This window comes from Bos indicus, chromosome 13 (assembly GCF_029378745.1).
Source record: "Bos indicus isolate NIAB-ARS_2022 breed Sahiwal x Tharparkar chromosome 13, NIAB-ARS_B.indTharparkar_mat_pri_1.0, whole genome shotgun sequence".
In the NCBI taxonomy this organism is placed as follows: Eukaryota; Metazoa; Chordata; class Mammalia; order Artiodactyla; family Bovidae; genus Bos; species Bos indicus.
Genome location: NC_091772.1, coordinates 81,437,819 through 81,581,262, shown reverse-complemented (window position 1 = coordinate 81,581,262; position 143,444 = coordinate 81,437,819). Strand labels below are relative to the sequence as shown.

Here is a 143,444-nt window from a genome sequence, read left to right as displayed (position 1 = left end):
GAGCGCTGGAAGATTCTGCAACCCAGGTCACAAACAGGCAGGCTCTGAGCCAACTGAGGGCCACAGGAAGGTTTTGCTTGGCTTGTAAGGTGTGTCTTAAGCTTTTGAAATCACCAACGATTTTTAAAAATCGGGAGGTTCCATTCTCCAACCTGGAATCTCCACTTCTGTTGGAAGCAGTTCCCGCGGCATTGTCCGTGTGGCCTGGTAACGGGACCCCCTCTGAGGAGGTCAGGTCGTCTCTGGTTTGCCCTGCGCTCCACCATCTCCCGTGGCCTCCCACGGGTCTGTCAACTCTTGCCCCACCTTCTACGCCCTTGCAGCTCTATCCTTTAGCATGTGTTAAAGGACCAGGCGCAAGTCCTTCTTTTAACTCCAGTCCCCATTCCTGTCCCTCCAAAACGAAAAAGAAAAAAACAGTTGAACAAGTAAAAGTCTGTCTATAGATCTCTTCAGCTGTGAAATTCTGCAGAGAAGAGCCCCGCATCCTGCACATCTCATGTCCTGAAACATGGCTCAGTGCCCCGAGCATCTGCTCCTCACTCCCCAACAGTCCCCAGAGAAGAAAGATACCTCGTCCTCTAGAGTCGGTCTCATTTCCCTAGCGATTAGCAAAGGTGTGCTCACGGCTATGTGTGTTTCAACTGAAACCTCTGAAAAAGCGCCCTAGCTCTTGTAATGTTCTTCTCCATTGTTAAAGAGCAGGATTCCATACAGCGTTGCTTCGTGACTAACAAAGGTTGGGTTTGTGTTTCCCTTTGAGCAGCTCCTCAGCACTCCCAGTGCTGATGCAGGAACCTTCAGGCAACAAGGAGATGAGGCAGCGCCCCCAAAGGCCCTGCACCCTGACACAGAGAGCCTGCCCTCTCCTTTATGGCTTTTCAAACGTGTCTGAGAGACAACCTGCAGCCTGTCCACGGTAGGCACTCCGACCCCAGGATGCTCAGCCTTTATCAAGCATTCAGTGAGATAGACCGGGAGGGAGTGATCTGCCCTATGGTTCCTAGAAAAAGTTACTGAAAGCACAGTGGTGAGGGGCTCAGCTCCCCAGCCCAGAGATGAGCAAACGATAGACAGCATTGACCCTGATCCACCTTTCAGTGGCTTCTCCATCAGAGGGCAAGAGTATAAAATGACACCTACCCAGCAGGGCAACACCTGCCCAGCAGGGGGACACCTGCCCAGCAGGAAGACACCTACCCAGCAGGGGGACACCTGCCCAGCAGGATGGCTGCAAGAGTTAAACAAAACTAAGCATGCGATTCACTGAGCTCCAACCTTGGAATATGTCTGATCATCATGATAAGGGCAGCGATAACAGCAACCATATTTATTGAAAACCAGGAGCACTAGGCTCTGTCACCTGCTTGACACCCTCACAGCACACCATGGGGCTGGCAGGATCTTAGTCCCCAGCCGGGGCTTGAACCTGTGCCCTCAGCAGTGAAAGCACAAAGTCCCAACCACCAGACTACCAGGGAATTCCATCATGCTTTTTAAATGAGAACCGGTAATGGACTCAGAGACGTTAAGTAACTTCCACAAGGTCACACGACAGTGAAATGTTGGGGCAGAACCTGAATCTAATGTTTGCCGTCCTAACCACACTGCTGCTGCTGCTAAGGCGCTTCAGTCGACTTAGGCAAGAACGCTGGAGTGGGTTGCCATTTCCTTCTCCAGTGCATGAAAGTGAAAAGTGAAAGTGAAGTCGCTCAGTCATGTCCGACTCCTAGCGACCCCATGGACTGCAGCCCACCAGGCTCCTCCGTCCATTGGATTTTCCAGGCAAGAGCACTGGAGTGGGGTGCCATTGCCTTCTCCCCTAACCACACTACTATCTACTTATTTAATGTTCATGAAAATATTGGAAGTGGATGCTATCTATGGCTCCATTTTACAGATGAGCAAACTGAGGCACTGAACAGGTGAATAACTTGTCTCAGGTCACCTGGGTCAGGAGTCTCTTTTCCACTGTCCTGCATGCCAGGCACTATGCAGAGTCCTCCACATACGGTTCCATTTGATCTTTGCAAACCATTTAAGAAAGGGATTATCACTCCATGTTATGAATCAGGACACTGAGACTTGAAGACATGCTGTAAGTTGCTTCCAGCTGTTACTGTTTTGTCTCTAAGTCGTGTCCAGCTCTTTCGTGACTCTGTGGATGGTAGCCCACCAAGCTCCTCTGTCCGTGGGATTCTCCAGGCAAGAATACCATTTCCTCCCCCGAGGCATGTTGCTGGCCCAGGGAACGAACCCACGTCTCTTGCATCTCCTGCACTGGCAGGCAGATTCTGTATCACTGGGCCACCTGGGAAGCCCCGCTTCTAGTTGCACAGCGGTGACACAGTGTTCCTGCGACCCAGGTCTGGCTGTGGCTGGCCACAGAGCCCTGAACTGCCACAGACCCAGCAGCTGCCTCCCCGTTTCCCGGGCCCACATCGCAAGTGGCCTCTCCTCTCCGTCCCCGGGGTCTCTTTTCCTCATCAGTCTAAAAAGCTAGAATTCTTTAGAGCTGGCCTCACACTGGGACTAAACTTTAATCTCAGGAACTCACTCAAAGGTCACAGGTCCTGAACAGAGACCTGGAGAGCTGCCAGTGATTGCCAGCTGAACCCTGTCACCTCTGCAACTCACCACCGTCACTGGGTTCACATATTACAAAACCCACTGACATCTTCTGCTGGCCTTTGAGGCAAACAATTAAAAACTGTTCTCTCACCAAACAAGTAGAAAACTCAGAGAGAAAAGTTCAACCCTTTGAAAAGTCTTCATGTAAATGTAATCGGTCCCAGCTAAGAGATTGATCCGGAGAAGGCAATGGCACCCCACTCCAGTACTCTTGCCTGGAAAATCCCACGGTCGGATGAGCCTGGAAGGCTGCAGTCCATGGGGTCGCTAGGAGTCGGACAGGACTGAGCGACTTCACTTTTCACTTTCATGCTTTGGAGAAGGAAATGGCAACCCACTTTCAGTGTTCTTGCCTGGAGAATCCCAGGGATGGCGGAGCCCTGGTGGGCTGCCGTCTATGAGGTCGCACAGAGTTGGACACGACTGAAGCGACTTAGCAGCAGCAGCAGCAAGACATTGATCAGTTAGCTTTATAAACTTACCTAAAAGGAACATTTTTCTCCCTAAAACTTGGAAAAGATCAGGAAGCTCCAAGTAGATAAATGCTGAGACTCAGTCTGTATCACTTAGGGTTTGTTCAGTGAGGCAGAACCAGGGTGAGAGATCTAGATGAGGGATTTCTTATGGAACTGGACCTTGTCCAACAGTGGAAGCAGAGTCAGGACTCTCCAGTCAGGGCTTCTTCACTTCCCTCTTCTAAATCCTGTGCAGATTTCTCTTGCAGGCAACCCTGATTGTGTTCTTGTGTGAGAGAAACCTCTTGTTCATGGGCGATACTTGTTGAGGGTTTTAGAAGTAAAACGGTGTGATGTCTGCAATTTGCTCTCAAATAATTTTGCAGAAAAATAATGTTTGTATATACTATGTTGGGCTTCCCAGGTGGCGCTAGTGGTAAAGAACCCACCTGCCAGTGCAGGAGATGTAAGAGAAGCGGGTTTGATCCCTGGGTTGGGAAGGTCCCCTGGAGAGGGGTATGGCAACTCACTCCAGTATTTCTGCTTGGAGAATCCCGTGGACAGAGGAGCCTGGTGAGCTACAGTCCAAATGGTCGCAGAGTGGGACACAACTGAAGCGACTTAGCACACATGCATATACTATATTATGGGCTTCCTGGCTGGTGCAGTGGTAAAGAGTTCACCTGCCAGTGCAGGAGGTGCAAGAGACCTGGGTTCATTCCCTGGGTCAGGAAGATCCCCTGGAGAAGGAAATGGCAACCTGCTCCAGCATTCTTGCCAGGATAATCCCATGGACAGGGAGCCTATCGGGCTACAGTCCGTGGGGTTGCAGAGAGTCGGACACGGCTGAGCACGTGCACACACATTATATTAATACGCACAGTACCTGCGACATGATACACGGTCTCAGAGACAGGAACAGGAGACGTGGCAAAATGTGCATTAGGAGAACACGGCTGAGAGGTGAAAACGGCATGCTGGTGTTCACGGAACGTCCTTTTCCAACATGTTTGCAGTTTGAGATTTTCACAATAGAAAGTTGAAATTTTTTAAAAGTGCCTGAATGAATGCACGGACCAAGAAAATGCCACATATACACACAGTGGAATATTATTTGGCCTTTAAAAGGAAGGAAATCCTGCAAAGTGCAGAAACCTGGGTGAACCTTGACATTGTGCCAAGTGAAAGAAGCCGTTACAGGACAGATATCCACCTGTACAGACGATCCACCTGTGACAGGACAGATGTCCACCTGTACGGATGATCCACCTCTGACGGGACAGATGTCCACCTGTATGGACGATCCACCTGTGACAGGACAGATGTCCACCTGTACGGACGATCCACCTGTGACAGGACAGATGTCCACCTGTACGGACGATCCACCTGTGACAGGACAGATGTCCACCTGTACGGATGATCCACCTGTATGATCCATAGAGGCATGATCCACCTGTGACAGCTTTAACATAATTAAGCTCACAGAGCAAAGGACAGGATGGTGGTGGCCAGCTGCTGAAGGGTGTGCCCCTTATGTAAGACGAGTAACTTCCTGAATGTGCTGTACAGCATGGAGTCTAGAGATAACAGCACTGCCTTACACACTGAAATTCTGGTGAGGGGGTGGATCTCACGTGAAGTGTTCTTATCGCAATAAAATTCAAAAACAAGTTTTTAACCCAACCCACCGCAAAACCATCCTGGCTTCCTGGGAAGATAAGCCCTTTAAGGAATACAGTGGCCCTCCCTGTCTTTGCTGAGTCAGTTCAGGGTTAGCCATTTCACCTTTGGCAGGGTGCTGAGTCCATAACTTACAAGGTACTGGGTACAACATTATCTGCTTTGGGTTTAATACACGTGTTGGAACGCACTGCTTTACTCACACACACCCATGGTCTTGTCCCCGTTGACACTGATCTCATCCATGAACTTGATGCCTCACTTGGCCCTGTTGTCAAGTCACACTTTAACCGGAAGGTCGCACACCTCCTTGGCCTCCCTGAACCTCCCACAGGAGGTCAGGAGTAACTCCGCCAGGCCTGATTCCCTCTGTGGGTCTCGTCCTCCTGCGGACTGGCTGGAGCAAGCGGCGGAAAGGGAGGGAATCAGCTGGGTGAGGGAGGCAGCGGTGCTGTGGACCCGGCCTGGGGGCTCGGCCACCCGGCGGCCCGCGGCCCCTCTCCCTCTGCTGTGCCCAGGGCGGCAGGACGTCTGCCGCACAAAGGCTCGCGGAGGGCACGCAGCCCAGGGGCAGCCGCAGTCGATGATTAACTCAACCCCGGCCGCAGCGCGCACTTCATGACCTCTCCTCCGCGCCCAGCGGAAAACAAGTTCTAGCACTCGGAACTGAAATCCTTCAACCCCAAACCTTTTACAGAGCCTTCATAGCAGGAAGAAACTGCTGCTCTGAAAAACGCGCATCCAAGCAGAAGTGATAAACATGTTTTACGTCCCAACACTTCACCTGTAAGAGACAAGGAAAGAGGAGCGGGAACACACAAAACAAGCAATAAACACGAGTTTAAACTTCTGAAACACCTCAAGCATACGGAAAAGCAGTCACCGCCCAGCTTTGTCAGATCTCAACATTGTCGTTTAGGCCCTAATACTTTTCTGAGAAATAAAATAATACAGATAGAGTTGAATTGTTTCCCTCTTTGGGCTTCGCCAGTGGCTCAGGGGTAAAGAATGAGCTTGCAATGCAGAAGATGTGGGTTCGATCTCTGGGTGGGGAAGATACCCTGGAGGAGGAAATGGAACCCCACTCCAATACTTTTGCTTAGAAAATCCCATGGACGGGGGAGCCTGGTAGGCTGCAGTCCATGGGGTCTCGAAGAGTCGGACACGACTGAGAGACTTCACTTTCACTTTTCACTTTCATGCATTGGAGAAGGAAATGGCAACCCACTCCAGTGTTGTTTCCTGGAGAATCCCAGGGACGGGGAACCTGGTGGGCTGCCGTCTATGGGGTCGCACAGAGTCGGACACGACTGAAGTGACTTAGCAGCAGCAGCAGGGGTAAAGAATGCGCTTGCAATGCAGAAGATGTGGGTTCGATCTCTGGGTTGGGAAGATGCCCTGGAGGAGGAAATGGAACCCCACCCCAGCACTCTTGCCTGGAGAATCCCATGGACAGAGGAGCCTGGTGGGCTACAGTCCACAGGGCCACAAAGAGCTGGACATGACCTAGCTACTAAACAATAAGGAGTCCCTCCTTCCTCTTTTCTCAGAAATAGTGGCTCTCCTGACTTTCAGTTCAGCCGCTCAGTCGTGTTTGACTCTTTGGGACCCCATGAATTGCAGCATGCCAGGCCTCCCTGTCCATCACCAACTCCAGGAGTTCACTCAGACTCACGTCCATCAAGTAGGTGATACCATCCAGCCATCTCATCCTCTGTCATCTCCTTTTCCTGACTTTGGTATCCATTATTCCCAAACATGTTTTATGATCACCACCTATCCCATGGATGGAGGAGCCTTGTAGGCTGCAGTCCATGGGGTCGCTAAGAGTCAGACACGACTGAGCAACTTCACTTTCACTTTTCACTTTCATGCATTGGTGAAGGAAATGGCAACCCACTCCAGTGTTCTTGCCTGGAGAATCCCAGGGATGGGGGAGCCTGGTGGGCTGCCGTCTATGGGGTCGCACAGAGTTGGACACGACTGAAGCAACTTAGCAGTAGCAGTATGCACATATTCATAATATATGGCACTGTTTCACGTGTCTTTCTGTAATTTGCTCTTTATTCAACAAGATGCTCTTGAGATCTTGCCTTGCTGATACAGTTCCTTTGGGCTCCAGCTCACTTACTATGAATGACTTTGCTGAATGACTTTGTCCCGATCTGTTTGCCCATCATCTGGCTGCGGGGCCTTCGGCTTGTGTGCAGTTCTCACGCTCTCACGTCGCCTGCCGTCAAGGTCCGCGCTCGGTGCGAGGGCTCCTCCCGGACGTCACTGCGCTGCTGGGCACTGGGCTGCACTCGCGCTTTCCGATTAGACCTCGTCAGATGCCTCCGCCAGGTGGGAGCAGTCCCGGCCCCTGCTCGTCCTCTGTGACGTTGCTGCTGCTGCGCATTTCAGCACGATCTTATTCCAGATATTTGGTCCACACTCAACCCAGGGGACCAAACCCCTGAATTAAAGTGAGTACCTATAATTCACTGGGGAAAAACACTCTTATAAACATGTAACTCAAAATAGCATCACTTTTATCCCTTATTCCTTATACCTATATTTATATTTTATATAAAATGTACTTACCTCTGAAATAAAGTAACAGCCTTCTAATATAAATGTCAACATCATGCTAATAATAATTTTAAAATAACAGCTAATATATATTGAGTATGGACTGGGCATTAGGAGTTTTCTGCATTCAGTAAATGCAATACCTCACTGTGACACCCTTACTTAGACATGATCATTATTATCCCAGTCTTGTCAAGGACCTGTTGTTCATTGTTGCTGTTTGGCTGTTCAGTCATGTCTGACTCTGTGACCCCGTGGACTGTAATGCACCAGGCCTCCCTGTCCATCACTAACTCCTGGAGTTTGCTCCAATTCATGTCCATCGAGTCAGTGATGCCATCCAACTATCTCATCCTCTGTCATCCCCTTCTCCTCCTGCCTTCAATCTTTAGTGAATCAGCTCTTCGCATCAGGTGGCCAAAGTATTGGAGCTTCAGCTTCAGCATCAGTGCTTCCAGTGAATATTGAGGGTCAGTTTCTTTTAGGATTGACTGGTTGGATCTCCTTGCAGTCCAAGGGACTCTCAAGAGTCTTAAGCAACTTGGCCAGAGCCATATGGCAAGGAATTGGTGAACACAGGATTTGAATCACCTCTCTAAGCTGCGTAGCCTCAGAAAATTTATTTCTTTTGCCTCCATTTCCTCACATGTAAAAAGCAGGAAAATCATCACACTTGTCTGCTAAGGATGGATCTGATGATACAGTACAGGTAACGCATAACAGTCTCAAGTGCATGGAAAGCCCTTAAACAATGATTAGCTATCATTATTTTTCTGTTTATTAACTCTGCTGTTTAAGAATGTTATAAATAATCTTAATCTTAAAATGAAAAGCTAAAATTGGGGGCCTCTGCTGTCACAAGTATCTCATTCTAAGGGCTTCAAATAATTCTGACCACCATTGTCTCTGCTCAATCTGTCTTTATCAGTGCAAGATGGTGCTCATTTTGCATCTGGCTTACAAGCAGCCTCACTAGTTATTCTGAGCACCGTTACTGTTAAAATCTACAGGAATAAGCAATGCAATTGAATGTGTACACCCAGTTCAAAAGAAGGAGAAATGACCGAATAATCGCCTAAGCCTCCAGAGAGGAATGGTAAAGAGGTTTTGCTTCATCAACAACCTTACATCACAATTAGAAAAATGTTGCTGACCTCTGAAGAACTAGCCAGTATACGAGATATTCGAATATATTTGAATCATAGGATTTCAGGTCTAGAATAGCTTCAGAGATGACCCCATCTCGGAGATTTAGACCATACGCTGGCACATGAAAGGCTCTAGGAAATCCTGTAACAATCTTTAAATCAGTTTCATTTTCTTGGCTTTCACATCCCTCACTGACTGGATCTCAGCATCCTTCCATTGTCAAGAACCCCTGCCCATCCTTGGGGACCAGCATCCCACAGACCTCGTTCCCCTTAGGGCTCATTGAGCTAAAGAAACTATTTTACACATGAGGAGACAGACCCAGAGGTGAGACGGCAGCTGAAGGATGGGGCTCACCAGCCCAGGGTGCAGCCTTTCCATGTCATCCCACGCATTTTCCTTTTGGAAAGATAAGAGCTCCTTACCTAACCCTGCCACCATCCCACTGCCAGGAAAAAGCAAGCCACAGATCTCAGCATCTGTGCTTACAGTCAAATGCTTTCCCCTGCTCTCCTACATGAATGGTGGTGGTGGTGGTGTTTAGTGGCTAAGTTGTGTCCAGCTCTTTTGCAACCCCATGGACTATATAGTCTGCCAGTCTCCTCTGTCCATGGGATTTCCCAGGCAAGAAGACTGGAGTTGGTTGCCATTTCCTTCTCCAGGGGATCTTCCCGACCCAGGGATCAAACCCATGGCTCTTACATCTCCTGTATTCCTGTGGATTCTTTACCACTAGCGCCACCTGGGAAGCCCAATGATATTATGGCTACCATCTATTGACACCTATTAAGTGCTGAGTTAAATAGCTTAAATTATTACTGTAATTCTTACAGCCTGTGATCAATACCTCCATTTTATAGATGAACTAACAGAGGTTTAATAGGAAAACCAGCGGAGCAGGCACTTGCCTCTTTGAAAGCCCTGGTCCTTCTAATTATGGCAGTAAACTAACTTAGCCTGTTTATTAGTGATGAGTAAGAAGGCTTACCAAGGAAGCCTCTAGAAGAGACAAAACTTTCCAATTTTTATTAATTATTATTCATTATTCTGCCAAACAAAAAGAATTCCATCTCAATTTACAGGTGCTGGAAAGACTCCGAGATAGAGTAAGCCAGTCTCAAGGTCTCACGAAAGTTGCAGGCACAGCCTGGCCCTTGCTCTAAACTTCTACTTTTCCAGCACAACAGGGAATGTCTGAGCCATCTACGCGGTCTCCCAGGCCGGTTTGTAGCATCCCAAAGGGGAAGCAACTCGGTTTTGGTGGCAGAGCTAGGCTCGCACCCCGGGGCCACCCCGGCCTGGTGAGGTGCTCCCAGGGACGTTAGGGATCCTTCCTGAGATGCGGTTTCCTCGTCTGCAAAGGGCACAGGTTGTGTGACGCTTGGCACACGACTGACCTTCAGCGAACGGCCGCTGTTTCCGCCGTGCCGCCCCTGGCGGTCCTCCCCCACTGGATCCCCCACGGCTGCCGCCGACAGCGTTCGGGCCCACTGACACGTGCCCCTCACCGCGTGGGCACCGCGGACGCAGGCGCCTCTTCGGTCCCTCAGTCTCGACCAGCTGCAGGCGGGGCGCTCCGCCACCTGTGCCCTCGGTGCCTACAGAGGCCTGACGAAAGGCGTGACTCAGACGCCCTCAGCGACCCCCCAGGCCGAGCGCACCCCAGCCCGAGCTCACCACCGCGGCCTCCTGCCTGCGGAGGGGAGGCTGTCCGGCAGCTTCGGAAGATCCAGGCGAAGCTCAGCGGCCGGCCGGCGCTGATCCCGGGTCTTCGGGAGCCGCCTGCCTGGGATGTTCAAAGAATCCGCTCAGCCTCACGTTTTAACCTTGTCCACCGTGTGAGACTGGTCCCCTGTGCTCTCAATTCACTCAGCCTAGAGCCTGGGACAAACAGCATCACGTTCATCACGTCTGCATCTTTAGGTGAGACTTCACTCAGCTTTTGGGCTATTAAATTTTTTTAATTTGTATTTTTTTTAATTGGAGGATGATTGCTTTACAATGTTGTGTTGATTTCTGCCATACAACAATGCTAACCGGCCATAACTCTATATAAATAGAGAGCCACAACTATACACACACACACACACACACATCCCCTCCCTCTTGAGCCTCCCTTCCACCCCTGTCCCATCCCATCCCTCTAGGTCGACACAGGGCACCAGGCTGGGCTCCCTGTGTTATGTAACAGCTTTCCACCAGCTAGCTGTTTTACAAATGTGTGTTTTACACACATTTATATACGGGCTTCCCAGGTGGCGCTAGTGGTGAGGAATCCACCCGCCAGTGCAGGAGACCTGAGAGATACGGGTCCAATCCCTGGGTCAGGGAGACCCCCTGGGGGAGGGCATGGCAACAACTCCAGTATTCTTATCTGGAGAATCCCATGGACAGAGGGGCCTGGGGCGCTACAGTCCTGGGGGCACAAAGAGTTGGACACAACTGAAGTGACTACGCACGCATGCACGCACAGACTAAGCGCAGTGAATCCTCACATTCACTTATCAGGGCTTCTGCTCAGAGAAGTCAGGTAAGGTACCTAAGGACGCAGCTGGTCAGCAAGGCTGCTGGGGTTTGGATCCCGGTCCACATTATACAGAGCTTGAGCTCTTGAACCACATGGCACGGCCAGCAGCAGCGTCTCAGGGAGTCCATCATGGACTGGGCTCTCATGGTCTGTACTGATGAAACAGTACAATGGAACCCCATTAAATCATGGCCCATGCGGTTTAGTCCCAGAAAGCACTACAAGAAACACAATCTGCTGTTAAAAATGAATTTCAGATTTTTATATAAATTTCTCTACTATAATTAGGGAGTTCAGTCAAGCAGGGAAGACAGATGTGAAGTTGAGTTTGGCCTCATAGATGCTGCAGTGTGGAGCAGACAGGAACTGGCAGGCAGAGAGGAGGAAGAGATAAATCCCATGTGCCAGAGGCAGCAGACATTCCAGCAAGACCCTACCCATCTGCCCACTCCTCTCTACCTTGCTGACCTCACCTCCGGCTTGCTTTCAATTCTTTTTATGTCCCGCTGCTAGATTCAAGTTGGCGGCAGAACACACACCCTCTCAACAGCATCCCAAGCAGGGAGGCAGAGGAAGAGATTCTTCCTGTAAAAATAAGCACTCAGCAGACATTCCCAACCATATACCCACTGGTCAGGCTGGGTCATCTGCCCATCCCCAGACCCCTGAGCGACTGCCTATAAGGACTTCAGGTCCTCTGCATCCCCTGACCAGTTTCAGCCAATGGAGGACCACTGCAGAAGGTCCTTGTGAGAAAAGACAGTGATGGAGCAGGGGGATATCCCCCAGAGGATGTCTTCCCTGGGCGTGCCCTCAGGCTGACTGTGGGCTTCTCTCCTCTCAAGAGGGTCCCCCCCACTCGCATGCTAAGCTGCTTCCATCATGTCCAACTCACTGCAATGCTAGGGACCGCAGCCCGCCAGGCTCCTCCGTCCAGGGGATTCTCCAGGCAAGAACACTGGAGTGGGCTGCATTTCCTTCCCCAGAGGATCTTCCTGACCCAGGGTCGAACCTGTGTGTCTTACATCTTCTGCTTGGCAGGTGGGTTCTTTACCACGAGTGTCACCTGGGAACTGCCCCACCCACCCACCACCACTTGACTCTCCTAAATTCTGTGATGACTCTCCTGATGCCTTTGGCCTAAGGAAGGTATGGCTCTGTTGCTACTGGCCTGTAATTGCTTCACTATCCCTTGGAGTCACATATGTTCACACCTCTATAAATATTCTATTTGAAATAACCCCTCCTAAATCACTTTGTACCATCTGTTGCTTCTTGGGGTCCTGATTTGCTACAACTTGTCATTACCAAAAAAGAACCATGATTTAGACCAATCCTGTTTTGTTACTGAATCCAAGCTCGGTCTGCTTGCCACATAACAGCCAATAATCAGGTTATAAGGTATTGAGGCATGGAATAGTGACTTTATTTGGAAGACCAGCCATCTGAAAAGACAGTGGAGGAGTGTCCTAGAGTACCACCTTATGGGGGTCTGGATGCAAGGATCTTTTATAGAACAGAGACGGGGAGGAGGTGAGGAGGTAAAGTAAAAAGCCCGTAAGTCTTGTGGAATATCTCCTGGCTTGGCCAGCGTCAGGAGGGGATGTGTTCATTTTTTTCTTCTCTGCATCTGTTCACAGGTGGGCAGGGTCAGAATGTCTCCCCCGGAGCTGAATAAAGGCACTTTAGTTGAACATTCCGGCAGAGGGGCCATTCAGAAGTTATAATAACAAAAGCTACGGAGAGCTAAGTTTAAAGAAAAAGAAGCAGACGGACGAGGAGTCAGATTCTGTCCTGTCCTGTCACAGCTTCACCCCCGGGTTCTTTTACTTGTTTGGCTGCAGGGTCTTCCTCGCTGCACAGGCGTTTCTCTAGCTGTGGCCAGTGGGGTGACTCTTTAGCTGTGGTGGGTGGGCTTCTCACTGCAGGTGGTTTCTGTCAGCGTGTTTCCCCTAACAGAAGTTGCAAGGTATTTTTTCTCTGTTTGTTGGTACTTTCCTTTCTTGACAGCTAGCATGACAGGGTGGGGGGTGGGGGGGTCATGGCTTCACGGTCAAAATTGCTGCAGGAAAAGGTAAGAAGTGGGACCAGCCAAAGGCAGAGGAGGGAGTGGAGACGGAAAAGGCAAGAGAGAGCGGCTGGGCAGAGTCTCTGGGGTAACGTGCAGATCCTGGTCCAGCAGGAGTGCCTGGGTCCTGAGACCGCACGTCTAACAGCTGCCTCACTGCGGTCCAAACTGGCGGTCCCCGGACTCAGCAAATGTCCCGTCTTGATCTACTCAGCTTCGAGTCAGAACCAAGACCTGGCCGTCCTGGGCGTTGCCTTGGCAGGGAGAGGCTCCCGCCCAAGTTCATGCAAATCACACATCACTGGACCCAAACACCCCCACACCCAGCTTTCTGACCCCAGCCCTGCTGGAGAACTTGCATTTCTAACAAGGCCCCCAGGTGCTACAAATGATGCCTGACATTTTGAGAACCAGAGCTCTTAATTAGTAGAACTTTTTCTCCGCTATAGCATTAAGTGGGGGCTTCCCAGGTGGTGCCAGTGGTAAAGAACCTGCCTGTCAATGCAAGAGACGTAAGAGATGCAGGTTATATCCCTGGGTCGAGAAGATCCCCTGGAGGAGGGCATGGCAACCCACTTCAGTACTCTTGCCTGGAGAACCCCATGGACAAAGGAGCCTGGTGAGCTACAGTCCATGGGGTCGCAAGGAGTCGGAAACAACTGAAGCGACTTAGCAGCAGCAGCAGCATTAAGTGACCAAGACCAGTGTTATTTATCCTAGATGCTAACGATTCAAAGTGTTGATAAAGAAAAAGACAAATATTGATTGTTTCCCAAAGCCCCCAGCTGAAGGCGCCCTAGGCCCTGACCATCTAAAATACAGTCTAACTCCACCACCTCCTGGCGATCTTAGGAAGTGCAAAACATGTCCTATTTGAAAATGGCTCGCTGCAAATTAACCTTGGTAAACACATTAGATGGGAGACAGTAACCACCATCCTCCTCGCCTTTATTAAGGACATAAAGATGATTTGTGTAGTTAAGAAGTCGCCCCTTAGTTGACACCTAAATGGGGCCAGGCACACGAAGATAAAAGCAGCGATAGCTAAATATCGCTCGTACGGCGCAAAGCATCTGCGCTTCGGCAGTGCTTGGTTAGGACCTGTACTGTTCTGAGCTTCCTGTAGGAGCCGGGCGCGGGGAATTTAAGGAGCTTGCTCAAAGTCACTCAGCAAAATGTGGTGGAGACAGAAGGCAAAGCAGGTAATGTGCCTCCCTAGTCGCCTGCCCTAAATCTCCATTCTATGCTCCCTCCCAAAAAACAGCTGGAGGAAGTCAGGGAAAGTCGCTCAGTCGTGTCCGACTCTTTGGGGCCCCATGGACTATACAGTTCATGGAATTCTCCAGGCCAGAACACTGGAGTGGAGTAAAGTCCCCAATAAATATGTTTTAGGTTAGTTAACTCACCCCTCCCAGAAAAGTAGCCCTGGAATATGCTTCAGGCACGTTTTCCATCCCTTTCATTTCACACACAGTAAACAGCCAGGGGCACAGACAGGTGAGGCGACGCCTGAGGCCACACAGCTCCTCGAAGGGCCAGCAAGGCCACCTGAGCTTCTTCAGCCTTTCACCCTTGAGGGGGAATTGCCACATCTCTTGCACAGGTGGTGTCCCACAGGAAAAGCAGGACCGTGACTAGACCCCCAGTTTTGGACAATTAGGGGCTCTGATTATATTTGAGGACTATGATTCTAGGAATAAAAACTCATTAAAAATATAATGTAGGGACCACCACATTCTCCTCTACCTTTTAAAACATTATTTTGTAGCCATTCCAGCCATTAAAATTTTTGACATGCACTTGCTTGCTTGCTTGCTTGCTAAGTCACTTCAGTTGTGTCCGACTCTGTGCGACCCCATAGACGGCAGCCCAGCAGGCGCCCCCATCCCTGGGATTCTCCAGGCAAGAACACTGGAGTGGGTTTGACATGCACTAGCTGAAGCGACTTAGCAGCAACAGCAGCAGCTGGATGATTATTCAGGTAGTGATTTTCCTGTAACCCCTTTTCATTTGTCCTTGTCCAAAGTAATATCTGTCAAAGCATGTGTGTGGAGTTACTTGATAAATCTATTGTTTGATTTAGGCGTTTAGAATACACAGAATTTATATCTGTAAAGCCGAGAAGCATCTTTCTATCCATCCCATCGTATTTGGGGGATGTGACTGAGTCCTCAGGAGCCCTGGGACCTGATTCTTCTCCTGGCAGTGACACCTGCGTTTGTGTGATGGGGGGCATTACTGAACATTACTGAACCCATTTTATCATCTGAAAAGTGGGGTTATCAATTCTCATCTCATATAATTATTGGGACTAAATGAGATAGTCCAGAATTTGACAAGATGCCCCATTCATAGGGAGCTTCCCAGGTGGCGCTAGTGGTAAAGACCCTGCCTGCCAGTTCAGGTACGTGAGAGATACAGGTTCGATCCCTGGGTGGGGAAGATCCCATGGAGGAGGGCACAGCAACCCACTCCAGGGTTCTTGCCTGAGGAATCCCATGGACAGAGGAGCCTGGTGGGCTACAGTCCATGGGGTTGCAAAGAGTTGGACACGACTGAGCAACTAGCATGCACCCATGCACCCATTCATAGCAAGTATCCAGTTAATGCCAACTATTATAAAGAGCCGTCAACACTGTTCTTATGAGCATCACACGGCAGCTTTTCAAAACAAAGAACCGTGAATCTCAAGGCTGGTCATAAAATGTGGCATTTCATCGTTTTCTTTGAGAATATAGACCTTTCTTTGGAAGAAGGACTTGTTACCCATTTAACAGGTGGACACACGGAGACTCAAGAAAAAGTCATTCTCATCAATTCCCTACAGTGTTTACAGGACTCAGTCGGCAGAAGGGCCTTTCTAAATCTTGAAATTAGTAGGAGATTTTCATTTTTATTTTCTAAATATGTAGCTTGGGAGTTTATGCTGTTAAAAAGGTGCATCCTTCTTCCATATCAGGAAATAAACCAGCCATGAATTCTTAATGCTCCATCCTAAAAAAACTGAGAATGGTCTCCTCTGTGATTCATGGAGGACAGTCATGACTTCAAGAATAAATTGCTCGCATGGAGAACCCACTTAGAATTCATAAATTCATCCATCTTTTCAGGAGGAGGAAATTCAATTTGATCGTATTCTTTGAGCTGCTTATGCTGTAGACATAAAAATAAAGCAGCTTTCCAATTTAGAGGGGGCCTTATGACCCAGAATGTTCAAGTGATTATATGCAAACCGAAAAGCTGGAATTAGTAAAGCAGATTCAGATTCAAGCTCCAGACCCCGTTCAGTGGGGGACCTTGTTCTCTGGTTGAGGGAAGGTTGAGTGAAGGGGGTGGTTCCGGTCGAAACCAGGAGAGCACACTCCACTTCTTTCCTTCCCACAGCCGCTTATGCAGTGGCGTTCCAGACTTGCGAGCCCGCCGGAGGAAGAGGGAGACGATCGTGCAATTGACAGAACACTGTTCTGCACACAGGTCTGATTTAACACCATGCTCTGTGGTCTCTGCTTGTCCATATTATTTGCTCTTCTCTGGTTAGAAACGCCCAGGCGAATGAATAAAGCCGCATGCTTGTTGTTGGTGGTGGGTCGCCAAGCAGTGTCAGCCTCCGCGCCCCAACAGAGGGCAGCTCGCCAGGCTCCCTAACGTTGCAGGTGCCCAGGCGCTCTCAACCCCAGCAAAACAGGACAAGCCAGAGCCTACCAGGGCCCCCGACTCCAGGCTTACCCTGGATACAGGTTGAAAGTACTTGAGTAGCCCGAGAATAATACAAAGCTCCTCCTCGCAGCCTCACCCGGGACTTACGGCAACTTGGTTGCTGGGGAACCGCGGAGCCAGCAGGCGTGGTGGGGGATGCTCCCGGACCTCGGCCAAGCCATTGGTCTATTTCCAGTCTGACTCCAATTGCCTGCGTTTTTTCAGGCCTTTTCTGTAACCTGCCCGAACTTTTCTGAACATACATTCTGTCAGCTGAGGAGAAGAATTCATTCTACTAATGATTCTGAAAATCAATATTGTGGCTCACCAGAAATATTTTTTAATTGGACCATGATAAAATACAGTAGAATATAATTGAAATAGAACATACCACATAGAGTAAGGAAGAGTGTTTGTTTGTTTGTTTTTCCCAGATGTGTGTGTATCTCAATGTTTGAGGTGTGCCATGGAAACACATCACTTTCACAGACACTGTTGGTTCCCCACCTCTTTGCAAACAGAACCCTGTTTGTTTTTCCAGACAGCAGTGCCTCCGGCCCCAGGGAGGGAGCCATGCTTGCCTCAAGCCAGTCACCACATGTGGCAACGCATTACAATTTGCCGGTGATCTGTCTGCAGGTGAGGGGCTCTTGGAACTAGTTTTCTCCCTGAATCTGAATATTCATTGGAAGGACTGATGCTGATGCTGAAACGCCAATACTTTGGCCACGTGATTCGAAAACTGATTCATTTGGAAAGACCCTGATGCTGGGAAAGATTGGAGGCAGGAGGAGAAGGGGACGACAGAGGATGAGATGGTTGGATGGCATCACCAACACAATGGACATGAGTTTGAGTAGGCTCCGGGAGTTGGTGATGGACAGGGAAGCCTGGCATGCTGCAGTCCATGGGGTCACAAAGAGTCAGACACGACTGAGCGACTAAACTGAGCTGAGTCTGAAAGAGCCACACAAAGATGTTGCCCTGTCCTACTGGAAGCTTCCATGCAGGAGGTGATGCTCAGATCAGGGTAACTGTAAGAGAGGCCAGGGGTGAAAGTCAGCATTTCAAGGACAGTTCAATGGAAAGTCAAACTTTCCTTGATGACTTTATTAAAGCAGTATCATCCCTGGGGATGCAAATCTGTGTACTTATGTCATAAACAAGTGTTGTTGCTGCTGCTGCTAAGTCACTTCAGTCGTGTCCGACTCTGTGCGACCCCATAAACGGCAGCCCACCAGGCTCCCCCGTTCCTGGGATTCTCCAGGCAAGAACACTGGAGTGGGTGCCATTTCCTTCTCCAATGCATGAAAGTGAAAAGTGAAAGTGAAGTCGCTCAGTTGTGTCCAACTCTTGGTGACCCCATGGACTGCAGCCTACCAGGCTCCTCTGTCCATGGGACTTTCCAGGCAAGAAAATCCCACCCCACTGGAGTGGGGCGCCATTGCCTTCTCCAATCAACAAGTGTACTTAGGGTCTAAGCACTGTTTATTGGACATTCTGCTTCTTGTGGATAAAACGGTTTCCTGCAGAAACATGAACCATTCAGGCAAAGGGGAGAAATAAGTCATGAGAAAAATCTGAACAGACTCTAGAGTACCAGCTTCCTTGACTTGACAGTGTTGCAATCTTTTCTGCCTTTGCTGAAATTACCAGACTAGATCTTCCAGAAGCTTGGTCCCCGAAGCTCCTTCAGGTTTAAAGAGCTGGGATCATATGTTATCACCTAGAAATGCATGTCTTTGCCCCTTTGTGTCTCTGATAACTCTTCACAAACTTTTAAGATTATTCCACAAGCATTTGTTTTCCTGAGGGTCCTGGATGATGGGGCATGGGATGTCAGGATGCCTGAGACACAGTCCCAACCCTCACGGGGCTCACGGTCTAGTGGAGAGATGGGCATGGAAAGAAAAAGCCGCAAATATAGCCTGGCAAGTGCAGACAGTCCCAGCTGAGCAGAGAAATGGGCTGCTCTTAATTCAGTTGCCTCAAGAATTTTGGTATAAAGCAGAAATTGTCAGAAGTGAAGGGCTTGTTACACTTCAGTTCCCATTATCAAGTCCCATTCTTGATAATGTTAAGAGATGAATGAAGACATTTTTCCAGGTGACTTTGAGGTTCAAAAGGGGGAGAAGAATAAGCAAAGTATTTGGATAAAAGGAAAAGGATGTTGGAGATTTCAGGAAATTATCAAGGCTTTAACAAGTGACTTCAGAGCAAAAGTTTTTGCTCTTTAAAAAAAAAAAAATCCCTCAAGGCAAGAATATCTAAAGTCTGGCTATTAGCTTGAATTGAGGGCCAAGGGGAAATCTGAGATTGGCAACCATAAATTACAAATAGATCCTTCCAGATTCTTATTTTGCCCTTATCATTCATTCACTTGTCTGTGCCCTTATCATGAACAAGTTGCCTTGTTCACTAGTTTGACAAGCAGATTTTTTTAAAGCTGTCTTTTGCTAAGGCTTTCCCCCACCCCCCACCCGAAGAAATTTAACTAAATTTTCACTGAAGCACCAACTCCCTTTATTTTCATCCTGACGTGTGGGCTAAAGCACTTCAGTCGTGTTTTTCCCTTTGTGACCTTATGGACTGTAGCCCCCCAGGCTCCTCTGTCCATGGGGCTCTCCAGGCAGGAACACTGGAGTGGGCTGCCATGCCCCCTCCAGGGGACCTTCCAGAGCCAGCGATGAACCCACACCCCTTCATCTTCTGCATTGTCCGGTGGGCTCTCTACCACTGGCGCCACCTGGGAGACCCCTGATCCCGCTAGTTTACTGAATTATTTATCACTTATGTCAGTGATCACTAACAGGTACTACTCGTGTCAGCAGGTGTGGGGACAAACGTAATTGAGTCCTATAAATGTAAAATCCAGCAGGAAGAAGAACAGGAAACCCCCGGACCATGAAATAACCAACTCCCACGAGCCCTGGGATGCGGAGGGCATCTGAGTGTGTTTTCTAGGCTCTGTGTGTGCAATAAAAGAACCATTTATTTACAGAGGCAATGGAGGAAAAGTTAATCCAGAGGTAAATAACAAGATATATTTTGCTTTGGTCAATCATTCTGTTATCTGGGCTTTGAAATATACTACCCTGAAACAAATACAGTGGTTTGTGGACTGGAATGCAGCTTGATATTCTTGTTTTAAAAGACTTGCCTGACTTTAATCGGTACCTTCCGTCACTAGCCCAGTAGCTGACCAGCGATACCATTGGTCTTCAGGGCTACCTTCTCCAGAAACGTCTCATCCAGGCCACTCGGGGGCCTGACCTCTCCTGGGGCGTCTCTTCCGTTTCCGCCCCTCCACCCGCACGCTGCCTCCAAGGCCAGCCTGTGTGGGTGATGTTCACACACGGCGGGCGCGGTGCTGTGTGCACCTTGGCGCCCCGCTGAGTGTGGCCAACGGGGACTCATTCACGTGTGCTCGTCGTGACCGACTCTGTGTAACCCTGTGGACTGTAGCCCTCCAGGCTCCTCTGCCCTTGGGATTTTCCAGGAAAGAATACTGGAGTGGATTGTCACTTCCTCCTCCAGGGGAATCTTCCAGACCCAGGGATTGAACCCACGTCTCTGGTGTCTCCTGCGTTGGTAGGCGGATTCTTTACCGCTGAGCCACCTGGGAAGCCCTCAGTGGGATACCAGCCAGGACATTAGGGACAAGGGACAGGTGAGGTGGCCTCAGGCTGGGCATGTCCCTCAGGAGGAAGTCACTGTTCTTCTTAAAGCCACCAGCTTTCTCCCGCCATCTCTTTCTTTGTGGGCCCAGGGCTGCTACCCCTTGGGTTTCCAGGCTGAGACCCACCCACACCTTGGGGATGAATCTCTCGGGAGATACAGTTCCCCTGAATCGTCCTCATTTGACCGTGCCACCTGGAGCCTTCCGACCCTGACTGGTGCTCCCCTGGAGGGCTCCTGGATTCTGGCCATGGCCGTAAGATTCCAAAGACACGGGAAGACAGTCGGTGGAGGGGAGACCCAGTTACTGACACACCTGCCTTTTAGGAGGAGCAATTGCCAGGACTGGCAAGCTGCTCTTCCCAACAGCAACTTGGTGGCAAGGGTGTGGGATTGTTTGAGAAACTCCCGACAACACATGCTCTCCAAACAGCTGTTCCTGGCTTTTAAACAAGGCAGTGTCCTTTTATGAGAGTTTGCACACTGTAACTTAGGGAAAAAACAGGATTCCCAGGAAATCGGCAGCAATAAACGATAACACGAGAGGGCGGGGAAAACTGTAGGTTCCGGTTTTCAAAACTTCTCTTCTTTTGGAAACTTGGAGCCGCGTTTCCAGTGCGCTGAATCACGAGAGTAGCACCAACGGCAGTAAATTAACCATTGCAAACCTCCATGCAGTGCTTCCTGGGCCCCAGGCAGGAGCACCAAGCTCCCTGGGCTCTTAATCTTCACCAACTGCCCCGAGAGTCGCTGTGACCGATCTTCGTACTTCAGAGATGAGGAATTTGCAGGCAATAGGAGAGCAGTGAGACACAGTCCATCCTACGGCTGGCAAAAGGCAAAGTGGATTCAAACCCAAGTCTGTCTGATTCCAGCACTGCCCGGGGCTGCCAAGGACTGGTGGGGAGGCAGACACCGGCTCAAATGCTGTCTTTGCTACTGAGTGCTTCGGTTGCCTCGGGCAAGTCACCAAGACCCAGGATCCATGTTTATACAATAAAGCCAATATTATCTGCATCCCAGGACTGCTGTCTAGATGGACCCAGGTCCTTTCTGCCCCCTACAGAGACCCCTGCCACATAGTGGACACTCTAGAACCTGCAGGAGAAGGGCAGGGAGTTGGAATTGCAAGGTCATCTCTTTGCAGATTTGCTTTTGTGAGTTTTCATTTGGCCAACTCACCTAGGGCTCCAGTTGGGGAATAATGATGCAGGTGGCTCCAGTGCTGAAGAATCTGCCTGCAATGCAGGAGACACAAGTTCGATCCCTGGGTCAGGAAGATCCCCTGGAGGAGGAAATGACAACTACTCTAGTGTTCTTGCCTGGGAAATCCCATGGACAGAAGAGTCTGGCGGGCCACAGTCCATGGGGTCACAGAGAGTTGGACATGACTGAACACGTGCACACACACACGTGAGCATTTATTTTGGAGGTCTGTGCCAAGAATGCTGTGTGCACGATCTCGTTTCAACTCCACCTAGTCCTAAGAGGGAGGAACGATCATTACCCGCATTTGAGCAGTGAATAAACTGAGCACCAGAGACGTGAAGTCACTGCCCAGGGCCACACGGCAAGGAGGTGGCAGAACCCACACTGGCTCCCACGTCCGCCTGGCTCAGACATCTCTGCTCTAACGCCCTGTCCTAAGCCGCACACCTTTCTTTATTGCATTTGACAAACATTTCTTTGCTCACTCTGTGCCAGGAACTGTTCCGAACACTTCAAATATTAACTTGTTTCGTCCTCATAAAAACTGCGGGAGGCAGGTGCTAGCAGCGGCTCGTTTCCACAGGCGGACAAAACGGGAGCCAGGGCAGTTAAGCCACTTGCCCAAGGCCACAGCCTTCCCAATTCCACAGCCACTTTTCCTCAAGTTTGCAAATGAAACCAACGTCAGGCGCTGTAGCATTTTGGAACTGACAAGTGTGAGTTGCCCATTGACTTAGCGATATGTACTCCTAGGTCACAAACGTGTCTTTTGCAAAGCAGTGAAGGAAGCAGACACTGGCTTTCAACCCGCAGCCTAGCTATAGAACAGCTGGATGTGGGTACAGGGCGGCGGGGATCATGGCCTCAGAGGGGACGCTAAAACAGCAAGCCCTGTACCGGCTTAACCTCCAAGATCGGAGAGAACTTCTAAGCCATTTGTCTGCAGGCAAAATAATTCTGCATTAAATGCTCCCAACAGGCAGCCCTGAGCTGCCAGGAGAAATGAGCAAGGGAAACGCCCATTATCTTGTTGGACAGACATGCAGTGGATACCCCGGGCTGAACACTAAAGGTTAATTGCTCTGAGTAATATTGTAGCATTTAATCCTGGTGCCAAAGGAACTGCGACAATATTGACCATGATTCAGCCAACATCAGAATGCAAATACGAATGGAAACCTGAATCCTCAGCAGAGAAAGTCCAGGAAAGAATCTGAGTGTCCAGGGCGAGCAGCAGGGGCTGAGGGGGGTCCCCTTGAACTGAAATGGGGGGACTTTCACACACCAACTCTGTGCCAGGAGCGACCTCCCTCGCCCACCAGAGCCCTGGCCTTCTCCTGATCGGTGCCGCTTTGCAGGTCCACCCTCTTGTACATGCTGCTTCCTGCGGGAGCCGATCTCCACGCTGAGGCTGAGCCAGGGTCTCCTCCTCAGTCTGTGTTCTCCTGATCGCTGCCGCTTTGCGGGTCCACCCTCTTGTACACGCTGCTTCCTGCGGGAGCCGATCTCCCCCCTGAGGCTGAGCCAGGGTCTCCTCCTCAGTCTGTGTTATCACTTTTCTGACTGCTGTGTGAACACTGTTTCTACTTTATGCACACGCATAATATATGTGTTTCTCCCTGTTCGTCTGTGGCTCAGATAAAACTGCACTTTTTGTATCTTTGTATCCTCTTGTAATCTTAGCGCTCGGTACAAAACCTTCCCATGACAAGCGCTCAATAAATGTTGAAAGGAAAGAGGATAGACGGAAGGATGGACGGCTAGCTGGCTGAATGGATGGGCGGTGGCCAGAGGGAGGGGTGAATAAGTGGGAGAGTGGATGGTAGGCATTTGGTTGGATGGGCAGGTGGGTAGGTAGGTGAATGGGGGATTGAGGGGGTGGTTGGATGGATGGATGAGTGGACAGGTGTTTAGATGCTTCTAGGAGGCAGCTAATGAAGGAATGACAGAGATCGTCTTCTCCACCTATAATTAATCCATAAAGTGTCAGCTGCTCAGTCATGTCTGACTCTTTGCGACCCTATGGACATGAGCTTGCCAGGCTCTTCTGTCCATGGAATTCTCCAGGCAAGACTGCTGGAGTGGGTAGTCATTCCCTTCTTCAGGGGCTCTTCCTGATCCAGGGATCAAAACTGCGTCTCCTGCATTGCAGGCTGATTCTTTACCACTGAGCCACTGGGGAGGGCATTCAGTGTAGTGAGGTTGGTGGTTGATCTGAAGGGTTGGTGATGCCAAGTTATTACAAGTAGCATCAGGTCCAGGTTTGAATTTCAACTCTGTCACTTCCAGCTGTGAGAAAACTTGGTAAATTTAACTTCTCTAAGCCTGCCTTTTCTCATCTATAAAACAGGCAGTAGGAATGATTGAAAAATAGCGTGAAAGACGATCTGAAAGAGCTTTGTCAGGATTTGAGAAAAATAGCACAGTGCAGTAACTGTTCAGTCAGTAACAGGTGGACATAGTAGCTGGTAGGTGGACGTAAACCAGGTGCTAATACAAATATTTTGAATTCAATTAATAAATGATTAATAGTGCACTAGGGTAGAGTTTCACAAATTATGGCATACTCACCAGGGGGGATAGAGAAAAAAGTTTCCCTTTAAATAAAATGAGCTTTAAATAATATTAACTCACCAAGTAAGGAAGTGGGAAAGTTATTCTCCATGCAATTTTATCTCAGGTGTGAATTACTGCTTCTAATTGTGTCAAGAAGGAAATCTTAGTCTGATGCTGGAATTTCTTTAACATCTTTTAACAGAACAAGGAGGTATGGATCTTCCGCAGGCAACAGCATCTATATATTCAGTTCAGTTCAGTTCAGTTCAGTCGCTCAGTCGTGTCCGACTCTTTGCGACCCCATGAACCGCAGCGCACCAGGCCGCCCTGTCCATCACCAGCTCCCGGAGTCCACCCAAACCCACGTGCATTGAGTCGGTGATGGCATCCAACCATCTCATCCTCTATAATCTAGCTGTTAGTAAAGGGTAAAAGCCTTCCTTTCACTTGTCTCACGTTTATTTTTGAATGTTGCCTTTTCCCAGGGTTCTTTATTCATATACTTGCTTTCCTTTCTGCCGGTGCCGGGCCTTGACGGCTGCGCAGGCTTGTCTGCAGTCGCGGTGGGCGGGGCCGCTCTCTGCTCGCGTGTGCGGGCTGCGGGCTGCTCACTGCGGCCGCTTCTCTCCGGGAGCGGGGACTGTGGGGTTGAGGTCCTCAGTGGTTGCAGCTCGTGGCTCAGTAGTTTCGGCCCCTAGACTGCAGAACACGGGCCCACCAGCTTTAGCGCACCGGCTTAGTTGCTCCGTGGCATGTGTGATCTTCCTGGACCGGGGATCAAACCCGTGCCTCCTGCATTGGCAGGCACCAGGAAAGCTGAGCCACCAGGAAAGCTCTTAATGTTACCTTTTAATTGTGGGAAGTAATATTGGTTTTCCTTTTATGGTAGTCATATCTAATGAATCGATTTAAAAGAAATAGGTAAGTAAGAGTGTAGGTGGCAGGGGAGGCCTGGCACAAACCGAAAGTGAGCAACAGGAATGATTTTTTTCATCCAATACATAGCTACCATTTAAAAAAAAAAAAAAAAACTGAAAAGAATGCCTAGGCATCAAGCTGTTTTTAGATGGAGAGTTTATACCAACATGTGTATTACATACCCTGGTATCTCCGAACCTGCCCTATGAAGCAGCCCTATGAATTTTGGAAACCCTGTCATAGATTGAAGAAAATATAAATGTGGCCATATGGATAATGTTAAATCTCCCTATGAAAAATTTGCCATCTCTTTGCCTACAGTATCTGTTTTAACCTGTCAGAGCAGTGTACGTTATAGGTCCTTAGAGATAGCTTTTCTCAGTTTCTCAGCTCTGACTCTTTAGAGAAGCTAAGATAACCCAGATGTCTAAACAGTGCATGGGGTGAACTGGGAAATGTCCTTCTCCTGAGGGAGAGAAAATACTCACAACACTTGACTTAGAGCTTCTACCTAAATGCAAGAGAAAGACGGATGGCCATCATTTGAGAGTCTTGTTGAGAGTCAAAAACTCAAGTGTCTACAGGTTCAGAGATACCAGGGTATGTAATACACATGTGGGTGTAAACTCTCCATCTAAAAACAGCTTGATGCCTAGGCATTCTTTTCAGTTTTTTTTTTAATGGTAGTTATGTATTGGATGAAAAAAATCATTCCTGTTGCTTTAAACACACACACTTTGTGTACTAAATATACACAACTAAACGTTTCTATACATTTAATATATATTATGGGCTTTCCTGGAGGCTCAGTGTAAAGAACTCGCCTGCCAGTGCATGAGACACAGGTTTGATCCCTGGGCTGGGAAGATCTCCTGGAGAAGGAAATGGCAACCCACTCCAGTAGTCTTGCCTGGGAAATCCCACGGACAGAGAAGCCTGGTGGCCTACAGTGCATAGGGTCCCGAAAGAGTCAGACGTGACTTAGTGACCTTACAACAACAAATATGTATTATACATCACATTAAGTGCATTTTATTATAATGTAGTATATCAAGTCACATTAAACATGTATCCTATGAAATGTATGTAATTTCATTTTCACAAGGATACGTACACATTTTCATGGAAACAATGGAGTCTCCTACTCTTCTTTTTGGTACTCTTGATAGAAACTTGCCCAGAAGAAACAGTTCTGTTTCTTTTAAATTTACCCTCAGAAAAATGGCAGCACGCGGTGAGGACAAATGGAAAATGATGTGAGGAGGAGAGGAGGGGAGAGGCTGGGCGTCGGGGGAGCTCAGGGCCAGAGGAGGAGAGGAGGGGAGAGGCTGGGCGCGAGGGGCGGGGCAGATGGGTCGGAACCTGAACAAGTAACACGGCTCTTTCTTTCTTTCTCTTTCCATTTCATTGTTCTGATTATGAAAGTATGGTAACACATTTACAGGAGACTTGGGAAATACAGAACAAAGTTACATACAGTTCCACTGTATATCACAATTATTTTTTAAGTAAGTAAATTAAAATTCCTATCAATAACAATATCAAACTCTCAAAAATTGATAGAATGAATATACAGAAATGTAGGATATAAAAGACCTGAAAAACACCATGAACCAATTCAGCATAATTAAGATTTATTCAATTTTCAGACAACAGTGGGATAAAAATTCTATTCAAGTTCCCATAGACTTTAAACTAGGAGACACCGGAACATATCCAGGGACATAAAACAAGGTGCAAAAATCTCATGGTCTAAAGGTATTGAAATCATACAGAGTCTGTTCACTGTGGAATTATGTTAGAAATCAATATCAAAAGATATTTGAAAATAACCCGCATATTTTCAATGTGATGTGACATTTACCAAGAGAGGTCTTTGACTTAGCCACGGAAAGCCTCAATAAAGTTAGAAGACGGAAAAAGACACAGAGGGTGATTGCAGAGAAGAAAGCATGTAAATGAGAAATTAATATCAAAATGAGAAATTAATATCAGAGGTACTTGTAAAAACCCCATGTATCTGGAAATTAAATGCACACTTTTAAATGATGGGTGAACCTAAGAAGCCATACAAGGGAAATTTCAAAATGTTTGTATCAGAGTAAAAATGAGAAAAGAATTTACCAGAATTGTTGCATGCTGCTAAAATGGTCAGTAAAACTAAATACAACGTGGGATTTTGAATAAGGTGTGAAAGCAAAAAATGGCCACTAGCATAAATTTTTGTGAAATTTGAACACACTCTATAGTTAGTAACACCAGAACATGGCTCTTTAAAAAGGCACAGCCAGTTCCAGTCCATTCCAACAGCGATGAGAGGCTACTTTCAAGCCCTATCCCAATTTGAACCGTGAATTCTCATTTGAGGTTCCCTGATTGTTAAATTAATTCCTGCTTTTAAAAACTCTCTTCCCTTTAGCCATTCCTCTGCCGATGGACATCCAGGTGGCTTCCATGTCCTGGCTGCTGTAAACAGCGCTGCTGTGAACGCTGGGGTGCGTGTGTCTTTTCAAATTATGGGTTTCTCTAAATGTATGTCCAGGAGTGGGGTTGCTGGGTCATATGGATAAAGACATAGCTTCTCAGGTGGCTCAACGGGTAATGAATCTGTTTACAATGCAGGAAACACAAGAGGCGCAGGTTTGATCCCTCTGTTGGTTGGGAAGATCCCATGGAGAAGGAAATGACAACCCACTCCAGTATTCTTGCCTGGGAAAATCCAACGGACAGAGGAGTCTGGAAGGCTACAGTTCATAGGGTTGGAAAGAGTCGGACACGACCGAAGTGACTGAGCATGCCTGCATGCACACGTGGATAGAGATGTGACACACACATGTAGTGGAATATTACTCAGCCACGAAAGGGAGCGAAGTAACTCCATTCGCGGCAGCGTGGCTGGACCTAGAGACTGTCGTTCTGACGTCAGATAGAGAAAGACAGGTGTCATATGACGCTGCTTATACGTGGAGTCTCAAGTAAGTAAAAGTGGTGTCGTACTGACGTCAGATAGAGAAAGACAAGTGTCATATGACGCTGCTTATACGTGGAGTCTCAAGTAAGTAAAAGTGATGTCATTCTGACGTCAGATAGAGAAAGACAGACGTCATATGACGTTGCTTATACGTGGAGTCTCAAGTAAGTAAAAGTGATGTCGTACTGACGTCAGATAGAGAAAGACAAGTGTCATATGACGTTGCTTCTATGTGGAGTCTCAAATAAGTAAAAGTGAGCTTATCGGCAAAACAGAAATAGAGATACAGGCGTAGAAAGCAAACTTACGGTCACCTAGTGGGGCAGAGCGAGAGGGATACATTGGGAGATTGGGATTGGCATGTATACACTGCCATAGATAAAATGGAGAAGTAATAAGGACCTACTGTACCACACAGGGAACTCTACTCAGTATTCTGAAATAGTCTATATGGCTGCTGCTGCTGCTGCTGCTGCTAAGTCACTTCAGTCGTGTCCGACTCTGTGTGACCCCATAGACGGCAGCCCACCAGGCTCCCCCGTCCCTGGGATTCTCCAGGCAAGAACACTGGAGTGGGTCGCCATTTCCTTCTCCAGCGCACGAAAGTGAAAAGTGACAGTGAAGTCGCTCAGTCGTGTCTGACCCTCAGTGACCCATGGACTGCGGCCTTCCAGGGTCCTCCGTCCATGGGGTTTTCCAGGCAAGAGTACTGGAGTGGGGTGCCATTGCCTTCTCCGAGCCTGTATGGGGAAAGAATCTAAAAAAGAGTGGATACCTGTGTATGTATAACTGATTCACTTGCACTTTGCTGTATGGCTGAAACTAACACAACAGTGTAAATCAACTATTTCCCCAAAAAAATTTTTTTTAAAAACACTCTTCTCTCTAACATCAGGGAGATGAATCACTAAGATCATGGCCCTCACATCACTTATTTCCACCTCTGCCCTGGTTGTGTAATGAAAGCTGATCAGGAAGGAAGCCAAATCCTAGAAAATAAAAGGAACTGGGTATTAAGAGTCAATTGTTTTGGCAGTTGACAAAAAATAAAGACACATGTCCAATAAACATGTGACAACATTTTCACCCTCGTGTTCACTGAGGAAAAATTACGAGGTGAAGTACTGACCGAGGTCATCCTTTTTCACTAGGAAAATGTAAAGTAATTTTTAACTATGAATGTCCAAATTTAACCTGGACACAAAGAATCTGTCCCTCTCACACACTGCTTCATGCATCCCTTCATCTGTAGAAATACAGAATATAATCATGAGTGATGGAGAACCAGTCCCCGGCCTCACGGAAGCCTGTCTAGTGGAGAGGGATTTGACCATGTGTACCAGATGCCTTTAAAGCAGGACTACACTTTGATTCCCCACTTCAACATCTGTGAAATGCTTCTCAGAGGAAAATCTAGGAGGTGACTTCGGGAATGTTGCCGTAAGGATATCCATCTCTGTCATGTTTATAAGAGTGGAAAATGTCACACTTAAATGTATAACGCAGCTAGTACTTCCCATCTGGGACACAGCCACACAAAGAAACCCCCACACTCTTTTGAATGACATATTTGGCAGGGTGTACAGTGATAAAAACAAAAACATGATGTCTTAGCTTCAAAACAGTATTTCAGAATCAGTAATATTTGTGACTGGAGAAGGAAATGGCCACCCACTCCACCATCCTTGCCTGAAAAAACTCCATGGACGGAGGAGCCTGGCAGGTTACAGTCCATGGGGTCGTGAAGAATCAGATACAACTTAGTGACTGAACAGTATTTGTGAATTGACAGGGAGTGAGACAAACTCCAAAAGAGAGTGCTTCCCAGTGACAAGATTGTAGATTATTATTTCTTTTATGCTTGTTCTCTACATATTTTATCATGAACATCTATTCCTTCTGTCACGAGGGGGAAAGGGAGCAGTTTTTGAAGCTCTGTTCTCTTTTTTAAACTGTTAAAAATTGTTGAGGAATCCCAGAGTGCTTTTATTGATGCATATTAGAGCTACAGAAATTTGCTTTATTAGAAATTAAAACTAAGGCTTTTAAGAACAATTATTTATAAATTCATTTTTTAAAAAATGATAAATCCATACCATGTTAATAAAATTAACATTTTATGAAAAATAGCTCTGTTTCTAAAAGCTTCCGACAAAACGGTTCGGTTTGTTCCAAAACTGAAACAAAAGGCAAAAGAAATGGTTTGCTTTTTCGTGTTTGCTAATCGTTTTAATTTCCGCCTTCAGAGGAGACGGCTGGATTCTCAAATACGCTCCGCGTCCGATGTGTCTCCATATGTTGCTTTGGTTAAAATACAGGAAGAAAATCCAGCCCCACACATTTCATAGTTGGAAAAGGAAAGCGTATTTCAACACCCCCTTCGGACAGTCAGAAGTTGTGTGCTCTGAAGCTGCACCAAAACTTGGCAAGGGAGTAGTTCCTTAAGGCTAGGTGTGGTGTGAGATCTAAAAGCGCACTATGACATTTCTTCTCGCTATACCTGCGGGCAGATGAGCGAGAAAAAGGCACGGAGCGTCTGAGGGATAATCCGAACCCTGGGTAACCTCGTGGGCACCTGGAAGGCCGGAGAGGCCCCGCGGCCTGGACCGCGCCGGGAGGACCACCGTCGTGAAGGCCCCGAAGGGAAGTGTGTCGCTGTGGGGCGCCAGCCCAGGAGAGCTGGAGGGAGGGTGCCACTTTTTCATGTGTTTACTTTTGTTTGAACAACCTTTTGAATTATTTATTTCACTCTCCCCCAGGTGCATTTCCATTTAAAAAATCAACTTTCCTAAGGTCATTGGCATAGATCAGTTCCTTGAGAGGCAGACTCTGAGATGGAGACTTGCCTCCGGGGAGTTTAGTGGGCTGCACGCTCATAGCCATTGCTAGGGCGCTGGGGGCACAAATGGGGCGAGGCTGGGCAGAGGGAGGAGGGCGCTGCTGACCACCCGACGGGGAGCTGGGTCCGCCTCTCAGGGCTGCCCCACGGGGGCCAGGCGACCCGGTCTGTGTATCTGTACACCCCTCATGTGACGCGGACTGCCCAAGGAACATGCTGATCCGTGCTGGGTGAGTTCCAGAGAAAGAGACAGAGAGCGCCATCACAGCCAAGCCTCCAGAAGCTGGGATGAAGCCCTCAGTCCTGGAGGGGCAGTCTGAGCGGGCACTGCAGCACCCCCTACTTCAGTGTCAGAGCTGGGGTTGAACCCCGTCCCTCCAGTTGACTCTGGAGCCTCTGTAAAGGGACTCTGAACACTTTCTTCCTGCGATGCAGACTCTGTCTGCCCAGCCCTGTGGGTGGTGACCATCGCAGCTCACCCCTAAGTTCATGGCGCAAGATGCAGGGCGGGCTCTGTCCCCCAGCCTGTCCGGTGAGGATGCTGGCTCCCTGCTCCCTGCTCCTATCGTGGCGGGGACTCGCCCCGCTCCCCAATCACAAACACGACAAGCAGGGCAACCTGCAGTTCGCGCCGGGCTCTCAGGGGCTGGCTTCTGCGAAAGCGGAGGCCTTTTTCAGCAGGTTCACGCACTTCCCCATGGTGACGGGAATAAGCTAACAGACCAGGAAGGGGAAAGGAAACTGTAGAGACTGTGCCTTGAAAGACTCCAAAGCGCCCATGTTGATACAGTGAAATACTCGATGTAGAAATATCCACGTGTGTATATGCATGCGTGCGCATGCTCAGTCACATCTGACTCTTTGTGACCCCACAGACTGTAGCCCACCAGGCCCCTCTGTCCATGGGGATTCTCCAGGCAAGAACACTGGGGTGGGTTGCCCTTTCCTTTTCCAGGGGATCTCCCTGACCCAGGGATCAAGCCCTTGTCTCCTGCATCGGCAGGCGAATTCTTTACCGCGGTGGCACCTGGGAGGCCCAGAAATATCCGTGTCCATCTCTAAAAGACCGTGGGTGGTGTCCCCGGCTACGGGGGCCACAGACGCCTCTTACGCCACGTGGCCGTGAGGAACGCCGTGACGGCCCACGCCTGTCTTTTCTCTGTTCCGGAAGCCCCCACAGAAAGAGATCCCTAGTGGGCCTCCGAGTCGTGGCTCACGTTCGCTGTCATGCAGACAGAGCTGAGGTGGTTTTCTGACATTCCTGCTCAGGAAACCCCATCCGCCTTCCTGAAAGCAGGAAAAGAAAACAAAGGAAACCCCTGCCTGCCCTGGAGTCTATATTTTCTGCCTCTTCTTTCATTCACTGCGAGCAGGAAAACCCCGTGAGAATTCACACGAGGAGGGAAAATTATTAGCCCCTCATAATACCATATTTCCAGCTCAATTTGCCGAAGTATTTACAGATGCTTCTAATGTAAAACAGCTTTCTGACTGAAATCTCGTACGCAGAGCACGCTGACAGCAGTGCAATATCTAGGCAGCTTTAGCCCACGTTCGCAGTAACGAAGTCTTGGAACCAGCGAGAAAGACGGGAGAAAGTCAAATCCTAGCATCCCCAAGAACAGGGGCTAACCGGGAAGCCGTTACTTCCGACGATGAGAAGGAAGATCCGGATGACCGAAGCTGGGGATCCTGCGAGGCGTGAGGTGTCCAGGGCAGTCCGGTGGATCTGCGCCCCTTCTCGGCGGCCTCCCCGAGCTGTGCGGTTCCTCCTGCAGCCTGTGTGTCCCTGCAGATTCTGAACAAGCAGGTGGAAACCACTGCGGAGCTGGTGCTGGAGACTGGTGTGCAAAACCAGGTGGGCCAGATTGTGGGGGCCCCCTTACCCCGTCCACACTCAAAGTCGAGTCCCCAGATCCAGAGTAGGATCCGTGAGGTCATGATTTCCCTTCTCATCAGCACTGTCACGTAGAAGATGATATCATCCCTTTCTCAGCCGTGCCCGACTCTCTGCGACCCCATGGACTGTAGCCCGCCAGGCTCTTCTGTCCGTGGGCTTTCCCAGGCAAGAATGTTGGAGTGGGCTGCCATTTCCTGCTCCAGGGCATCTTCCCGGCCTCCAGACCAAGACCGAAACTCTGTGCCAGGCACTGGGACCAAGTCTCTCTGTGAATGATCCCATTTGGCTCCAGCAACAAGTCTATGGCGTGGGTGCTGCCAATACCCCCATTTCACAGACGGTAAAACTGAAGCACAGAAAGGGCAGGCCACCTCCTCAAGGTCGCACAGCTAGTCAGCCACTAACGCAGGATTCTTTTTCAGACTGCATGGCTCTAGAGCCTGGGTTTCTCTGCAAGACTGGGCCCTGGGTTTTGCCTTTTGCTATCTCCAGAATCAGTCCATGGTTTAATTTGGAGCAAGACGTGTGTCTTCTTTGAAACTCTGTTTCCTCCTTACCCAAGTGGGCACTTCTTCTTGTGTCGTGGGATTTTACGAAGGAGCGTATCAGGTACCGTGGGCTTCCCAGGTGGCACTGGTAGTAAAGAACCTGCCTGCCAGCGCAGGAGGCGTTAAGAGACACAGGTTCGGCCCCTGGGTCAGGGAGATCCCCTGGAGGAGGAAACGACACCCCACTCCAGCATTCCTGCCTGGAGAATCCCATGGACAGAGGAGCCTGGCGGGCTACAGTCCATGGGGTCGCAAAAAGTCAGACACGACTGAGGCAACTCAGCACACACACACACATATATCAGGTAGAGGAAAGTGACCTGAAAATGCCAAGCAAGAGTGGACACAGAACGGCAGGGTTAGATTTACTCTCAGCCCAAGCAGGACGGGGCACGCGTGACTACACCGTGATGTCTGGGTCAGTCCCCCTCTCCGGGGCAGTGATCAAAAGCATGACTGAAATTGACTCGGAGTGAGTCGGGAGAGGTCTTCGTGTAGAAAGAAGTGTCTGCCACTCTGGCCCAGCCAGGGACGCCTGGAAAAAGTGTCAGAGACTTCAGATTTCCAGTGACTCTTCAACACGGGGACCACCCCCTGTCCACATTCCAGGGAAGCAGTCTGATAAGAGGAGCTGACAGCTTCATGAGTGTGTCAATATTTGAGGAGGGGTGGAGAACGTAAAGAAAGAAGATTAGGAGGAGAAACCGGGTCATGAGATGTGACGATGAGCGCCAGCTGAAGCATGCGTGACCGGGAGCGGCTCCCGCCAGGTGGACAGTCAGAAGCAGACTCTTCCCCCAGAAGTCTGTGGACTTGCTGCCGCCTCCAGCCAGGGCCCTGAGCTTGGTTTAACGCTCTGCAGTCACCCTCTTGAGCTCACTAACCGTTTTATCATTGAACTTGTGTTGTGGCCGCAAAACAGCCTATAAGAAAAGTCAAGTCAGAGCACTGACGACATCAAATGCTGGGGAGCGCTCACAGGTGGTCGCGGGGACGGCCGCGGGGACGGAAGACGTTATGACCACTTTGGAAGACTGTCTGGCGGTTTCGTATAAAATGAAACATGCTCATACCATGTGATGCAACAGTCACACACCTTGGCATTTTCCCAAAGGAATGGAAAACTTATGTTCATGCAAATACCTGCATGTGGATGTTTACAGCAGTTTTATCCATAATGGCCAAAACCTGAAAGTCGCTAAGATGTTCTTCAGAAGCTGAATGGATAAATAAACTGGCGTATCCAGACAATGGAATATTATCCAGAGCTAAAAAGAAATGAGCTAGCAAGCCATGAAAAGACATGGAGGAAACTTACATGCGTATTTCAAAGGGAAGGAAGCCCGTCTGAAAAAGGCTGCAAACTGTACGATCCAACCACGTGACGTCCTGGGAAAAGGAAAACTGTGGCGATGTTAAAAAGATGAACAACTTCCCAAGGTTTAGGGGGAAGGAAGGATGAAGAGGCGGAACACAGAAGACCTTTAGGACAGTGACCTCATCCCGTGTGACACTTCAGTGGCAGACATGTATCACTGTGCACTTGCCAAACCCGTAGAGTATATACCATCATGAGTGGACTGTAACATGGAGAGAGGGCCTGTGGACACAGCAGGGGAGGGAGAGGGTGGAGGGACTGAGAGAGTGGCCTTGACATATACGCCACCGTGTGTAAAGTAGACAGCTAGTGGGAAGCTGCTCCGTAAGGCAGGGAGCCCAGCCCGGCTCTCTGTGATGACTTAGAGGGTGGGATGGGGCTGGGTGGGAGGGAGGCTCTCCACGGAGGGGAGAGGAGATGTATGCGTAGATATATATAGAGAGAGATCTGTTTATGACTGGTGCATGCTGTTGTACAGAGGAGATCAGCACAACACTGTAAAGCAATTGTCCTCTAGTTTTAAAAAATTAGTTAATTTAAAAAAAATTCTAGAAGAGAGTGAACACAGAAGATCTTTAGGACAGTGACCTTATCCTGTATGATACTATCATTATCCCATATGATACGTCAATTCATCAAAACTGTGGATTTTAAGTAATTATAATGTAGGTTCATTGACTGTAAAAAATGTCCCGTTCTGGAGTGGGCCGCTGATAGTGGGGTAGAGCGTACACGTGTGGAAGCAGCTGGTGTACAGGGAATCCCCATACCTCCCTCTCAGTTTTGCTGTGAAGCTAAAAAATAAGAGTCTTTTAAAAAACCTGATGGAAAGGGGTGGGTGTGTGAACACAGGAAGGACACGCCATCACACGTCCACTGTCTGTTGCTGCCCGTTCACGGGTCTCCATGGTGCCCACAGGCAGGAAACCCTGTGGACCCTGGTGGGCGGGTATCTAGCAAGCCTCAAGGCGAGTAGAAGTGAAGTGTGGTACAGCTACAAGCGAGTTTGTAGGGGCACTGGCAGCCCTGAGCAGCCTCGGTTTCCACTCATAATCAGAAATGGGCTCAGAGCAGAAAGAAGGCCACGCATTCTAAGCACAGACAGCAGAAGGACCCGCGGTACCTCTTCCCCTTCATGCCTGCTCCCTGCAGGGATGGCTAAGAGGAGGAAAGATGCAGCAGCCAGTGGCTTCTTTCCCCTCAACCTGCGCTTCCTCCTCAGTCAGCTGAAGGCAGACAGTGCGGGCCCAACGCGTGAGCGCCTCGAAGCAACGTCTACAATCGAGCCAGTGTGTGTGGCACTTACTCTGTTTTAGTAAAAGAGGGAATATAAGTTGTGTGAGTTGGGGTATTCCAAGAAGGAGTTCATTGCATTTAAAACCGATATTGCATGCTAGAAAATTGAATGGTAAAACTCATGCTAATAACTGAAATTTTCAATTTTTCTTTACTTAGAATGACTTAGAATAGTAAGTAAAATATATAACACGTAGTGAGAGGCTGTGGAAGAAAGGAAAATGCTTTCTGTTTTAGAACCTCTGCATGTGTGCTTATTCGTGCTCTGCTGCTGCTGCTGCTGCTAAGTCGCTTCTCTGTGCGACCCCATAGACAGCAGCCAACCAGGCTCCCCCGTCCCTGGGATTCTCCAGGTAAGAACACTGGAGTGTGTTGCCATTTCCTTCTCCAATGCCTGAAAGTGAAAATTGAAAGTCAAGTTGCTTAGTCATGTCCGACTCTTTGCGACCCCATGGACTACAGCCTACCAGGCTCCTCCGTCCATGGGATTCCCCAGACAAGAATACTGGAGTGGCTTGACATTTCGTCCTCCAGGTGATCTCTCCAGGGACCCAGGGATGAAGCCCTAGTCTCTTGTGTCTCCTGCACCGGCAGGTGGATCCGTTACCACCGCACTATCTGGGAAGCCCTCCAGGACCTCTCCCAGCACTATTTCCTGCTTTCAGAACAAGGGTCTCTGGATTTCCCTCTTGCACGAGGTCCTGCCCATCACTGAGCAAGCCCTGCCCATGGGACCACTCCTCAGTAACACTCGGGGAGGGTCTGTGATAGACCAGACAAGCTCCCTGCCCAGACGATGTTTCTTCATGCTAAGACGCCATCCAAGGGTACCTCCTGTCACACATACTGACGGGGGAGCCGGTGCATTCAGGGAGGGCTTGCTGAGCCCTCCTCTACAGCAGGGAGAGGCCTTCCTGCTCTGCAGGGTGCTGGGCTTCAGAGACACAAAACCCAGCACACAAAAAACACAGAAGCCCCCGCAGCCAAGAGGGGCGACAGAGACTGAGGGCTGGGGAGAGCGAACCGCTGGCTCCCACTCAGCAGCTGGTCAGCCATGGGGTGAGCCTGGGGTCCGCTGTGAGCCTGGGGTCCTCTGTGAGCCTGGGGTCCGGGAGCCTGGGGTCGGCTGTGAGCCTGGGGTCCGGGAGCCTGGGGTCCTCAGTGAGCCTGTGGTCCTCTGTGAGCCTGGGGTCCAGGAGCCTGGGGTCTGCTGTGAACCTAGGGTCCGCTGTGGGCCTGGGGTCTGCTGTGGGCCTGGAGTCGTCTGTGAGCCTGGGGTCCACTGTGAGCCTGGGGTCCGGGAGCCTGGGGTCGGCTGTGAGCCGGGGTCCGGGAGCCTGGGGTCGGCTGTGAGCCTGGGGTCCGGGAGCCTGGGGTCCTCTGGGAGCCTGGGCTCCGCTGTGGGCCTGGGGTCCGCTGAGGGCCGGGGTCTACTGAGGGCCGGGGTCCGGGCGCCCAGGCCCTCTTCCTGCTGGCCGCCTGACCCCGTGCCTGTGTCTGTGTTGGCACGCTGTGCACGCCTGACGGGTGGAGTCCAGCTTATGGACCTAATTGCGGTGCATCCAGTTGTGAGTTGAGTGTTTATTTCAGCAGCACGTCTGCTCCTCACATAGGCCTTTCTCAAAGGGGCCTCTCTAGCTCCCCCTGCTTCTCCCTCCTAGCAGCCTCAGCTTTTGTTTCATAATGAGGATCCCACTCTGTGACTCTGTTTATCTTCAGTACTCTGTGTTTAATTGTAGTGAGCCTGGGCAGGGTGGGGCAGGGCCTCTAAGCACAGGCCTGTATACAGCTGGTGCTTGACAAGTATTCATGACGGTGCTGGGATGCATATATTAATGAACAAAGCCACGTAATTACTAGTTTTATTTCTCTGGAGTGTTTTCTCAAGAACACTGAACAACATAACTCACCATGTTTCCCTTTTTGCACTGGCTGTTAGGAAGCTCAAAGCCACATCTGAGCAAGTTTATAAGCCCAGACATACACTCGCCAGTGCTCTTACTCCCATTCAACGTACCCACTCTCATGTTTCTATCTTCTTTTGTTCAGTTCAGTTCAGTTCAGTTGCTCAGTTGTGTCTGACTCTTTGAGACCCCACGGACTGCAGCACGCCAGGCTTCCCTGTCCATCACCAACTCCTGGAGCTTGCTCAAACTCATGTCCATTGAGTTGGTGATGCCTTCTTTGGTTATCTTTTTAAAAAATTTAAAAATTGACTTATAACTTACATACCATACAATTCACTTGCCTTACTTGCATAATTCAGTGATTTTTGGTATATTTACAGAGTTGTGTAACTATCAGCTTAGCGTTTTGTTTTTGTTTGGCCGTGTGGCCTATGGGATCTTAGTTCCTGGACCAGGGATCAAACCTGTGCCCCTTCCTTGGGAGTGTGGAGTCCTAACCACTGGACCGCCGAGGAAGTCCCTGGTTATCTTTCTGTTTATGCTCTCCTATTGTAGTGCATGTGTCTTTCCAAGATGTTGTAGTAAATATCCTTGCTGGAATTAAGTACATCGAATGGCCTGTCTTGAATTTCTAGCTTGCAGAAAAGAAGAATGCCCTTTCCAGTGCCAGGCCTTGTCTCCAGAGCAGTAAACCACCCTTATGTTACCTGCTTTCCAGTACCCACAGGCCTTTGGGAGGGATGTTTACATGACTGGAGGCTGTGGGGGGTGAGATGGTGTTTCCTCCCCCTTCCGTGGTGTCCCAGAAAGAATGAAGGTGAAAGGCAAGCAGAGCAGCAAAACCTCACAGGACGTGTTTTCCCGGCTTTCCCCAGGCCCCGTGGTCACTGGGGAAGGGAGCCAGCTGCCCGGGTCAGCCTGAGTGGACGCGGCCGGTGAGGACAGGACTCGTGGGGCCAGGCAGGCGTCAGCACAAGAGCAATCGGGGGCTCAGGTTCTCTGGGAGAGGCGAGGCCAGCCCCCGAGCCAGGAAGAGAACCTGCTCCTGCAGGGCGGTCCGGGAGAGGCGAGCTCCACCCAGGCTTGTGTTTGCCCTGCTCTGTGTATTCAGCCAGCAGGCTCCGGACGAGGAAGCAAAGGGCAAGGAGCTGGGCTCAGCTGACAGCCTGGCACTGGGCAGCACCAGCGGGACACACAGCACTCCACGCAGAAGCAGCTCCAGGAGATACCCGAGGACAGAAGACACTCCCACCGGGGGCTTGCAGGTAACTGCTTCCAGATCTTTTCAGCGTGGCCGGAGAGTTTGTTCTTTTTGTTATTTGCAGGCGATGAATTGTGGAAGCCAGAGGCCAGAGAGGGTTGAGCTTGACCCTGGCTCTGCCAGTAAGTCACTGTGTGGTGTTGGGTCTGCGAGGGCCTCAGTTTCACCATCTGTGAAATGGACCCAAAGATAGCCCTTTCTAAAAGGATACAAGGACTACATGATAATGTGGGTAGTGTTGAGTTCAAAACAGCAGGAATAACTCCTATTTGCATGGACCCATTGCGTGTCATTTCAAGTGTAAACCTTAGGGGGAGAGTCAAGTGGATGGAGGGGCATGCTGTGTGCTTGGGGGACCGCCATCAGAACTACAGTCCCCCAGTGCAGAGCCAACTTTGAGTCTGTGTCTAGGGGAAGTCTAAGGAGGTGAAGGAGACGGGGAGAAGGACTTCCCCAGGGACTTTTGTGAATCTGGCTCTTGACATAAATTCTTATTTGACATTCAAGACCTCCCCTGGAGGCACCTGCAGGATTCAGATCCCAACAGCAGACTCCGGAAATCTGCACTGCCTTCAGAAACTCCATTTACTGCCTTGAACAGCCATGGTGATGAGAGAGCAGGTGGTCTGGAGCCCGAATGATGCCCAATCCAGTCTCAATCCCACCACTGACCGGCTGGGTGCCCTGGGGTGGGTGACTTCATTCTCTGAGCTTTAGTGTCTTCATCTGTAAAACAGGAAGTTAATAGTCTCGAGATCTAAGTGACGTCCACGAGGGCTGAGGGACCAAGGCAGGGAACACCTACCGATGTGCTTAATGAGCATTAACTGTTATTTTTATTATTGTCATCATCTCCATGTGATATTAGGAAAATGAGGTTGCGGAGGGGTGGGCAGGGACTCCTAGATCTCACGGAAGGGAAGCTGTGAAACTGAGCTCCCGTCAGAGCCGACTTCAGTGAGATGAGTTGCCGGGGTCCAGCCCCGGCTGATCCAGGGTATTCGAAGCGGGGATGGCGTCGGCGACCTATTTATTTAAATATTTTATCAAAGATATAAAGAGTAATAGAATGAGGATAGCTCAGTAGGAAAATTCAGTGGAGAAAAGAGGCTGAGTAGCTTGGTTTACGCGGGAGACCAATAAAACTTCAAGACAAGAAGTTTGCACCACTTACGTAGGCCGCAGGTGTCCTTCCGTTCTCCCGAAGGAGAGGAGACACTGAGGCCTCCTCGGTCGGATCTTAGAAGCCCAGGCAAAATTAGTAAGCATGGCGGGTTCCGTGCTCCAGATGGAGACTCAACCAGAGTGAGAGAGAGAGTGACATGGGGAGACCAGTATTTTGAGAAACTGATCCCAATTCTTTATTTTCCATGGTCTACTTTTATACACTGAGATGTTATGCAAAAGTCACGCGGGGTCAGCAGTCCTGACTTTTATCAAAGTCAGGTGCTTCATACAAATGTATACAGAGGTCTTAGGGGTGTTACATCATCTTCTGGCCAGGGGGCCTGCTGACAATTTATGACCCTCTCCTTGTGACAGTGGTCAGTCAACCAGGACACTTATTTCTCCAGGGGTGATTATTCTTAAAACAGACGCCACCCAAATAAAGTTACATTCCTATAGGATGAGGGTGTAGTGGGTTTTAGTTAAGGAAAGAATTTACTTAGCCTAAGGTCTAACGTGATTAATATCAAAGGTTAATACTTATTTCTTCTATATATTCATTAATGTGTGTAAGGGCAGGGGATATGGAGATTTAGCAACAAACATTGGCTCAACAAATGAAAAACCCTTCATCAACACAATTTCTAATCAGCCCATTATACTTATACTAATAGTTTTCTAACTTTTCTAAGGAACCTGTTTTTAGAAGGTTTAAAGCATCTCGTGCCTCTCACGGTTGGGAGGCTGTGAGCAATCACATGTGGCCGGACAAGCCTGTCAGGCAGGCCAGAGAACCTTCAGAGGAGTTTGTAGGTTAAAACACTCTTATCACGCCCAGGAGTTTTTATTAACTGGAGCTCTAGGTTAACTCCTTCTCCGAAAGAGGTGGTGGGGGACAGCCCCCCGTAAAGTCAGAGGTGTAGGTGAGAGCACAAAGTAGTAAAGTAGGCAGGCTCTGGTTATGGGGGTAGATGCTCGAGGATTTCCAGGGGGACTCCTGAGGCTCGATCCCGCCTTTGCGTATGTCGAGCCTCCTTCCTCATGACCTTTGCCATGGGCGGAGTACCTCACTCTGGCCCCCAACAATGAGTGAGGCTCTGTCCTCTCCTTGGGGGCAGAATTTAAGAGACACCAAAAAACTCCATCTTTGAGATAAATTATATTTTAAAGCAATATTTTTAAATTTCTCAATGAATGTGAAAACATCCACAATGAACCAAGTAACCACACATTTTGTAAAGAACCACTCCCAGCATTAATTCTGTTTTTTTAAGATAATATATTATTGAAATGTATATATGTACTATTTAATCTTGATGGCCGAGTTTTCTGGAACCCCCTTAAATTTTTCACCAGGAGGCATCTGACCCCACTCTCATCATGCCCTGCTAGAGCTGAGCTGCCTTAGAGGCCAGGAGTGTATAGATCCTGGGGCAGGGGGGTGTGTGTGTGTGCGCATGTGCACACGCATGCTCCATCACTCAGTCCTGTCCGACTCTTTGTGACCCCATGGACTGTACCCCTCCAGGCTCCTCTGTCCATGAGATTTCCCAGGCAAGAATACTGGAGTGGGTTGCCATTTCCTTCTCCAGGGGAATCTCTCAGACCCAGGGATTGAACCTGTGTCTCCTGCGTTGGTAAGCAGATTCTTTACCAATGAGCCACCTGGGAAGCCATATAGATCCTTGCTCTGCCCCTAAATTAAAACCAAGGGAGGGCCCTGCCAACATGGATTTCAACTGAAGGAGTCCCAAATCAGGGTGGCTGTTTTTTCCCAAAGGGTTCTGAAACTCGGGAAGGGTTGTCTTTGTAGGGAAAGGCATGTGCTTCAGGAGAGAACCGGGCCTGGCTGAACCCATCCTGTCTGGCTTCTGGTGGCGACGGGGACGCACAGGGAGGTTTGGGAAAGGCCCGGGAGGGCGGGCCCGCTCCTGCAGGCCTGCCCGAGCCGCTGGCGGCTCAAACATTGGTGGAGAGTCACCGTGTCAGCAGCCTCTCCTGCTGCCCAGAGCTGGGCTGGGCAGCCTGAAGGGTCTGAATGCCTTAGTCCTGTGGAACCAGGTTCAACCTTAGCTCTGCCTCACCAGAGCTTCCTATCTGATCAGGGTTACTTTACTCTCCTTTATCCATTAAATCAGCAGATATAACTTGAGGGCACACTCGTGCAAGCAGGATAAGTGGGGTACCTGCCCCCACGGAGTTTACATTCTCAGGGTGAGGGGCTTGCATCATTAAGCCTCAGTCTCTTCATCTGTGTAATGGGGGGATAACGGGCTGCTGTAAGAGAAAACGCAAACAGTGGAAGTCAAGTGCCCGGTGCTGGGCTCCTTGCAGGGCAACGCGGGGAGGCACTCACTCTGAGGTGCCCACGGTACCTGCCCAACCTTGAAGGGGTCGCCTCCTTGCATTTTGCGCCCTGACGCCTCTCCTGCCCCACCCTACTCCTGACCCTGCCAAGCTCATAGTAAGGCTGCGGCTAATGTTACCTGCCATCACTATTAGCCTAAAGATGTTTGGGGCAACACCCGGGATAAGATACTGAGCTCCGAGGCTTCTAGGAACCGCGATGGGTAAAGGGATGCGAACACAAGAAAGCATTCCAGTAGCAGGATCTCAATTCCCAGGTCTCCTCAAACACTCAGCAGCGCTTTGATAAGGAGGCCCTCGCCCTGAACCCACACGTACCAGGGCTCTGGGCGCAGGGCTGGGGGCGCAGAGAGGAACGGCTTTCAGCCCTGTCTGCACACAGCGGCCCGCGTCACGGTGCAGGACCACGGGGCCCTGCACATCTGTTCTCGTCACTCACCTTGAGGCTGTCTTTGGAGCTGGGGGCAGAGGGCTTGTTCTGCTGGGCATGCCAGCCTGCTCCTGTTGGCACCGCCCTCAGTGGGTGGTGAGAAGGGTCGCCAGTTTACCTACGTTCCACTGCACTGATCAAAGGTGTTCCCGTTCACCCAGTGACTAACTCTGTCACCAGCGCACCCTTTGAGGACTTCCTCCTCCATCTGACAGTGGCCGCTGCAGAAACGCTCTTTCTCTAGGGCAGCTGGTACCATGTTTGGTGTTTGATCTGTTTGGAGAAGGAGGACATATCATTAACTTGTAACTCAATGAAGAGTCAGTGGTGGGAGGGGTGGGCGGGGATAAGAGGAAGGGTGTTTAAGGGAAGGAACTTGTAAGGAGTAGTAGAGACTGAAGGCACAGGAAATGAATATAGACATTTAATTGCATCATATGGTTAATATCATTGCATTGGCAACCATATTACAATATATAAATGTATCAAAGTAAAACATGTTGCGCCTTAAACTTATAAATGTTACTTGTCAAAGTCATTCAGTTAAAACCCTCTAAAATTGATTAATTGATTAAGTACATTAAAGAAGGCCCCATGAACACCAATCCCTGGAGTAAAGGAGGAGAGATGCAAAAGAAACTTCCCTGAATGGCCAATTCACTTGTGGGTCAAAACAGAGCTAGAGGGATTACAACACTAATAAGTGAAATAAACAGCAAGAACTGTTTTCTCATCCGACTGCTGCCAAGCCCTTGGGCTAAATCTTTCCAAAGATTATTGATGACTTTTCAATTTTTTATTCACGTTAGGTCTGGCTTGACTATTTATGTTTTTGATTTCTCATTGTAAAAACAGATATGCAATAAATATTTTATAGTCTATGCTGTATTACATTATATGCAAATACTTAATAAAATTTAGCATAACTTACATGGTAGAGGAGATAGTAAGAGTAAGAAAAAGTTTAGAGCATGAACTGTGGAGCCAGGCTGCTAAGGGTTAAGTCCTGATGCTCCCTCTTACTAGGTGATGATCTGTATTAGTCAACTAAGCAGTGTAACAAAAAAAACAAGCAAGCAACCCACAGACTGGGTGACTTGAACAACAGATATTTGTTTCCCCGAAACCCTAGAGGCTAATAAATCCAAGATGAAGATCCTAACTAATTCTGGTTTTGGTGGAAGTTCTTTTCCTCACTTGCAGCCCTCACACCTCTGACCTCTTGTGGGGTCCTCACGTGGTAGAGAGAGAAAACAAGCTCTTGGGTGTTTTCTCTAATAAGGCTGCTAATCCTTAGGATTAGAGCCCCACCCTTATAACTTCCTCTAGTCTGTCTCTAAATACAGTCATGCTGGGTTAGGGTTTCTACATGTGAATTTGGAGGGGAACATAATTCAGCTCATAGCCTGGTCTTAGGCAAGGAAGTCAGGCTCTCTGGACCCACGTGATGCATCCGTAAAGTGGGGACAACAAGAACACCCAGCTCAGGAGTTCCCTGCTGGCCTAGTGCTTGGGATATGTCACCATCGCTGCCGCGGCCTGGGTCAGATCCTTGGTCAGGAAACTGAAATCCTGCATGCCACGTGGACAGTTTGGCCAAAAAAAAAAAAAGTGCTTTGAAAGGGTTGCAAACATCTTCAGACTTGCTGAGATGGCTGTGATTTGTGGACGTTGAAAGCCAGTGCCCTTCCTCTCTCTGAGAATCCGGTCCTTGGTTCTATGTACCAGGGGAGCCAGCATCTGGGGGAGTCCCTGGCCCAAAATGTCCAGGATGGCACCTCTCAGCCCTCGCCATCATGGAAGTCACCCGGAGATCCTGAAAATATTCTGATGCCCGGGCCCCAGCCAGGGGTTCCGACGGGATGGGTCTGGCGGGGCCTGGACACAGGGACTGAAATCTCCCATGAGGTTGGAATGTGTAACAGTGTGAAGACTGGCCTCAGTAACAGAGCTGGGAAATGGAGAAGTAGGGAGACTTTCTCATCTGAATGACCCCCAGCCAAAGACCTAGCCCACGTTCTCCAAATGCTAGGTCTTTGAGTCTAATTTCAAAAACAAGCCTCTCTGCCATATGGAGACTCGTGCTTAATATCAGATTAAAGAACATTCATAAGAACAAAACTATGCACACCATCAGGTCATTAAAGGGCGTTTTGATACCACCTTCAATTTTTTTTTTTCCAAAATAAAAACTGAGCTCTTTCAAAGAATATGTTTTTCTTGATGGATAAAACTCATCATCTGATTTATTCTTCTCCTCTGTTGGAGACTGGAGGAAGCTTCATCACAGACAGGAATGGTCCAGTCTGGACCACCTGCACCTCAGCTTTGCCATCTGCTAAATGGGGATAAAAAGGGTTCCTGCCACACAGAGTCCCTGACACGGCTTTCAGGGTAATCGACTCATCCTGGCTTGCCTAGGACTTCCCTGGCTGTAACAGGAAAGGCCCGCCTCCCCAGAATGTCCTCATCCCCAGGACATCCTGGGGGCTGCTCTCTGTCACAGCCCCCATGCCTGTGTGCACTTGCTGAAAATACAGATCCAGGATGCCGGCCTGACCGTGAGGTGATCACGGGAATCAGAAGTGCTGCCCAGTTCTTTAGTTGCTTGTGTCAGACAACTCTGGGAGTATCAGTGATGATCAAGGTGATACTTCTAATCATGAAGAACCTTCAGGGCGCCCCTTCACCACGTGCCACACCCTGTTTGCGGCACCTTCTATGTATTAGTGCCTTGAACTCTCACAGCGACCTCTAGAGTGTGTGCCCTGATGATCCCCATTTTACAGAAGAGGAAGCTGAGGCCCCGGGAGGCCCGGTAACTTGCCGGTGTCACTCATTCAGTAGGTGGCTGAGTGGGGACTCGCACCTGGGTGTTTAGTCCCCAGAGCCCACGAGCCCACAGCCTTATTTGACAGCACTGCTCTCCACCTAGAGGTCTCAGCACTGGCACATCCCCAGTCAGCTGTGATCAACGTTACGACCTTATTAGTTGTACCGTCTTTGGGGTGGGTGTCCCTGGTGGCTCAGCCGGTAAAGAATCTGCCTGCAGTGTGGGAGACGCAGGTTCGATCCCTGGATCAGGAAGATCCCCTGGAGGAGGGCATGGCAGCCCACTCCAGTATCTTGCCTGGAGAATCCCATGGACAGAGGAGCCTGGTGGGCTACAGTCCATGGGGTCGCAAGAGTCGGACACGACTGAGCGACTGAAAACAGCAGCAACATCTTTGGGGTACAAAAGGACTTGCCGTGCTCGTGCAAACCTTGAACGAAAGGTTTAATTGCTGAACGTGAAAGCATTTCCTTTGATGTCCCCAGACATTTTGGCCTTACTGGCGGGCTGCGGCCGATGGGGTCGCGGAGTCCGACAGGACTGAGCGCATGCACCGCAGGCCCAAAGCGTTTGCTTCGGCCAATACTGACGTTGACCGATAGGTGGCAGTCACCGCCTGTTTTCGTCTCATGGAAATCGGGCCCCTTGCAAAATTTGAAAGGCAGAAGCAAGTTCACAACACATATTCTGTAACTGCTGGCGGAAACCAATGTTATCTGAGTCCAAGTTGTCCCTGCAAAAGACGTGCAAATGGATTTTCCTTCTTTCAGGCCATTTGGCCTCGACACTGCCGGAGAGGCGCCTTAAAACCTGCAACGGCTGGGATATGGAACTCAGACGCTTTCGGGTTGAAAGTTTCTGTCCTGTCTGCACACACCTCTCTCAGGGCAAAGATTTTTCATAATCTCAAACATTTTAATTGAAGTTACCTCTCAAGTTGGATTAAATGTAAATTGAATAATAGAGCTTTGAAAGTTTATAAGCCCATTAGTAAATTATTTTTACTTTTGAAAAAGCTAGATTTAGATGGAGACATCATCTACTGTGTATCCATTTTTGCAAATGGCCTTGGTCAGCTGAGGCGTTTCACCTGCGAGTTCCAGTTTTCTCATCTGTAAAACTGGAGCGATGATGCCTCTGCCTTGTGGGTTTGTTGTGAGGAGTAAATTCATTTACGGCACGTGGAGCTCTCAGGACAGTTTCCCAGCAGGTGATGAGCACTCACCAAATTTGTTGTTATTATTATATCAGGGCATCCTTGGTGGCTCAGAAGTAAAGGATCCGCCTGCCAAAGCAGAAGACACAGGTTCGATCCCTGGGTCGGGAAGATCCCCTGGAGAAGGGCATGGCACCCCACTCCAGTATCTTGCCTGGAGAATCCCAGGGACAGAGGAGCCTGGCGGGCTACAGTCCATGGGGTTACAAAGAGTCAGACATGACTGAGCGACTAACACATGACTTAGCAACTAAACTACATTATTTTTATTAATATTACTATCGTTCAAACGTAACATTATTTATTGAAGCTGTGCCAGGTGTCTCTTGCTGTGCGAAGCTTTTCTCAGGTTGCCTGAGGGGCCTGCTCTCCAGATGCGGCGCAGGCGCTTCTCGCAGCGGAGGCTCTCGGGGTGAGGGCTCCAGTCGCTGCAGCTCATGGGCCCAGGAGTTGCTGCTCCCCGGCTCTAAAGCCCACGCCGCAGCAGCGGTGGCGCACAGGCTTAACTGCTCCGAAGCACGTGGGATCTTCCTGGACCAGGGATCAGATCCGTGTCTCCTGTACCGGCAGGCGGGTTCTTTACCACTGAGCCACCAGAGAAGCCCCTACTATTACTGTCTCATCATTACTATGGTTGTTAGAGTTGTCATTATTTTTATACACGGTGGGTTCAGTTCCTGGTCAGTCTTAATTTGGGCAACACTTAATCTCTCAGCTGCTTCAATCTCATTATTTGCAAAATGAGTATATGTTACCGAGGCTGATGTTGAGCAAAACCTATAAAGTTTCTAGAAAAGGCCAGGCAGTAAATATCTTAGGCTTTGCAGCCATATGGTCTCTGTTGAAATGCCTCAACTCTGCCTCAGTACATGAAGCAGCTGTAGGTAGACTATAGATAAATGACATGGCTGTCTTCCAATAGAATTTTATTTATGGATACCACAATTTGAATTTCATATAATTCTCATGTGTCACAATCTATGATTCTTCTGATTTTTTCCCCCAACCCTTTATAAGTGTAAAACCCATTCTCAGCACACAGGCCAGCCTAAAACAGGCGGTGAACTGGATTTGTTCCCCAGCTGTCATTTGCTGACCCTGGCCTTGAATATTCAATATTATTTTCGTAGTATCCCATTTATAGATGAAGCGATGGCCTATTGGGAGTATGGATATCTTGGATTTTATAAACAGAAAATATTGCAACATAACTGGGGTCCTGTACGTTTTAGCACTGTCCAGCTTTATTACCTGTTGTAATGATCTGTGGTTAATACATAAAATCCCGATTCTGATATCTACCAGGTTCCCCCAAGAAAGCCCTTTTATGGCTCCCCAAATTTCTGATTACTCAAGTCTCCTCCCATGGAAATCCTTGGAGATGCATTGGCTGCGTTTGGCCAGGAATTAAAATCCCTGGCTGTTATTCCAAAAGCCAGCAGGCTGATGAGTCGGCAGCCAGGTCTTTGGAGAAGGGCTACGTTGGAATCACTGTGGGCGTGAAAAAGCGGCTTTCACTAGTCAGGCAGCAGAGGGACTGGAAGAGCCCCGCCTCCGGAAGAGACGTCCTCCGGGTCAAGACCTCACGCGGCCCTTCTCTGGATGTGCGTCCTGGGCGCGTTCGGGAGCCTCAGTGCCCTCCTTTCCAGGGGAAGGGAATTCTGCAGGGAACATCCCAGAGGCTGGAGCAGAGGCAGCCTGTGCAGGAATCTCCCTCTGCCGTCTTTAACCAGCTGATCTTTGGAAGGCGATTTCACCTCCTCGTGACTCAGCTTCCTCTCGGCTAGAGTGACCTGACGGTGACACCTGTTCACGCGGGCATGCAGGGCCACGCGAGACGCCGCGGGATGCGCTCTGGGAAAGCAGCGCTTGGAGCTGAGGACGTGTGAGCAGTTGTGAACTCTCGTCGTTAGTGTTGTCGTGAGGCTCTTGAAGGGCTTAGGGATAACGTGGGTTAGGGCCTAGTTCAGTGCTTCGGGGTGAGAGATTGTTACTAATAATTATTCCCTCCACTCAACTAATAAGTTATAATTTGACACCTGATCAGTGCAGACGCACTGCTGAGCTATAATGGTGGGTAACGAGAGACAGTCCCTGCCCTCTCGGTGCTTACAGCTACTGGGGACGGGGGATGGAAGTCAAGTGTTCTGTATTGCCCTCAGAGTTAAGTCTGGATCAGTTGTACTTCATTCAGAACCATCCTACCCAGTGTTGCCGCTTCCTGCCCTCTTCTGTGCCCCCGTTAATGTTCATATATAATAATAGATATGTTACCTATTACCTTCTTGTTCATAGCATTGAACCATAGGTGTTTGGATTAGCAAACACTTCTATATTGCTTACAAAGAACCATGCATTGTTCTAACCACCTTACAAGCATTAACTCATTGTGTACTTGTAGCAGCCCTGTGAGGCACAGAGAGGCTAATTAACTCATCCAAGGACACGCAGCAGCAAGGGGCAGGGAGAGCGTTCAAGCCCAGGTTGTCCTGTTCCTGGTCTGTGCTCACCACCACTGCACGTCCTGCCTTGAGCTATCAGATGTGGCCTGATGTGTGGATTTACTGTCTGTTACTGACTGTCCACCCAACAGATTTCAACTCCATGAAGTCAAAGGGGCTCATCTGTTTAATTCACAGCTGCAACCCTGGTGTCTGCTTCAGCATATGGTGCAAAGCTGGTGCTCAGCGTACATTTGGTGAATCAGTAAATGAATGAAAATATAGCCAAATAGATATATATAAATATAGATATCTATCATATATGATAGATACATATGTAACACGTAGTGCTAAGTGCCATGAAAAAATGCCTGTGCTCAAGAGGTTTTAACAGAGGACTTAATTTAGTTTGAGGATCAGAGAATATTAAAAATTAGAAGTATCATTTTAACTGTCTGCATTCTAAAATCTCCTTGATCTAATAGCTGTGACTGGCTAAGGAGGACGAAAATGATACCTATGTGGAATATGTTTTTCATGATGATAATAATCCCCCAGAAATGAAACACAGTTGAAAATTGGGACTGCATTTTAAAGAAATCTTAGGGATCTTCCCTAGTGGCTCAGTGGTAAAGAACCCGCCTGCCAATGCAGGAAACATAAGTTCCATCCCTGGTCCAGGAAGGTCCCACACGCTCCAGAGCAGCCGAGCCCGTGAGCCCCAACTACTGAGCCCGGGCCCCAGAGACAGGGAGCTGAAAGTGCCGAGCCCGTGAGCCCCAACTACTGAGCCCGGGCCCCAGAGACAGGGAGCTGAAAGTGCCGAGCCCGTGAGCCCCAACTACTGAGCCCGGGCCCCAGAGACAGGGAGCTGAAAGTGCCGAGCCCGTGAGCCCCAACTACTGAGCCCGGGCCCCAGAGACAGGGAGCTGAAAGTGCCGAGCCCGTGTGCCCCAACTACTGAGCCCGGGCCCCAGAGACAGGGAGCTGAAAGTGCCGAGCCCGTGTGCCCCAACTACTGAGCCCGGGCCCCAGAGACAGGGAGCTGAAAGTGCCGAGCCCGTGTGCCCCAACTACTGAGCCCGGGCCCCAGAGACAGGGAGCTGAAAGTGCCGAGCCCGTGTGCCCCAACTACTGAGCCCGGGCCCCAGAGACAGGGAGCTGAAAGTGCCGAGCCCGTGTGCCCCAACTACTGAGCCCGGGCCCCAGAGACAGGGAGCTGAAAGTGCCGAGCCCATGAGCCACAGCTGCCGAAGCCTGCATGCCCCAGAGCCCACGCTTTGCCCCAGAGAAGTCACTGCAGGGAGAAGCCACAACTAGAGGAAAGCCTGTGCAGCAACAGAGACCCAGCACAGCCAAAAACAAATCGATTTTGAGAAAATTTATGGGCGTATAGTGGGTTTACAATGTTGCGTTACCTCCTGCTGTACAGCCAAGTGAATCAGTTATACATACACATGTATCCACTCTTTATTAGGTTCCCAAACTCTATTCTGGAGAAGGAAATGGCAACCCACTCCAATATTCTTGCCTGGAGAATCCCATGGACAGAGGAGCCTGGCGGGCTACAGTCCATAAGGTCACAAGAGTCAGACACGACTTAGCGACTAAACCACCAAACTCTTTATTACACTTTTTTTTTTTTAGCCACGCCACACAGCTTGTGGGATCTTAGTTCCCCGACCAGGGACAGAACCTGTGCTCCCTGCAGCTCAAGTGTGGAGTTCTAACTGCTGCACCAACAGTGAAGCTCCTGCATTTGACTTTAATTCTGTTGAATTCACGAGCCCCAAATCTTCCCTCATTCCTCAAAACAGACATGAGCAATTGGTCTCCCTGCACTTGTGATAATACGCCCACAGTGACTGGGCAGGTCTCTGCATCTTAGTTTTGTATGCAGAAGTGAGGCTCCCGTTTCTCTTGGGTTTTAATTTTCTGAGTCTCTCTTTTTCTCTGTTGCAGGAACAATGGGTAACCAAATGAGTGTTCCCCAAAGAGTGGAAGACCAAGAGAATGACCCGGAAGCAGACACTCACAAGGTGGTGTTGTTACGCTCTCTGCATCGTTAGCTATTGGTCGGGAGGGTCGGGGTGACGGCAGAAGGAGGAGCCTGCCCAAGGCTCTCGGGGCGAGCGGTGCGGCGGTTGCTGCTCTCGGGGGTTGCTCAGTGGGACGCAAACCTCGAGAACCCATCGAGGAGCTGTTAAAAGTGCAGGCTCTTAGGGCCCCACTCAAGGCCCAGGGATCCAGAAATCGCAGGGAAGGGGCCCATGGAACCTGAGTCTCCGTGGTGACTGATTCCCATCCATCGGTGCACAGGTGCAAGTGGGTCTGGACCAGTGGTTCTCAACTGTGGGTGGTTCTGCCTCGCCACTGGCAGTGTCTGGAGACGTTTCTTGGTTGTCACAACTCTAGTATCCAGGAAACTTCCAAACACAAGCTTCTTTTAAACAAAACTGCTACAAAAATATAAAGTCTTCCAAAAGATGCATATTTCGTCTTTTAGCTTTTTTTCCCTCTCTACACTTATTAACATATATTACACTATTAATAGTGTTAGCAAAATAAGACAATATATGCAAAGTACTTAGCATATAATCAATATTCAGTTAATGCCAACTATGAGTGAGATCATTTATTACGAAAATGACATCGGGTAACAAATATTTTTTTTGCAATCTTTTTTTCTTTCCATGTGAGTATATATGTGTATATATGTGTAACCTTTTTAAATGTCAGCAATAAATAACAGAAGAGAAAAAAATAATTCAGCAGTGACCTAAAATTGGAAAGGGGTTGCAACAGCTCGATGAAGGGAGTGGGCATGGAGCAGAAAAGTAGCAACGGGCGACTTCCTGAATCTGAGGAGAGTGTGGCCTGGAGGCTGTGCTTGTGTGCGGGACCCTGGGGTGTGGTTAACCTCCCGGCCCGTCCTGCTCTTGTCCCCTCACCAGGCGCACCAGCGCCCCCCTTTGCCCGGGAGTCCCATCTGTACGGAGGGGTCTGTCCTGCCTGGGCTCACGGGGCTTGCTGAGAACAGGCATAGACTGTGCAAAGCTCTTGTCAACCCGGGCATCCTGTCCTTTAGATCGGGGTATTGGTTTCTCTGAGGCGTCACAGAAATCAGGGTGGTTTCTAGAAGTGGAGACTTTAATTTGTGAGGCGCCCTTGTAGCCTTGAGTTTCTTTCCTGAGTTTTTCTGATTTTTCTCATCCAAGACTTGGCTAATACTGCCACACATTCTGTTCCAGGTCACGTCTGGGGACGCGTGTGGTCAAAACGGCCTGCCGGTCATCACGTCCGCCCGCACTGTTCAACTCTACGATGAAGGTGAGTGTCCCGGCGGGCTGCTCGTCCTGAGGGTGGGGATGAGGATGGGGAAGGGCTGCTGGCCCTGCTCACGGTGAGGCAGATGCCGGGGCTGAAGCCGCGCGGAAGGCACGCGTGTCGCTCCTGGGGCTGCAAACACAGCGCCACACAGTGGACGGCTCAAGCAACAGCAGTGTATTGTCTCTGCTGGGGCTGGAAGGGAATTCAGGGCGTGGGCAAGGTCAGGATCTTCTGAGAGACCTGTGTGTGAAAAAATCTGTTCCCTGGGGACTTCCCTGGTGGTCCAGCAGTTAAGACTTCGCCTTCCAACGCAGGCGTGGCAGGTTCAATCCCTGGTCAGGGAGCTAAGACTCCCCCATGCCTCATGACCAAAAAACCAAAACAAAAAACAGAAGCAATACTGTAACAAATTCAATAAAGACTTAAAAAATTGGTCCACATCAAACAAACAAGAAATAGTCTTGAAAAAAAGGACTGTCCCCTGCCTCTGCTTTGACTCCCAGGGGCCTCAGACTCTTTGGCTTCGACACAGTCCCCCTCTTTGGTTTTCCCAGCATCTTCCTTCTATGAGCATCTGTCTCTGGGTCCAAGCCTCTCTCTTCTGTACAGACACAGGCACTTGGGGCTGTGCACAGCCCCGGCCTCTTCTTGACTTGATCCTCAGCAGAGACCCTACTTCCAAATGGGGCCGTAGGAACTGGGGTTAGGACTCCGTCATCTCAGCAATTCAACTCTTAACAGCAGTCTCTGGGGTGTGTATGATGTCTGCAAGAGTCTGAGGATTTACAGCAATAAGTGAAAACCAACAGAATAGAAACACTGGGAGGTTGGGTTCTTTGGAGTCCAACAGACCAAAGTTAAAACCCCTGCCCTGGAACTTACTGGCTGTGGGACCTGGAGTGAGCCACGTGGCTTTCTAAGCCTCAGTTTTCTCATCTGTAAAGTGGGGATAATGATACCTATCTCGTAGAATTGATGAGAGAACTCGAGGAGATCAAGCGTCTTACTTATTACCCAGCACTTAGGAATTCCAAACAGACAAGTGAAATACAGAAGACAGCGGAGGGCGGTGTTGAAACTGGACAATGTGCTTATCTATTTGATTTTATTCTGGAGTATAAGGCTATAACGGGGGAGCCTGGTGGGCTGCCGTCTATGGGGTCACACAGAGTCGGACACGACTGAAGTGACTTAGCAGCAGCAGCAGCATAAGGCTATAAGGGCTTCCCTGGTGACTCAGTGGTAAAGAATCTGCCAATGCAGGAGAGGCAGGAGATGCAGGTTTGATCCCTGGGTCAGGAAGATCCCTGGAGAAGGAAATGGCAATCCACTCCAATATTCTTGCCTGGGAAATTCTATAGACAGGAGGCTGGTAGGCTACAGTCCATAGGGTCACAAAGACTTGGACACAACTTAGCACCTAAACAACAGCAAGGCTATAAATTCCAAGCATCAAAATTGACTGAGTTCTACTATGTGAAAATTATCAGTAAATCATATGAGAGCAGGGTGTCCCAGTGGTTGAGGGTAAGAACTCTGGAATCAGACTGCTGGTTTTGCCACCTGCCAGCTGTGTGACCTTGAGCCAGTTACTTAACCTCTCTGAACCTCAGCCTCCTTGTCAATGAAGTGGGATAATAACAGTACCTAAGCATAAGTATCAGATGTAATAAAAGCACACGTTTCAGGGCACGTAGTAAGTGCCCTGTGCGTGTTGGCTGTGTGACTGTATGATGGTTACGGTCCCTGTCACTTGCACGAGAGTTTCTGGGCTTCAGTGCCCTTCCCTGCACAGTGAGGAGATGAATCACAGCACTGGTCCAGAAGCTCTAGAATTTCCCAGTGTAAGAGAAGACGCTGCTCTCTGTTTCCCCCGTCTACGCTCTGCTGCTCACAGCACATCTGACAGCAGTTATGTGGGTTTTCCATACCAAGGGGATCTGTGACACCAGCTGGGTGTCCCACAGTTCAGTTCAGTTCTGACACCGTTTACCAAGAGTTAGCATCGGCTCGCACTGCTTATGGGCTCGGTATCATAAGACTACCTCCCACTAAAGTTGCCAGTGGCAAGTGGGGAGTCCCCGGCTTACCCACAACTTCTCTCCTGCTCGGCTACAGAGCAGAGGTTCCCACGACTTCCCCCTCAGGTTCAGTCATTTGCCAGAACAGCTCACAGAGCATAGGAGAGCTGTATGCTTGCTAGATAGTTGCTGTTCAGTCACTCAGTCATGTCCAATCCTTCTGCGACCCCCTGGACTGTAGCCCCCAGGCTCCTCTGTCCATGGCATTTCCCAGGCAAAAATACTGGACTGGGTTGCCAGTCTCTTCTCCAGGGGATCTTCCTGACCCAGGGATTGCACCCATGTCTTCTGCATTGGCAGGCAGATTCTTTATGCTCAGGTACCAGGGAAGCCCCTTAGCAGGTCACCAGTTCATTCTAAGCAGATACAACTCGGCGATGACGGCCGATGGAGGAGGTGATGGGAGAGGTGATGGGAGGGACCCTGGGGTGGGGAGCGTCCATGCTTTCTCTGGACAAGCCACCCGTCCAGAACCTCCACGTGCTTATCAACCCAGAAGCAATCTGAACCCTGTCTTCACAGACGTTTGTAAAGGTTTCACTACGTAGGCATGATTGATTAGATCGCTGGCTATTGATGGTAGACCTCAATTTTCAGCTGCTCTCCCCTCCTGGAAGATTGGCCGGGGTGGTGAAGCTGAAATCCTAGCCCTCTGATCACATGTCTTGTTTCTCTGGCAACCGGGAACCCCATCCTTAGAGGGGCTTTTCCAAAATCACCTCATTAACATAAACTCAAATGTGGTTAAAAGGGGCTGGCTTGTTATCAATAACAAAGGTCATCTTCTTGACTCTTAAAGGTAAGTTTTAGGAGCTCTGTGCCAGGAACAGGGATGAAGACCAAGCATATATTTCTTATTATATGATGTCCCAGGATCTTACCTTGGTTGCTTATTAAAAGCGTAGATGCCCAGGTCCCATCTTTCCAGAATACCCTCCAGTTGAGCCCTGGGGGTCTGAACTGCTGAACGTTTTCTAGAGGGTTCAGAGGCACAGGCAGGATTGGCAACCACAGGATGAGATTAAAGTCGCAAGTCTCTTCCTGCCTTTCAACCTGTGAGTCAGATTTCTGCTCTGATGTGCGTGGAATGGACTGAATTGGCGGCAGCAGCTTTGGTGAGAGCGGCGTAAAGCTGGCGGCTGAGACGCACCCACTTGGACAGGAGCTCGTGTCGTTTTTATCATTTGCAAACTGTCGACATTCTCGACTGATCTAGAGGCCCTGACAACCTAATGTGTCCTTCAGAAGTGGTTCTTTGTCGTCTTTCCATCACTGTTGTTGCTGAGGTTATGCCCCTATTTTTAATACGGGGCACAGGGTGAGGAGAGCGTCGGAAGCAGAACATGGGAGCAGAACGGTGGAAATCGAGACGGCCCCTCGTCTTCTCCCTCTCCTTGTTTCTCCCCCTTTCCGTACTTTCCTCTCTGCTCCCAGCAATTATATATATAGTATATACATACGTAATGTGTGTATATATTACATGGAATGTGTGTGTGTATATATGTAATTGGCAGGTCTTCCTGTAAAGAGGAAAACAGGTAACGAAATACAGGGTGACAATCTGGGACAGTTTGTTGCTGTGGGTACCTACATACCGAGGGGAAAAAAAATCTCGTTTGAGTGACCCGTGCTTGGTTGTACCAGCTTATGTGCGACGCAGCCTTGCGTCAGCACCGCTGAAGGATCTGTAGCAAGTTTAAGTTAATCCTCTGAGGCCAAAACCTCCGCCTGCGTCCACTGACACTGTGCCCTCTGCAACTCTCTTTGGACTAATGATCCCTTTGAATGGGGAAAGCAGCTTATCATCCTTGAGCTGTTTTCTCCAGGTTATTTATCACTTTCAGTACAGTTTTTAGAGGGCTACACAAGTGGGATCCTGGGTGATTTTTTTTTTTAATCCTTTGGACAGAATTCTTTGGCCATGTCTTTTGGTGCATGTTTGGTTCATTTGGTGTATGCGTGTGTGTATGCACAGAGAGAAAGTCAGGCTTCCCTGCTGGCTCAGTGGTAAAGAATCCGCTTGCCAATGCAAGAGACACAGCTTCGATCCCTGGGTCGGGAAGATCCCCTGGAGGAGGGCATGGCATCCCGCCCAGTGCTCTTCCCTGAAAAATCCCGTGGACAGAGAGCCTGGTGGGCTACAGTCCACAGGGTCACAAAGAGCTGGGCATGACTGAGTGACTGAACAAAAACAGAGAAAAGTGACTAGAAAAATAGATATATGGGCCCTTGGGTGACTGTTTTCCTTCTTTTTATCTGTACTTTTCCTTTCCTTTTTTCTACTATTGAAGACGTTCACTGCCAGGCGGGAACATCTCCCATGAAGACCTACTGAGAAGCAGCGCCTGAGCACACAGCCTAGGGAGCAGGGTCCTAAACTCACGTCGTGGCTTTGCTGTGTGACCTTAGGCCAGTTGCTGAGCCTCTCTGGTCTCACATCTGTAAAATGGGAATCGTAGTAACAGTAGGACAAAGCTTTGAAGATTGTTGGGAAGCTTAAGTGAGTTGATACACCTGCAGTACTTGGAAGAGTATCTAACATGTGGTCAACATGTGAGGAAAGTTTATTTTTCTGTTTTGGATTTAATGTTAATAAAGGCCATCATTCGGGTATGAAGTTAACTGATTAGCTCATCTAGATAGCTCTTGCAAATTTAAAATATAACCTTGAAAGTTTTTCCCCCCTGCATCCCTTATACTTTTTCAGTGTTTTATTTTTTGTCTTCCGGACACACTGTGGGAGAGATCAATCAGGCACAACCCTTCTTTACAATCGATCCATGAAATTACATTCTATTTCCTTGTAGAAATAAATTTATCTTTCATAGTATTTTTTCTTGGTGAGGGTAAGAGACCAGGGATCTTGATATCAAACCAACATCTAGTAGTACAACTCATGTAGATGAGGGCTTTCTCGCCAAAGCTTAGCATTATACTTCATCTTCAAAAACAATATCTCAGAAAATCAAAATGTCTGATGTTTATTTCCATATTATATTTCTAGCTTCAGTTTCCAATTTCAGATGCCGTTTGAAAGTCTTGTTTCAGGGAAGCTGGTAATGGTGCCAACGCCACGGGCAGTGTGACTTACTGCTGTGCACAACCCCGTTTCTTGCACCTTTGGGTCAGAGGCTAATGTGTTTGCTCTGTCAAAAGGTGGTTGTTTAAATTCGTTTCTTCAGTTCTTCCCTTTCTTTTTCCAATACATGTTGATTTGAATTCCAGAGTAGCTGGGGAAGTACTTCCCAAAGAGCTACATGTCCATCAGGAGGGTGGCTGCATCAGTTAGAGCAGATTCACACGATGCTATACCCCTGTGCAGAGATAGGAATGAACCACCCCCAACTACAAAACTATCATGCCAGAACAGGAGGCCAGATGTCCACGTCCGAATCTCCAGGGCCTGGGAATGTCACTTCACATGTCAAAAGCAGGTTTTGTGATGGGATTAAATTAAGGATCTTGAGGTGGGGAGCTGAGCCTGGATTATTCAGGTAGACCCAATAAAAGGACCATAGGGTCCTTTTAAGAGGGGTATTACCAAATTGGTTGTAGGCAAAGAGATGTATAGTCATCATTTTGTGGACAAAGGTCCATCTAGTCAAGGCTATGGTTTTTCCAGTAGTCACATATGGATGTGAGAGTTGAACCATAAAGAAGGCTGAGTGCTGAAAAATTGCTGCTTTTGAACTGTGGTGTTGGAGAAGACTCTTGAGAGTCCCTTGGACAGCAAGGAGATCCAACCCGTCCATCCTAAAGGAAATCAGTCCTGAATATTCATTGGAAGGACTGATGCTGAAGCTGAAACTCCAATAGTTTGGCCACCTGATGCAAAGAAAAGACCCCGATGCTGGGAAAGATTGAAGGCGGGAGGAGAAGGGGACGACAGAGGATGAAATGGTTGGATGTCATCACCGACTCAATGGACATGAATTAGAGCAAACTCTGGAAGACAGTGAAGGACAGAGGAGCCTGCGGTTCTTGGGGTTACAAAAAGTCAGACACGACTTAGCAACTGAGCAGCAGCATCTCCACTTAGGTCCTAGCCAGACTGAAGCCCTCTTCCTCGGTGGGGAAGGTTCTTTTTTCATTCAGAGTCACACAATCAGAAAAGAAACTGATGCTGAGCCTGAAACAGCACAAGCTTTACTCAACGGCCAGAGAATGGAAAAACGGGGACTTAGTTCGAAAATCAACTTCTCACCCTGACTTGGCCTGGGACACAATGTATATACGGAAGGTCAAGGCAAAAGGGCGGGGGCTGAGTGAAGAGAGGGAGGGGTATTCATGACTCACCTGCGCACAGGGGTATGCTACGCCCGGGGCTGGGCGAGCACCCCTTTTCAGTCCTTGTAGACAGTCTTTCAGCTGTTGCCATGGCAGTTGTCAACGGTCATGGTGCTGGTGGTTGTGATATGATACTTGTGTTGTTTTAAGGCACAGAAGTGGGGGTAGTTTGTTAGAATGGCAACAAGAAACTAATACAAGTGCCCTGAAGACCTGGAGGCTCGCAGACCGCGTGCTGGCTCTGTCACGCGTGCGCGCTAAGCCGCTTCCGTCCTGTCTGACTCTGTGTGACCCCGTGGACCGTAGCCTGCCAGGCTCCTCTGTGCATGGGACTCTCCAGGCAAGGATACTGGAGTGGGTTGCTGTGCCCTCCTCCGAGGGATCTTCCCAACCCAGGGATCGAACCTACGTCTCTTACGTCCCCTGCATTTACAGGCACATCCTTTATCGCTTGTGCCTCCTGGGAATCCCGGCTCTGTCACTCAGTAGCTATGTAACCTTGGCAAGAAATGTGTCCTCTCAGAGACTCTCCTGGAAAGTGGAAATAATAATAACACGAGCTGTATAGAGCGACTGGCACAGGATAAGTGAAGAAATAAACACGACAGGGGAAAACCACACCAGGGTCTACAGTCAGGAGTGTCCTTTACCAATGGCCTCTCCCCTGCTGCATGGCCTGACCAAGCTTTCCACCTGTGTATACACCTAAAACCTCACCAGTTTTTAGGGAAATGTAAGTACCTCGTTTTCCTCCTTTGATTTCTATCAAATTTATCACAATTGTTCACCCTTTTAAGAAAGCTGTTCTCACTGCTAATGAATGGCAGAGACTAAAGCATGATTTATCTGTCAGAAAACATCATTTTTCAGAAACAGAAGACCTGTTTCTGTTTCACCTGGATAAGAAGTTTCTAAAAAAATTTGTCTTTCATTTTTGTTTGTAGTCAATTTTTTCCTAAAAAGAAAAACTGCCTAATTTTAATTTTTTTTTAAAAGAAGTAAGTGGAATAATTTTTGGACTGAAAATCCTGACTTGCATAAACGATCCGCCTGCCAGTGCTGTGCCATAACGAGTGAGAAGAGAAGCCAGTCAGGATGCCTGGGCAAAGTGTGCTGGGAGACCCAACCCGAAACTCAGCCGCCTGATAGAGGGACAACCTGGGACCAGCATCGCTGGCTGGGAAGGGGCAAATAGGTCTGTGCGCTTGGCACTCACGGTCTTCCCCCAGTTGGCTGGCTTTTAAAATGTTTCCCCTACTTGGATAAAAGTTCCTGAGAACAAAACATTTCGTTTGTTGTTGCAGTAACCCCAGAGTTTAGCACAGGCTCCGAGATGCACAGAAAGCTTGCTGAGGACGGATAGATTAATGAGCCGGGACACATCAGACCAGCGGCAGTAGAGGGGCAAGAGAAGCAGCTGAAGAGCAAGTCCTAGATCCTGATGGATCCTCTGCAAGTAATGCAGCCCTAAGTGAAGGCACTTTTAGTTATGAAAAGGAGTGTGGGGGTCAGCCCTTCCAAGTGCGGTGCGGCGGCTCGCCAGCATTGTCAGATACCAGGTGCGTGTTGTAAATACGCACCGCGGCTCCAAGCTGGCCCTACCCACGCGTCCCGTCCTCGGGCGATGGGACCCAAGAGCAGGAAAGGCCACCGTGCGCCGCTGTTTTTTCTCCCTTTATTGGGAACGAAAGGAGGGTCCTCGCCGGAAGCCCATGCCCCAAGCAGGCGTCCGCTTAAACCTCACGGGCCAGCAGGAGGGCACGAGCCCACGCTAGTTGCGGGGCTTCTGGGAGGTCGGGGGCCGCTCTGGGCGAAGAGGAGGCGCGGGCCGGGCCCTGGACTGGCCTGGTGTCCGCCAGCGCGGGCTCCCAAGGACGCAGCTGGACCGCAGAGAGCAGCGCGCGTTTCCCCGGGCGCTGGCGCCTCTCCTGGGCGCCGCCCTCTCTGCCCTTCCGCGCTCCCTGGATACACCTCCCTCAGTAGACAGTCTCCGGACCCTCAGCTCTGCGCCCGCGGCCCCGCTGGACACGCCACCCACACAGACCCTGCGGCTCCAGCCCGCTGCTTCAAGCTGTTACAGACGGTTCTGAAAACGGGCCGCCAGGGGGCCCAGCTCCGTGCCCCTCCTTGCGGCAGGCACGTCCTCTGTGAAATCTCATACTTCTCCACCTCTTAGCGCTTTTTCTCGTTAGAAATTCTCCTGGAGAATTTCCGTTTGATAGACGTAGCCCATCCATTTCTTCTCGTTGGCTTGAAAGTCACCTGCCTTGACTGTGAATCCTCTGTTCATCCTCAGCGTTCACGCGCCGCCCCAGAGCTGCGCTGGTTTGTTAGCACAGGGTCTTCATTTTGAAAACTGAGCTATAACTCACATACCGTATAATTCGCCCTTTTCAAGTGTATTATGCGATGTAGTCCTCTTTACTATATTCACAAGGTACTACAGCCGTCTCCTCTGTCTGATTCCACATTTCATCAAAGAAATCTCATCAAACAAATCCCTTGAGCAGTTAATCTCTACTCCCCTCCCCCACCCAGGCCACCGTGAACGTGCTCCCTGCCTTTGGATTCGCCTGCCCTGGACAGTTTATACACAGAGAGTCATACCATAGGTGGCATTTTGTATTTGGATCCTTTCACCGAGCGTACCGTTTTCAAGGTTCACCTGGGTTGGAGTGTCTTTGATTATGGTTATCTTGGTGGGTGTGAGGTGGTCACACGGTGTGGTTTTGATTGCCTTTCCCTGATGACTGAGCATAATGAACATCTTCTATCATGCTCATTGATCATTTGCATCTCCCACTCTGGAGAATACGTCGTCTTTTTTAAAGAATTTATTCATGTACTTGGCTGTGCTGGATCTTACCTGTGCCACGAGGGATCTGGGTTGCATCATGTGGGATCCTTCCGTGCAGCCTCCGGACCCTCTAGTTGGGGCGCTCGGGCTCAGTGGTTGCAGCAGATGGGCTCAGTGGTTGTGGCACGTGGGCTCAGTGGCTCCACGTGTGTGGGATCTTAGCTCCCCAACCAGGGATCGAACCCATGGCCTCTGCATTGCAAGGTGGATTCTTTACCGCTGGGCCACCGGAGAAGCCCCTGTAGCGTCTTCCCGACCTGGCTCTTTTCCCCGCCCTTTTCCTCTGAGCCCCTTGTCTCCTATTGCTTTCTGGCTGGCTGTTCTCAGTGTCCACACGAGTACTTGCCGCTGTTCAGCAGTGTTCAGCGTGGGCTGAATTCAACCTGCTCCCACCTGCCATCTCCAGAGTTTAGCCTTCCTGTCCTGACAGCTGAGAGCATCAAGGGAACGCTGTGTGATTTTCGCTGGTAAGTCTCTTTCTTTTCGCATTTAAAGGTGTTTAATACTGTGTGCGTGATCCGCGTTCCTGCTACGTATCTTCCCTGCCACCCTTGGGGGTGAGAGACACTTACCATATTGCTGTCGGAAATGTGAATCTCTGGAGCCTCTTTTCGGGAATTAATCTGGCAGTGTCTATTTTTAAAAATTAAATGCACATTAATTTGGGTGCAGCGATTCTACATCTGTAACTCTATTCTATAGAAATAAAGCACTAGCTTAGGACCTTCGATCATAGAAGTTTTCCCCAGCACTGTTTGTAATGAACGTGGAAAAAAAATTATTTGGAAACTATCATAATGTTCATTGATCAGCCAGTGACATAAATCTCTTTTGGTATATTCATATTAAGGAATGTTTTACAGCTATTTTTAAAAGATAAGATAGATTCGGGATGTATTGATTGAGGAAGGGGAGAACTGAGGTTATCTCAGTCCATTTGGGCAGCTATCCAACCAGTCCATTCTGACGGAGATCATCCCTGGGATTTCTTTAGAAGGAATGATGCTAAAGCTGACACTCCAGTACTTTGGCCACCTCATGCGAAGAGTTGACTCATTGGAAAAGACTCTGATGCTGGGAGGGATTGTGGGCAGGAGGAGAAGGGGACAACAGAGGATGAGATGGCTGGATGGCATCACTGACTCGATGGACGTGAGTCTGAGTGAACTCCGGGAGTTGGTGATGGACAGGGAGGCCTGGCGTGCTGTGATTCATGGGGTCACAAAGAGTTGGACATGACTGAGTGACTGAACTGAACTGAACTGAACAAAAATACCAGAGACCTGGAGGCTTAAACAATACCCGTTTATTTCTCATGATTCTAGAGGCTGAGAAGTCCAAGCTCAAGGTGCCAGTGGACTCCTTGCCTGGGGAGGGACCAGGTCCTGGTTCACAGTCAGTCATCTCTTCACTGTATCCTCACATGGTGGAGGCGGGACCTCCTTTATAAGGACACTAATCCTATTGATGAGGGCTCCATCCTCATAACCTAGTTCAGTTCAGTTCAGTCACTCAGTCATGTCCGACTCTTTGCAATGCCATGAATCACAGCACGCCAGGCCTCCCTGTCCATCACCAACTCCCAGAGTTTACTCAGACTCATGTCCATCGAGTCAGTGATGCCATCCAGCCATCTCATCCTCTGTTGTCCCCTTCTCCTCCTGCCCACAATCCCTCCCAGCATCAGAGTCTTTTCCAATGAGTCAACTCTTCGCATGAGGTGGCCAAAGTACTGGAGTTTTAGCTTTAGCATCATTCCTTCCAAAGAAATCCCAGGGCTGATGTCCTTCAGAATGGACTGGTTGGATATCTTTGCAGTCCAAGGGACTCTCAAGAGTCTTCTCCAACACCACAGTTTAAAAGCATCAATTCTTCAGCGCTCAGCCTTCTTCACAGTCCAATTCTCACATCCATACATGACCACAGGAAAAACCATAGCCTTGAGTAGACAGACCTTTGTTGGCAAAGTAATGTCTCTGCTTTTGAATATGTTATCTAGGTTGGTCATAACTTTCCTTCCAACGAGTAAGTGTCTTTTAATTTCATGGCTGCAGTCACTATCTGCAGTGATTTTGGAGCCCCAAAAAATAAAGTCTGACACTGCTTCCACTGTTTCCCCATCTATTTCCCATGAAGTGATGGGACCAGATGCCATGATCTTAGTTTTCTGAATGTTGAGCTTTAAGCCAACTTTTTCACTCTCCACTTTCACTTTCATCAAGAGGCTTTTTAGTTCCTCTTCACTTTCTGCCATAACGGTGGTGTCATCTGCATATCTGAGGTTATTGATATTTCTCCCGGCAGTCTTGATTCCAGCTTGTGGTTCTTCCAGCCCAGCATTTCTCATGATGTACTCTACATATAAGTTAAATAAGCAGGGTGACAATATACAGCCTTGACGTACTCCTTTTCCTATTTGGAACCAGTCTGTTGTTCCATGTCCAGTTCTAACTGTTGCTTCCTGACCTGCATACAGATTTCTCAAGAGGCAGGTCAGGTGGTCTGGTATTCCCATCTCTTTCAGAATTGTCCACAGTTTATTGTGATCCACACAGTCAAAGGCTTTGGCATAGTCAATAAAGCAGAAATAGATGCTTTTCTGGAACTCTCTTGCTGTTTCCATGATTCAGCGGATGTTGGCAATTTGATCTCTGGTTCCTCTGCCTTTTACTAAAACCAGCTTGAACATCTGGAAGTTCACGGTTCACGTATTGCTGAAGTCTGGCTTGGAGAATTTTGAGCCTTACTTTACTAGCATGTGAGATGAGTGCAATTGTGTGGTAGTTTGAGCATTCTTTGGCATTGCCTTTCTTTGGGATTGGAATGAAAACTGACCTTTTCCAGTCCTGTGGCCACTGCTGAGTTTTCCAACTTTGCTGGCATATTGAGTGCAGCACTTTCACAGCATCATCTTTCAGGATTTGAAACCTAATCCCCTCCCAAAAGCTCCACCTCCTAATACCATCACAGTGGAAGTTAGGATTTCAGCATATGAACTGTGGGGGACACAAACATTCAATCCATAACAATGATACATAAAAGCAATTAAAAATGATATCTAATATCAGTCTATTTTTGTAAAAACCAACAAGGACAAATACAGCCTCCTAGAACTTGTATCTGGGATGCTTGTATATATTTGTCTGAGCATGAACGACGTCTGATAAGGTACACCAGGCTGAAAGACTCGTTCTACTGCGGTGAAGGTGAGGGACAGCGGCGGGGAAAGGGAAGCACTGGGAGGCTGACCATACGGGAGGTAAGACGTGTTACGCGCGTGCTACTAGTAAATTGAGAGACAATGAAACATCTGTCTTTGAGTGACAGTATCTGCTCATGTTGGAGCAAAGACTGGTTCTGCAATAGGTAATCTTTGCATGTTCCAGACTTTTATAAGCGTATGACTGACAGGAGATGCATGCAAAGGCGGGAGGGAGGCTCCCCTGGTGGGACAGTGGTGAAGAATCCGCCTGCCAGTGCAGGAGACACGGGTTTGATCTGCGATCCAGGAATATCCCACATGCCTCGGGACGACTAAGCCCGTGCCCCGCAATTGCTCTGGAGCGCAGGCTCCGCAATGAGAGAAGCTCGGGTGCTGCAAGTAGGGAGTCGCCCCCGCTCAGCACAACTGCAGAAAAGCCCACACGGCAATGGAGACCCAACAGCCAAAAATAAACAAAAGAATAGAGGGGAGGGAAAATTCTGAGAGTCGCTGGTGCAGTCTGGCCCCTACAGCGACTAACAGAGATGGCTGGCTTCAGAGGATGCTTTCGAGAGAGAGTGTGGGGTAAGTCAGCTTTTGCCCACGTAACGCTGAACCCAGCATTTTTGTCACCAAATGTTCAGACACATCGTATTCAGCTGAGAGTTCAGAGTTCTTCCCTCCTGCCCCCCAAACCTATCCCTTTCTTTTACTTTTGCTGCACTCTTGGAGAGGACATCCTGCCCTGTTAATATGGAGATGGAAAGCATGAAATCTGATCATTCGGTGAAGGTTTCAAATCTAACATCTTCCTTCAAGCCACAAGCAGCTGACCCGTGAATCCTTATTTCAAGATCTTTAAAACAACAAACGCATTTATACAACACATAAAGCCTCGGTTGTTTGAAGTGTCATTTGACTCCCGCAGCCTGACCGCAGAGGGGTCATTTTTGCAAAACTGAGGTCTTCATCCGTCTGCCCCAGGGTCCGTGGTAATCCTTTGATATTCGACTAGAGTTCGCCTTTGAAGACTTAGTGTGCCATCATCTACTTTTCCTTCTCCTTTGGTGAGCTATTCCAACTCCCTCGGGTCCTCATCCAACAATAACCATGTGTGTGATCTTTACACGGCTCTGTGAACTCCACCATCATTTGCAATTTCCCTTTGCGATTCGTGTGCGTTGTATTTCCTCTTAGCTTTTGTCCTGACTGGTCACCGTAGTGACGCATATGACCGTGTAGGAGTGGGGAGTTGTAAGTGGACGCTTCGTTCATGAATAAAATTATGACGACAGTTTCTAGTTCCCTCTTTAACCTTCAGCCCTAGAAATGTTTGGATATTGAGTTCTTAAGAGAAAAGAATTCTAGGGACTGCCCTGGTGGCCCAGTGGCAAATAACTCGGGCTCCCAACGCAGGGCCCTGGGTTCAACCCCTGCTCGGGGAACCAGACCCACACGCTCCAACCAAGACCTGGTGCAGCCAAACGTTTTTTAAAAAGTGACTTTATTCTCAGAGCTGCAGTTTCTACGCCTGTAAAATGGGAGGGACCGTGGTACCTGGCATGGATTGCTGTAATACAGAAACAAAACATTTCTTGTCACATTCAGCATTTCCTTTACCGCCTGACATGCAGGAAGCATTCAGTGAATATCAGCTATTGTGTTTACAGCTGTATCAAGTGAAGATTGTAGCCTTGGCTCACGAAAAAGGCAAATAAAAGGTAGCCCTTACTCAGAGATTCTGAATAGTGCCATATGAGCTTGTACGTGTGTGTGTTAAATAGGTAACAGATTGCTGACGAAGCAGCTTGTCTTGACTAAGAATACTTGGTGCTTGGAAAAAGCATCCTTGAACCTTCCACAGCCCAGGTTCTCAGATTTCTGAAGATCAGTGAATTCGTATCATTGCCCTTTAAAGTGCATTTATTGGTTTGGGCTGTGCGGGGTCTTCACTGCTGCTCAGGCTTTTCCCTGGCTGCCGCCCACGGGGCTGCCGTCCAGCTGGGGTGTGTGGGCCCCCAGTGCCGCGGCTCCTCTTGTTGCGGAGCCTGGGCTGGAGGGCGCTCAGGCTTCAGTGGCCGTGGCTCCCGGGCTCCAGAGCACAGGCTCAGTAGTTGTGACAGGCGGGCTTCGTTGCCGCTCAGCATGTGGGATCTTCCTGAATCGGGGACCGAACCCATGTCTCCTCCACTGGTAGGCGGATTCTTCACCATTGAGCCACCAGGGAAGCCCATATCGTTACTCTTTTAAAGTCTTTCCAGACCCCCCAAGTGTATAGGTTAAATCATTGGAATAATTCCTTTCCTTAGGCTTCTATTTAGGAAATGACATGGTCATTAGATTAATAACATATAAATGTCACAAAACAACTAATGTTTATCCAGTACCCACCTGTGTTAAGTACCTTGTAGGAAGCATTTTGCTTAGTCCTCACAATTACCTTTTGAAGAGGACAATTATTTTCCTGTCCATTTTTTTTTTAATTGAAGAAAATTGAGGAAACATGATATAAAGGAACTTATCCAGGTCACATATTTCATTTTTAGAGTTAATCAGGTTCCTCTGATCCACAATCTAAGTACTTTTCAGTGACACTAAGGTGCCACCAGAAGTGAGTTCTGCATCACGTGTCTAGATAAAATGACTTTCTTAAGTAAGACACACACACATACACACACACACAATACAAAATGTCTTTTCTGCACTAAAGAGATCAACATTTTCGGCTCTCCTAAATAGTTGGGAGCCACCATTTGCAGTCTTACTTGATTTCTTCTTGTTTTCCTTAAACTCTTACGCATTTATTGCAGGGGAAGTAAAAGCTCTTTGCTATGTCATCTGTCTGCTTTGTGAGAAAACTTTTTATTGAAACCAGATTCCAGATGGACTTTTCCCAAGGTTTTCATAGGAATGAAAAGCTTCGTTCCGGTCACCCAGAAGGAACTTTTTATTCTTTCCATAATAATGTGAGGAAGGCGTGGAGGTCATCCCCATGTTTGCAAGACTATAAACCCTGGAACTCAAGTGGGTTTTCTTCCTAGTCGTTCACAAAGATTGTGCATGTGTAAGTTACTGTTTCAGAATATAATTTATTTGCTTTTTAATGCTTATCCAAGGTCTCAAGTGACTGTAGTATTTTTCCCCACGTGAATTTTTTCCTTCCTTTTTAGTGAGAAAGCAAAGTGTTGGTGGGTTTGTTTTGTTTTTCTGTTTGTATCTATCCAGCTCCTTATGACTCACTTTTTCTTGCATTTCATTTTCTTTCCTCTCCTTCATCCTGTATTAAATGCCTCCTAGATATATTTGAAGAGCCTGGAGACAACTTCTCAAGGAGAAGGTTGATTGCTATTAATTAACAAGTGAAATAGGAACTGACTAAGTCGCTGAAATTCTCTCCAAGTCACAGAGTATGTACTTAATTTAAAACTGGCATAAGTGGAAAAACAAAACAAAAAAACGAAGCTCTACTGGCTGTGGAATGGTAAACCAGCTTCAGGGACAGCTGGATCCAGGTGTCCAAATGCGACCACAGATCTCGTAGGGCTTTTACCTGTGTTGATTCTCAGGCAAGCGCTCTCGAATGTGATAGCCGAGGCCACCAACTCCAGATGTACCCCTTACTGGCTTGACTACTGCAGCACAAAGATCACAACTCTGTTCTGGTAGGCTCAGCAAAAATCATAAGATTTACTTTTGTTAGTCCAGCTTAGGTCATGTGGCCACCTGAGAGGTGAGCATCTTAGCAAGAGAAGTAGAAGCTGCAAGTGATGGGACTGGACACGTGCTCACCCCAGTTTGGGGGGTGGGCGGAGCTTCGTAGTTACGGGCTGCCCTGTCTAAGAAGCCCTCGGTCCCACAAGTCACCGAAACACTCAGCCCACCCTCTGATACCAGCACTTGTGGCTGGCGTCTGCTGTAGCCCTCGGTGCGTTGAAGTTCACTCTAGGTTCTTGGTGTAAGGATGGATCCTTTGTCAAAGCAATGCACTGGCACTTTTTAAAAGTCTGTCCCGGCAAAGGTTTTTTCCAAAACACTTTTTCTCCGACCAAAATGCTCTTACTTAGCACTAGCTCCTTGGGTTCCCGGCCAGAGAGTAAGGAAGACAGGCAAAAGACTCAGAGGTCCGTCCACGTTCTCGGCGTTTGAAAAGCCCTCCGTTGTTCCGACTCTTCGGCTCCCCTTTCTCGTCAGCTGTGTCCTCTTTTCCTGGCGTGGGGCGTCCCCACAAGTCATTCACGTTCACTCTGACACTTGGGCTGCTTGACATGCGTACTTGGCATCCTGACACGTCCCTCCGTCACTTCCTCGTTCCCTCTCCCTCCCTCCCTCTTCCCTTCTGAGTATAATGTTTACCACAGTTATGAAGTCCAGGACCACAGAAAAATGATAAACATGAGCTGGAAGACACATCCAGTGTTCACGCAGAGTGGTGTCCCTGCACCCCGAGTTTATGGCGGCCCCTAGTGCTTGGCGGAGAAGGCAGTGGCACCCCACTCCAGTGCTCTTGCCTGGAGCATCCCATGGACGGAGGGGCCTGGTAAGCTGCAGTCCATGGGGTCGCTGGGAGTCGGACACGACTGAGTGACTTCACTTTCACTTTTTACTTTCATGCATTGGAGAAAGAGATGGCAATCCACTCCAGTGTTCTTGCCTGGAGAATCCCAGGGACGGGAAGCCTGGTGGGCTGCCGTCTATGGGGTCGCAGAGTCAGACACGACTGAAGCGACTTAGCAGCAGAAGCAGCAGCAGCAGCTAGTGCCTGGCACTGGTCCTCTGGCCGTTTCTTCTCTGCTCTCAAAGCTTGAAGAGGAGGCCACCATCTGCCTAGGAGTCCGGTGTGCACGCTCGCTCTCTGTTTCTGTCTCTCTCTCTCCTTTACTGTTTGTTCCTGACTTTAGACGCTGGGAGATACTAGAGTTTGGCAAAAATAATTGCTAAATGTATGTATCTCTCACTAGTTATAACCAATGTATGACCTAAAGAAACCTCAGTGCTCTTCTTTTTAAAAAATAACTTACTTATTTGGCTGCTCCAGGTCTTAGTTGCAATGTGTGGGGTCTTTGACCTTTGTTGGGGCACTATGTAGTTACGATGTGTGAGAATCTTTTCACTGTGGCATGCGGCATCTGGTTCCCTGACCAGGGATCGAACCCGGCCTCCCTGCCGTGGGAACATGCAGTCTTAGCCACTGGACCACCAGGGAAGTCTGTAGCTTCTCTTCTTTCTCTTTTCCTACAGATATTAAGACGAGTTGACTCCAAACTACACAATCACAGCTATCTGTCAATTATTAAGCAGCTGCTATCAAAAGGCAGGGTTCCTGATACTTTGTATGAATTTTGTCCTTGAAACATCACAACTGCTCTACATGGGAGCTTCTGTTTCTCCCATTTTACATATAAAGAAACTCAGAGATTTGCAGTGACTTGCCCAAGGTCACTCGGCTTGTGGGTAGAGAATCCTGATCTTTTAAAATACGCTTGATTGATTTTGGCTGCCCTGCATCTTTGCATGCACACTCGTGCCTCCCCTGGTTGTGGCGGGCAGGGGCTGCTGCCTCCGTGAGGGGCTCAGCCTCGCTGCCAGGGCCTTTCTTGTTGCTGAGCACGGGCTCTAGGGTGCATGGGCTTCAGTAGTTGCAGCCTGAGGGTTGCCTTGTGGCCTGTGGGATCTTCCCAGGTCAGGGGTCGAACCTGCGTCCCCCGCGCCGGCAGGTCTCCACCCCTGGACCTCCAGGGCAGCCCGAGGAGCTTGGTCTTCACCTGTGATACCCAGTTTTGCAGTGTATCTTTCTCCTGAATATCGCACTGCTTTATAACAGCGACCCAGAAAGTGAGGCGGTTCAGTGAGGTCTGTGCAGAGTTCAAAGCAGAAACGGGTGGATTCTGGGAGCAGAGCCCCTCCCTGGAGGAGGCAGAACCCATGTGCAGTCTTGTGGCTGGGGGTCTAACCCACCTGCTTGTGTAGACGCCTGCCCTTCCAGATGTCAGAATGGCAGCATCTGAGTAGTCCTTTTTAAAATCTGCCTGTATTCTCGGCAGCTGACGCTAGTGCAGGAGAGACGGAGAGCGAGTGACCTCTGGAATAAGCTGTGCTCGCTGGGCGGCCGGGAGAGGCTGCCCCAGCTTCCCTGGCTGTCACTTTTCTCCCTCAGCAGCAACGATGATGACTTATGTTTATGCTGTTCATTGAGCACTTGCTATATTCCAGGCACCGCTTGATGTGCTTTGAGAATATTAACCCATGGAATCTCCGTAACAAAATTACAGGGGTAGGTTCCACTGTTTTCCTCACTTTACCAGAAAACTGAGGCAGAGAAAAGCTCAGTAACTCAGAGTCAAATAGACAGTCCAGCTTTGTGCTTCGCAAATGCATGTTTTGGCAACACCCAGAGATACTTCTGGGGTCCCCAGTCAGGGTGCTCTGGGGTGTTGGGGCATTCTGGGGTGCTCAGTGTCTCGTGGGGTGCTACCCAACACCCTGTGGGGCACAAGGTGGACCCGACAAAGAATTCTCCCGACCAAGACAGGGGGCCGAGGTCGGGAGATTGTTCCCCTAAGCCTGTGGCAGCTGGCCTGCCTCCCAGGTGAAATTGCGATGCCCTGCTTCTTGCAGGATCCCTGGGGATAAAGCTGAGAGTCGGTGTGTCCCTCAAACGGCCCCGGCAGGTGCTTTCCTGCTTGGCTTCCTCCCCCTCGCCTCGGTCGGAAGACGCCTGGACAGCTGACCTCTGCCCCGCAGAGGGGTCAGGGCCCAGTAGGGTCCCCAGCCCATCTCCCCCGCCTCTGCGTGTGAAATGCGGGGAGTCCGTCCGCGACCCTCGGATGTCCTCTCTGGGGTGAATGACCGCTGCTCATGTTTGCCTTTACAGTCGATCTGGGAATCAGCATGCAGGAGGATAATGTGGCCGCTTCTTCCCCCAAGACAATGGAGACCAGCGCGGCTGCGGAGGCCAACGGCGAGAGTCTTGGGAAGGACGCCAAACCCCAGGCACCAGCTGCTAAATCTCGTTTTTTCTTGACACTCTCTCGGCCTGTACCAGGGCGTACCGGAGACCAAGCCACGGATTCATCCAGTGGATCCGTGAGGCTTGATGTCAGCTCCGATAAAGCTCCAGGAAACAAAGACCCGAGTGAGCCCATGGCCCTTCCGGTGGCAGCTGCACCCGGGCATGGCCCGGATAAAACCCCCGGGCAGACCCCGGCCCAGGCGGAGGGCCTCCCCGCCACCCCTGGGCCGGAGCACCCTCCGTCTGAGTCCGGGGCAGCAGCCCCCGCCAAGCCCAAGGACTCCAGCTTCTTTGACAAACTCTTCAAGCTGGACAAGGGACGGGACAAAGCCCCCGTGGACCTCCCGCTGGAGGCTGAGAGCACAGAGCATCCTCACCCGGCCGCCGAAGCTCCTGGGTTATCCAAGCAGTCCGAGGATGGCCCTGCAGAGAGGGTGAGACGATCTGTTTTGCTCTTGCTGCAGGCTCGGGGTGGGGTGCCAGGGGCGCTTGTGGGGCAGGACGATCGCGCGGGTCTTGCTCTGCCATCACTGAGGGGTCCTGACGAGGTGACGAGCCGTAGGTCCCTCTAGAACAACCAGCACATTGGAGCCCGGTGCCTGCCCGTGTTTCTGTGGCAGAAACATCTGTTGCCAGAACAATAACAGCTGTGGCATCTGTTTTATGTAACAGAAAAGAGGAGGTGACTAACATACGGATGAATCCATCCTTCCATTTATCAAAGGCAGAGCTGGACAGGTTGCATTTATGATCAGTGGAGTCTGGAGGAAAGGCATGAGCAGAATAAAGACGGTTTCCAAAAGACTGAAATGTCTGCCTGTCTGAGTAGCTGGCTTCGTATGCAGTGTGTCTATGGGCTTTTTTTTGAAATGCATTGCATTTCGTACTTTTAATAGCCTGGGCTAATCTTTAACTATCTTTTGCACTAAAGTGTGTGTAAAGGGCTTTTACAGCTCCGGGCCAACCCTTTTGTGTACAAATTATTTTCCAACAAGCTGGGGTAATCCCTTTGTAAAAACAAGATTTTTTTTTTCTTTTAAGAGGCATCCAAATCAGTTGCTTTCTTTCCTGTGCAGAAAAAGGCAAGTTCTTTTGATCTTAAAAAAGAGCATTTACTTTTAACTTTGAGAGTTTGTTTGTATTGGGGACCCAGAAAAGAACTCTTTGAGTGAAGAAGGAAATAAAAGTAGATACATTGTATTTTAAGGCACTCATTCCTGTAGTTAATAGATTTTTAAGCAACAGTATTTTTCAAAATTTGGGAGTCAAGAATCTCTAGTTGAGATTAGAGCCAGGAAAAAATTAGGTGGGCTGATTATTATTACATGGTTGTCAATATAATTGTCTTAATGACAGCTAGCTTCCCTGCCAAGTTGCTAATAGTAACTCTGACTGTCGTTTATTTAGCATTTACAATGTGCCAGGCACTGTCCGGATGTTATTTTTATTCAGGAAAATAAGTATCGCATTAATCTGACACCAACAGGTGGTGTCAGGAATGATATTGTAAATACTAGACAATAGCTGAAAATTCTAGACAGAGCTGGGGAAAAGATCATAAGGTTCGTATGTTAAGGCTCATGCTATCAGCGTTCTTGTCCTTTCTGTAAATTTTTATTCCAAGAACTGCTTTTTCAATTTTCTTTCGAAAGTTAGAAAAATTGCCCTTTAAATGCCCCTTCCCTAAATGCAACAGTTCAGGAGCCTACTGAATAAACTTTCTGTTTAATTCAAAGTGAGTCTTCAAATGTATGCTGGCATCAAATCTTTGGCCTTTCCTGGTGGCTCAGATGGTAAAAGAATCTGCCTGCAGTTCAGGAGACTCAGGTTCAACCTCTGGGTTGGAAAGGTCCCCTGGAGAAGGGAATGGCTCCCACTCCAGTGTTCCTGCCTGGAGAATCCCACGGACAGAGGAGGCTGGCGGGCTACCGTCCATGGGGTCAACAGAGTCGCATATGGCAGAAGCAACTTAGCGTGCACGCACACATCAGATCCTTACTGAGTGTGACGCTACCAGACGCAGGTGAGGCACGACCACGGTGGTGGACAGCATAAGGTCGCTGGCCTCAGGGAGTCTGTGGTCGAGCGAGAGAAGAGGTACAAAAAGTCCACAGTTACGATGCAAGCACCCAGGGCTCTGGTGGGGGAGGCCAAGCATTGGGGAAGTTGTCCGGACTCAAGGAGAATCAGGCTAGGTGGCCCAGGGAAGCGTCCATCAAATATTTGCACCCGGAGCCCAGAGTCCTTGTCTTGGGTCAAGGACATCAATATTCATGAATATTTGAAAAACTACTGACTGTTTTACTTGAGCCTTGTGGCTTCCTGTTATTGGCCATGGGCTCCCCAGGCCATTCTGAGTTTTGCATGGTCACGTTTCATTTCCATGGGCGTCCAAAGCCAGCCCATTGCCCGAATTGAGAAAAGACTGCGTTATTTATGGGAAGAGAATGAAGGACTGAGTATCCCATCTCTGAATAGAAGTCTCTTGACACATCCAAACCCCCAAAGCAGTCAAGTAAACCAGTTCCGTCTCTGATAACCAACCCTTGAACATATTTAACCATAGAAACTTAAGGCAGTCAGTCCATTCCTATCCTAAAAAATGGGCAGGAAGGTTTAAGAATTGTGCTTTATCAACTCTATTTTTTTTAATTGCGCGCTCTTTGGGACAGCACCTCAGCTGGAGTGGAATGAGTTCCAAAATCAAGTTTGATCCAGGAGGTGGGGGTCTGTGTTGGCAACATGGCAGGTATTTAATATAGCCAGGCCCGTGGGTGATATTTGGAAGTTACAGTAACCTCTCAGAAGATCTAAAAATCGCCACTCATCGTCAATGTGGAATTAAGTGCATTTGTTTCCTTAGACTCAGCCACGAAATTTGCATCTGTGTTTGTTACACAGAAAATTTCCATTTTTGGTTGGTTGTATCACTGGAATTTGAAATACGGAGTGCCCGCTCTGCCTGTCTGCCTGCGTGCGTGCTCAGTCCTGTCCTTTGCGACCCCATGGACTGTAGCCCGCCAGGCTCCTCTGTCCATGGATTCTCCAGGCAAGAATGCTGGAGTGGGTTGCCATGCCCTCCTCCAGGGGATCTTCCCGACCCAGGGATCAAACCTGCACTGGCCTACGTGCTGATAAAAATGGAAAAGTTATGAAAGAGCTGCTGATGTCTCTGCTAGTCCGTTAACTTGTGGATATTCAGATACATATGTTTGCAAAGATTTTTAACAACAACAGAACAGCCTTATTATTAAGAGTTCTGACCTGCTCTCTGGCTGTACAGCCTGTATTTAGGGGGAAAAATCAATTGTCTTGGAAGTAGAATGAAAGAGGATGGCCCTCAGAAAGTAACAGGAATAAAACTTCTCAATCAATGGCTTTCTTGGTGGGAAGAGCACATTATGCATCCGCGGCCATCAATGTATCGATTCAGAATTCTGAGGGTAAATTATGCCCTGGGCTCAGCTGTCCCTCCCCGCCAGCCCACACAAACCCTTCCCCCCAGTTTCACTGCTGTGTCCCTTGCTGGATTGGAATTCCAACCACAAACCCACAGAGCTGTGAACTGGGAAAAAGATACCACCATTTCATTCTAGGGGAAACACACAAATCTTCTGTGTTTTCAGAACGACAATCTTATTTTTGTGCCTCATAAAACTACATTCAGAGCATAGCATAATTAAAACAAGGCCAGAATTCATGAACAAATGAAGCATTTACTACATAGGCCAAAGAAAAGATAAATTATATGCCTGAAAGGTTTCACTGAGCTGTGATTCAACAAACCAATGTGTTGGCAGGGGGGCATTTTTTTTTTCTCCTCTCCCCAACAATTGGACCAGAACTTTAAGATAAGCATTTAGTTAGGAACTTCATTTCCCTGAAAACTGATCACATCATGGAAACTTTTTTGGTTAAAAAAAGAAAAACACTAAATTTCTGTTGTCACTGGCAATTCCAGAGGTGTCTTTGTGTGGGGGGTAAAGGGGTGTTTTAAGTGTTAAGCCAAACACAGATGCAGATTGAAACAAGGATATTCTTTTTCTTTTAAAGTTGAAGTAAATTTTGCGATTGTTATTTAAACACCAAATTTGTGCAAGGCATCTAAATGAAAAATTATGGTCCTGGACCCTCAAAGATTGTATAATCTAGTAAGAGACACACATTTTTAAGGGAGGCTGTGATAAAGGCACTGATCCACAAATTTGTTCAGGCTACAGATATTAAGAGAGCGTCGGATATTAAGCTACAGATATTAAGAGATGCGCTGATCACCTCAGTCTCAATATGCCCCAAACTGAACTGTTCATCCACACCCCACAGCGATTACAGCAAAATGCCCACTCATTTAATCCATAGGCGTCTCGTCTCAGGTGATGGCAACTCCATCTCACAGCACCGCTCTTTAGTGGTGGGGTTGGAATGGAAGAACCAAGGTCCCCGGAGCCCTCTGTGTGGCATAAAGCAGTGAGCTAACACATACGCGTTTCCGTCAGGCGACACGGGTTTCACGTCTGCCTCTGTCACCTTTCGGCTGTGCGACCCTGGGCGAGTCACACAACTACTCTGAGCCTCAGTCTCTTCATCTGTACAATGGGGATAATAATCATATCAGGCACATTTTTACAGTTTTCACACCTATGAGAGCTAAGTCTTTGAGGTACTTGACACAGAGATATTGCATTTTGAGAAAAATAAAATTTAACTACTATCATGGTTTTTCTTCCTGTTACTTCACAATTTTAGTCTTTTTACTCTTCCCTTCCATAGTCTTCAACTAAAACTTGCAGAGATAGCACAATTGAATCCGACTTGAAAACTGCATACGCTGAGGCCTATGTCCTAATCTGGGTTGGAAAAAAAAGATGCAGAACTGGTGAAATTATTTTAGAAAGAATAGAACTACAGTGCTTATACACACGAGCCTCAGTTTCCTAGTCTGACACTTAAGGTCTCTACTAGCTCTCTTCTGTCTGTCTTCCTAACCGTATTTTCTCCTATTCCCTTAAATTCATCTGGTCAAAATTGCCAACATGTGACCTGAGCAGACACCATCTGCTCCCCAGGCCTCTCTCTGCCTTCATCTCCTTCTCTCTCTGTTTATCAGAAATTAACTTTACCTTCAAGGGCCAAATTCTCCATGAAGCTGACCAGATGTCCCCCATCCTGGGTGGTTTCTGAGGACATGAATTCCTCTAGTATTCTGGGGGTATTCTATATATTCAGTGAAATTCTGCGATAAAATCTCTTTGAAGGAATCATCTCATTGAAACATCAAAATGTCCAAGAGAATTTTAATATCTTTATCATTTTACAGATTAAGAAATCAAAACTTTAGTGAAACCAAGCCACTTACCCCAATTATGCAGCAAAAAACAATTGTCCATCTCCAAAACCCATGCTTCTCATTCTCAATGTTATATTTTTACCAATTATTGGAAACTGCAATAACACCGTGAGTATGGAAAACTGAATGATAATGAGAGGAAGTGCTGTTCAAAAATGTTAGTACATGCAAATATGGAAATTCCAAGTTAACCTCAAATCAAAAGCAAACAAACAAGAAAACCCCACCTATCTCCAACATTAGAAAGGCCAAGTAAATTATGAGGTGTGTTTTTATTTCATGCTGTTTACCTCTGGTGATAAGGTCATGACTTAAGAGAAGTATCTAACCAAAAGACTTTGTCAAAACAGAGGGAAAACTCATCTTGAATTACCAAGTTATGAAATAAGCAAGTCTTTTAGCTATGGTTGTTCAGTAGCTAAGTCATGTCCGACTCCGAACCCATGGACTGCAGCACGCCAGGCTTTCCTGTCCTTCACTATCTCACGGAGTTTTCTCAGACTCATGTCCATGGAGTCAGTGATGCCACCCGACCATCTCGTCCTCTGTTGCCCCCTTTCCCAGCATCAGGGTCTTTTCCAATGAGTTGGCTTTTTTGCATCAGGTGGCCAAAGTATTGGAACTTCAGTTTCAGCTTCAGCAGCCGTCCTTCCAATGAATATTCAGGGTTGATTTCCTTTAGGAGTCACTGGTTTAATCCTTGCTGTTCAAGGGCCTCTCAAGAGTCTTCTACAGCACCACAATTCAAATTTTAGCTATAACACAATTTTAGCTATAGCACTGTAATTTTATGAACTTTATAAATTAGCACTAAGAAACATTTGATATGAAACATTTATAGTAGCCAAGGTGATGTGTAAGTGATAGGAGCCTGAATGGATATGGAAATGAGTTCAGATTCTACCACTTACTAGCTGTTTGGTAAAGTTAAATAATAGCAGTTGCCCCAGTTTTTAATAGCTTGTTATTCCTAGGCCAGACAGTAAGCATTTGGCACACCTTATCTGCTTTGATTCTTATAACAACACCACAAGGTAGACGTTTTTGTTGCCTTTTAACAAATGAGGAAACAGGCTCAGAGAAGTCAAGTTACTGGTTCAAGGCCACACAAGTGAATTGCAGGCAGAGCTGGAATTAAGACCCAGCAGTGAGCAAAGCCTGTGCCACTCTGTCATTTCAGAACCTGTGTTTCATCCACAAGAGGAAGACACTGCCTGCCCTCGAGGCTGCTGAGAGGACAGAGGTGACATAAGCTGTCAGCAGTCAGGAGGCCAAACAGAAGGGTGGTATTTGCTAAATGGTCAGAAGCTTAGAGATAAAGAATCATGAGCTGGAGCAAACGGTCTTCCAGCATGATGGAGTTGGAGTAGTAGATAATCTAGGGTAACTTTGGCTGCAATTAAAAAAAATAAAAATAAAACTGCGGACTCAACAGTAGCTTAGTTCATGTGGAAAATGTACATTTCTTGTACAAAATAAATAAGAATTCGAGAAGTGAAGGGTTCCGTCCAGTTGAGCATCTTCATGGCCCCAGGAAGCATCTGTCTTCAGCACCCTCTGGGTATCAACTTGGTTCACAGGCTTGATCCCTTGTGGGTGTTCGTTTTCTTTCTTTGTGGTATAGTTAATGTACAATATCCTATCACTTTCAGGCATACAACGCAGTGATTCACAATTTTTAAAGGTTATACTCCATTTACAGTTGCTATAAAATACTGGTTTTGTGGTTTTAAGAAGGCTGCCATAGTTCTAAGCAGTGTGTAGAGTCATAATGTCCTACCAGATGAAAGACGAGTTTCCTAAAATTTACCCATTGGAGGAGCTGAGTCACATGTTTGGTTGGAGGTGCAAGGTGGGGGAAGGGTGGAAAGTTCCTTCAACAGAAAGCAGGCTCTGCCAGCAAAGGTGATAAGCCACAGGTAGAAAGCAGATACATTATTTTCTATCCAACATCATGTCAGAAACTCACTAAGTGGATGAGATGCTGCAGTATCTCCCGACGGTCATTTATTTAAATACACTCGTTGCACTGGCTCTTTAACTTGACTGTGACCCACAGAAAAAGATGGATGAGATGAAGAATCCACAGAAAGTGCCATTCTTACAGCAAGTAGCATGGGCTGGTATTTTCTACTCTTTCTAGCCTATTTCATTTGATAGTTTTTAATGCTAATTTTGGGCTTCCCTGGTGTCTCAGCAGTAAGGAATCCACCTGCCAATGCAGGAGATGCAGGTTCCATCCCTGGGTCAGGAAGATCCCCTGGAGGAGGGCCAGGCAACCCACTCCAGTTTTCTTTCCTGGGGAATCCGTGGACACAGGAGCCTGGCGGGCCACAGTCCATGGGGTTGCAAAGACTCAGACACAATTTAGTAATTACACAGCAACAATGCTGGTTTTGACCCACTGACTTGTGTTCCATTCCCCACATAGTCACAATCTGAAGTTGGAAGGACTCTTCTATCACCATCGTCCTTTTCACACAGGGAGACAGTGATCCTGAAGGGTGTGACTGCTCCCTATGCAACTTGGTGTCTGCAGGTGGTCCTGCCTGGCACACCTCGGCAGGCAGTAATGTTCCTTAGATGAATCTGACAAGGATAAAGACGGTACCCATCATGTTCCAATTTCTCAAAGCGTGTTAGAGGATGTTGCTGTAATCTCATGATAGCTCTGCTGAACACAACCTTCAAGAAAAATGGTTTCAAAACATTTATATGCTGTGTTGTTGTTGTATTTAGTTGCTGAGTCATGTCCGACTCTTTTGTGACTGTGATCCGCCAGGCCCTTCTGTCCTTGGGATTTCCCAGGCAAGAGTACTGGAGCCGGCTGCCATTTCCTTCTCCAACCCAGGGACTGAATCAACATCCCAGGCATTGGCAGGCAGATTCTTTACCACTGAGCCACCGAGTCCCCTGGACTGCAGGAGATCCACCAGTCCATCCTAAAGGAAATCCATCCTGACTATTCGTTGGAAGAACTGTGCTGAAGCTGAAGCTCCAATACTTTGGCCACCTGATGCAAAGAGCTAACTCATTGGAAAAGACCCTGATGCTGGGAGGGATTGGGGGCAGGAGGAGAAGGGGACCACAGAGGATGAGATGGCTGGATGGCATCACCAATGCAATGGACATGAGTTTGAGCAAGCTCCGGGAGTTGGTGATGGACAGGGAGGCCTGGTGTGCTGCAGTCCATGGGATCACAAAGAGTCAGACATGACTGAGCGACTGAACTGAACTGAGCCACTAGGGGAGCAATATGTATGCTACAGATGCTTTAACAAACTGCAGAATCATATATCTCTCCTATTTATTTGATATTTTCATTCAGTCTTTAACATGTTATGGTGCTAATCCCCATGGTTGAATATTAATTGAATTGTATTTTGCAATGAACTTGCAAACTACGTTTTGAGTTTGCTTACCCTTTGGCATTATCCAGTCTTATTCTCTTCTTCAAGGCTATCAGAGCAGCCCTGATTCGGTGAGCATTTACTAACTCAGAAGAGCCAGAGGCAACTGACTGACTAACACAGAACAGCACTCAGAGGCGTGAAACAACTTGGCTGAGATCACACGGCTGGAAAGTGGCGGATTCCGGTCTGTCAGCTACGTGGTTGACCACTGTGTACATGAGCTCAAAAAGAGGGAACATTTCGGACTTTTAGAAACATCTTATATCTTGTTTAAATTCCTGAAGCTAGCATTTCCCAAACTGATGTTCTGTAGACTCATCCGTTCAGTGGGATCAGCCTGGAAATAGAGTACCAGCATCAAACAGTTTTGGGAAATAGCAGTTGGTCTGTCCTCTCTCGAGAAGGTTCGCAGTGGACATCGGCCACTAAAGGCTCTGAGAAGTCCTCAGCAGGCACCCCTGCTCTGCTTTGTTTATCTGAGTGTTTCTCAGGCTTCAGTCTGCATAGAGCGATCATTTGTCCAGCCAGTTGGGTATATCTCCCAAGGAATGGTTCTTCTAGAAGATGCTGAGCTAGGCACATAGACCAAAGTTGAAAAATGGGCTCTCATGGGATGTATGAAGCTGCACACAGGTTTTATTTGACCTCTGTCCACGGAATTCTCCAGGCCAGAATACTGGAGTGGTAGCCCTTCTCTTCTCCAGGGGACCTTCGAGACCCAGGGATGGAACCCAGGTCTCCTGCATTGCAGGCAGATTCTTCACTGTCTGAGCCACCAGGGAAGCCCATTTGGCATATACAGTGTTTTATAATAATATTTTAGTCCATTGATAACATTTTGCAATTGACAAAGTTGACCGCAGTTTTGAAGTGTGAGATTTCAGTAGAATCCCTATTTCGCGTGTTTCTGAAAGTAGGAACGTTCCTCGGCGGTCGGGTATGCACTGTGCCTGCCCTCCGGAGGGGCGCTCCTCCAGTTTGCCCGCGCACCCGCCTCCCCCGTCGGCCCCCAGAGCGCAGCTCCTGAGCTGCTCTTTGCGCTGCTCTGTTCTCATGTCAGAGTTGGGAGTACAGAAAAAATCCCCAACAGAGACCATTTTTCATCCTTCGTAGCCTGTAAGACAATTTGAAGCAATGTAGGCTAATAATAAATCCAGCCTTAGGGTCAGTTCGTAAGCAGGTGTTGAACAGTGAATCGGAAGGATCAGTACTTTTCGTTTATTCATTCATCAAACATCTGAGTGCTTTCTTTGTGCCAGGAATGATTTTAGGATGAACAGAATGTTATACCCCGTGCGAGCTTTCATTATAGCATAAAGATCAACAATTTTGTTGTTGTTCAGTCGCTCAGTCGTATCCGACTCTTTACAACCCCATGGATCTCAGCACACCAGGCCTCCCTGTCCATCACCATCTCCCAGAGTTTACTCAGATTCATGTCCATTAAGTTAATGATGCCATCCAGCCATCTCATCCTCTGCTGCCCTCTTCTCCTTTTGCCCCCAATCTTTCCCAGCATCAGGGTCTTTTCCAGTGAGTCTCCTCTTTGCATTAGGTGGCCAAAGAATTGGAGCTTCAGCTGCAGCATCAATCCTTCCAATGAATATTCAGGGTTCATTTCCTTTAGGATTGACTGGTTTGATCTCCTTGCAGTCCAAGGGACTCTCAAGCGTCTTCTCCAGCACCAAATTCAAAAGCACCAATTCTTCGGCGCTCAGCTTTCTTTATGGTCCAATTCTCATATCTGTACATGACTACTGGAAAAACCATAGCTTTGACAGTACAGACCTTTGTTGGCAAAGTGATGTCTCTGCTTTTTATGCTGTCAAGGCTATGATCCATGAAGGAGAAGACCAATAACCAAGAAAATAAGCAGTTCCAGTGTATGAAAAGGGTCACGAATGAAATAAACAGAGTTTTGAGATAGAAAGCAGAGGAGAGAGGAAGCTGGTAATTAGGATTGGATAGAGGGTGGGGTCAGGAAAGATTCGGTCTAATGCAAAAATTCAGGAAAAAAGATGTCATTTTTCTTTTCCTGAATAAGTCCAAACAATTCTTAGAAAATATGCAGCCTAATTTTGCAGCATTCAAAACCGTTTTCTCACTTTCGGGAAGTGTTGGTTAAACAGATGACGAACTTGTTCCAGGCTATGGGTTATCTGCTTTTGTATTTTAAAGTTTTTTTTTTTTTAATGTTGGATCTTTTTTCTCTCTAATAAATGTAAAATATCGTTATCAGCCTCGGGGTTGTCCATGTTGGAACTAATCACAGGACAGAAGCGCCTTCCACAGATTCTTTTTTGCCCGACATGACCTGGAATTACTCTGTGCCCACTCTTTACCCACTGTAATCGTATTTTTCAATTTTATATCATACATAGTGGACTTTATTTAAGGATATGCCAACTCCTGTGTGCTTAGGAATATCCCCAAAGTAATTACTGCTGCCAGAAAAAGAAGCAAGGAAAGAACGTTTTATTGCTTAATTCTCTACCCGCATTTCACTTGCCATCGGAAATCAAGTTGAAAAATTCACTTACCCCTCAAGTGGAGGAGTTGCTGAGAGAGAAAATGGAAAACCCTTATTTATAGGAAGAAAGTGTGAATTGCTTTCTCTGATAGATTTCTTTCCACCTTCCACCTATGACTAACATGGACAGCTGGTTTGTTTAATCTCATAAATGTAACATCTCTGCCTCGGTCAATACCGTGGGCTAACGAGGCTGTATCATGTCAAGGTGCTGTGTTACACTGCTGCTGCCAAAGGTATAAGATGAGCTATTAATAACCGAGGTTATGTCTACAGAGTATTAAAACAGGTGGTGAGCTTGTGATTTGTAATAAAGTATATCATACGGGATAATTGGTCCAACCTGGCTTGATTCAATCAGGTTAAGCAGCTAAAATGAACAGGGTTGCCTCTTTCCTTCCAAAAAAAAAGAGAAAATGGGTCAGTGGAGCATTTTTAGATCTGTGTCATGAAGATTCTCCCACCTAGAAAACACGCCAGAAGACGATGAAAAGTCTAGATTTCAGGAGCTTCCCTGGTGGTCCAGCGGTTAAGAACCTGCCTTCCAGTACAGGGGACAGAGGCTCAGTCCCTGGTTGGGGAACTAAGATCCCACATCCGATGCTGCAGAGCAGCTAAGCCCACATGCCATCCTGGAGGGCCTGAGTACAGCAACAAAGACCCTACGAGACACGGCGAAGGTCACGTGTGCTGCAACTAAGTCCTAAATACATTTTACAAATACATAAACTTTTTAAAGTTACCAATGTGAGGTTTTTTTAATCTAGATTTTACACTTCAATATTTTTATGTTATTTTATTGCCCTCTGAAGTGTCTGGTAATTTCTTAATCAACTACTTGGCTCACTAGGAAGTTTATTTCAACTGTGGCACTCTGGCAGTACACAATTTTTAAGTCTTACGAAATTTGAAAGGACGATATGACATCTGGGAATTTATTGAGAAAATGTGTAACATTTATCCATAAGGTTTTGTGTTTTTTGAAGTCCCACATTATTTGTAAGAGAAAAGTTCAGTTCAGTCACTCAGTCATGTCCCACTCTTTGTGACCCCATGGACTGCAGCACGCCAGGCCTCCCTGTCCATCACCATCTCCCAGAGTTTACTCAAACCCATGTCTATTGAGTCAGTGATTCCATCCAACCATCTCATCCTCTGTCATCCCCTTCTCCTCTTGCCATCAATCTTTCCCAGTATCAGGGTCTTTTCCAGTGAGTCAGTATTTGGCCAATACTTGTCATGTGGCCAAAGTATTGGAGTTTCAGCTTCAGCATCAGTCCTTCCAGTGAACACCCAGGACTTTAGGATGGACTGGTTGGATCTCCTTGCAGTCCAAGGGACTCTCAAGAGTCCTCTCCAACACCACAGTTCAAAAGCATCAAAGCTCAGCTTTCTTTATAGTCCAACTCTCACATCCATACATGATCACTGGAGAAACCATAGCCTTGACAAGACAGACCTTTGTCAGCAAAGTAATGTCTCTGCTTTTTAATACGCTGTCTGGGTTGGTCTTAGTTTTGCAAGTTGGGAAGATCTAAAAGATCTAGTTAGACTTTGCACTGACTCTGGTATACCCTTACACTGGGGATCATGAACAAGATGACATAGAAATAGAATTATTGATTGTGAAGATAGCTATAACATAACATTAAATAAGAAAATCAAGTTTCAAAGTAGTGTATACTTTGTAGTGTATTTATCCCTTTAGGATAAACGTTTGCCTTGCCTGTCCACATGTACATTCATCCTTCTACCCAAAGAGGGACTTGAAATGCAAAACTGCAGATTGTTGGCAGTAGTTATTTGCTGTCATGGGATAATGGGTGCAGTTAATACTTTTATTCTGTGCTCATGTAAATTTTCTCTTTTTTATGCATGAAGCAAGCACGGAGTACTGCCTATGTATAAGGAAAATATTGCAATCTAGGTAGTTTCCCAGTTCCTCCACTAGACGGCGCTATGGAGCTTGCGCCGTCCTGAGCTGTATTAGAAACTGCAGCAGTAACCAGAGGTTTAACAGGGGTTATTTTCACTTACAGTCATTCTGGAACTGTGCAATCCAGAGGTTGCGTGGCAATTTCTTGTTCAGAAATAATACTGGCTTTTAAAACGCACAGCCAATGTGTGTTTTGGAAAGAGAAAACGCTGCGGATGGGCAGTTTTCCAAGTCCTTTCGTAACTGTATTTTACGGTTGTTCTATTTCTTTCCTTATTTTTGCCATGAGCTTAAAAGATGTGAATGCATTTCTATCCGTTGATGTGAACTGGGCGAGAATAGTGGTAAAGGGCTTCCCTGGTAGTCCGGTGGTTGAGAATCCAGAATACAGGGGACACAGGTTTGAGCCCTGGTCCAGGAAGATGGCACATGCCTCAGAGCAAGTAAGCCTGGGGGCCACAGTTACTGAAGCCCGGCCACGCTGGAGCCTGAGCTCTGCAGCAAGAGAAGCCACTGCAGTGAGAAGCCCTGCTCCACAAAACCGGAGAAAGCTTGCCCAGAGCAGCCAAAAATACACATATAAATAAATCTTAGAATAGAGGAAAAAAAGTAAAAATACAAAATAAACTCCGGGGATAGATCCTCCTTCGGTGGTTTTGAGCTTTGTAGTAAAACGAGGTGTTAAAGAAAAATTCCCAAATTACTTCAGAAATGTTAAATTTCCACTGAACATTTTTAGTAGACTTTGGTCTTGGAATCCCTTCCTGCTTATTTGATTGATTTCTTGCCCTTCTAAGAAAACTGAAGGATGCGTGTTTAGCTTTGAGTGTGCACGGATCCCATTTTTCACCGTGGGTGTGACGGTGGGCGTGTGCAGGCGGTGTGCTGCTGGAGGGAGAACAGCGAGGCCTGGGCGTTCGTCTGGAGCCCGCTGTTGCTGAGCCGGTGATGGCCTTGTGCGTCTGGGGCAGCCGCGTGGGAGAGGAAGCGGAGCTCTCCCTTTTATCCCAGACAGCATGTGGCTCGAATTTCTAACAGATGGAAGAGAGTCGGGTAATGGGTTTCTGTACCAGTCGACATTGCTTAGACAAATCTTCCCGTGTTAAGCTGCGTGTTGGACCGTGATTCTTGGTACAAAAACTCACAATGAACCCAGTGCTGCCCGATCGGTGGGGACCTCTAGATGAGGTAGATGTTCATTACAAGTAGTTCCAGGCAAGGCTTTTTTTTAGCCTTGATCATCCTGCCTTCACGTATATTCTCACTTGGACAATGCAGACCTTGCTTTGAGGGAGAAGGAACCCAGCTGACAATTTACAGTGGGAGGAAGGTGCCAGAAGCCCCATGTGGGTTTGATCATAGACAATCAAGGTATGATAAGGCAGCACGGTTTTTCAACATGACAAATTGTGGTCCGGTAACTACTGTTTCAATCTGTCTGCCCTTTGAAGCCGACTGAAAGGGAAAGAATATATATAGGCCTCTTCCGCACAGATGAAAAACACGCTGACCCCATGCACACCTGTTTGCTTAAAAAGAAGTTTCCAGGTAGTTCCTGGAGAGTGCCTGTGTTTCTGTCTGAAATTTCTGTTTGCTCAGAATGATCCGGAGGCCTGATGAAAATAGCGAAGATGTATTTGTAGTTAAGGACAAAGCTCCTACAAATAACCCAGTAGTCCAGGCACAGGCCACACGCTGGTGGCCGCGGGCCGGATCGCCGTCCCCCGCGGGCCGTTGGCTCTCTGGACGGCTTCTGTGGATCTGGCGTCAGTCGTCCCATTCTGTCGTGTTTGTTCGGTTTGTTCGTGCTGGGTCTCCGTTGCTGTGCAGCGGGGCTCCAGGACGCGCGGGCTCAGTCCTGTGGCTCCCGGCTCCGGAGCGCCGGCTCGGTAGTTGGAGCCCACGGCCTTAGCTGCTTCTCGGGTGTGGGATCTTCTCAGACCGGAGTCGAAACTGCGTCCCCTGCAGGCGCACTCTTCACCACTGAGCCAGCAGGGAAGCCACACATTTTGTTTTCATTTTAATTTTTAATACAGAATGCGATCACATGACTCAAAATACGAAATTATTAAACGGCGTACTTGTCTAGCAATTCTGCTCCCACCAGATAATCACTGTATTTTTAAATGAATCTTTCCTGAGCATATGCAAGCAGAAGACAAGCATAAACTCACGCTCCTTCTTGTTTACTCAAATGCTAATCTACTATGCACTGTGTTCTGGCCCTTGCTTTCTTTCCCCAGCTGACAGTACTGTCTTTATCTGTACAGCGTCCAAATCTGGAACACACAGTTTTCCAGTGAATGGATGTACCATGAGTTATTTACCCAGGACTTTATTAATGACGTTTGGCATGTTTCCCAGCATTTGCTATGACCTCACTGTAGTAAGTAAGCTTGTGCATTTGTTATTTCACACTTACGTGAACTCAACTCTTGAGAGCGGAGTCGCTGGTGAAGGCATGTATGCTTCTATGGTGCCCTTCACCCGCCATCCGCTTGGCTGCAGCACGCAGGGTCTGCATCACGGGGCTCGGCCTCGCTGGTTTCCGCTCAAGGAGTTTAGTTGCTCCACAGTGTTTGGGATCTCAAGTTCCCCAATCAGGGATCGACCCACATCCCCTGCATTGCAAGACGGATTCTTAACCACTGGGCCACCAGGGACTCCTTGAAAGAATATGCGTGTGTTTAAGTTTAGTTGGTAGTGCCGGAATTCCGACCCTCCCTCCGTCGGGCCTGAAGCTACTTCACTCAGTAAAACACGAGGGCGCCTGCTTCTCACCCCAGCCTCCTCACAGAACGTCTTCAAACATTCAGACTTTCTGACTTTCGACCATTCCTTTCACGACTTCTGGAGTTTCAGTCAAAGTTACAAAAGCTCTGTCAATCCAAAATTATGGAAGCGTTTCCTGAGTGCTCTACTAGTGTGTTTATCCATTTAGATTTTCCCCGGAGTAGGATTATGGCACTGGAGAAGGAACTGGCAACCCGCTCCAGTATTCTTGCCTGGAGAATCCCACGGACAAAGGAGCCTGGTGGCCTCAGTCCACGGGGTCGCAAAGAGTCGAACATGACTGAGCAACTAACACACACACACAGTATTATGGTGCTGTGTTAACTTTTTAGATGGCCACCCCTGTCCCTACGTCTTCAATATAAAAAGCCCTTTAATATAAAAAACCTGTATCACACACTAAACTCGCATATGTCTTTGGTCGAAATGTGTTACATGTGGTTCTTCTGTGTGCTCAGTCGTGCCTGACTCTTTGTGACCCCATGGACTCCATCCCGCCAGGCTCCTCTGTCCGGGAGATTTCCCAGGCAAGAACACTGGAGTGGGTTGCCATTTCCTACTCCAGGGGATCTTCCTAGACCCAGGGATCGAACCTGTGTTATATGTGAATGATGACAAATGTGGGGAGAATAGCAGGGAAGAGGAACAGAGACAAGGGAAATTAAAACAGGGTAACTCTTTGTACAAAGTTGATATTTGGGTAAACTCCTGAAGGAAGGGAGGTGTGAGGCAGTGTACTTAAAAGCTTTTTGCTGCTGAAATCATTTGGGCCTAGGGTCAAATCCTAGCTTTAGTCTAAGATCAAAGGCAAGTTATTTATTCTTTTCATGAATCAATTTATTTATCAGTAAAAATGGCGTGACAAATCGTTATAAGAACTAAATGAGATCTTTTTAACTAGCTTAGCATTGGGCTTGACATATAAAGGTTGATCATTATCATTATAATGATATTACCATGGACATTTTTCCTTCTCATCCACATTCCTCAAAGAACGTATGGCTGCAGAACACCCATCACGTGGTCCACAGGTGAATCCCACATGTTACTATGACACGCTGCTTCCTTGTTCTAGGACTGTGCGGACTTTTGAGTGGTTCTTCATTCCCACTTTTTCAGCCCTCTCCGTAATGCTTGTATAAACTTTTTAGTCTTTTTAAACTTTTTGTTCATTTATTTTATTCCTGCCGCTCGGGGTCTTCACTGCTGCGTGCAGGCCTCCTCTAGTTGTGGCGAGCGGGGGCGCCTCTAGTTCTGGTTCCCGGGCTCCTCACTGCGGCGGCTTCTCTTATCGCCGAGCGCGGGGCTCTGGCACACAGGCTCAGTGTTTGTGGCGCGTGGGGTCTTCCTGGACCAGCAGTCAAACCCGTACCTTCTGTTCAGCAGGTGGATTCTTAACCACTGGACCACCAGAGAAAGAAAGTGAAAGTCGCTCAGTCGAGTCCGCCTCTTTGCAGCCCCAGGGACTGTATAGAATTCTCCAGGCCAGAATACTGGAGTGGGTAGCCTACCCTTTTTCCAGCAGATCTTCCCAGCCCAGGAATTGAACTGGGGTCTCCTGCATTGCAGGCGGGTTCTTTACCATTGAGCTGCCTGGGAAGCCTGTCTTGCCCCCTGGATCTCAGTCGAACTGAATAACCTGCCCCTGAAGCCCTTCCCACCTGGGTTCCCACCTCATCCTTTCCTTTCATGTCCTTCCTGCCGTCTGAAACTCCTCTCCACCCCAGCCCTCCCCACCCTACGTGTCCACCCGCAGCTCAGGCTCCAGGGCCGAGGGCAGATGCTGCTCCATCTTCAACCCTTCCTCGTCCCTCTAGCTCAGCTATTCTCATCCTTGACACACACTGGAATCACCCAGAGGCTCTAAGAATGATGATGCCTGAGCCTCACCTCCAGACATTCGATCAGATTGGTTCAGGGAGTGTCTGGGTGTTAACGCTGGTGTAAAATGCTGCCCAGCGGATTCTGCACGGCAGCTAAGTGGGTTCGTGGGACTCGTGTTTCCTTGTACCCAAGTTCTTCTTCTTTGCCAGCCTTTATCCACAGTGAGACTGGAAGCACTTCGAGACAGGAACGTCTCTGGTTCAACTTTGTCAGTCTCACCAGGCTCAAGATGAGGCTCAGTAACCTAACAGTGATGACAACAGCAACAGTGTTTATTGACTGTTTGCTGTGTGCTTGATGCTTTCAAACTGTGGTTTTGGAGAACATTCTTGAGAGCCCCTTGGACTGCAGGGAGATCCAGCCAGTCCATCCTAAAGGAAATCAGTCCTGAGTGTTCATCAGGAAGACTGATGTTGAAGCTGACACTCCAATACTTTGGCCACCTGATGCCAAGAATTGACTTATTTGAGAAAACCCTGATGCTGGGAAAGATTGAGGGCAGGAGGAGAAGGGGACGACAGAGGATGAGATGGTTGGATGGCATCACCGACTCGATGGACATGCGTTTGAGCAATAGTGGAGGACAGGGGAGCCTGGCGGGTTGCGTCCGTGGGGTCACGAAGAGTCAGACACGACTTGGCAACTAAACAGCAAAACGACACTGTGTGCTACAGACGCGCTAAACCCTTTGGACGGACCATCCCACTGACACCCCAGCGACCCTCAGAGGCAGGTGCTGCTCTTTCGGCCCATGAACACTCTAGACACAGACATCAGGGAACACGAAAAGGCAGGGGTGTGAACGGAGAAGAGGGCAGAGCCTGGGCAGGCTGGCTCCAGGCGGCACTCACACCGTGGGGCTGCTCTACAGTTTGCAAGTGCTCAGGATTCCCCCACCACGTTACTGAACGAAGGTGAATGAGTGAGTAGGTGGAAATAAGCAGCTCTCTCCAAGGATCAGCTCCAGCAGCCCTGGTGGGGCACTTCATTAGATTCAGTGCTGGTATCACATCCATGCTGGCTCATCTTACACACACCTGTTTGATGATTTATGTAACTTTTTTGATTTAATATTTCATCTAAAGTTTTTCTACTCAACTGTACCCAAGCAAAACTGTTCATTGTACCAAAGAAGTATCTTTCCAAACAAACACTCCTAAAGAATAACTTCATGCATCTGTATGTGTCCATGTGTATGCACCACCTAAAATCAGATCATCGCCCACACGGGCGCACCACACGCTAAGCGCCACGGTGCTTCAGTCGTGTTCGCCTCTTTGAGACCCCATGGACTGTAGCTCGCCAGGCTCCCTGTCCATGGGTTTTCCGAGGCACGAATACTGGAGTGGGTTGCCATTACCTTTTCCAGGGGATCTTCCTGACCCAGGGATTGAACCCACATCTCCTGCATTGGCAGGTGGGTTCCTCACCACTAGCATCTGCGAAGCCACTCATCCGCTAGACACAAAATTTTCAACCATCCTCTTTATCAACCTACTTCACAACCTGGATCCGAATTACACCTTGAAATTATCAAAAAATTCAACTCATATTAGACTTCGAATATGAACAGGAAAGGGCTTCCCAGGTGGCACTAATGGTAAATAACCCCCCTGCCAATGCAGGAGATGTAAGAGACCCAGGTTCAATCCCTGGTCAGGAAGATCCCCTGGAGGAGGGCATGGCAACCCACTCTAGCATTTTTGCCTGGAGAATTCCATGGACAGAGGAGCCTGGCGGGCTACAGTCCGTGGGGTCTCAAAGAGTCGGACACGACTGAAGGGACTTAGCAGAGCACAGCACACAGCATGAACAAGAAGTTATATTAGAACCTGTTTAAAGGGACATCTCTCCCCAGGTAAAACTCCTTCTGCCTGGGATGAACTAGAAAAGCTGAGAACTTAGAGCTGTGGCTCTGATCTGAGTTGGGTTTTATGAAGTTCCAGCTCTTTCAGAGGCATTTCACAAAAAGCTCTGCTCCATTTAGAGAGAGCTCTGGAACTGAGGAAAACTCTGTGGAATACACACATTATTATTACCTTTTAAAATATTCACCAAAATGTGTTTATATATTTTCATAGCTGTTCAAAAAAAAGCAGCCCCATTCTTTCTTTGGCCATGCCATGCAGCATGTGGGATCTTAGTTCCCCAACCGGGAATCGAACCCACGCCCCCTGTGTTGGAAGTGCTGAGTCTTAACCACTGGGCCACCAGGGAAGTTCCAAAGAAAGCCCCATTTCTGATGCAGACTCTTCTGGCTTGGTCCTTGGCACTAGGCTAACCTCTATGCCAAGTGATTCGGCATGGGGAGGTGATCTAGAAACCCAAAGAAGGGAACAGGTCCTGTGGGTGCTGTGACCCAGAGAGACTTCAGCGAAGGATGAAACTTGAGCCCAAGCCTGCAGAATGCATGGGTTGGAAGTAACCTGGCTTGGCCCAAGGTCGTGGGAGTGAAGAAAACAAAAAAGGCCGCTTTGGCAAGCATCCTGCCATCCTGGGTGGGTTAGAAGAGGACGTCCATCCCTGTGCCCCAGCTTTTCACCAACAAACTCCCAGATCCTGAAGTCGGAATTATGATTCTAAAACATCAGTGCGTTTCTTAGTTGATACAATCCACCACCATGGGGACGGTGGGAAACCGCATAGAAGGATCTCCCACAATCAGACCGGGGGAGCACAGGGCACTGGCGTCCTGCACAGCCTTTCTGCAGAGCTGGGAGAAAAGGGGTTTTGTTTGGGACGCGCCCTGCCGTGTTTGCTCGCCTCTGGCTCCGGACAGTGTCCCTCCGACTGACTGCAGATGCTGATTCTGTTGGAAGAGGGGGCGGGGAAGGAAAGAGTGACTCTCATAAGCCCCTGATTGTTCTGCATCCCCGTGGGCAGAAGAAGTATGGCTGGAATTAGTGGGTAAGGGAGAAAGAGGCGGGAAGCAAAAATATTGCTTTGAGAGTCCACATTCAACAAGTTGCAACCGTGAAAACTCTGTCTCGATCCTAGGACTTAGTTGACGGCAAGGGAAAGGGAGGACAGGAAGTCCCAACTGTGAGCTGCTCTGTCCCCGGGGACCCTGAGCAACTGGAGATTGCAAAGGAGGACGCCCAGGCAGAGAACAGTTCCATCATGAGCTTCTTTAAAACCCTGGTAAGTAATTTCAACTCCTTTTCTACTCTATTCCTAAGTCTTATTTGAGAAAGTTTTGCTAGCTCTAAGAATGACGGGCTTGAATGGCACTGCTCTAAACGGGGTGTCATCTTGGTGTAGCCGGACCCTGGAGAACAGGGAAAGGTGTTTCGTAAGGGAGTTGACTTTCAGCAAAGGAGCCTTCACTGCTGGCAACTGTGAGAAGCATGGCAGGTGACCAAACCATAGCCACGCTGTTGTTCAGCGGCGAAGTCGTGTCCAACTTACATGCGGCCCCGTGGACTGCAGGGTGCCAGGCTCCCTGTCCTTCACTGTCTCCTGGGGTTTGCTCAGATTCACCTCCGTGGAGTCAGTGATGCTATTTAGCCATCTCATCCTCAGCTGCCCCTCTCCTTTTGCTTTCAGTACATGTGAGCCATGTGGTCATGGAACTCTACCGCAGTTGGTGTCTTATGGTCATTGACTATAAAAATAATTGGAAAAAACTTCCCTGAGTTGCTGACCTGTCAAAGCGTTTTTGCCACTCAAATGGCAAATCGAACTGTAGAAGTCACTTTCTATCTTGTTACGTCTAAAGCTCTCATCGGGTTGAGGCAGGGACCCACGTCTTCCATTGCTTGCTCATCTCTGACTCTTCAGGACCCACAGCTTGGCACGTGCCAGACACTCAGCAAAGGGCTGAGTGAGTGCATGCATAATTCAACAGAGAGCTTCAAGCATTTGGGCTATTTCCAAAGACAAAGACCAGCTTTGAAAGATAAAACAGAAAAAAATCAACAGAGTGTGCGACAAACACCAAAGGGCTGTATGTTTGTTTGGATCAGTGGGAGCCTTGCTGGAAAGTCTGGCCTTCCAGGAGACACACTTGAATGCAGTCAAGCTCTGGGTGAATGTATAAGATCTGATGCATTTCACTATAAAATATTAACTTCATTAACTTTTCTATACCTAGGCATTAACAGGATTTCTTATTATATTCCTTACCTGTAGAGTAAACTGGACTGTGTTAAAGAAAAATATGAAATAAGGACTTCCCTGGGGGCCCAGCGTTTAGGACTTGATGCTTTCACTGTGGGCCCCTGGGTTCAGTACCTGGTTGGGGAACTATGATTCTGCAGCAAGGCCAAAAAAAGAAAGGAAAGAGAGAGAGAGAGAGAAAATAAATAAATAAAATCACCCTAAAGAGCTGTGGTTTGTAACATCTGTTTTTTTCAAACTTTTAAGGTTTCGCCTCACAAAGCCGAAACTAAAAAAGATCCAGAAGACACGGTAGGTAGCCTGAAGTGTGTTTATATTTGGGTTTGTGTGTGGAACTGGATTTGGGTTTCTGTCCTCTTTGTTTTTTGAATTTTGTGTGTGTGTGTAGATACATATATACATATTTAGCAATTTAATACTGCCGTTAGGTCGTCCTTAAAATGTTCCATTTATGTTAATGGTATTTGAATGAAAATTTTGGTGGAAAACTTGAAATATGTGCCAATTGTGGCTAAATAATGTCACAAAAACCAGTTTCTTGCACAGAATTAGAACAGACTACTAATAATTATATAGCATCTTAGACTTTTTCGTCGTGTGTGGAGAGACCCAGGGAATAGAGTAAAAGCCGCTGGAAGTGAGAAAGCGGTGGGACTCAATTTAAAGCAGATGTAAGCCTCTGGGCTTTTGGTTTTCAAAAACTATGTCCTGCTTGGTTTTTCATGTCATTTGAAAAAAAAATAATCTCTACTGCCATGGCAATTGCTTGGTGGCACGAAACAGCCACGAGTTGACATTTGCCAAATGGAGGGGTTAGGATGCCCTGGAGAGCGTGCCCTTTTTCACTGTCATCCTAGAAATTCAGCTGGTTCCTCTCAAAGTACATTTTGTCTGCAACGGCGACCTTCTAGAGATGTTTTCCCTTTACACTGGACAGAGCCGGTTTTCTTCAGTAGGACACATGGTTTGAATTTCCCGGGAATCACGAGGATAACTGACCCTGGTGACAGAGAGGTGTCTTTTGTCCTCCTTTTGGTGACTGAAAGTGCTTTGAAAGCCACTGGGACCAAACAAACGGCTTGGCCAACTTGGTCCATCTGCTTCCCATATTTGAAGGGGCTGAGCTATGAAAAAGATCCTAGAATTTGTCTCAGAAGACCTGTGTTCAAGCCACAGTCCTGCTACTTGAAGGCTGTGTGATCCTAACCTGTCTGAACCCAAATTTCCACATCAGTAAAGCCGAGGCAATAAAACTTCTATCTCCCCACCCCCAGGAGTGAATGTGTGACCATGCCTGCTAAACCCAGGGAGTTCTATTCAAATGTAGGTGATCCCTATTTCCCTAATCCCTGCAGGACAGATTGAACACCAGGATTACATTTGCCTTGTATTGATTGGTTCCTCTAGAATTTTCTTTTCCATTGGAAAAAAAAAGATGTATCTGAGGCATCTACGTGCATTTTCCTATAAAGTTATTTATTTGCTACAAGGCTGCTAGGGTCAAGTTCAGTGAATGGTTGGGTCCACGGGTTTCTCTTTGGGTTCTGCATCTTGCATTGTTTGAAACAGTAAGGTGTGTGGGTGTGACATGTGGCTTTCTGAGTGACCTGGGGCCCTCCCTCTCATCAGCTGCTCCTGCCTCACCTAGAATGTGGTCCCAGCAGAAAGTACCTAGAGATAAAAATCTCATGCTTCTGCCCAGAGAGGGCTGGGTTCATTACTGAGGCAAATGGATCTCAAAAGAGGGTTTTGTGAATGTAGGTTGCTTGTGACACCCACAAACAGACTTTCCAACCTGATTCTCACGCTTGCCTCCTGGACATGTTTTCTACTGAAGTTCTTAGATTTATGCCTTTGAAACCTTTGTCCATCTTCTCATTTGGCCCTGGGCAATTTTTAGCACACTCAAAATCCCCCAGCATTTGTGACTTGAGTCAGCAATTCTGAATAATTGTAGCTGGGCTATTTTAGTCCCAATTTTGTCTCATTTTGGCTCAGAGGACTGGCTCATTCTAGAAACATCTTTTGCCTAGGAGATCTGCCCATCTAGAAGTCAGTTGAATCTTTGTGGATAATACTGTTCCCCTGAGGTTTCTAATACCAAAAAAGGGGAGATCAGTTTGAGAATGAAGGCCACTCAGTGGCAGGGTTTGCCTTGAGTCCAGGATGCAAAAATAAGTTGCTTACCTTCAGGGATATATATATATTTTTTTTTTTTCACATGACAATAGCATGTAGATATTTAAAGCCATCCAGTAGGGACTGCATTCTCTTCTTCATTTTTAAAGTTTTTTCACCTGGTTATTTCATGACCTATAGACAAAGCTTAAAAATCTTGTCATTGTCTTTAGCAGATAGAGTTGTACTAATCTGGGTCATTTAAATAGGTTACCGTGTTGAAAATCAACGTGTAACAAAAATAGACGGTGACAATGCTCTTTAACCATGTCTGAGAGTTTGACAGAGTGTTCACATGATTCCTTGTGATTGGAAGATGAGGGTGATGTATCAGTAGATAATTGACAACCAGGAGTACCGCACTTTAAAACAAAAGAGAAAAATGGATTTTGTTTAAAAACAAAGTTCTGAGCTGTGACTGCTGTTGCCCGAAAGGCGTCTAAGGGAGAAAGTGTCTCTGATGGACAAGCCGGGCAGAAGACATCCGAGGTCCAGGCTAAAGGCGCCAAGAAAAAGCACCTGCATAGCCCCAGGCTAGGACTCGCCTTCAGAAAATTCTTTAGGCATAAGGTCTGTATCTCGTTAAACTAGGAGGGAAAAAAACAGAACCCTGGTCTTCATTCTGTGGCTTACCTGCACATCCTGTGTCCACCCAGCTCCTCTTCAGTGAAGAAAGAGCCTTGGGTGGTGGGTCTCATTAGAGGGAAATTAAATATTATGTGAGACAATTTTCAGTGATTTTTTTTAAGTCCTCATAGTTTTAAATGTCTCAGATTACTAGTGTGGACCAGGGTTCTAAGATTCTTCTAACCCAGTGTTTCCCAAATGTTGAATGTTTGCGTACCTGCTCCATCATTTTTGAGATATATCACTATTTACTTGGGGCTTCCCTGGTGGCTCAGCTGGTAAAGAATCCACCTGCAATGTGGGAGACCTGGGTTTGATCCTTGGGTTGGGAAGATCCCCTGAAGAAGGGAATGGCTACCCACTCCAGTGTTCTAGCCTGGAGAATTCCATGGACATATAGTCTATGGGGTTGCAAAGAGTCAGACACGACTGAAAGACTTTCATATTTATTAAATATTTCTATATTGAAATTGACTTACTCCTTATTTAAGGTTATCTTGAAAAGAAACTTGACATTACATCACACTTGTAAAGCAGAATCACTTTTCATAAGAAGAAGGTACCATTATATAAGCAATAAAAAAGATATTACCTTCTAGCTACCTGGCTCATGTTAAGCTCTGAACTGTTGGCCTTTCTAGCTTTATGGAAAGGCACTTAGCCAACGGTAGAGAAATGTTAAAGATTTCTCTACCAAAACCAGACTGAGATTTCCTTCTGAATTGTCTTACAAAGATGAGAATTGAAAAAGGATGAGTATTTTCACGGTATTAATATTATTTAATATCGTATCTTGGCTCAACCCAAAGCCATCTCTCATCCCACCAATGGTCTGCTTTCTGCACTTTGGGAAACACTTTTCTAACCTCAAGATTTTATCGCCTTGTGCTCTGCTCCATCTCTTCCCTGTATTAACTAAACTTATACTGAACCCAAACGGAAGCCCAGGCACCGCAAAACAATGAATGAAGGCGGAACAAACTCTGCCTCCACGTTCTTGACAAGCAAAGACAACAGAGAAGTCAGTTTCAGAGATTTTATTCTTCTCGTGTCTAAGAAATAGCCAGTATTTGTCTAAAACCATCATCAATTAAAAGGACCCCTGACTTGGGCCAGCATGCTTCTAAAGGTGCTCGAAATGTCCACCATTCTCCACTAAGTTGAATGAACTTATTTTAAAAACATCCCCAGCTGGGTATGAGAGTCCCTGGACTGTGTATGCAAATCAAAGCTCCACAGAAAGCTCTCCTGGCTGAATCTATATTTGCATAAACAAACTATTATGGAGCCACCCTTTGATTTCCCTACAGAGTTATTTTGTTCTGCAAAGAGAGAAGGGGCGGATGAGAGATTCTGCAGTGGGGGAGGGGAAATTAAAAGGCGGTTCTACCGGATGCAGTAGACGATTTGGTAACTGCTGGTGGAAGGGGTCAGAGACTGGGGCAAAGGAGTCTAGCAGAATTCCCGAACAGGGAGCTCCTGTGAGCAGGGAGCTTTGGAAGTTTACGACGCGTATGACCGCCCACCACCGGCAGATCTGCATGTCTCATGACATTCATTTCATGCTAAGTTCCAGAGTCTCTTCCCCTCCCACAAGTGGACCACCCAAGTTCCGTATTCCCAGGGCTTCCCCAAACCTTGGTCTCGCTTCCTGCCCCTCAGGTGCCTGTGGGGAAAGGAGAGGACTCTGGGACTCCTGGGTGATGTGGAAGTGACCCTTCCTGGGGTTCTGTATAGCAGACCAAAGGTTTTGCCTTGAGTCATATTCAGTCTCTTGTTTTACATCATTTAAGGGGACAAGTCCCAGACATTCTTTACTCTCATTTATACAGCAGTTTGGTGGGCCTCGTTGGCTTTTACCTTCCTGCCTCGGAAAGTGTTCATCTTTTCTTCAATTGATTGTTCGGTCGTCCAAAAAGATAGGAAAAAAGGGCCATTAAAACAGACCAGCCAGAGTCTATCAGTGAACCTTGGTGCCTGATTCTGGGAGGTGTGATATTCCTCCTCCTTGAGTTCGTTGTGACCCAGGACCGAAAAGGAGACCTCATCCAAGCAAATTCAAGGATAAAACATTGTCTTCTAGTTTTGCTCTAAAAGAATATAAGGGCTACCGATCCTGGTTAACTCCTAGGTTCGTTTCTTTATAGATCAATTTTCCTTCTTATAAAAAGGATTTTCTTAGTGTAAAAGAATGGAGAATCCTGGAGTTAATCAATGGAATACGTTTATTGTTATAAATAATAAGGAGGTCAGCATTTCTTTGCTGAATCTGAATCTTTTTTCTCTTGGCTTAACCACACATGATGCTTCAGCATAAAATGTTGTCACACATCCTGCAGACATTGAACGCAAAGGATGTGGATTTAGAGTGTCTTTGCTACACCCAGAAACGCTCCCTTCCCCACTCTGGTTTGCTCAGTGCCTCCTCTGTGGGTTAGACAGTAAAATATCAGCAGCTACCTCACGGGATTCATAAGCTTCTGCCACACATTCATTGTTTTTTGGTTCTTGGTACAGTGTTTACATCTTACTAACACTTCCCCTCTTCCACACCCAAATGTGAAAAGAAGATGAAAACTTACTGCGGAGGAAGGTAAGATCCTCTGATACGCAACCTCCAATTCTAATACACTAGACTTTCACAGGTAGGTTTGTCAGATAAATAACAGGTACCCAGTTCAACTCAGTTTCATATAAACGGCAACTAATTTTTTAGTATAAAAATAAGTATGTCCCAGGCAATATTTGGGACATCCTTAGGCAAAAAAATTGTCCTTTGTTGATCTGAAATTCAGATTTAACAGGACATCCTGTGGTCTCACTGTTATTTGCTAAATCTGGCAACCCTACTCAGGAGATTTTCTCCAAAAAACATGGATAGAACTTGCGTAGTCTCCACCATAACACAAACAAAGAGTATGAATTCAGTTGATGCTGGCAGAACACCATTTGGAACGCTTCTCTGGGAAGCAAGGAGGTGTGTGGGCAGGGAGAGGACGACTCATGGCAATCTGTGACTCCACAGCCTTGCACGAGGGGGTGGATGGACAGAAACACGACACGGCAGCATCCTGCGTGGGTCTCTCCCTGTGGTCTCCATCATCAATTAATTTGGTATTTATTTAATACCCGTTTTGAGCCACACACAGGATCTAATGGGATATAGGGATGTAATGATGACAAAGACATAACAGCTCGTACCTTCACAGAGCTCATTCTGCCCAGAGAGACGCATAGTCAACAATTGCATCAATACATTAGTTATATTTCTATGCACCTCTTATGAGCTTCCCTGGTGGCTCAGTGGTAAAGAACCTGTCTACAATGCAGGAGACACGGGACTGAATGTCCAGGTTTGAGTATCACCCACCCTGGATTCAGAAGTCAACTCTGTCCCCTTATCAGTGGAATCGCAAGCACCTTGTTTAACCAGCCTGGACCAAAACTTCCCTAACTGTAATGCATGCATGCATGCTCATTGCTTAGTCACGCCCAGCTGTTGCAGCCCTATGGACTGTAGCCCCCCAGCCTCCTCTGTCCATGGAATTTCCCAGGCAAGAATATTGGAGTGGGTTGCCATTTCCTTTTCCAGGGGATCTTCCTGACTCAGGGATCGAACCTGCGTCTCCTGTGTCTCCCACATCAGCAAGCGGATTCTTTACCACTAGTGTGGACACAGTCATTCATTCCGTCCTCATCAGACCGTTGTTACAACATTCAGTGGCTTACAGTGGTGCTGGGCACTGGTGCCTTCTATCGCTGTTACATCAGAGTTAAAAGTTAGACATCTCTTTGCCCAGTTCCCTAGGACCATAGTCCCCTCTTCAAGGGGCTGAGGGAGACAGGAGGCTGAGGGGAGGAGGCAAAACCAGCCAAACCAGAGGTGTCTTGTGGGCTTAACAACTGGACCTGCCCTGGTAGAAGGCTAGAACTCCAGAACCAAGCTTCTTCTTGTAACTCCCATGCAGCTTTGACTGAGCGGGCTGAGCACCTGTGAAGGGACAGCCCTGAGCTGGTGACACAGCCTCTCAGGAGAGGAAGCAAAGCAGCAGAATTTAAATGAAAACAGTGTGGGACCCAGTGAGTAATGGAGCATTTCCTGTAATGACGTGAGCAGGACCGATGACTTACTTAAGCCAGCAACAGTGCTTGCTAAGAGATGGGAGTGAGGTCAGCCCCGCCCCCAGCCCAGATTCCTGGTCTAAAACGGACCCCTTGAGCAAATGGGGATTTTCCTGGGAGAGCAGAAGTGAAGCTGATGTTGGGGACCGCGCCCGGCCACTCCTGCTGTTCCTGCTTCTGTCCTGGCCTCTGGCGCTTGCTGAGGGCTCTGGGCATACGCCATTCCCTGGGCCAGGGGCCTCTTCCCCTCTCCCCCAGTTAACTTCTAGTTGCCCTTCAGATCACAGCACAGTCTCCTTCCTCTGTCAAGCCTTCCTGACTGTCATGGTAGATCTAGTTTAGCACCCCCTCCTTTTTCTTAGCACCAAATCCTCCGCTCTACCCTGGAGCACTTATCATAGCTGAAATTTTGCGTTTGCCTGTGGAATTATTTGTTTGGTGTCTCTGTCTCTTCATGAGAACGCGTCACCCCAGCACTCAGTATCCGTCACAGGTCATGGAAGGCAGTTGATCGCATTTTTCACAAGTAAATGCATACATCATCATACCTCCCTCCTATTTTCTGAAAAAGACAGCAAGCTAGTTGGTGGAGGGCACTTCCCCTTCAACCAGTCCTCTTTAATTTAATTGCCATTTAGAGTTAAAACAGCACCAAGTGTCCCAGACCGTTAGGAACATGCATAAATGCAGAACCGTCTGAGCCCAACCAGTTTGATCGTGCTATTGATACAAGGCAGAGGTTATTTTAAACCCCAGCATTATGCGGTTTTATACGTTTTTAAATGGAACTGGGATTATTCCAGGATCACCTGTCACAGAAGTCATTTCTATACATTGGCCCTTTAGCTCCTGATTCAAATGTAGAATCTGCTCCGTAAATGATTCCCTTTTAGTATCAAAAAAGTCAGCACAGAAGATACTGTGTCTTGCATCAGACAGTAAAGTTCAGTGATCCGTGAGCTTCCTTCAGAGAGGTAATGTGCAGTGTAGGGAGAGCGCCAGGTCGGAGAGGAGAGTCCGGGTCTGAGGCCAGGCTGTGCCCCTGGCTAGTGTCGGCGGGTCACAGACCTCAGTGTCCCCCTTCGTGAAAATTCAGGCATGGGGCTAGACGGCCTCTAAGACTCTTTCCAACATGAGAAATACTCTGAAAGGTTTGAGTGTTTCCACACTGTTTTCACTCTCAGACTTTTTTTCCCTTTTAATCAGAAAATGTAGTCAAAGATCCGACATCCCTGGGGATTTAAAGGGCTGTGTCACGAGTCCCTGGACCAAGGATCGTTAAAATGGAGACACGTAAGATGACGAGGTTAGGCCAGACGAGCCCAGTGTTAGAATTTTCCACACGGCGCTCACTTGTGTAGAGACCCAGAGAGACTGCAGGTCTCCCAGCTCCTCCCCTGCCCGGCGAGAGCCTGGGAGGAGCAGCGCAGTCGCCGAGGAGGATCGATGGCCCCGCGCTGCTCGGCCTGGCTGCTCAGAGTGCGGGGAGGAGGAGGAGGGCTGGGGAGACGAGGAGGCAGGGAGCCCAGCCTGAGCGAGCGGCGTGTGTGCTTCGTGCCAGTGTCCGTCCACTCACCCGCATCTACTTTAGACGAGGAGGCTGCGTCTACAAGTGGAGACGTGGGGCTTGTGGATGGCTCGTCAGACCCAAACCTCTGTCCCGAGTGCCTCACGCAAAGTCTAGAGATGTTAGATCTTTAGATCTCTGTAGACTGCAGATCCCCGTAGTCAGGGGTCCCTAGCCGCCAGGCCGAGGGCCGGGACCCGTCCGTGGCCTGTTAAGAACCGAGCCACACAACAGGAGGTGGGCGGCGGCGGGCGAGTGAAGCTTCACCTGTACTTACAGCGGCTCCCGTCGCACGCACAGCTGCCTGAGCTCTGCATCTTCTCAGCTCAGCAGCGGCACGAGACTCTCATGGAAGCTAGAGCCCTGCTGTGAACCGAGCCCGCGAGGGTCCAGGTGGGGTGCTCCTTGTGAGAGAGAGCCTAATGCCCGATGGCCTGAGGAGGGGCTGAGCCAGGGAGCTGAGCCAGCGGAGCAGCTGCAGATATCCACGATCCTTAACAGAGAGGTCTGGCTGTGCAGCGACCGCAACAGATCAGTTACTTGCAGACTCATATCAAAACCCTATGAGTGAGTAACAAGCGAGTTGTATAATTATTTCATCATATATTACAATATAATAACAATAGAAATGAAGCGCAGAGTAAATGTAACGCACCGGAACCATCCCGAAACCCTTCCCTCAACCCCGGTCTACGGGAAAATTGTCTTCCACGAACCAGTGCGTGGGGCCCACGAGGTTGGGAGCCACTGACTGCAGTGACCTCTCAGGCAGAGTGAGAGCAGATCGTCAGCCCTTCTCTTCTAAAGCAGATGTATTAGAACCCATCTTTGATTGCAGATTTTGGATCAGTAAGACAGTACATCTTTATCATGTTAACAAACACGAGTGTGTTGGAGATGCACGTTCAGAACACTTTTCTGCGGAGACCACAGTCTAAAGAAGACCCATGGCCTCAGCACAAACTAACATTCTAACAGCCAAGTGCCCCTTTCTGTCACCTTGAGCCCTAATGTGTTCCTTACATAAATATGATACATAATGCTTCTATATATTTTTGCAAAAGAAGTATCTGGACTTTTCCCAAGATTTTAACACAAATCCACAACCACACAGTATATTTGGAAAATATAGAAAGTTGTAAAAGGAAAACTTAACATGCATAACCTCAGCCCACATGTGTAAAGAAGAGCCCTTTCGCTTTTGAAATCCTGCGATGATTAACATTTTTTGTGACTTTTATAGGGCGAGGAAAAGTCAGCCGCCCCTTCAGCCAACCTCAAGTCAGACAAAGCCAACGTTACGCTCCAGGAGCCCCAGGGGGCCGCCAAGAATTCTACACCCACTGAAACAGCCAAGGAAAAAGGGGGCCCCAGCTCTCTGCCTCTGGGCAAACTGTTCTGGAAAAAGGTAAGTCCTAGTCTCCAGATTTGGAGAGTCCCTGGGGCCAGGATGACTTGAGAAATGGTTTCTGGTGGGCCAGCCACGGTATTCAATGATGCATGGAGTTTCTTCTTCAAGCTGACTCAACTCACCACTGAGCTGAAGACTTGTAACTCACCCCGTGAGAAAAATGCAGTGTCTGTTGTGTTGCAAGCATGTGTTTTGTGGGAAAGAAAGGAAATGAACAAGTGGAATTTTCCTTTGTGGAATTACTCTGGTTCAGGACAGAGGGCGGTGGTGTTCCATGAGTCGTCTGCTTTCTACACAGGGGGGTCCTCGGGTTCCTCCCACCCTGGCGCTGTGGACCGCCTCGGGCTGCTCTGTCCTTCCTCCCCCAGCCGCAGAGGCTCGGCGGCAGCAGCCCTGAGGCCTCGCTCTCCTGGTGGAGAACCACAGCCGTCAACCAGTTCACCACCAGGGCAGCACACAGCGCGCCATGTGAGGGGAACACGCAAACCGCTGAGTTTTCCCTGTAGAGTGAAGGTGCCGAGCGAAGAAGCAAGGTGGGCACGCTGACTGACACTGAGAGCTATTCCATGATCCTCCTGCCGAGCAAACCTCAGCTGCCACACGTGTTTAGACCTCTTGCCTGCTTTAAATGTGGCCAAAGACGAGCAAGAAGTCGGGGGAGGGGGAGTGTAAAATAGAGCTGGTAGCGCCAATTGAGCAATTCCAGTGGCACATCCGTGCGTCTTGGTGCACGGTGCCAGGAAGGCGGTGGACACAGATGCCGTGGGTGTTCGGTTTCTTCTCTTGTCCAGAATCCAGCAGGATTTCTGAAACCTTTTCCTGTTTATTTTCCATTGTACAGAAATCTCCCTTCTGGGTTCTTCCCGGAACACAAGCACTAATACTTAATGAAAACCTTGGGCAATGTCACTTGGCAGATCCATCCTAATTCTCCTTCCTCATCCATTTCTCTCTTTTTTTTCTTTAACAAAATATTTTATTAGCACTATAATGAAGGGAACAGTTTCCAAGTAAGTTACATCCATATACTGGTGGCAAGGGATAGATTTAAGTGGCTCCTATTCAAACATTTTTACTTCAATAATCGTATGTGTTATTCAAAATGTATTAGGAAAATAAAACTAGCACATTAAATAAGCTCAAGATTTAACATATATTTTTCTCAAGGTGACGATACATGTATTTAGTTTAAAAAAGTAATCCAAGGAGGGGGCCCTCTCTGGCGCCCAGCGGTTAAGACTCTGCACTTCCAGTTGCAGGGGTGAGGGTTCAATACCTGGTCAGGGAATAAAGCTCCCACGTCCCACGGGCTGCAGCTGGGGGAAAAAAAAGTTATCCAAGGAAACAGTTATGTAGATAATGGTACTAATGCTAATAAGGAAGTCAACCCTGAATATTATTTGGAAGGACTGATGCTGAAGCTCCAATACTTTGGCCACCTGATGGGAAGAGCCAACTCTGGAAAGAAAAACCCTGATGCTGGGAAAGATTGAAGGCAGGAGGAGAAGGCGATAACAGAGGATGAGATGGTTGGATCGCATCACCGACTCGATGGACATGAGTTTGAGCAAGCTCCGGGAGATGGTGACGGACAGGGAGGCCTGGCGTGCTGCAGTCCGTGGGGTCACAGAGATGGACATGACTTAGCGACTGAACAGCTAACAGTGCTGAGTAAATAGTGGTAAACTGGGGTCCCCCCAGGAGGCTGACATGAAGACAGAGCTGATGTGTAGAATATCTCTTGGAGGAAAACCACTGTGGAGGATAAAGGGCATGGGGAGGTGTGGGAGGGGAGAGGCTACGGGGCCTGGGAGGGGCAGAGCGGCATGAGGGCCTCTGGCTGGGGGTGCTGCTGAGCGGGGCCCAAGCAGAGCTCGCACAGGGGGTCCTGCGTCAGGCTCCCAGCGCTCTGCACTCGGTCACCGCCAAGGAGCAGCGGGGGAGTGCAGAGGTCGTGGGCGCTGAAGTCGTGACCCTCAGAGGCTGCCCCACGCACAGGGAGACGGGAGCCGCTCTCGGCCACAGCTGCCACCGGTGGGGCGTTGTTCAGTAGCTCAGTCGTGTCCGACTCTTGTGACCCAGGGGACTGTAGCCCGCCAGGCTCCTCTGTCCGTGAGATTTCCCAGGGAAGAATACAGGAGTGGGATGCCATTTCCTCCTCCAGGGGATCTTCCCAGACCCAGGGATCGAACCTGCATCTCCTGCCCTGGGAGGCAGCTTCTTTACCACTGAGCCACCAGGGAAGCCCCACAGGGTACGTGCAATGTGGCTGAAACTACACAGGAGGCTGGAAATGGTGGAAGTTTGAGGAGCACTGACATACAGGTTGAAATCTGGAGTCAGATCAGACTCTGAGTCCCGGTTCACCTCCATGAGCCTCGGCTTCCTCATCTGTGAAGTGCAGACAGTAATAGTCCCGTGTCATGGAAATGAGTGAGGACTAAGGAACGTGGGTGAAACCCCTGCCCTGTGGGTCACACAGCAGCGGCCGAGGCGCCTGCGTCTCGCACACGTGCTCGGAGGGGTGCGGCGTGAGTCAGGCCACTGTGACATCTCTCTGTGCCAGCCAGTCTGGGGAAGCTTCTAAATGTAAAAACCTCCCGTGCTTTATCTTTCCTGATCATCGGCATCTATGACAGATGTGTCAGTTCCTCTTTGAAATTTCGGCTCTTCCTGTTGAAAATAGAAGTCAGGAGCACTTGGTGCTCAGGTACTCACTTATTTTAGTCTCGCTGGTTCTTTCACCAGCGTCTGCTTTATTTCTCTAGGAGGTCACACAAACAATGAAGTTAAGAGAAACTGAAAACCAGTCACCTCTAATCCTGTCTTGTCTTCTTGCATGCAGAGAAAACAGATCTGTATGGAAGTGAGGGGGAGGTTCACTCATCCCACAGCAGTTTTAATCACTCTGTTTGTGCTAAGTATTTTTTTTTAATGTGTGTGTGTGTGTGTGTGTGTGTGTGTGTGCAGGTCCTAGGCATTGAAAAAATATCAGGGAACAGATCGCTGCCCTCTAGCAGCTTCCATTCTCTTGGAGGAGCTTATTTCTTCTAGGAAGCAAAATGGCAGTCTTTGTCTTTTTTAAATTAGAATAAGATTTGGTTATAAAACCATTCTTGTAAAATTTTTGAGAGCAAAGAGAAACACTAGAAAATTCTGATATTTTCACTAACTCTAAGCTCGCTTTCTTTTAATTGAGAAGCTTTTAAATAAACAAATTTCGAAGTCTCTAAGTCTGCAATTAGGAACATCAGAAATGAAGTTTTCCCCTACAGGCTGTCAATATGAAATTATACATTATTTTGATTTATAGTCTTGATTGCGAAAGTAGTTCTTATTATAAACAACAATAACCTTTGAGAAAATTAATTTCACATTTTGTTATGCTTGCCAAAAAGATGTTTAAGCCCAGTTATGTGGACTAACTGCACCCTTTCAGAGTAATTGGGATACCATTTGCTCTGTGACCTTGCAAAAGTTACTTACTCTGTTTGGGTTTGTTTTTCCTCATTTGTTGAATGAAAAGATCAGAATAGCTGATCTTAAAAAACCTTGGGGATGGCAAGTTGGCATAACAGCCAGAATCAGAAAGATGGGGTTCTGTAACTTTAGGCAAATGATTTGGCCCCTCCGAGCGTTTATTTTCTTACCTGTAGTATACGGACCATGTCTGTCTCATGCTGTTGTTACGAGAGGCCGTCATTTACACGGAGAGCATCTGAGACGTAGTAAGTGCTCAGTGAACAGTGCTCCTCTCATTTCTTCAAGTAGGACATCGCTGGTTACAACCTAAATATCCAAGTGCAGCTTCTGGAGCCCACAGCACGTGAGGTGCTAAGGGAACGTCAGGCTCATCTGCTGCCATGGAGAGACTGAAATCCACTGGGAGGGACAGCGTATGTCTGAACACATGCACGCCTGTGTGTGTGCGTGCCTATGCGGTTGGTAAATGATGCATTTATTTGGAGTATCTTCAAAATGGCTCTTTTCCTACTTTCCTTTGGGGGAGACAAATGATGAAGTAGAAAAACAATGTGAGCTCTGAAGCCAAAGAGACACATAATCAAATCTCAGCTCTGACAGTGACTGTCTATTTGAATGTGAGCAAAGAATTTAAACCCTCTAAGCCTCACTTTCCTCAACTCTGAAAATAGGAAGTGATACCTACCTTTCATGACCTGGGAGAGGAGTCGGAAAATGGGTACAAAGTGGCTGGCATTTGAGGAGTGACAGCTTCGTTCCCAAATAGTCAAGTGTGGAGTCTGACATTAATCCGTGGAGCGCAGGTTACCAGTGCCGCGGGTGCTTAGACGAGGGAGCAGCCAGGGTCGTCAGAGTGGACTAAGAGAAGGGAAACATCCCTCTGATCACATGGCTTATTTGTCTCAGAAAGGGAATCCCGGAGTCCACTGGGATCCCTTTAGACAGCCCAGCATGGGCACTTCCTTGGTGGTCCGGTGGCTAAGACCACACTCCCAATGCCAGGGGCAGGGGTTTGATCCCTGGTCCGGGAACTAAGATCCCGCCTGCTTGTATGGTGCAGCCACAAAATACATAAGTAAACCAGGAAAAGGCTGGCCAGGTCTGGATAACTATGGGAGCACTTGAACGACGGGCTTAAGCATTCAGACCTGATAGAAAAGGTCTTCCTTAAGATCCACGGTGAAGTCAGTGAACGCAGAGCAGCTGCCACATGATCCAGCTGGTGCTTCTGGAAGACCCGGTAGCAACAGGGTGTCTGCTGGCTGAAGGGCTGCCATGTGACAGCATTTTAAAGAAACATTCCTTTAAGAACTGCACTGCCCTTTAAAGGAGAGGTGCTCTTGTAAATCGAGTTTATATGAGAAGTACATGTGCCATTTAGATCGGTATTCTCAGCAATATAAATGTCCAAACCAGATCCTTTAGATTTCAAACTGGGTATTTGTCGTTGTTAACAAAGCTGGACAACTTTAAACTCACTAGATAATAGCCAGATGTCCAGTTGGTTGAAGAGGATTGAAGCGTTTCTGGTTTTGAGGTTTGAATGAGAATCCCATCCTCGGTGTGTGTGCTTGCCACACCTTATCGTGTTCCTCTGACTGAGGGGCTTGACAACCCTGCTGTGCCGAGATCAACCTTGCATTCTAGAATCATTCTGTCTTCTTTCCTTTTGAAGTGAGTTGTGGTGCCCTCCGATTCTCATTCCTGTCTGAATTCCCTCCCCGCACCTATTCCCAATGTGGAAGAGTTAGTCGTCTCTCCTCTTCCTCAAAGATTAGCCACCAGAGCGTACTCCCTGGCAATGGAAATGATGAATTGGAATCTGGTCCTGCTGGGTCCTCAGCTCGTGGGCTTTTGCCATGTGGGAAAGAGGAGGAGAAAAAGCAGAAGTTGTTGGATGACTTTGTCATCGTGTATTCAGCACGGAAACCATGCTGGTAACAGATATACATTAAATGTGAGCTCCGGGATGTCAGCTTTGAAGGAGAATTAGAGACACACCTCAAACTTCAAAGGGAGGCACGGTTTTAGAATAAAAGCTACAGTTTAATGGGTATTGGAACAGAGACCTATAAATTACAGGGGGTCTGTGTCCGCTTTGCAAACTGACATGGAATACTAATGTAAAAAAATATATATTAGCCTGCTGCCTAACACATAGCCCAATAATGTGGGGTTTTATTATTATCTTTGTTAGTATTACTATTTTTCTCCAGTTCTGTAGAGTTGCATCTGAGGCATGTTCACAAGATGGGGAGAAGCAGGCTGACAAAGAATGTTTATTAGAGGATGAGAACCACACGCAAGAAGCTGTCTTTGGGGCGGCGTCTGGATCTGGCCTCAGGCCTGTTTATTCACAGTTTTTATTTGCAACTTGGTCAATAAACTGTGAAGCACATTGATCAAGTTTATGAGCTGGGTGGGCTCATTAATGCAATCTAAAATATAAGCAATAAGGATCTCAAAATACTGGCACGAGGGGCGGAAGTTAGGATGTCCTGGGCTTTTTGTTTAATGCAGTTCAATGTGCCACCGTCCTGATGGGAGCAGGTCGTCACATATTTTAACAGAGCCACGCCATCCGGTTACCCGTTCCAGCGCTAGAACTTAGTATAACCCAAGAGCAGTGTTAGAAATGTCTCTTCCAAAGGGATTCAGGAACAACCATGTGTCTGGACCAGATACAAGGGAGTTTTAAAAGCAACATGATACTAATCAAGAAACGTTTTTTTAAATGTATTTTATTAAAGTTAATTTCTGCTAAACGGCAAAGTCCTTGGTGGCTCAGATGGTAAAGAATCTGCCTACAATGTGGAAGACCCAGGTTCAATCCCTGGGTCAGAAAGATCCCCTGGGGAAGGGAATGCAGCCCACCCCAGTATTCTTGCCTGGAGAATCCCATGGACCAAGGAGCCTGGTGGGCTACCGTCCGTGGGTTGCAAGGAGCTGGACGCAGCTGAGCGACTAGCATTTTCACTTTCACGTTATACATTCTGTATCATATTCTTTTCTGGTTCATCACAGGACATAGAACATAGTCCCGTGTGCTATACAGTAGGACCTCATTGCTTGTCTGGTCTCTGTGTGATCGTTTCCGTCTGCTAATCCCAAACTTCTTCTCCATCCCTCCCCACCCCTCTTCGCTCTTGGCGACCACAGATTGTCCTCTGTGTCTGTGAGTCTGTCTGTTTCACTGACAAGTTTGTTTGTGTCATATTCAGATTCCACGTGTAAGTGACGTCATGTGATGTTATCAAGTGACTCCCTCACTTAGTGTGGTCATCTCCACGTGTAAGTGACGTCATGTGATGTTTATCTTCGTCTGACTCCCTCACTTAGTCGCTCATCTCCACGTGTAAGTGACGTCACGTGATGTTTATCTTCGTCTGCCTCCCTCACTTAGTCGCTCATCTCTAGGTCCATCTATCTTGTTGCAAATGGCGGTATTTCATTGTTTTTATGACTGAGTGGCATTTCAGCGTGGGTGTGTGTGTGTGTGTACTGCATCTTCTTTATCCATTCATCTGTTGATGGACATTTAGATTTCTTCCACGTCTTGACTATTGTGAATACTGCTTCTGTGAATATAGGGTGCACGTATGCTTTTGAATTAGAATTTTGTCTGCATATATGCCCAGGAGCGGGATTCCTGGATCATACAGCAACCCTGTTTTTAGTTTTTGAGGGAGCTCCACACTATCTGCCATAATGGCTGCGCCAGTAACCAGTATACATTCCCATCAACCATGTAGGGGGTTCCCTAAGAAAAGCCTTAAGTAGGTCAGACAGGCTGAGATGATGCCACTTCTCCCCAGCATGTGCAAAAATCCCTTCCATTCATTGAGCGCATACTCTGTGCAAGCGCTGTGCTAGGCGCCTCACATACCTCACCGTCACACCAGCCATTTCCACACACTGAAGCACGTAAATCCGCACGCCTACTCACCCATTCAGATAGTTCTAGGACTGTAAGAAAGGTGATCATGACTCAGCTGAGGCCTCTTCTGTGCTCCTCCTGGTGATCACTCACTAACCGCACCACTGCCCCCAGAGCCACCAAGGAGAAGGTCCACGCCAACTGACCCGATGCTTTGCTGATGTCCTCGGAGCCTGCCGCCGCCCCCCTGCCACTCGAGAGGCGGTGGAGAAAACTCTCTGTGTGAAGCTCAGCTCCGGGAGCAGCTGCTCAGGGAAGAGAGACCCTTGGCACCCATGCAGCCTGCTTCTCCCCAGGGCACACCCAGCTCGAGGGCAGCTGAGCTGGGTTGGGTAAGGGGCTCTCCAACCACCGGTGTCCTCCCCAAAACTACTCCTGCAGGATGCTGGCTCCCCCAGAGTCCTTACTTCCACAGATGAGTTCTCTTCCCATTTCTGAAAATTTTTATTTCTGCTCCTCCCGTACCCCCTGACTTCTAGAAAAGACTGCACACACCTGAACCCTCATTGCAACATGGTTCGAGTTGTTCTTACCGCCCTACATGCACCTCGCGGCATCTCCTTCACCCGCGGAAAGGAAGGTCCCGACATCTGCACTGGGAGGAGCTGCCCTGTGGCCGGACCCCAGCCCGCAGACGCAGATGAGTCTCAGGTCTGCCTCGGGCATGACTCTCCCTTCACAGGCTTTATTGTGTGTTTCCTCAGAACAACCGTCTAATCACCCACTTTTGGTGTGTGAACTGAGGTTCAGAGAGACGCGGTTGACTTGCCCGAGGCTGCACAGCTGCAGCAGTGAATTTGAACCTGACCCCACTGTCCAAGACGCTCAGGACTTGGATTCTGAGCAGGTTGCCGTATGTGTGTCAAACCCTAAAGGGCAACAAGACCCTCGTGTCTCATTACCCGATTTGGGGTCCTTCTAACCGGATATTTCAACTTTCCCCATCTTGAAGGTTATGCCCGTAAGCCAGTGTGCAAATGGAGAGTGCAAGATGGTTTTGAATGGCTCCAGGAGACAACTCTAAACATTTAATCCATCATGGGATGCAAAGTTATCTTCTTTCCATTCTACTCCATTTCCTCTGGTGACATTAATTATAAGATCTCTTCTTGGTATTAAGAAGCATTTTTTAACTGCGTTTACACTTGATGATCTCTCTTTTTAACAAAGACTTAAAAATAATTAGAATTTGATGAGCACCGTTACACATTGCAGTGGTTTTAATACGTTCTTCTGGTTACGGGGAGGACGTTCATATGATGTTCATGTTAAGCTGTTTTCTTTTTAAATACATTTGTTTAAATGAAAAGATAGTCAACTTAAAGAAAAATATCAAGTAAATATAGATGGTACACGGACAGGTCAAGAATTGTGAAAACAGTATGCAGATTACTTTGAGAAATGGTCCACTGGACTAATTCCCAACATAAGGAGTGTTTTCCTGGGTAGTATAGCTTTAAAGTAGGAGACAGCCATATCTTTAGGAACAGACGATACTTACAACGCCAACTCCCGAAACATTAGCAGGATCGGGAGGAGCGGAGCCGTGATGAAGATGACGAAAGCCTCGCTGTCTGGAGGCGTCCCTTCGCATCTCAGCCTCACCTGCACCCAGCTTTCAGCTTCCTCTGGAAAACAGTGAGCCGTCAACGGCCAAGAACTTTCCCAACACAGGAACCCAGCGCACAAACCAGTCTCCTTCCAGCCCCCCGCGCAGCAGAGAGCGCCTGGAAAGCCAGCAGGGCTGTTCTCACGTGGTGGGAGGGTTTTTTCAGCTCAGTGTGCACAGTATGTTGACTCTTGAAACTTTTTTGGGTCAGCTTTAAGGCAGTCTGCTTAAAATATCATATAATTCTTTGCCTTTCCATAGGATTAAACAGTACCCGAGTGGTCTCGGGAAGAAGGGGTGTGGTTCCAAGACAGCTACACTACTTGCAATTGCTTCTGAATGTTCTATGATTTTCCAACAATCAGAAGCTTCCAGAAAACCCACAATCCATTTTAGGGATATTTTTCTGTGCTCAGGTAAGCTTCAGTGTGAGAAGAAGATAAGTAGAAATTAGTGGTCAAATCTGAAGATCTCATCTAGAGAGAAAGCTCTGGTAGAAGAGAAGCTCACACAGTTACCAAAAAATGTCTGATCCTTCAAATCATCATGACAGGGGGAAAAACTGGCTTCTGGAACCATTTCCATCATTTTCTAGTTTTATCATCTAAACAAGTGACTCCAGCTCTCTGTACTTTGTTTCTTGCTGTGTAAGTGAAGATCAGCATACTGACCGCTTGGGACTGCTTTAAGTCAGATGATGTTTACAAAGCGCCAGATAAAGAGGATATGTTTGTAAATGTCAGGTCCCTTCTCTCTTGCACGCTGCATGTTTTCTAGGTAAAAATAAAGGCAGGGCTTGGGACAAAATCGACATAGATGGGGCTTCCTTGATGGCTCAGTGGTAAAGAATCCTCCTGCCAATGCAGGAGACACGGGTTCAATCCCTGAAGATCTCACATGCCTCGGAGCAACTAAGCCCGTGCGTCACAACTGTTGAGCCTGTGATCTAGAGCCCAGGAGCCAAGCCTCTGAGCCCACGTCCCACAGCTGCTGAAGCTCACGATCCGCAACAAGAGAAGCCACCGCAGTGAGAAGTCCTGGCCCCGCAACTCGAGAGCAGCCCCTGCTCGCCACGACTGGAGAGAAGCTGGGGGCAGCAACAGAGACCCAGCAAAGGCAAAGAGAAATAAATAAATAAACACCGACATAGAAAGAGTTCTTGCCCTGGCGTCCAAGAGAAGAGATGCAAGGGTCTATGAACACCCTGGAGTTATTTGTAAAATATTTTGTTCAAGCTTACTTTTCTGGGAAGAGAATCCAGCTCTGACAAGTGAGTCTCGCAGTGGCCTGTAACCACCACCCGCCCACCTCAATGCGTCAGAACAACTGCAAGAAGTATGCAAAGACGAACTCTCAGGTTGGAGCTTGTCAAACCGATAGGATGATTGTGACATTGACCTTGGAGAGAATTTGGTAATACCTCTCCTATCTGGGGCAGGACTGAGATGCTAGAATTACTGCAGGGATTAACAGGGTTTGAAGCTCGATATGTTGGACCCCAGCCCTCTGGCCCTCCATAGAAACATTTTAACCAGATTGTTCTTTGGCGCAATGACCTTGGCCCACATCGAAGGCTGGTAAGAAGCAGCTTCAGATGCTGGCCACCGCCCGACCATCAGGATAAGGCTGAGGACCCTGCTAATGACATCAGTGCCTGCTTCCTCTCAGAGGATCATGGGATGGATTGCTCTGGACATATTACCAGAATTTTCCGGAGCAGCTCATGCTCTTACCCAACAGTGACTATCTCGTGTGACAGATCGTAGGTCCCTCTCTTCAACAGCTACCAGGAACTGTCAAGGCACGCGTGTTATTAAAACTGGCCCTCAGCCAAGGCCGCCGTTTGTGTTTTCTGTAGCATCCCCTCGTCACTCCATTTGTAGTCAGGCTGCGTCTGTATGTTTATTGTTCCTTTATTGCATTTTAAAATACATCCTTTAATTTACGCTGTTTATATTTGTATTAGCCTCGTTTGAGTTCTTCTTGGAACAAGGTGTGCACAAGCAGTACCCAAAAATGGCACCAGAAAGCCGTTGGCCCTGTCTGGTAACATCCTAACTCTTGCTTTTGTTTTTATCTTCCCTTTAGTCAGTTAAAGAGGATTCAGTCCCCACAGGTGCAGAGGAGAATGTAAGTTACACACGAAATGACAGAATCATTCCATGTTCACATCTGGCATGAGGGACCCCTGGGCACGTCAGCTCTGGGGTTGTGGGTTCTCACTTGCTCTAAGTGTGATTCATCCGCTGTAGACTCTTTCACCCTTTCACGTGATTAGTGACTATGGGGGAATGACTTTGGATCAATAGTTGTAATGCCCATTGAATCAATGCAGATAAAATGCAGAATCAGAGCACGCATTTAGCATTTGTTACCATTTAGGGGCTGAAAGAGTCTACTCAAGCCAAGAACATCTTGCTCCTTCCTTAAGGGACATGATACTGCACCCTCTGCTTCCTTTTACTTGGATTGCTCTTTCGCTTTTATTTCCATGGCAACCTAGATTCTCTACTAACCGTGGGTGGTACCCAGGACAGGTACCCAGGCATCAGAGCATACTGCTGCACTAGATGCTGTGAGACATTCTCTCGGGCAGGAGAGCTGACTCCATGGGTCTACACTTGACAGACACAAGTTGAGCCTCACTCTCTTTGGGGGCTTTAATTTCCAAGAGTGATGGTCAAGACTTTCAAGACAGTGCATTCATGTCTAAGAAGATGGCTCCGTGTAAGCCATCACACAAATGTATCATTCCAAAACATGTTTCAGGGAGATGAACAAATTGGCCTCGGGAGTGTCAGACCCAAAGCAGCAGCTGTCTGCTCTAAAAGAAGTGCAGTCTTTGGAAAAAATGTTAAAAGTGGGCTCACAACTCCTTAAGATAGAAACTGATTGTTACCATTTTGCCAAAGCAAAATATGTTTGGCTCTTCCGAGATGTCTCTTGTTTGCTTGCCATGGACGGGGCTTGTGTTTTCACTTTTATTTAATTGCTGGAACTGAGCAGAAGTCGGAAATCCAAATATGTCCAGAAATGTTGTCTGTGGTGTGGAGTAAAAATTGGAATGGCTGTGTCGTAATTCTTGCTGGGAGAGAGCGCTTTGGAATCTGCTTTGTCCTGTTGTTGCTTCTCTTTCCTCCCTCCCTCCTGTGTTCCTTCTTCCTTCCTTCTCTCTCCCTCTCTTCCCCTTCTCCCTCCCCCTTTCTGGAGCCAAACTTACTAGCTTGTAAACCTCAGGACTCTTGTAACTCCAGAAAATTCTCAAGAGTATTACTGGCTATTTTCTAGAGAATCTAACTCTCCATTTCAGCACCCTACAAGGGGAACTCTTTGAGTCTTCTTCCCAGGAACTTTAAATTTAAAAGCTGCATGTTAAATCCAAAGCATCTGTTAGCTTCCAAGTTCCATGTTTTTTGAAGTGGAACGTCTTTTTGTATGCCTGTGTGTAGGAATCCTGAGGAATCCCGTGTCTCTTGCAGCTTGCATATGCAAGTGCAGAGCAGATCTCTAACTGGCAAATATAAAGCTTCTTATTTTCTACTGTGAAATTTAGAACACAAAAATAACATGAATTAGAGTTAAATGATTGATACCAAAAGATAACACAAAATCAGATCGAGATGCAAGCAAACGCAAAATATTTTGTCAAGAAAATAAAGAAGCATTTTAAAATGCTTTAAATTGCTTAGCCCTACCCGTAATGTTCTCATTGTAAGATTCCACATTTCATCTCCTAATTGACAACTAGTTGAAAAGAATACGGTAAGTGCGTTGTGATCTTGGCCCCATCACCCCAGGGCTGTGCCACCTTTCGGACCTCAGTTTCCTCATCTCTTAAATGGCCGTAATAATATGACTTACCGCTTGTAAGAATCCTTATTCTTGTGAGAATTACATGAATAATGCCTGAAACACAAAAGAACTCAGTAATTCAGGGGTTGGCAAACTGCAGTTCATGGGCCAAATCTAGCCCATCACCTGTGTTTGTGTGACCCACAGGCTAAGAAAGAATGGGTCTTACATTTTGAATGGTTGGGAAAAAAACCAAAAGAAGAAGAATATTTTGTGATATATGAAAATTATACAAAATTCAAATTTCAGCGTTTATCGATAAAGTTTTATTAGAACACGGACACCTTCCTTCCTTTGCCCAGTCTATGGCTGCTGCCGCGAGGGCAGAGTGGAGTCAGCTCAGGGCCTTTTGCAGGAAGTCTACCGCCCCCTGCAGGAACGTCAGTGCACATGCGGTGTAACACCAGGAAGTGGGCGCTTCCCAGGGATCAGGGTTTCTACTTCCTTGGGAAATTACACACCTCCCAGCTGACTCAGTGTCTACATGGAGTGAAGATGTATGAAAAACAATTAATCAGTTTAATTTCCTTCTCCTGAGCAAAAGAGGTGGTGGTAGTCAAAGCAATGGACTGTACTCTAAACTTTCAGAACGGGACAAATAGGTGTCGTTAACCACGTTACAAGAGCCCTTTCACTCGCAACTTCTTATGGCTAAAATGTGGTTGAATTTACTTTAAAAAAATATCTCTACCATGAGTTCCCCAAACTGACCTATCAACCAGCCCAAATCAAAGAGCAGAGTGATTTCAAATTTTTTCATGAAAAGAAAAGTAAGGTTTTTTAAACCAATGAACTCTTTTCATAGAATAAACCTCTGGTTCTATCAGGGGCAAGTTTTTATTTATCCCAATTACAGAGAATATTGAATCCTTTCATTATAATCTGAAAACATCTGGAACACTGGTTAACCTGAAGTCGTGTTCTAACTCATGAGGGGAGAAGAGCTTTCCTTCCCAAGAAGCTCTGCCATCAGGGGAACAGGTAGTTCGGTTGTTTTTCTTAGTGAGGAAGTTGTCAGTTGCAAGTGAGAGAACACCCAGCTCTACCTGGAGAAAAAGAAAGTGAAATCTGTTGGCCCTCACGCTCTCCCTTGGCTTAGCCTTCTGGCCTGGCTACTTTCTCAGATTTTCAACAGCACGTCAGTCAGTGCAGAATAAAGGAGAGACCCGTCCAGCAGCAACCCTACATGGCCTGGAATTTGTTCTTTTTCATTGACTTAAATGGGTTTGCATGCTTTATTAGTCAGCATCGGCCGGGTTGTATTGCAGTAACAACCAAGCCCCAGCCCCAGGGGTTTTCAGTAGCAAAAATCCTTTTCCCCCCTTCACTTATGCTGTGTATCAGCTGTGAGTTGGGTATAAAGGTAAAATCACTACAATATCTTTGCAGTCAAGTAACAGGTTATAAATGACAGGTTATAAATCAAATCAGAAAGAATCTAAAAAAAGTCTAAAATAAAAATTGTCAATATTATCATGGCATAGGTGAAGTTTAAGTGGAGGAAACCTATTTTGCTATAAATCACTTTCTGAAACTCATAGCTCTAGTAAAAACTATATAAACCAAATTTCAAGAGTAAATATGGTATAATATTAGAGGCAAAAGTGAAGTGTTTTGCTGAAATGTGTATTGTCGGTGTGAACTGCACTAGCCATCTTCCTGCAACATATAACATGCCCTACTGAAACCAAGGGCCTCCCTGGTAGCTCAGTGGTGAAGAATCCACCTGCCAATGCAGATGATGAGGGTTCAGTCCCTGGTCTGGGAAGATCCGGTGCAGAAGGAAATGGCAACCCACACCAGTATGCCTGCCTGGACATGACCCTATGGACAGAGAAGCCCGGTGAGCTACAGACTATGGGGTTGCAAAACATTGGACATGACTTAGCAACTGAAAGACAGTTGAAATCAAGCAAAAGAGATTTAATTCTAAAATAGAGTGCAAATCTGGGTTTCACTATGCCCATCACACCCAGTTAAAATGTTCAGAGGCAGTCATATATTCTGAATAAGGAATAGCATTTTTTCCAAAGCTCTGGCCTGGAAAGAAATCAGAAAACTATCCAAATAAAAATCAAATTCTCATGTCTGTATATGTAAATAAGATCCTCACTTAGCTCAAATCCTTCTAGGTTTCCACACTGGATGTTGATGGATCTTTTTTTTCCCCTTGGCTGCTGCAAGCCAACTTCTTGGCCTGACTTCAAAGCTAATGAGAGTCTCCAGAAGTCTCTTTTTTCCCTATTGAAACAGTTGTGTTTCAAAGAATGGACTGTGGGCTAGGATTTATAAGGTGACACCTCTTGACATTTGGAAAGGCCCAGCAAGAAACCATTGCCACTCAAAGTTGATTTACAAAGTTATTGCCATATGGTCATTTTATCATATGAGTAATTGCCCTCTTGTCCCTACACCACACACACACACACACACGCACACACACAGGTAACTTGCTGGTTCAACCACACGAAAATTCTAAACCCAGACAGTGAGTTAGTCTCTGTTCATTACCTACCTAACGGCCATTTCTCATTCCTGCACCCTTTTCCCCTTGATCTTAGGTAAGCTTGGTCACTACCACAGCCCCAAGTATTTGGTTGTGATTTGTCTAAACCAAATCCCATTTTCTTCAGCAATAATTAATCTAGGGATAAGAATGTGACCTACGTTTGGCCAATGAGATGTACTCTGAGTTAGAGGATCAAAATACAGAAATTCACTTGGAGAAAATTTTTGGTTGTGACCTTCCTTCCTTCTTAGGACATTGGGTTTAGGATGTGATACCTGAGGCTGTGGCAGCTACTTTATGCCCATAAGGTAGCAAATAAAAGGGTGGAAAGCCAAGAATGGCAGAGTCGGAGGGTAGCAAGAGCCCGGGTTCTTAGAAACTTTGTGGAGCCACCAAGCCAACCCCATAACGTCCTGTTCCATACTGTTATTTGTTAAGACAGTATTAGATATTTGGTTACTGGTAAACAGCTCCATCCTCATTGAAATGGCTAATTACCTGTTGGTATGTCATTCGCTCATTCAGATGCTTCATCTGTAGACTAGACTGAGCTTGCTTGAGTAACTCAGTAGTCCTTTACTGAGGTAACATATTAAAAATACCTTGCGCATCTGACATAATAAGACATAGTTGTTGATATCTTTCCTAAACAGTGGAGTCGTGCATGGTGGGCAATTCCAGATAATTCATGCCCACACTCTCAAAGTGACAACCACTGGTATTAACTGAATGCTTCCTGTGTGTCAGGCACAGTTCTAAGAACTTTAAATATGTTGCCTGATGTAATTCTCAAAACAACTTTCTGATGTGTCATACTATCCCCATCAAGAAATGAGAAAACCAAGGTGCAGGGACGTTGAGTGGGGACCTTGGCTTAGAGCCCCTGGGAGGGGCAGAGTCTGGATTTAGGCCCAGGCTGGCTGGCGCTGGACGCCGCACTCACAGTCACTGTAGCAGACTGCCAACTCTTCGGCTGGAATTTATTTTACAGAAATGAAATTGAATTAAGTCAGTCCCGGATGTAGAAATCCAGGACCACACTTGACCGCCAATCCAGTCTCTTAGTTGGCCCTAGTCAATGCCTGGTTTCCTAAAGACAGGCCTGGGTCAAAGTTCAGCATCCCAGCAGCAGAAACCTCATTACAAACATGCTTTGTTGGCCAGTGCAGTACTTTCAGCCTCTTCACATCTTTGGACGGGACAACTTACTTTCGTTTGCCACAGTCCCCTCCTTTTTTGTCTTAGGCCTGGTCAGTCCATGCTGACGCCACCTACCTTGCATCCTGGGACTTTTGACTTTATAATTCCCCAACCTAGATCTTAGATTACGAAGAGGAAATGCTGGAACTCGTCAATACCCTAAGAAACGGAAGGTGGGGAGAGAGTGCTACGATTTAATTGCCGTATTTTAGGATGTGTGTATGTTGGTTTGTTGATGGATGCCTTCTTGCTTCAACTGACAGTATAGAATGAAGGGTCCTTCTCAATTCAGATCATTTGGGTTATTTACCAACCAGTGATATTTTCTGCATGAAGAAAGGAAAATATTTTCTCCACAATCATGCTGTGTTTCTGGAAATGACTCTGTTCCCCTCCCCTCAACTCTAACAGCAAGAAAAGAATTTGGAGGAGGCTAGGGGTCTGGTACCAGCCAAAACAAATGCAGAGATGCCATTGACTCTAGAGACTTCTCTCTGAGGCAGAGATGGCAAGCGTTTGTGGAAATGGCCAGATAGTGAATGTTTCAGATTTTGCTGGCTACATAGGGTTTCTGTTGCCAATTTTTCCATCTTTTTAAACAATTTTTCCAACCCTTTAAAAATGTAGAATCTATTCTTAGCTCAGGGGCCATCCCCAAGCAGACTCTGGAAAGAATTTGGTAGAAGTTTGCCAACCCCTGCCTGCGGAAACAAAAAGGAAGCTATAAAACTCTCTCCAGGCCAGATGTCCTGTTGCCAGGACAAATGCAAACACAAAAGCCGCCCCAGGTGTAGCGAGCACAGCGCAGAGCGAGTGAGGCGATGCAGACAGACAGGTCTGGAGTCGGGGCTCAGGTGAGTTGTCTAAGGGCAGGGCTCCTGTCTCAGCCCCGCGTCAGCCAACCGCTCAGACAGCTCACTGGGGACCGTGCGGGGCTTAGCGTGCCTTTGCCGAGTTCTCCCTGCTTCTGAGAGCAGGGACTCCAGTGAAGCAACAGGAGCAAGTGGCTCGTCTGAGGAGGAGTGGGAAGTGGTACTGAGAAGTCGAGGCCATGGAAGAGAGGGCTTCCCGCCATCCTTTCCGCGAGGGGGGGTTTCTCTCCGCGGTGGGGAGCTAGGCTGTGCGGTGGGGACCGTCCTGCCACCGTCTCAGCTTCGGACTCTCAAGCCAGTGGTGACGCCCGATTTTCCCGTAAGCCGAGTGTGACTCTCCTCTACGGGAGCCCAAATCTAATAGGGTCTAATAGCGTCTAATAGAGTGAAAAGGTACCGAATGCGCGGTGACGCGCCTTTCCTAAAAGGGCGTCCTCAGCCGGAGCGTGTGGCTTCACCGGGCAGGACGTTTGCCTCTTCTGAATCCGTCTTTGGAGAGCACGTGGTGTGGCGGGTACTTCCTGACGACGTGCCCGTGTAGAAAGGGCTCCAGGCTGCAAACTGCAGCAACCACGTGGGTGCGGGGACAGCCAGGACCCACTGTATAAAGCATGTCTGGGGATGGTTTTTTTTCCCCACTGTCTTATCACCTGGCCGAACAATCCAGGTGGTGTGTGAGTCACCAGTAGAGGCTGTAAAGTCTGAAGAAGTAGAGTCAGCCTTACAAACAGTGGATCTCGGCGAAGAAGGAGAGCGCACACCCGAGCCGGCAGAAGAAGCACCCAGGAGAGAAGAACGCAGAGCCCCGAGGCCCTCCCTGATGGCGCTCCTCAGACAGATGGTAAGCTCTGCTTCCGGTTCAGGGCGGCTGAGATGCCCGTGCCAGCTTCTGAGACCCAAGAGCCCAAGGCAGGTGGTCAGCCAGGGCTCTAGGTAGCATGGAAGGAATACCAACTAAACACCAAAAATCCCTTTCATCCTGCTGATTCAGTCACAGAGAATGTCTCCTTGTTGTTTATTTTCCTTAACCCTTCAGTTCAGTTCAGTTCGGTCGCTCAGTCACGTCCAACTCTTTGCAACCCCATGAATCGCAGCACGCCAGGCCTCCCTGTCCATCACCAACTCCCGGAGTTCACTCAGACTCACGTCCATCGAGTCAGTGATGCCATCCAGTAACCCTTAACCCCTGCTAACTTCCTTCTCAACAAAGGAAGAGGTCGCCTAGGCTCCTGAGCCGTGGCAGCCAACAGTAACCACCTGGAAATTGTGTTATTTAGTTTTAATTTTATTTATTTTTAAAAGTTTCCTTCTGTTTTTGGCAAGCAGTTCTGCTTTCCTCGTTATGGTAATAATATGCAGTTTCCTTTGAAAATACGCTTCCTTCCATAAAGAACATAAGGCGTTTTTAAAGGATTGAGTAATAAATGGTTCAATTTATATTTTGATGTTGGAAAACTTTTGAAGGGGATGTGTGGGTGACACAAATTTGGGCAAAGCCTGTTTAAAGACAATTCCAGACAGGATATGATGTGAAAGGAAATGACAATTTCCTAATAGCGTGTGTAATTTAGCTGGTGAATTTGCCCTTCTTAACTTCTATAGCATTGAAAGAATGTGGGCAGACATCTTTGGGTGTCTATGAAGAGTTATGTATATTAAATATTTAAACATCCGGGAACTTAAATAATATAATGCAATCAAACCCCAATCGTTTGGAATACAAAACAAAAAACAAAAACATGTAAAAGGTCATTGGTTTAATTCTCTTTTAATGAAAAGCAAGAATTTCATTATAGTGTGCCTTTATTTCCAGGAGTATTTGGGAATTTAATCCTTTGAGAAAACAGCTCTCTAATTTCACAAGCTCAACCTGTTGAGGAATTCTTTCTAGTCCACAAAACAAAACAGAACAAAACGCTTGCCAGTGGGAGATGAGGCATATTAAAAATCACTGTCAGAGATTGTTGATGGGAATCATTTTCTTTTATTGCTGAATCCTCACGGAGTAAGAAGCGGTGGGCAGTCTGCATGACCGGGACCCCATCCATCTTCCTGGCCAGTCATTCTGCAGTTTGGCACTGAAAACAGGCCTCGAGATTTGAGATTTTTAAATCAATTTTTACGTCAGGAAGGAAAAGAACATTTGGCTTCTCTCTGGCAACCCATCTGAATTACAAATGGGATCCCCAAATAACTCATCACAACGCTGAGGGTGATCCAGCTTTCTCATTTCTGGATGGAGCTGAGAGATACAAAAAAAAAGAAAAGGCAAACAGAATGACTTTGTCTTCCAAATAATTGACATGAGACTTCTTCCTTTAAAAGAGAGAAAGATATGAGCGACTCCAGATAAAGCATGGAAAGGCCTCTCAACCACCCACTGCATCCATTCCAAACACATCCTTGAATTCAAGTGAGGTCCCCTGTTTAAACTCATCCTCCAGAGTCATCCACTGGGTGATGTTTGGGGATGTTTTACAGCAGTAGAAACTGTAAGTCTGAACTGTTAGGCCAACAAATTGGAAATAAGAGTCCCTTAGAATCGATTTTCTGCAGGATACGGATGAGGTAGAAAAGGACATAATTTCCCCCAAGTAACCCGCAGTCAATTCATAGCATCAGGTCTCATAGTGTCCATTACTCTTATTTCCTCTTTCCCATTAAAAAGGTTAGACCTGGAATTTGAATATTAGTGCCTCCTATTAATGTTCAAACCCCTACACTTCCATGATGGTTGGGGTTTCCCCTAAAATTCCAGATATCCTAATTATTCATTGACATTACTGAATTATCCTGATTATACTGAATATATATAAACATGCTGACTTATCATTACATAGAAATATACTAAATTATCATTACATTATCATGTTCTGATGAACCTTTGCTCTACTGATGGACGTTTGGTTTGTTTCCGACTTTCTGCATTTCATTTACTCACTTACTCAACAAATATCACTAAGCTCCCACTATGTTGCAGGCAGCAGAGATAAACGATGAGCATAAACAGATGTGGTCCCCGTCCTCATGGAGAACAAAACCTAGCAAAGAAAACAGATTTGTTTTGAAGTCTATGCCACATTCAGTGAGCACACACCATGTATCTTCGACTCACAACCTCAGCTGCTTCACCAAACTGCATGAACCTCTTTATAACCTATTTTCTGCACAGGTGTTAATATCCCCATGGAGTACACTCCTGCAAGATGGCAATTAGCAATTAATTTCAGGAAACACTTCCAGTTAACATTTCATGGCTTCCAAACAAAGTCTTTGGATTTTTGTAGGAAAAATAAAAATCTTGTCTAAGAGCTTGAAGATAGACAGCATCTGGCCCATCACTATGGGGTTTTTCTTTTTTCTTTTTTGAGTATGTGCTTAAGCATTATAATTGAATAAGTAAATATTTTAAACTGACTTCAGATATTTTTAGCAGAATGTAGTTTTTAATATTAATTGACTTTAGTAATGAGCCAATATTGTAATGAGCCAATATTATAAAATATACAGTATTGTAAAGTTTTACAATATTGTATATTGTAAAGTTTTACAATATTGTATATTGTAAAGTTTTACAATATTGTATATTGTAAAACAGTATATTTTTATTTAGTAATGAGCCAATATTGTAAATTTAATTTAATCATCCCTTTAATTACAAATAAATAAATTTTTAAAAATAATTGACTTTAATAGAAGAGAAAACTCAATTGCAAATACATCACCCTCATTTTGTAATCAGGGTTTCAATTCATCTGACCATTGATTTTCTACTTTCTAGTCTTCACTTCCCTTAAATTTCTTTCAGATAGCGTATTTTACTATCTCATGGCAAAGTACCTCTTGGCTGAATTTTTTTTTTTAATAAATGCATTGCCCAGTTGATTTCTAAAGAGATCTTTTTTCCCAGAAATTATTCTTTCATAAAAATCATTTTTCAAATAATTATATTTCCAGGAAAAGAAAGCAGAGTCATATAAGTCCTAGGATCACATTGACCACGTGTAGATGTAGCACTTTACAAACATCCCATGGGCTCCTGCAGACTTTGGAAACAATTATGAGGAATGGCTAAGACATCTGTCCACCCTAAACAGAAAGCGATACCTACGTGTATTCATTCAACGGTGTGTCAGAAATTGGCTGTTTGAAGCACTCATGTCTTTTTACAAAGTGAGTGGGTAGAGACCTGTATTCGGGTACCCACAAACCAGGTGGGCAGATGAAAGCAGAAAGGTGGATGGAGGCATAAAGGCGTAGATTTTCACTCTGTCAATATTAATAACACCTTACACTTGAGAAGTGCTTTCTCCTGCAAACTGTTGCACAGCGCTTCCTTTAATCCTCCTCCTGTCTCTTTCTTTGGACCGTTGATTTTGTAAGAAACTCTTTGTTGGAATAACCATCTCAGGCTTAGATAAGAAAGACTCTTAAACTTTAATACTGGGAAAATTAAATGCCCAATGAGACAGCCATGAAATCAGAGGGGTTTTGTTAATTGCATCAATCTAATAAGTCCAAGAAAACCTGCTGACAGGGACTGTCTCATGGAAAAAAAGAGACTTGTTTGTAAGGTTAACTCTTAAACAAAACACAGGAGTCTTTTAGCCAAAGTTTTTAATCTTGGATTCCTCCCGAGTATTAAAATATGAATACTAAGTTGTTCTTTAAGGAAAGGCTTTTTAAAGTAGCATTTGTTTGGGGCAATTCCTGGCTTCACCAGAGACTTGGCATTCCTTCCCACCCTGAAAGGGGACTCTACAGTCATTTGGCGGGTCTCAGCTATTAATAGTAATAATAATAGCTACCGTTTGTTTATCGCATGCAAATTACGTGGCCAGTCCTGTGCCGCGCACAGCGCGTGCATCAACTTGTTTATAACCCAAAGTCCCCGCCCGCAAACCCTCTTACTGCCCCACTGTGCAAATGCGGGTATTGAAGACTCGGTGTTTAAGCGACCTGCCCAAGGTCACGGAGTTGCGACCAGCAGAGGCAGAACGCACACTCGGGCTTTCGTTGCTTCTAAAGCTCACCCTGGCACTCGCGTGTTAGTGATGCTTCCTGTGCTTCTGGGAGCTGTTTAATTTAAAAGCAGATAGAACAGCCAAAGGTCCACTTTTGTGATTTTCTTATTCATGTTCTCTGTGGAAACATCATGTTTATGTGTTGGGCTTACCTGAAATGACACTTACCTGAAAATACGACCAAGCAAAAGATAGGAGAATTAATCCATGACTTTCGTAAAGCTTGGACACAAGTTTTCTGAATGTACTTGCCACTAAAATAAGATTTATGTTGGCTGTTTCATTTTGTCTGAATTGTCCAATTCCGTTTCAAGTGAGCCTCTTGGTAAAACACAAAGGTTGGACTCAAAACCTTTGTTTATCCTGGAGCTTTCTAGCAGATCCAGTTCCTGGAATCTGTTGTAATGAGGATGATTTAATAAACAATCAGGCTATTGTACTCGCTAAAATAAAATGTCATCCCAATTCTTCTTTTAAATATCAACTTCAGTTGAAGTAGATCTCTATCAAAATACATTTGCATTCCTTTCAAAGAGATGGGAACTGACCACCAAACATTTCCACTAGGATTTTGAATAAGTGATGTATATTGGAGATGCTTCAAACATTCTTTGGGAATGAAGCTATAAGCATGCATGGCACAATGAAAGACATTTAAAAAGTGATTTTATTAACATGCAAGGCTTGGTTGCGAATCCAAGCCCTGAGATGCTTCGTCTTTGATTCCCATGAATAAAAATAAACTCTGTAAAGAAAGTTGCTCAATAATATCACACTGGGAAATCTCCGAAATTACTTAATAGTCTTCAGACTGTTCTTTAAAGTACTAAATAGTCTCTGAAAGGATTTTTTCATCTCTTTAAACACCAAGTCTGTTATTTTTGACAGCTGGGGGAAAAATAAGCTGCTGTGGTTATAGTCCTTTGAGTACAAAGCCCAACAGGAACTATTTTAATTTATCACTGAAAGAGGGCTCTGCAGAGAGGAAAGAGAAGGGGTGGAAAGAATGTGAGAGAGAGGGAGAGAGGAAAGAAGAAGGGAGGGAGGAGGGAGCAGGGAAGTAACTGTCAGTACCTGCTGATGTTGAAGAGACAGCAGACAGACTTAACAAGACTCTGTCTAAACTCGCGTACCGTCACCTTTCCACCAGTGCAGCTTGGTAGCTCAGTCGATGAAGGAGACCCCGGTTTGATCCTTGGGTTGGGAAGACCCTCTGGAGAAGGAAATGGCAACCCACTCCAGTACTCTTGCCTGGGAAATCCCATGGACAGGTCAAAAGGGTCCAATACGACCTAGCAACTCAACTACTAAACTATTCCTCAAAACGAACGCAGAGAATAATCATGAAAAAGCGCAAGGCAGTCTCCTTTACTTTTTGTAAAGACTTTGAACTTCTTTGCAGTGATTTCCCTGGCATCCTGAGGGTCTCTTTTCAAGATTGTAGCCTAGATCCACTACTGCCCAGGGAATCTGCAGGTTCAATCCAAGCCGCCCTCCCCCAACTCCCACCAAAGGCTAGCAACAGAAGGAAGAGAGAAGAAGGCAGATCTCAGTCTTAAAGTGGCAGGTACCCAGCACTAGCAAATTGGAACAATTAAATTTAGGGAAGTTAAAAATCTCTGTCCGAGGGGGATGTAACATGACTCCTAATGTCCATTCGGCTTTTCCTTACAAAATCACTTTGGTTGGTTTCTGCCTTTCAGCATTCCCTAACGGCCAGCTCATGAGGGCAGGGCCCTGTGTTCTAAAGGACACTATAGAGCGTGTTTGAGTAGGAGAGTCAGTGACAACACAGCCCGAATTTTAGAGGCCCCAGGAACCCCAAAGAGGTCAAACTTTTAGGTGAGACCTGAAGGAGCTGGTTGTAGGGAACAAAATAATAACCAAGAACCCTTTTCCCTGCTAACTGTTCTCAAGAAGACGGGCCTTGTAGAGCAATGCAGGAAGCCTAGAGAGAGGAGAGAGCCAGTTTCCACCTGAACGGGTCTAACCTGCAGAGAACAGATCCTCGTTTGCCTTTGGGCTGGACAGCTCTCAGGAGAGGCTAAAGCGGCTGGCGCCAGTATCACGCTGGTAGAGCCTCTAGCTTAGATTGTCAGTGTAAGGAGCCAAAGCTGTGACTTCAACCCCATTCAGCACGTCCTGATGCCACTGGCCACGGCGGGGGTGCTAAGCATCAGAAAAGAGAATGTTCAACATAACCCATCTCTCTACAAGGGGCAAAACAGACTACAACAAAACCCCCACCACCTAAATGCTACCAGCGGTTTACTCTTCATTTACTAACTCATACATTCTGTGTGTTCTCTGATGTCCTGGTTCCAACATCAGTATTTTCATCATCACTGATTTACCCCAGAATAACATAATCTCAGGATTTAAGACCTTTATTGTTGTTTTTGGAAACCAACACTTGAATTTAGCCAGACTCTGGTTACAGACTGCATGGAAATTCTGTCTCATGAGCAGCGCGTTTCTCATTGGTCTTCCATTTATCTTGGCCTTGCACCTCAGCAGTGAATGACTGAGGTCATCCATTTCAGAACTTTCCTTGCATTTTCCCTGTTGCTGTGCTTCTGGTCGCTGAAAGGCCATTGTCTGTTTGTTATTTTAGTCAGTGAAAGGGGATGGAGGGATCACCCACTCTGAAGAAATAAATGAGAAAGACTCCAGCTACCAAGTAAGTGATCTGTAACCTCGGTTCGGTGGTGGGTTTAGCTGCTATGTTCTTGGTTCTTTCGAGCCTCATGTCCAGTCAGTTCTCAACCACAGCCAACACATCTGACATCTCTAGGTCGGGCACCTACTGTATACCAGGCACCGTCTTGGACTTGGAAGACGCAATAAATGTTCATTACTGTGTTTATCAGCATGAGCTACCGTACGGTACCATAGAGAGGAGAGAAAATGAGTGTTTTGATTTTTCTTCTTATAAAGACACTATTCCTACTGGTTGAGGGCCCCATCTTTATGACATTAATTAGCCTTAAGTCTTTACTCCAAATACTCTCAAGGACAAGCTGGCTTTCCTCAGCTATTTCTTATTGTAAAGTCTCACACACGCTCTTCCCTCTCTGCACATGGATAATTCCTCCTCGTCCTTCACATCTTGGCTTAAACGTCACCTCCTCAAAAACCTGTTCCCTTCCCACCCATCGTCTCTGCACCCCGTTCTTTTACTCCATGGCTTTCCACCCATCGTCTCTGCACCCCGTTCTTTTACTTCATGGCACTCATCACACGTTGCAGGAAGTCATCTGTCCGCTAGTCATCTGTCTCCCTTCCCCTTCCCACCCCTGTCTGGGCCACTTGTGGAGCAAGGAAGGGACCAGGGACCTGTTCTATTTTTTTTTTTTTATCACACTGCATGGTGCCTGGTACACAGTAGCAGCTACTTCTGGAATAGATGAGTGGAAGACGTGGGGTCATGCGGGCTGTTTCTATCATTTTCTCTATCCTGGAGAAACAGTTATGTTTGTATAACTGTACATATCCTTTTTTTCCCCAATGGGAATCATTTCATGCTCAACATCCTATTTTATAATCTGTACTCTTTCTTAACTTAGAAATATACCTCCAAAAAAATGTCATCAATATTCTTCTTCTAATTTTGGTGATACGGAGACATGGTTAAGTGTATGGGCTGCAGGCTTCAGACTGCCTGGGTTTGAATCCTGGCTCAGCTGTTTTTTGGTTGTGTGACTAAAGGCAAGTTACCAATCCCTCCAGGCCTCAGTTTCCTCATCTGTATAATGGGGCTAGGAAACGCCCTGCTTTACAGGGCTGTCATATTTGGATGGATCTATACGTGTGGAGCACGTAGAACATTCCTGGTGGAGAGGAGTCACTGGATTGTAGTTGCTGTAATATCTTACAGAAGAACCTGAACGAATGTTTGGCCAACCCAATTCTTCCTTACTCCACACACTTTCACACTGGTTAGGACTTCAGCTTATAAAGTCACACCCTCTGCTGCTGTTTCATTACTATTACGGCTTCTGACGATAAATTACTACCCTGTAATGTTGTTCATACACAAACACACATTCTAGCAATTACTAAATAATTTATTATTTATACTTCCATAATAGTTGGTTTCTCTTACACATTTCAACATGTAATATATTGCCTTTTACAGCATTCACATTGTTTTTATCTTTCTTTTTTAACTGACTACTACACCCACCCTTCCTCCAAACCTATATTCTAGACCCCGTTGGAACTAAAAATCCCAAAGGGTACTGTCTTGGAAACATGATAAACTTCTGTTGTTCACTATGGAATATTTACATGTGTTTGTACATTTTGTCTGGAATCTGACAGTGAATCAGTTATGCCCATCATTTTGATTCTACAATCTGACTGTAGTCACTGGAGATCTGAACAAGCTGGAAATGTCATTCTATTTACACTCATCTAGGAATGTTTCGAGAGTTCTGTTTTCCAGGGTCTTGGATACAGACATGAGAAGATTTGTGTGTAGTATTGGGAGATGACAAATGTTTAGTTTAATTTTAGGAGGAGGGGTAGACAGTCTCTGCTCCTTTTAGATTCTCCCTCTCTGAGGTATAAAAGCCTTAACTGATGCTTCCACAAAGAGAAAGCACAAGGAATTCCCAGCCTGGCTTGGCTTCCAGTGTCTGAATCAAATGGGACCTTCTGATGATCTTGTCCTCCAGCTTCCTGCCAACGTCCCTGGGTTCTAGGAGGGGACACACTCAGATGATTCAGATGTGAATAAGTTTTGTTATAAATTTTCAGAATGTATAGGGTCAAACCCCAAGCAAAGATTCTAAATCTTCTGCATTTCATGACAAAGCAATCATACACTGTTCAGACTCTTAGCTCATTTTGAAGGAAAGGACTCAGCCATGTATTGTTTCCAAATTTAGCTTCTAAGCTATTTTTTTTTAATTAAGCTAATAGGGATGGCGTAACCATGTGGTAAATAGACATGACCCACTGAAGGCTCCTTTCTTAAAAAAAAAAAAAAACACACAGTGTCAAAGGAGAGCTGTTTGTGGGGACTCCCCACTTCACACCTGAGTGATGAGCTAAGGGAAATGTTTTGGAAACATTGGGAAGGCCAGTTGCTGGCCATTCATTCCAGACTTACCATGTGTCAGGCGAGGTGCTGGATATAGAGCGATGGAAGAAACTCAGAGGGGTCTTATCCTCTAGAGCTTCCCTTCCATCAGAGGGAGTCAGAACACTTCCACATGAGCAAAGAAATCCCAAACATAAAGAAAACTCAGCAGTGTTCCCCAAGAAGGGGGTCAGGCTTCCTCAGACTCTCTCAGCTGGGGCTGCGTCTCCAAGGAGCACAGCTAAGCTGAGACCTGATGGAAAAGACGCGGCCCCTGAAGCCCTGAGACACCCCGAGCAGCAGCATAGCCAGGAGGAGGCTCCGCTTTCAGAATCAGCTTCTGCAAGGGAGAAAAGCCCCCGGTGGCTGTAGCAGAATGAACAGGGCCAGGACGAGGCCAGTGAGGCACAGGGGCACCCGATCCAGCAAGTATTCCCTGAGCACCTCCTCTGTACCTGGCACTGGGACCTCCCATCCCTCAAAGCCACCAATGAGTGTTAAGCCAGGAGGACCAATTCGTCCCAGTTTGCCCAGGACTTTCCTGGTGTGGGGGCTTCCCAGGTGGAGCTAGCGGTAAAGAATCCACCTGCAATGAAGGAGACTCAAGAGACATGGGTTCGATCCCTGAGTCGGGAAGTTTCCCTGGAGGAGGAAATGGCAACCCACTCCAGTATTCCTGCCTGCAGAATCCCACGGACGGAGGAGCCCAGCGGGCTACAGTCCATGCGGTCGCAGAGTCGGACACAACCGAGCACACTTAACTTCCTGGTTTTAAAGCTGTAAGTTCCATGTCCTGGAACGCCCTCACGCCCAGAGAGGCCAAGACAGTTGCCCCCTTTGTGTTCGGCACCCAGGCACCACGTCCTCCGTGGGCTTTCCATCACCAGCTGCTGCAGTCCTCACAGCGTCATGAGGTACGATTCCGTTGCTCTATTGTTACTCCTATCCAGAAGAGGAAGCTGAGAGGTCACACCGTTTATTCCCGGTCACTCAGCAAGGATGTGATGAACCAGAGCCACGCCATGTTCTGTTGACTCCAGACACAGAGCTCTCAGTTACTCGCTGTGTCTTAAAATCCTCTGTGAGGCAAAGCCAGTTAACGGGGTGTGGGAACATGGGTGGCAGGGTTGCTGGTTTCTGCCTTTCTGCAGAGCAGCGTGCTGGGGGTGTCTGCCTCCTTGTAAGGCGAGTGTCTGCTCTGGGTGCCTGTCATACTTGACATCTGAGCATCTGCTACAACTTAGGCAGCTGGGATCCGACAGAAACGCTCAGGAGGTGTGCTGGTACAGCAGCTGCTTGGGGAGCCCTGGATGCCTGAGGCTTTGCTCCGAGGAATCCCTTCCTCCAGGGTGCTGCAGTCTGGGGAAGGCTTCAGGACCTGGAAATTTTTCTCTGTCTTCTTGCTCATGTCTAAGAGGTGTGTTTGATCGATCCACTGATGTGAAATGATTACTCTCTACCTTCTGAATCAAAACTCCCACATTGCCGTAGAAGCTCTGTGACCCAAGTTTTATGAGTCACAAGTTGTGAATGTGGACCCAGTGGGCCAAATGCAGCCGCAGCAATAATTGCGCTGTGGTTGTTTGCTGTCAACAGGGCTTTAAAGCTTCTGCTGTCAGTATTTTTAAATAAACATATTTTGCATTTACTGTAATTCGAGTTCAAGTTTCCACTGAAAAACAACAGAAGATCTGACAGTGCCGAGCTATAATCTAATCATATCTTTGGTGGATCTGAGCAGCTGTTGCCCTTTTAAACAAGGCATCTGACCTTCAGCTCACCACAGTCTCCCCTGCTCCGATCTGTCTCCCCAACATCTAGGCCAGCATTGCTTGAACTGTTTTTCTTACACTAGAGAAATATTTCTTTGGCCTTAGTTGGCTTTTCAGTTCAGTTCAGTCGCTCAGTTGTGTCCGACTCTTTGCGACCTCAAGAGCCGCAGCACGCCAGGCCTCCCTGTCCATCACCAACTCCCGGAGCTTGCTCAAACTCATGTCCATTGAGTCGGTGATGCCATCCAGCCATCTCATCCTGTGTCATCCCCTTCCCCTCCTGCCGTCAATCTTTCCCAGTATCAGAGTCTTTTCCAATGAGTCAGCTCTTCGAATCAGGTGGCCAAAGTATTGGAGTTTTAGCTTCAACATCAGTCCTTCCAATGAACACCCAGGACTGATCTCCTTTAGGATGGACTGGTTGGATCTCCTTGCAGTCCAAGGGACTCTCAAGAGTCTTCTCCAACACCACAGTTTAAAAGCATCAATTCTTCAGCACTCAGCTTTCTTTACAGTCCAACTCTCACATCCATACATGACCACAGGAAAAACCATAGCCTTGACTAGACAGACCTTTGTTGGCAAAGTAATGTCTCTGCTTTTTAATATGCTGTCTAGGTTGGTCATAACTTTCCTTCCAAGGAGTAAGCGTCTTTTAATTTCATGGCTGCAGTCACCATCTGCAGTGATTTTGGAGCCCCAAAAAATAAAGTCAGCCTTTTACAAGTGGGGAGATAAGGTCAGCACTGATTATCCCAACCCTTAGCCTCTTTCACATTTTTATTTTATCTGTATGGCCCCCAGTGTCATTTCAGTTCAAGTGAACTGTGGGGAAAAGGCTTTGACCTCCTAACAGATTTTTGGTCGTCTGTAATTTACCTAGAATTTTGGATTTTGCAGCCTCAGTCCTCCAAACCATAGGAACTAAGTAGGATTGCGAACATTGCGTTTTACCATGAAAATATGTCCATTCAAAACTACAAATAAAACAATTGCCTTCTTTTACTACTGTTTTATGAAGTGGCAGTGTCACACCAGAGATTAAGGGAGACAATCATGTAGAGGAGGCGTACCCAAGGAAAGGCACACGTGGTGCAAGTGGGAGAAAGCCTCTCACAGCCGGCTCATGCGAAAAGGGGGCTTCAGAAACAGCTAGATCGGGGCATATGCGATGGCAGCGCTACGTGGGGTCTTTCTCCCTTTCTCGCTCTTCAGCTCTCATCTCTGCTTTTCCTCTGTGTCCCCGGGTTTCTTTATCAAGCAGATTTTTTTCCTAGAAGTGTTGACGGTTCCTGAAGCTCCAGGCTTTTATCTTCACAGCTTCCGGCTCAAAGGAAAGGGAACAGACCTCTCTCTCGCTTGTTTTGGCAAAGCTTTGAGATCAGCTCAGGTTTAGCTGTGTTTGGCCAGTCCGAACCAATCCCAGCAGCTCCGTCATACACAATGCTCTGGTTGGCCAGGTCTGGGTCACGTGTCCTTGTCCAAGGATGAAATTAGGTGTGAAAACCACAGGGGATAAACCAGAGGGAAGAGTGGTTCTCCAAGGAAAACCCAGCTTGTAGTTCTAGAAGGAGTAAAAAATGCTTGCCAGGGAAGCATTCATCAGTGAATGAATGATCAGATTGGTAAATAAATGTCCCCTCTGTGATTTCATACCATGAAAGTATTTACACATCTTTTCTTATTTTTTTCCATCTCATCCAGGACTCACAAGTACACAGACACCATCCAACCTTTGAACATCTCTGTCTTAACGTATTTATTCACCTGCTCCTGAGTGTTGTCTTGCCGCCACTAAAAATGCACTTTGTTTGAACTTGCTCTAGACCTCGGACCCCACGGAGAAGGTGGTCGCTCCGCCACAGCCGGAAGCGGCAGCTGCAGCTGCAGGCCAGAAAGGCAAAGAGGGCCCGTCCAAGGACAAAAAGGCAGCCACGGAGACCAACAAGCAGAAGGGCAACAGGCAGGAAGCCAAAGAGCCGGCCCTGGGCGTGGAGCCGGCTGCCGCGGAGGCGAACTCGCTGCCGAACGGGGACAAGCCCCAGAAGAGACCCGAGAAGCGGCGGCAGTCCCTCGGGGGCTTCTTCAAGGGCCTGGTGGGTAGTCGGGGCGCCTCCCCTCTCGGGGCTTTTGGGCCCCGGCTGTGGGTCCCGCCTCCAAAGGCGACCAACTGGCTGGCCACCAGGTGGCCAGACCTTTGCCAGACAAACCCTGAGCGCCTGCTGGGGGCCAGGGGCAGAGAGCCCGGTGCGTGCAGGTGCGTGAGATGCTGGCGCAGGGCGGAAAACAGGAGCTCCGTTTTGGGCCGTGGGCAGCTCAGCCAGCTGTGCGGGCTGCGCAGAGTACTGGCCCGCTCCCACGTGAGCAGGGAAGCTATTACAGCTGTTCAGCCAGGAAACGCTGGACCCTTGCTTATAGCCTTCCTGGACTGGTTTGCTGCTACAGTGCAGAAATGGCCAAAGAGGAGCCGCAGCAGAAGAGACAGTCAGGCAGCACGCTTCTCGGACCGCCTTGGAGTGCTGATGGCGCTTTGGCACCGTGATGCCCGCAGAGATGGTGAGCGGTGGGTAGACACTACGTCTTATTCACGCCACCGAGCCCTTTGTCTGAGGCCAGGCTTCCTTGCATTCGTCACCTCTTTAATGATGGCAACATCCCTTTGGGGTAGAAACGCTTCTTCCTTAATCCCTCCATCTTCCTGTTGTCACGAGACTCCAACAGTGGTGAAGAAGGGAGGGCTTTCCTGCCACTTTGCAAGGATCCAGTCCAGCCCCGAGGGCTTCCAGGCTGGGCACGTTTCCCCGGGGGTTGCCTGACCCCTCTCCTGAGAGGGCAATGCTAGCAGCAGGCCCGTCACCAGTCAGGGAACCATTGCCACCTCGTCACCTACGGAAAAGGAGCCTCCAGCTGCCCTCGGCCCCTCCCAGCCCAGCCTCCCTCCCCAGAAGCTACAGCGCCAGCCGCTCCCCACGTGACCTTTGCTCTCCTGGTGGCGGCCTTCATTCTGGCCCCTCTCTCGTCCTTCTTTACCTGCTCGGATTCAGATAGAAGGCAGCCTGCTTGGTGTTACATGAGAACTTTGCAGAGATACGTTTTGTAAGCAAAGTAAACAGCCAATACGGTTAGAAAGTGAACAGAGGGTTGATGGAAATTAGATCTACCTGGGGAAGGTTTTCTACACCACCCCCACACCCCCAGGTACTGTTCTTAGCACATCATAAGCCAGGACTCGCCTTGTCTTAGAACAGCTCTCTGAGATACATGTCATCACCTTCGTTGAGATAAATGTCATCCCTTTTATTCTAAAGATGAGGAAACTGAAGCACAGAGAGTTCAGTCATTTGTCCAAGATTTCACAAAGCTAGAAAGGAATATACACAGGCATGGAGTTCGGGCAGCTCACCGGAGACCATTCTCTTACCCACCACCCACGAATACGGCGTATTTATTTAGGACAGCACCTGGCATAAAATGCTAAATAAGTGGTGATTGCTATTGTTGACATGACAGATCTTCACGTTCTTTTGTTATTTCCTCCAGGGACCGAAGCGGATGTTGGATGCTCAAGTGCAAACAGACCCCGTGTCCATCGGACCAGCGGGCAAATCCAAGTAAACAAATCTTCACGGCTCCCATCAGGTTCCGCCACCGAGATGTCTCCTCCCGACTCTGTTTCCCCCCAAACCCTCTCCATCTGTATATTTTTTCTTCTGATGGCCATCCCATGAAAGTCTGTCTCCGAATTAAGCCTGAGCTGTTGTATATTGAGGTGTATTATTTACGTCTCTGGTCCAGTCTTCCCTGGTAAATAACTAAAAAGATGGCTTAGCAGGTTAACTAGCCAGGTCTGAAGATGGGTCCCAAGCAGGTTTGGGGAGGGGCAGAGAGGACTGCATTCTGGTTAAGTTATGAAAAATGGCGAGGGGCAAGTAAGTTGCAGAAGGGAAAAGACTGCTGGAAGGAATTAAGCTTTGTAGTCAAGGCGTGCTCATCCTCTCGGCTTGAAGAGGAGAGGTGAAAATCCGTTTGTTTAAGTTCACGTTTCAAGGAGGGAGACCGTGGGCTGTGTGTTGTTGGGAGGTTGCCAATTTTCTGGAATGGAATGTGTGGGGAATGACAAAGGAATGAATAAGAGTTGTTTTTCTAATAGGGTCCTTGAACGTTATGGACGAGAGGGAAAAGATTGACTGGAGAGGACTTGACATGATTTGGAAAAACAGTTGCTTTTTGAGGCTCAGCGACAAGGGCGAGGATTACAACTTCAAAAAAAAAAAGAAAACCCAAACCAAACCAAATAAAATACGTTGCGAGTTTACTTTTGCAACACTAGGGGGCGCCAAGGTCTCCGTTTTCCTCCTGCATCCGTGTCCCTAACAAAGATTTGGTCTCTGCAATCTTACATTATTAATGTTTCTCAGATGGCTGAGGGGCTTGCTTCATCTGTTCTGTCTGACACTTATCTCAAGTCTGTCTGTAATTTCCTAATGTTCTCAGGATGTGCTCTGATAAAACCCTCCCATAACCCCAGTTAATAATAAAAATTTACAGAAGATTATTCAAATACCTGAGTTTTTTTTAATACTTGTACAGAGGAGTACATAGGACCATGGTGTATTAAAATGTAGTTCAAAACCTAGCCATATGATTGACTGATATCATGTATACTGTATCTTTTTCTGATTTAATAAAAAAAAATACGTTGACATCTGAACGATCTTTTAATGTTCAGCTTTTAAAGCAGGTCTCGTCTCTCTGTCTGAGATGGCTTTATCTTCCATGTCAGAAAATCGATGCTTCCCCGTCTTATTTCCTCTCCCAGATCTTCCTCGATTTCCTCATACGTGGGCATGTGCACACAGATGTGTACACGTGTATATTTGCACATATGCATGTGCACACACAGATGTGTAACATATACACACTGCCTCTGGCCACACTGACAGAGCAGAGCCTGACACAGAGACTCAGTGCAGGTGCGAGCCTGAAGGCAGGCTCCCAGAGGAAAGGGAGGAAGAGGAAGACAGCGCAGGGTCTGGTCTCAGCTGGAGCGGAGTTTCGTTGGGTCTCCCAGGGGGCCCTGGAGTGTGACTCGTACCACAAAGTTGGTTCTACTGCAGGCAAGGAGGCTGGCCTCTGTCCCCTTGTTGGAGAGCCATGGACCACCCTGGGAGGTGCTGGGCCAGGCACGCTCCTACAGTTGAGCTGAGAAGCTGGGATCCCTCGGGCTGGAGGTTAAGAGTCAGTCGGAGTGCCCACAAGTGACACATACAGCAGGTGTGTATTTACACGCACAGATGCACACACACACTCAGGGACGTGTTTCCATATTTATATTCCGTATTTACACCCACAGATGCACACACACACTCAGGGACGTGTTTCCATACAGGGATAGACGGACGCACGCACACGTTCAGTCTTACACAGGCAAACGGACACGCGTGACGGACCCACGGGCCCCGCGGCTCTGACAAGGCCACTGTGTGTACAGTCCACTGCACTGTGGCTAGAAATAGCATCAACACCTGCTCCTGAGAAGTCCGTACCTTAGGCAAAGAAAACTTTGGCTTGAGCAGAAAGGCTTTTGGAAAATGTGTTCAGGACAAAAATATTTCCCCAAAAAAAGTTTGGGAGGCCCTTGGCTCCTAGGACCCGCCGGCTACCAGCTTGGACCGGCTGCGCCTGAGAGCCCAGCTCCCAGAAAAGACCAGAGGCTTTTTCCTTGGGGTGGGTTTGGCTTCTCCAGCCCTCCCGCCTGAACCTGGAGATTCCTCTGTCTGTGACTCACCCAGCGGAGAATGACCTCATGCTGCTTCATGTCTGCATGCTTAACTCGGCCCAAATCAGGGGAAAAAACCCTCTGGGGAAGACCTCAGTGGGGGATGACTTTCCCTCCATCATCCCCATCACAGCACACGGGATGATTCAAGGCAAACAGGCAGCCGGTCACTGCTTTGTCTCTAAACACTGCGGGGGTTGCCTGGTATGACCTTTGAGCTCTGGCCATGCCAGTCTGTTGAGAAAGGTGGCAGTGTTATTTGCAAGTTTCACCTCACTGCACACAGGGGCTTTTTGCCCTGATGAGAAATGTCTCCAGGGCGAGACTGACTCACTAACGCCAAAGGAGCCCTCCCACCCTGGGAAAAAAGTTTCAAACTTTTAAAAAGAAGTTATCTGCTGAGAATCTTGCTGCAGAGCATGCCAACAGTTTCCGTAACTGGTTTCCCATCCTCCTGGCCAAAAAAAGAAAGCCATCTTTGAATGAAATTGCTTGTTCTGTTTCTAAGAAAACTTAAGCCAGAGAGGACTCTAAAAATTATTGGGGAGATTCTAAAGCCAGTTGTAACCTGAAAAGCAAGTTAAAATTCCATTTTTTTAGTTTGGTGGGGTTTGTTTGGTTTTAATTGGAGAGCCCATTCCTGACACATTTGCAATAAATACTAATTTCCATGCTTCCTGTTGGGTTAGGGGTGAAAAGAGTGGCCACTCCCCAAGTGAGTGGGGAAAGCTCCGGGGACACAGATTCACAGAGGGGCTGAAGTTCTTAAAAGGGCAGCGCCCAGGAATGCCCTTGGGATACCAAAACCACCCACAGTAAAATGTTAAGAACACCCCAAAATAGAAAGAAATTAACACCTGGGGGAGGGGCCACAGGTGCCTTTTTGAAGCTGACATGCTCGTTAACTTATTATTTATTTTCAGGGGTACATGGACGTGTCTTCTCCTGTGTCAAGGCGTGGCCTTTCCAAGACTTGGGCTGTTGAGCTGAACTGGCCACCATCAGGGAAAACCACCACCACCACCAACAGGGAAATGCTGCTTGCCAGCTCCAGCCAACGGCGACCTCCGGACTGATATCCGTAAAAGAATTCATTCAAACCACAGTTGTTCTCAGCAGCCCCTGAGGTCTCTCATGAATTCATGCTGGGGAGAGAGGCACATGCCACCCAAGGAAAATGCGAAAAAGGGAAGGAAAAGAGAAAGAGACCGAAGTCCTTGTGGTTTTGTTGCGCCCCCTGCCCTTTAAACAAATCATCAGGGATTTGCACACACGCGCACACACACACACACACACACACACACACTCTCTCTCTAACTGCATTGCTGTTGTTTGTGTGCAAACAGATGCACTGGGGTCCCATTTAATGAGACTCCAACAGGTTCGAATCTGCGCCTTGCTGGCTGCTTCTCAAAGTGCCTGGAAGAGAGCAGGCCTGATGAGCAGCATTTCTTTTGTCAAAGAATCCCAAACTGATCTTAAGCCTTACAAACCAGAATCAGCTCCCCACGCTGCCTGAAAGAGGAGGAAAGGAAGGTGATTGCCAGTATTAACTCACCCAAGTTGCAAATGCAGGGAATGGGCTTTGCAGAAATCTAAAATGATCCTTACCAGCTTTTAACTATCCTCTCAAGCCCTCTCTCGGCCTTTTATTAATAAAAAGGCAGTTCGCACGGTGAGTAGAATTTAGCTCCTCTCTGGTCTAGACCTTGTTCATTCTATCAGTGGAAATCAAGTGACACCAGCCATCCCCCACCCCAATCCCGGAAATTACAGGCTCCATTAGGAAGAAAAGGAATTTACAGAGCAGCAAATTCTGTAAATTTGTAATTCAGATCTCTAGCACTGGCCTGAAAGCCTGTCAGAATCCAGTCCTTGGCATAAATTGGTTTTCAGAGGAGCTTAACTCTTTTGTTTCCCTCTCTTGGAAAGCCACTCACTGGAGCCTCTTCACCCCCTGGCCCTTAAACTAGCCATTGGCAGTACCTGGATAGCAAATCAGGGCGATTTTATGAAAGTAAGGCTAACAGTTGGGCTTCCCTGGTGGCTCAAATGGCAAAGAATCAGCCTGAGATGCAGGAGACCTGAGTTCCATCCCTGGGTTGAGAAGATCCCCTGGAGAAGGGAAATGGCAACCCACTGCAGCATTCTTGCCTGGAGAATCCCATGGACAGAGGGGCCTGGCGGGCCATGGTCCATGGGGGCACAACTGAGCAGCTAACACTTTCACTTTTACCAAAGGCACATTGTCACACTTTACGGTTTGCAGGCTGCTTTTTTACTAAGTTATCTAAGTTAAAGCCGTGTGCCCTAACTGGACTTAACAGCATCCTCTGTTGTATTTCACTATGAGAGGGAATGGTGTGCACTCTATGGCTTCCTCCCCTTCCGAAGGTGCGCTCCTTAACAAAATGGCCCCCAGCAGGATCTGGCCATGATTGCATGCGATTTCTTCTCCTTGAAGGTTTTCTATTTAAATCTGGCCACAGGAGGGAGTTCCAAGACCTGGATCCCAGATCTCTAGCCTGGCCCTTTTCTCTGACCGCTGACCAGGAGGTTGGGCTGAAGCAACTCTTAAGAGTGCGTTTGTTGGGTAACTCCTAGAAAGTGGTTAAGTTTCACGATGAGAACTAGGGTAGGAGGGCCAGCCTGCTGAGTCCGTTGCTCCCTGTGATTCTCAGTCCCCCGAACAAAGGGAAGGTTGGTTATTGGTTGGTTTTTCCATTTTTATCAGCTCAGACTTAGAAGAAGCTTGAGAAGGGTAGTGTGATTGTAAACGGTTAAGTTGGTGTCACTGCCAAGCGTGGAAGTCACCCTCACACCCAACGAGAGGAGACGGCAAGTGACTTACCCTGTCAGTTTCCTCCCTGAACAGGAGAGTAAAAACAGTGCATAACTCGTGGAGCTGCTGTGAGCATGCACTGCGATGCAGCAAGGCAAACCCTTTGTGCAATGGCTGCTACATTAGAAACAAAAAAACCAGTAGCGGAGGGCTGTTAGAGCACAGGGAATGTTAGCACCAAGTCCCTGAAAACTCGTCCTCAAGTTGGCTAGTTATAACGACAACAGCAGTAGGGATGTTTATCATTCTGTGTGATAGGTGTTTTGTTACAACCTGGCTCTGATCTTCTGGGACTCAGCTCTGCCATGTCCCAAATGAGTTGACTTCAGCAGTGCGAGACAAGGGAAGTACAGGATCAGCGTCATCAGTTTTGATTCACCATTTCCGTGAAAACTGATGTTGAGAAGGTGACTATGATGATGCAGTAAGCAATAAAGCAACTGTGGATATCAGGATTTTTAAAGTTAGCCATTCCCCAAGCCGGCCAGGCCCCTTCAAGCTCCTGATGGGACTTGAGCAATTATGACGCCTGCCCTGCAGACCGGGGTCGTTAGACTGTGAGCCCGTCAACATCAGGCACCTTCTTGTCTCATTCACTGCTCTATCATCAGTGAACAATACCTGGGCACAGTAAATACCAAATAAATAGCGCCTGCATGCGTAAGTTGACAGCTAAGTATTTTAAAGCCATGTCCATTGGAGAGAGGGTTGCCTTATGCTCTGGCTTGACTTTAACTCCAAGTGTTGGATCACTCTCATCAGTCTCCCCTCCTCAGGTGCCCAGCTGAGTGGTCCTCAAAGTGTGGTTCCATAACAATCAGCCGCAGCTGAGAACCAATTAGAAATGCAAATTGTCCAGCCCCCTCCAGACCCAGGGTGGAGCCTCCCACCCTGTGCTCTCACAAGCCCTCCAGGTGGTTCTGATGCAGGGAAAATTAAAAACCACTGGTCAAGGTTGAGCTCTAACTTCACTGAGTGTCAACCAAAAAAAGACCAGTTCTGAACATGCAAAGATAATCACAGCTAACCTTGGAATTTACTATACAGGTCAGGTATTGTGCTTCACAAGAAGTCCCTTGTTTACTGCCCATTTT

At 47.5% G+C, this 143,444-nt stretch overlaps 1 protein-coding gene and 2 long non-coding RNA genes across 15 annotated transcripts in view; 1 reads left to right on the top strand and 2 right to left on the bottom strand.

Moving 5' to 3' along the window:
• The window catches only part of LOC139186627 (uncharacterized), a 22,741-nt gene extending 17,427 nt beyond the window's left edge, over positions 1–5,314 (bottom strand). The window contains exon 1 of the long non-coding RNA XR_011570304.1: positions 4,970–5,314. This is a non-coding gene — a long non-coding RNA (uncharacterized lncRNA). The remainder of the gene's footprint in view (positions 1–4,969) is intronic.
• A 33,693-nt stretch (positions 5,315–39,007) lies between these two features.
• BCAS1 (brain enriched myelin associated protein 1) lies at positions 39,008–138,290 on the top strand. Of its 13 annotated transcripts, none has more exons than XM_019972597.2 (13): positions 39,078–39,242; positions 51,655–51,731; positions 52,944–53,022; positions 72,321–72,892; positions 93,359–93,502; positions 94,727–94,771; positions 97,094–97,228; positions 104,218–104,382; positions 115,503–115,544; positions 122,515–122,688; positions 129,486–129,551; positions 135,556–135,825; positions 137,270–138,290. In XM_019972597.2, exons 2-13 carry the CDS (start codon positions 51,660–51,662, stop codon positions 137,342–137,344), a joined length of 1,839 nt encoding a protein of 612 aa, XP_019828156.2. In that variant the 5' UTR covers positions 39,078–39,242; positions 51,655–51,659; the 3' UTR covers positions 137,345–138,290. The 13 variants fall into 13 exon arrangements, with proteins under 13 accessions (XP_019828158.2, XP_070658013.1, XP_070658012.1 ...); XM_070801909.1 differs by lacking the exon at positions 39,078–39,242 and adding an exon at positions 49,122–49,136; XM_019972599.2 differs by lacking the exon at positions 97,094–97,228 and having other exon boundaries at positions 39,008–39,242.
• LOC139186626 (uncharacterized) lies at positions 123,609–135,557 on the bottom strand. The gene is made up of 3 exons (XR_011570303.1): positions 127,040–135,557; positions 124,793–124,888; positions 123,609–124,163 (listed from the first exon to the last, which is right to left on the bottom strand). It is a non-coding gene; the product is annotated as an uncharacterized lncRNA (long non-coding RNA).
• Positions 138,291–143,444: the final 5,154 nt, after the last annotated feature.

Excerpts from the sequence above, each read along its gene's own strand:
- BCAS1 (XM_019972597.2), top strand. The coding sequence starts at position 51,660 with ATGGGTAACCAAATGAGTGTTCCCCAAAGAGTGGAAGACCAAGAGAAT. Across the intron at positions 97,229-104,217 it reads GAAAATTCTTTAGGCATAAG|GGCGAGGAAAAGTCAGCCGC; the intron begins GTCTGTATCTCG and ends TGACTTTTATAG. Across the intron at positions 115,545-122,514 it reads CCACAGGTGCAGAGGAGAAT|GTGGTGTGTGAGTCACCAGT; the intron begins GTAAGTTACACA and ends CGAACAATCCAG.